This window comes from Bos mutus, chromosome 23, assembly GCF_027580195.1.
Source record: "Bos mutus isolate GX-2022 chromosome 23, NWIPB_WYAK_1.1, whole genome shotgun sequence".
Classification (NCBI taxonomy): domain Eukaryota; kingdom Metazoa; phylum Chordata; class Mammalia; order Artiodactyla; family Bovidae; genus Bos; species Bos mutus.
In genome coordinates this window covers 24,649,468-24,771,363 of record NC_091639.1, presented here as the reverse complement: position 1 = coordinate 24,771,363, position 121,896 = coordinate 24,649,468, and the positions used below count along the sequence as shown (strand labels likewise).

The following is a 121,896-nucleotide window of genomic DNA, read 5'->3' as shown; positions in this document are numbered from 1 at the left end:
GATGCTGTTCCCCAAAGCTACCCATGGTCTGCTGTGTGCATTCTGTGAATTTCCTTCGATGAGCCTGGAAAACCAGGAGTGCTAATCCTCTTCTTGGATGAGTGAGGTATCATTCTGACAAAGGTCCTGAGAAAGACATTCTAAATCAAAAAACTCTAAGTGCAGAGGCTGCCCCGTGTTATAGATGGAGACTCAGCACAGTCAGGCCAGCTGCCAACACTTGTAGGGCCTGGGGTAAGAGAGGACAAAGGTCCTTATAAGACAAACAGAGGAGACAGAGGGAGGAGGTGGGAAGGCCAGAGGCTAGAGTGATGCAGCCACAAGCCAAGGAAAGCTGGCAGTCATCGGGAGCTGGTCAAGCAAGAAAGAATTCTCCCCTGGAGACATCAGAAGCAGCACTGCCCTGCCCATACCTGACTCCAGGCTTCTGGCCCCAGCACTGGGAGAGGATGCTTTCTATTGTTTCAAGTCACCACATTTGTAGTAATTTGTCATGACAGCCCCAGGAAATCAGGGCTCGTTACAATAATTACTAATCATGTTGAGCATTTCTTTGGCCTGTTATGTGCCAGGCGCTCTGCTAAAGAGATATTTTTTTAAACCAGCATTATCTCATTTAAGCCTCATAAGATAAGTGCTTTTATTACCCCCATTTTACAGATGAGGAAAGTGAGGTTCAAACAGGCAAAGGAGCTTGCCAAAGGCTGCATGGCTTATAAGCTAGGTTTGGACCCAGTTCTGACTGACTCCTAAGTCGTCCTTTAAGAATTCAGGGAAGCCTCCTTGCCTGGTTCATCCAGCTGTCCTGGAGAAAAGGCCCTCGTCTGGTGGCTTCTGGTTGAGTGTCATATATTCTCCACCCCCCACACCCCGACTCCTTACTTCAAAAGAGGCCCAATTCTTCTAGCGCCCTCTCCCCAAACCCTAAACCTCTCCCAAAGCTCTTTGTCGCCACCTCAAAGTGGGGTGTAAATTACAGCCAACTATTATGCTAAATCATGGGAACACCGTTTCCTGTTATAAACAAACATTTCAGGCACACACATAGCTCTTTGTACCTCTTTAACTTCTAGGTCATTGGGGTTTATTCGCAGATGTTGCCAAGATGAATCAGAGATCTGGAGGAACTAGCTGTCCTTGGAGAAGGACAGCCGTCAGGATGGTTTCTTGTTAGTTTCTTTTTGCTGATTTTGAATTCATGCGAAGACTATCTCTATGTCCCAGGAGACATAGTTAGAGTTTATTTTCTTAAGACTTAAAATATATTCTTTGAGCTCGCTACGCTATCAGAACGTCAACACTGGACACTGCTGATGGCATGATTTAGAAAGTATTTCTTTCCTTTTCTGCTTTTGCCCTATCTTTTGGGAATTAAATAGGGTTTTCCCCTCTATCAGCTGATGACCCCAATAACCGTGTGTATGAGTGTATATAGGTGAGTGTATGCGTATAATATGTATGTATGTGTAAGTATGTGTGAGTATGTGTCTTGAGTGTGTATGTATGAGTGTGTATATGTGGTGGTGGTGCTTGGGGGAAGGGGATCTGGATGAAGTGGCCGTTTTTATTTTGTTGCCTTTTATTTCTTTTCTTTCACACAAAGCTACCCCATTTTACAGGTGGAAACATTGAATCCTGGTGAACCGAAAGAGTTTTCTCCCAGATGACACCTCCAGACAGACTTCATTACAAACGCTGTGCTTATCCTCACAGGAAGCCTTCCGTTTAGTGGCAATGAGAGCTGTTGTACAATGAGTTTCGAAGTTAATTTTAAAGCAAGTCATGTGCCCCTCCTGGTGCTCTGACCCAAATATGAGGCAGAGACTCTAAGCCGTGCACAGAGGAAAGTGCAATTGATCAGGAGGCCCCACAGGAGCAAGCAGTGCTTGATTACGGGAACGTGAGCCTTGATCGCAACCGCTGCAAGGCTCCATCCTTTGGGATTCCTGTGGTGTCCAGTTAGGGCCCTGCCTGGGGAACAGTTCAGAGGGGACCCCAGTCCAGAGCCAGGCCCAGAGACTGACCCTGGGTCATTTCTGTACCCAGATACCCAGAGCCATAAAGAAATGCTCGCCTAACCTTTTCTGTGCTCACCAACAATGTCTTCTTGATGCATTTGAGGGGCTGAGGGTGAAAGGGCAGGACAGAGCCAGGGCTGCCCACAATCTTTAAGCCGACCAAGAGATGAGATGCGTTAGAGCAGACAGAGGGCTCTGGTTTCGTAAAATGAAAGCTTACCCTTGATCCCACCTTTTTGAACCAATTTTTTTTTCCCCCTATTTGAGGCTCTTGTACACAATCACCAGCCCAGGACCTTCCGTCCTTTTTTCTTTCTCTAAACCGAAGCCCGCTTCCAGGAAAGCATCTGATAAATTCACTTGCATCAAGCAGGATGTTTTTGTTCAGTTGCTAAGTCAAGTCTGACTGTGACCCCATGAACTGCAGCAGGCCAGGCTTCCCTGTCCTTCACTATCTCCTGGAGTTTGCTCAAACTCATGTCCATTGAGTCAGTGATGCCATCCAACCATCTTATCCTCTGTTGCCCCCTTCTCCTCTTGCCCTAAATCCTTCCCAGCATCAGGGTCAATTCCAATCATCTGGTTCTTCACAGCAGGTGGCCAATGTATTGGAGTTTCAGCTTCAGCATCAGTCTTTGCAATGAATATTCAGGGTTGATTTCCTTTAGGATTGACTGGTTTGATTTTCTTGCAGTCCAAGGGACTCTCAAGAGTCTTCTCCACCGCCACAATTCAAAAACATCAATTCTTCAGCCCTCAGCCATCTTTTATGGTCCAAATCTCACATGCATACATGACTACTGGAAAAACCATAGCTTTGACTTTGTTGGCAAAGTGGTGTCTCTGCTTTTATTTTATTTTATTTTATTTTTTCAGGTTTTGGGTTGTTGTGTTTTCATTTTCATTCATTTCTATGCAAATTTTGATTTCTTTTTTGATTTCTTCTGTGATTTGTTGGTTATTCAGCAGCGTGTTGTTCAGCCTCCATATGTTGGAATTTTTAATAGTTTTTCTCCTGTAATTGAGATCTAATCTTACTGCATTGTGGTCAGAAAAGATGCTTGAATGATTTCTATTTTTTTGAATTTACCAAGACTAGCTTTTATGGCCCAGGATGTGATCTATCCTGGAGAAGGTTCCACGGCGCTTGAGAAAAAGGTGAAATTCATTGTTTTGGGATGAAATGTCCTATAGCTATCAATTAGGTCTAACTGGTCTATTGTATCATTTAAAGTTTGTGTTTCCTTGTTAATTTTCTGTTTAGTTGATCTATCCATAGGTGTGAGTGGGGTATTAAAGTCTCCCACTATTATTGTGTTATTGTTAATTTCTCCTTTCATACTTGTTAGCATTTGTCTTACATACTCATGGTGCTCCCATGTTGGGTGCATATATATTTATAATTGTTATATCTTCTTCTTGGATTGATCCTTTGATCATTATGTAGTGACTTCTTTGTCTCTTTTCACAGCCTTTGTTTTAAAGTCTAATTTATCTGATACAGTATTGTGACTCCTGCTTTCTTTTGGTCCCTATTTGCATGGAAAATCTTTTCCAGCCCTTCACTTTCAGTCTGTATGTGTCCCCTGTTTTGAGGTGGGTCTCTTGTAGACAACATATGTAAGGGGTCTTGTTTTTGTATCCATTCAGCCAGTCTTTGTCTTTTGTTGGGACATTCAACCCATTTACGTTTAAGGTAATTACTGATAAGTATGATCCCGTTGCCATTTACTTTATTGTTTTGGGGTTGAGTTTATACACCATTTTTGTGTTTCCTGTCTAGAGAATATCCTTTAGTATTTGTTGAGAGCTGGTTTTGGTGGTGCAGAATTCTCTCAGCTTTTGCTTGTCTGAAAAGCTTTTGATTTCTCTTTCATACTTAAATGAGATCCTTGCTGGGTACAATAATCTGGGCTGTAGGTTATTTTCTTTCATCATTTTAAGTATGTCTTGCCATTCCCTCCTGGCTTGAAAGAGTTTCTATTGAAAGATCAGCTGTTATCCTTATGGGAATTCCCTTGTGTGTTATTTGTTGTTTTTCCCTTGCTGCTTTTAATATTTGTTCTTTGTGTTTGATCTTTGTTAATTTGATTAATATGTGTCTTGGGGTGTTTCTCCTTGGGTTTATCCTGTTTGGGACTCTCTGGGTTTCTTGGACTTGGGTGATTATTTCCTTCCCCATTTTAGGAAGTTTTCAACTATTATCTCCTCAAGTATTTTCTCATGGTCTTTCTTTTTGTCTTCTTCTTCTGGAACCCCTATGATTCGAATGTTGTAGCGTTTAATATTGTCCTGGAGGTCTCTGAGATTGTCCTCATTTCTTTTAATTCTTTTTCTTTTATCCTCTCTGATTCATTTATTTCTACCATTCTATCTTCTAATTCACTAATCCTATCTTCTACCTCTGTTATTCTACTATTTGTTGCCTCCAGAGTGTTTTTAATTTCATTTATTGCATTATTCATTATATATTGACTCTTTTTATTTCTTCTAGGTCCTTGTTAAACCTTTCTTGCATCTTCTCAATCCTTGTCTCCAGGCTATTTATCTGTGATTCCATTTTAATTTCAAGATTTTGGATCAATTTCACTATCATTATTTGGAATTCTTTATCAGGTAGATTCCCTATCTCTTCCTCTTTTGTTTGGTTTGGTGGGCATTTATCCTGTTCCTTTATCTGCTGGGTATTCCTCTGTCTCTTCATCTTGTTTAAATTGCTGAGTTTGGGAGTCCTTTCTGTATTCTGGCAGTTTGTGGAGTTCTCTTTATTGTGGCGTTTCCTCGCTGTGTGTGGGTTTGTACAGGTGGCTTGTCAAGGTTTCCTGGTTAGGGAAGCTTGTGTTGGTGTTCTGGTGGGTGGAGCTGTGTTTCTTCTCTTTGTTCAGTCGCTGTGGGGGGGAGGAGGGATGCTGCAAACAAATGACACTGGCGTGCGCCCGCAGTGCCTCAGCCACACTGGGTCTGCCCCCGCTCACGGCGCGTGTAGCCTCCCTGCCCACACTGCTCGGGCTCTAGGTTGTTCCGCCGGGAACAATCCGAGGCTGGCCCTGGGTTGCATGCACCTCCCAGGTCCAAGCCGCTCAGGTTCAGGCACTCAGGTAGTCCTCAGAGGCGCAGACTCAGTTGGGCCTGCGTTTTGTTTTCTTCCCAGGTCCGAGCAGCTCAGGTGATGAGGTGTTTGGCGAGCGCCAATGCTGCGACTTATCGCCTCCCCGCCACTCGGTTATCTGGGTGTAAAACCGGCGCGCCTTCTCAGGCAGATGTTGACCGTCCAGACCCCCAATAAATTTTAGTTAGCAAAGAAGCCAGTTTTATAGATAATGTCTCTCTGGGGCTGCGATTGCCCCCCTCTGGCTCTGGCTGCCTGTCACCGGAGGGGGAAGGTCCGCAGCCGGCTATCTCTGTTCAGTTCTTTGCTCCGTGCGCAGGCTGGCGGTGTCCTAGGTTAGGGCCAGCTTTTCGCATGGTAGATATCCCACAGTCTGGTTTGCTAGCCCAAATTATTTCGCTCAGATAGTGCTCAGGGTATTCAGGCCAGACTCCACTCTCAGCAATGCAGCCCACGCCGCGCCTCCCTGCCCAGCCCCGCTTGCTAATGGCAGATGCAGGCATCTGCGCTGCTTCTCCACTGGGGAGTTACGTAGGGCCTCGCAATCTCAGTTTTAATTGTTTATTTATTTTTCTCCCTGTTATGTTACCTCTGTGCTTCCAAAGCTCCAGACGGATTCGCAGTGAGAAGGTTTCCTGGTGTTTGGAAACTTCTCTCTTTTTAAGACTCCCTTCCCGGGACGGAACTCCGTCCCTCCCTCTTTTGTCTCTTTTATTGTCTTTAATATTTTTTCCTACCTCCTTTCAAAGAGTTGGGTTGCTTTTCTGGGTGCCTGATGTCCCCTGCCGGCATTCAGAAGTTGTTTTGTGGAATTTACTCGACGTTTAAATGCTCTTTTGATGAATTTGTGGGGGAGAAAGTGTTTTCCCCGTCCTACTCCTCCGCCATCTTGGCGCCTCCCCTCGTGTCTCTGCTTTTAAATACACTGTCTAGGTTTGTAATAGCCTTTCTTCCAAGGAACAAGTGTCTTTAAACTTTATGGCTACAGTCACCATCTCCAGTAATTTTGGAGCCCAAGAAAATAACATCTGCCACTGTTTCCACTTTTTCCCCATCTATTTGCCATGAAATGATGGGACTAGATGCCATAATCTTAGTTTCTGAATGTTGAACTTTAAGCCAGCTTTTTCACTCTCCTCTTTCACCCTCATAAAGAAGCTCTTTAGTTTCTCTTTGTTTTCTGCCATGAGTGGTATTATCAACGTATCTGAGGTTACTGAAATTTCTCCCAGTAATCTTGATTCCAGCTTGTGATTCATCCAGCCATTTTGCATGATTTACCCTGCATATAAATTAAGTAAGCAGGGTGTCGATATACACCTTTGACATACTCCTTTCCCAATTTTGCACTAGTCAATTGTTCCATGTAAGATTCTAACTGTTGCTTCCTGACCTGCATACAGGTTTCTCAAGAGGCAGGTAAGGTGGTCTGGTATTCCCATTTCTAAGAATTTTCCACAGTTTATTGTGATCCACACAGTCAAAGGATTTAGTGTAAACAATGAAGCAGAAGTAGTTTTTTTTTTTTTGAATTTCCTTGCTTTTTCCATGATCCAACTGATGTTGGCCATTTGATCTCTGATTCCTCTGCCTTTTCTAAATCCAACTTGTACATCTGTAGGTTTTTGGTTCATGTATTGTTGAAACCTAGCTTGAAGGATTTTCAGCATTATCTTGTTAGAATGTGAAATGAACACAGTTGTATGGTAGTTTGAACATTCTTTGGCATTGATTTCCTTTGGGATTGGAATGAAAACTGACCTTTTCCAGTCCTGTGGCCACTGCTGAGTTTTCCAAATTTGCTGTCATAGAGTGCAGCACCTTAACAGTATCATCTTTAACGATTTGAAATAACTCACTTGGAATTCCATCACCTCTACTAGCGTTGTTCATTGTAATGCTTCCTAAGGCCCACTTGACTTCACCCTCCAGGATATTTGGCTCTAGGTGAGTGATCATACCATTATGATTATCCAGATCACTAAGACTTTTTTGTATAGTTCTTCTGTGTATTATTGCCACCCTCAAGCAAAATGAACAGCTGTTTTCTTCTGGAGAACATTTGCATTGGGAAGACTTCAAGCAAAAGGGATGGGTCTCTGTGCAACTTCAGAGAGAAGTTAGGTAAGAGGGAAGGGACTTGCCTGGGGGCAGCCAGGGCTGGGGGGGAGGAGGGAAGGTAGGCAGGAATGTGGGCAGGAAAGCAGGGCAGACGGAGAAAGCATACAGGTCAAGGGGAGATGGGGAAAGAATAAAGGCAGGAAATTTGACGGTGCTGGTGTCAAGTGATGGTGGCTTGACCAGTTTGCCTATCTGCGACCCTGAAGCTCAGTGTTGGCAAAGCAGTTCACTCCTTATTTGTTGAGATGGCCAAGAATCTCTCAGAAGAGATGTTCAGAACCAGGCTGGCTGAGAACTGATACTGCCAGATGGTGCAGCAGCCAAAATATTTACTGTGAGGCCCACGCTGTTTGGGAAGAGGCTGAATGTACATTCCTGCCGCAGACCTTGGTGGGTCCTGCCTCCTCTGCCATTGGCCTCCGTGACTCACCGGGTGACTCACCGCTTATCTCTGCAGGGATTTATCTCTCTGAACCAGCCTCCCCTCTGGCATTCCAGTGAGAGATTCCCTATGTCGAAAGAAGTCCTGACTGCATTTCTGGGAGAACGGCCCTGTCTTACTTTCCATGTAATGTGAGGAGTTGAGATTCAAAAACAATCTTGTGAGGTGAACAGAAAAGCAAGCATGCTGTTTATACGTGGGGAAACTGCGAAGGACCGTCCTGTCCCAGGTTTTCAGGGGCCCAGCAGGAACCTGGACCTTGAACTCGGGTCTTTCTAACACAGTAGGGACTGTCAGTTCACCTGGAAATTATCTAATGACTCATGCAAGATCACATAGTTTCTTGCTGCCTCTAAAATCAAAATGTTTTTCTATAAAATCACAATTTAAACATCAAAAGAAGTATCCTCAAGGGGAAAGAGGATTTCTCACCCCTCCCCACCTTTTTTTGTTGTTGTTGTTGCAAAGCACTCATTTTAGTTAGATAATTTGAATCTCTGGGTGATAGACTGATTCTGTCAAAAAAATTTTAATGACTTTCTCATTTTACAAATAATGTTTATTGCAGAAACTCTGGAAATTTTAGAAAAACACCAAGGGGAAGATAAAAATCACCTGCAATTTCCCATTCAGGTATAATTGTTATATAATTGTTATAACAATGATAACAGTATAATTGCTGTTGACATTTTGATATCCCGTCTTTTTTTCAGGCACCTAGAACCTTCTTTTAAGAAACTGAAAAAAATGTGGTATAAACTGATTAATAATTTGCTTTTTCATTTATCATTTCCATGACCATTTTTCTCACATGATTCAGTTTTTTTCAAAGCATGTTTGATCCACTGCATACTATCCTATGAATGACGTACCTAATTCATTTAACCCATTGGAGGGATTTTTAGATTGTTACTTTTTTTTTTTTTAAACTTCCACAATGGACATCCTTGATTTTATAAAAATCTAGTGATGTTTTCACCCAGTGATTTGTCTGAGTGTTGGTTTGCAAAAAATTTAAAATGGGGGCAGATAGACAGGTATTAGGCATTAGCTTGATTTTTGTCAGTTGGCGAGGGAGAGAAGTGAGGCCTCTGGTTTCAAGTGTCTCCTCTGTAAAGGGCCCCTCCTTCCGATGTGCTCTCAGTTCTGCTCCTCTAACGTGGCCTTCACATTATTCATCATGTCAGACTCCTCTGGAGCCGCCGTTGCTTTCAGCTGTCATCCCCTGCTTCCCCTGGTCCCTGCCTTGTGGGGATGACTCTCATCACAGCCCTCCTGGTCTCGCCGGCTGCTGATGAATGTTTTCTGTGTCTCAACTCAGTGCTTGAAAAGTTATTTCTAAGAGCAGCACGTCCTTGAGGGATCCTTGTCACGGTATCTGAAGTCAGGTGCACAAAACTCTTCGGCAAATCACGATATGGTTGGTTTTCCTGTGGGTGCAGCCCACTGCCCTGCCAGAGCCACTCTGGCAAGTGGCGGAAAGCCCAGGGGTAATTAACAACAGGTGACCTTGGGGTTTCCTCTCATTCCCTGGCTGGACCAGGCTAACATCTTCTTCTCATCGGGTACTATTAGTTGGTGAGTTCTAATAACAAGGAGAACAACTGGGTTGATCATTATTTCCAAGTTATAATTCAAGAAACAGATGAAGAAAGGTCATAAAATCAAATAAGGCCTAACTGAGCACCTTTAAAAAAAAAAAAAAGAATCTCTTGGGTTGCAGGCTTCTAAAAATACTTTCTAGCACCGTCCTTCACCTTCACAATTATTTTTGTCTTCGCTTCTAAATCTGAACAGCACAGAGCAGCAGAATTTATACATTAAGTTCATAAGACAACAGACAGCTCATTTATTCTTAACAGTGGTGGGATTTGACTGTTTACCACGTTTGATTCGGAAATACATTTGGGCCCACTTTGCTGAGATGACATAGATAGCTTATTGATAACCACAATGCTTTTTTTTCCCTGAACTTTTTTTTTTTTGCATTTGTTTACTTCCCCATTTATTTACTTTTATTTATTTTAAAAATTTATTTTTTAATTGAAGGATAATTGCTTTACAGAATTTTGTGGTTTTCTGTCAAACATCAACAAGAATCAGCCATAGGTACACCCAATGTCCCCTCCCTCCCAAACCTCCCTCTCGTCTCCCTCCCCATTCCACCCCTCTAGGGTGTCACAGAGCCCAGTTTGAGTTCCCTGAGTCATACAGCAATTCCCACTGGCTATCTGTTTTACATATGGTATTGTAAGTTTCCATGTTGCTTTCTCCAAACATCTCATCCTCTCCCTCCTCCCCTCCCCCTGTGTCCATAGGTTGGTTCTCTATGTCTGTTTCTCCTTGCTGCCCTGCAAATAAATTCATCAGTGCCATCTTTCTAGATTCCATACATACGTGTTAGTGCCTTTTTAAAATTTTTTATTGAAATACAGTTGATTTACTGCCGGGGACCAGCCCCGGCTGATCCAGGGAATTCGAAGCGGGGACGGCATTGGTGAGGATCAGGAAACAACTGCTTAATTAAATGTTAATTAAGGATATAAAGAGTAGTAGAATAAGGATAGCTCGGTGAGGAAATTCAGTGGAGAAAAGAGGCTGAATAATTCAGCCAGAAGGTAAGAGAAAGAACGACATGGTGAGACCAAGTTTCGGTGAACAAGGCCCGCACTTTATTTTCCAAAGTAGTTTTTATACCTTAAGTTATGCATAGAGGATAATGGGGGAAGGGGTGGAGTCTTGCAGCAAGCCAGGCTTTCTTCCTGCAAACTTACCATATATATGCAAAAGCTTAGGTGATTTGCATCATCTTCTGGCCCGGAGGCCTGTTAACATTTTAAGACCTCTTCAGAAAACTTATTTTCTCTAAAGGTGATTGGTCAGGAGCCACCCTCCAAAAGCATTAGATAAAGTTGCATTCCTACAGAGCAAAGGTGTGGTGGGCTATAACAAGAAAAAGAATTAACTCAAGGGTCCCAGGTTACAAACATTAAAGCTACTATTTACACCAATTATATTAATCAATACACTGCCAGGGACACAGCAGGTAAGGGATATAGAGACTTAGCAGCAAACATTGGCCCAACAAGTGAAAATCCCTTCACCAATACAATGTCTAATCAATCTTTTAACTGCTCAAAGGAATCTGTATTTAGACAGTTTAGAACATCTCATGCCTCTCAGTTTGGAGGCTCTGAGCAATCACATGTGGCCGGAAAAACCTATTCAGGCAGGCTAGAGGACTTCCAAGGGAGTTTGTAGGTTGAAACACTGTCACACCCAGGAATTATTAACTGGAGCTGTAAGCTAATTCTTTTTTCAGAGAGAGGTAGTGGGGGACAGCCCCCCGTAAAGTCAGAGGTGTAGGTGAAAGCACAAAGCAGAAAGTAGGCAGACTCTGGTTTTGGGGGTAGATTGCTCGAGAATTTCCAGGGAGACTCCTGAGGCTTGATCCCGCCTTTGCGTATGCCAAGCCTCCTTCCTCATGACCTTTGCCAGGGGCGGAGCTCGCTCCCCGCAATTTACAACGTCATGTTAGTTTCAGGTATATAGCATAGTGATTTAGTTACACATATACATAAACATAGACGTTCTTCTTTTACATTCTCTTCCAGGACGGTGTCCTTCTTGTGAAGGACAAGATGACTGCAGCCCCCCACCCCACTCAGAGACGGTGTGAGCAACCTCCACGCTTATCATCTCCTGTCCATTCATTCACAAAGTCATTTATTCAAACCTCTGAGACTCTCCTATGTGCCAGGCAAGAAAAAAAGCCCTCAGTCTTCTAGGTGGGAGACAAATACATACATAACAATGAAACTCTTACAAGGGAAAATAAAGCCAACTTGAGACAGGCGTGTGTGAGGAGGGTCTGGGGGAGGTATTTTAGATCTGCTACTTAGGGAAGGGGACTTCCCTGGTGGCTTAGTGGTAAAGAATCTGCCTGCCAATGCAGGAGACCTGGGTTTGATCCCTGGGTTGGAAAGATTTTCTGGAGAAGACATGGCTACCTACTCCAGTATTCTTGCTGGGAAATCCCATGGACAGAGAAGCCTGGTGGGCTACAGTCCTTGAGGTAGAAAAAAGTCAGATACGACTGAGCAACTAAACAACGACTACTTAGAGAAGGCCTCCAAGTTTAGGCAAGTGGCATTTAAGGTGGCAAGATCAAGTCACAGAAATAGCTTATCTGGGGATGAAGAAGCAAGGAAGAGGCCTCAAGATGGTAAGGGCTCTGAGAGGGAACCGGTGAAGAGGAGTGTGGCTGAAGCTCTGAGCAAGAGTGTGGCGGGAGGCCTGAGGGAGTTTGGCAGGTCAGGGAGATCCTACAGGCCACGGGAAAGATCTAGATTTTTATTGTTGGCGAGCAATTGTTTGGAGGTGGCCCTGAGGCAGGGGGAGGCTGGTGACCCTGAGGGGACCTTGGTCAGCTCTACCATGCTGTATTCCAAATGCCATTCACTGCACACTCTGGGGTCCCTGGACCCAGTGGTGACCACCTTGAATCCCAACAAGCTGGGGGCATTTAGTGACTTTTTAAAAACTGACCTGTATAGTTGATTTACAATGTTGTTACTTTCTAGTGTACTGCAAAGTGATCCAGTTAAACATATATGTGTATCTATTCTTTTCCAGATTCTTTTCCATTATAGGTTATTACAAGGTATTAAATATAGTATCCTGTGCCATAAAGTCCTTCTTTTCTGTTTTATAGATAGTAATGTGTATCTGCTAATCCCAACCTCCTAATTTACCCTCCCCTACCTCTTTTCCTTCCTGATAAACAAGTATTTCTCACAGTTCTGGAAGCTGGAAGTCTGAGATCAGGTGCCATCATGGTCGGGTTCTGGTGAGACCTTCTTTGGGGCTGCAGACTACCAACTTCTCCTAGCATCCCCATATGATGGAAAGTAGAGAAACAAGCTCTCCTGTGATTCTTAGAAGGGCACTAATCCCATAAATGGGGATTCCACCCTCAGGACCTCATCTTATCTTCATTGCCTCCCAAAGCCCATCTCCTAAAACCATCACATGGGGTAGGAGGAATAGGGTTTCAACATATGCCTTTTTTGGGGTCACATATTCAGTCCATGACACATGATGTAATGTAAACTCAGATCTAATTGGCTTGAGAGCCTGTTTTTCTTACTGTACCTCATGTTGTCTAGTCCTTTCTGAGTCCTCCGTTCATTCATCAAAACACTGAACGTTTGTTGTGTCTGGTGCTATGCTCGGCACACACTAGGGATTAGACACGAGACAATTCCTGCCTTCAAGTGTCTTACAATCAAATGGGCTGTTCAGAAAACATATTGCATCCCCCAGAAAGGAATGAGATTGTAACATAGTCTCTACCACCCATACACGCACCCACACCATTTGAGATTTTCTGAAATGGAGATTTGTTTTATTCTCATTAAAGGATGCTGGCAGCTGCCAGGCAGGACGGGCCACGGCCAGGCATGAAAATCACCCATTGCCAATTCAGTTGGATATCACTTAAATTTGGATCCTTGTCACTTAAAAAAATCTTCCAAGAGCTCACCGTATGGTGCAGGGCTGAAGTATGGTGCAGGGCTGAAACGATAAGGTATCAGTGTGGAAGCTTGCCAGGCACGTGGAGAGCAGCAGGAACCCCGGGTGCTCAAGGAAGTGTCAGAGCCCAGCATGGGGCTCACTCACCCTCCGCTGAGGGCCACAGTTCAGGTGGAGGACAGCTCTATGAAGACCTTCCAGATGGCTTCTCAGAGAATGTGGGAAACTTCCAGTGATATCTTATTCAGCTCAAGAAAATAAGAACCACCGATTTAAACACATAGGCAGACACCCCAATATCCTTCCATATGCCTCAACACCATCTCAAGTATAATAGCACCCGAGATATTCTCAGCGTCAGTACCCCACTTGTGTCATTCAGAACAGTCATGATAATATGTAATTATTCGGTTTGCTTGTTTTCGTCTTTCCTCCAAAATGAGGTTATCTTTTCATTGCTGTTTCCCCAGCAACTGGCAAAATGCCTGGAGCAGAGCTGGATCATCAGTAAGGGTGGGGGGAAGGGCATATTTCTGAGACAGCATTTACTTATTATCAGTGACCAAAGCGATTTGGAATGGTCTTCAGTGTCTGAGAAACTGACTCAAAAGTTCTATGGTAATGCTGATGAAATACGTGCTGTATTGATATCTAAGTAAATATATGCTATTGTCAGTTCTTTAAAAAACAGTAATAATGCAAAATGTGATTTTTTTTCTGACAAAAATTTTTATTAAAATTTATAGGTATGATTTGGTATTATCTTTTAGGACTTGGCAGTTTTCTTTACTCAATGGCATCACAGAAGGAAGAAATATACATAATAAGCGTAAATCAGTTTGATATTTGGGGATCTTTGTACAATTCTCCCAGAATCTCTAATCCATTAACTGAAACCTCTCACTAGACAATGTGTAGGTTCCGAATAATTTAAAGTCACACCCATGTAGCGTGGAGCTAAATGATCACCCTGGTTGGAAGGGAAGCAGCCAACATGGGAGTAACGTGGCTGTAATCCTGTGCTTTAGGAGCTGGTCTGAGGGGCTGCCTTCTGGTCAGCTCCTTGCAGGGTGAGTGCATCAGCTTGGAACAGGTGGGTCCATTAGAGCTCTGATGTCATGCTTACCTGGGCAGGTCACGGATGCTGGGTCTGAGCTTCCTCATTTGTAAAGTGGGGATGACAGACATCACTACCTGACATGAGGAGGAAAGCACGTGTGTCTCATGCTCAGTGGACGCAAAGTACAGGGCGCAAGTCTCAGCCGGTTGGTGCTGCTGTGACACCACCACAGACCAGCAGGGTTAGGACAGCAAACACTTCTTGCTGGCAGTTCTGTAGGTTGGAAAGGCTGAGACCAAGGTGCAGCCTGGCAGAAGGGATGCTCAAGCTCTCTGGGGCCTCTTTCCTTTATAAAAGGCGCTCATCCCAATCACAAGGGGTCCACCCTCATGACCTCATTCCCTCCCAATCCCACCGCCTTAGGTTTCAACACAGGAACTTTACAGGGACACAGACATGCAGACCACAGCGGTGCTCCCCACCTGACTCCCTTCTAGAACTCCTGAACCGAGCTGTGTGCCTTCAGCGATTTGAAGCATCAGGGCTGCTCAGCTCAGATGGGAAGAGAAACTGCTGCATCTACAACCGTCCTCCCTTTCTGGTGCTTTTATTCCATCGGTGTGTCTTTTTCTTTTTAATCTGAACTTTGTACTTGCCTCTTCTGCCTCTGCATCTTCAGAAACCTCATCACTGATCCCACTGCAGGTCTTGGGACACAAGACACATGCACTTTGATCTTGGGTCAGTGTGGACACTTGGCAGGTACTTGAATCCTTGACCTCCTTTCATAAAGTGCCACATTTAAACCACTGCCCATCTATTCTTTTCTGTACTGAGATATATTTAAAACATACTGTAAGTTCTTTCTCAAATATATTCTTCAAACATCAGGCCCACAACCTAAGTTTTCAGACTCTAAAGCCCTGTCTTTGGTTTGGAGGAATTCTTCAGAAGGTCCGAGTCATCTTTGAGTCTGCTCCCTCTTATGATTCCCTTTTTTTTTTTTTTTTTTTAATATTTATTTATTTGGCTGCACTGGATCTTAGTTGTATATATATATGTGTGTGTATATATATATATATACATATATATATATATATTTTTTAAGTTGTGGCATGTGGGATCTAGCTCCCTGACCAGGGATTGAACCTGGGCCCCCTGCATTGAGAGCTCAGAGTCTTAGCCACTGGACACCGGGGAAGTTCCATGCATGACTCCCTTCATTTTATAACATGAGTGCCAATTCTTGTTGTAATCACCCTCTTGTTCCTCCTTAGCTCTGCTCGAAAGGGAGAAGAGGAGGTGGGCATCTGGACAGGAGGCATGGCTACCAATGGTTCTTTTACGGCTAATTACTAGGAAGGAAGGCAGGCGTAATTCCAGAGAAAGAACCCTGGGAACTCTGAGCGACATTCTACACATTTACCAATGGGAACACCCAAATTACACTCTCCTTCCACTTTACCTCTTATTTTAAAAAGAAGCTGTTTCTCCCACACATCCAATAGTTCTGTGAAATGTGTTGTGTCTCTCCGTACTTGTTTCCTGAACTTGGAATGCTGTCTCCCTAGCAACCTTCAGCCACCATCTATCGAAATCCAGGTCATCTCTGAAGACTCAGATTGAACGCGCTCTTCTTAGTCACCTTGCTAGAAGGATTCTCTCTCCTGGGTCTCTTATGGTTCCTGTCAACGTCATGCTCCCACCACAAACCATCCTGTGCGGGAGTCATCTGTGTGTATGTCTGATCCCAGTCTAGAAACGGCTCCTCTGGGGACTGGCATTTCTCACACATCCCTGTTTGCCCAATACCCCTCAGTCCTCTGCACTAGGTGCTCTCCCAGCTAACCAGATGGTCAACACAAAGCACACTCACGGGAGACACAGGGGATGGTGAGCACTAGGCAGAAGAGTTTGGATTATCTGAGAAAGTGGATGCCCACTGACCACCACGATTGGCTCTCTGTCACCACACCAGTCACGGGGTCCCACTCTGCTTGTTCCTACAACTTCCGTCCCGGAGCCCAGGATGTCTTCATAAGCTGGGTGCAACATCTCACACAAACTATGGCAAAAGTCAGCCTGGGAACTTTCTCGCTTTGAGTAAGTACCATAAATATGTTGGGAAAGAGAGAAAATGAAGCTCATAAAAATGTCAAGGATGACACAGGTAAGTTTTAAATCTATGCCTGGAATGAGAATTAGTGAGAGCAGAGAGCAAACTGAGGCAAGCACTATTCTGCTGCCATCTCCACGGAGGGCACTATTCTCCAAACTGATGCTGAAGAGGAGAAGCTATTAGTATTTGAAATCCTGGACTGATAAGGGAAGAGTGTGAGACATCTGTTTAAAATCAGTTCACGTGAAACATACCCATGTCTGTGGATGGATCACAGAACTACCAGCAGGGCACTGCAGGAATGATGCGACAGACCAGAGACCAATAAACCTGCCATTTTCCCAAGAGGGAATAAAGCAGATTCCAGAAATTCCAAAATAGTAGTGTAATGTAAAACTCGGACAAAATTTGAAATAATACAGTCGTACTCCCAACAATTGCTGGTTTCTTTTCAACTTCAATACGGTATACTAACGCATATATATGGAATTTAGAAAGATGGTAACAATAACCCTGTGTATGAGACAGCAAAAGAGACACTGATGTATAGATCAGTCTTATAGACTCTATGGGAGAGGGAGAGGGTGGGAAGATTTGGGAGAATGGCATTGAAACATGTAAAATATCATGTATGAAACGAGATGTCAGTCCAGGTTCGATGCACGATACTGGATGCTTGGGGCTAGTGTACTGGGACGACCCAGAGGGATGGTATGGGGAGGGAGGAGGGAGGAGGGTTCAGGATGGGGAACACATGTATACCTGTGGTGGATTCATTTTGATATTTGGCAAAACTAATACAATTATGTAAAGTTTAAAAATAAAATAAAATTAAAAAAAATTGTTTTTATTTGGCTGCATCAGATCTTCATTGTGGGCATGCAGACCTCTTGGAATCTTCCTACAGCAGGGATTGAATCCATGTTCCCTGTGTTGTAAGGCAGATTCTTTACCACTGAGCCACCAGGGAAGTCCACTTTTCAACTCTTTCAATTCAACAAAGTATCCTACCCAAGAACTTCCTCTCCTTTGTGATAGGATTGTTAGAGCAACTAGTCAAGGAACTAACAGTAAAACAACAGCTGATCTTAAGAGAGACCAGTGGTACGGACTGAAGATAATAGATAACAGAGTTCACGCTTTGCTGGATGTGGCTCCAAGAGCTTTGTATATTTTATTCATCTATTTAACCCTTGTAATGAGCCTGTAAGGTAGGTACTGACTTTATCCCAATTGGGTAGATGGGAACACTGAGGCCAAGATAAAACAATTTGCCTAAAGGTCATACAGATAGGATTCCAGCCAGGCAGTGTGGCCTCCAAGCTGTGCTTTAGCTGTGCTTCCCTGTAAATGGCAAGGCTGCTCAGAAGGGTAACGGAATCTTCCCTTTTCCATACGGGTGTGTGAACTTGCCCTTCCACTTCCATACAGATGAGAGAAAAGGGTGGAAACCATCTGACCTACTCTGCCCTCTGACTCACTCACTTCTCTAAAGGGAAGAGGGCGACTTTCTGGTCGCCCAAGTTGGAGATACTATTGAGCATCGTAGGCATCAGGACACAACCTGACACAGAAAGGGAGCTTGTAGCTAAAGCTGGGTAAATTCCAGGGCTGATATTCAAAACATCTTAATCATCAGTTCATCACCACACCAACAGACTAGGGCAGCCACAACCATCAGCGAGCTGGAGCTGACCGTGGTATGTCAACAGGGTATTCGGAGAGCCCTATTGCTGTCTTTGTGTCACCAGCCAGCCTCCTCAGTGACAGATAAACTATGCTGATTTCCATCAGTCTGGTTTTGATGTCTTTTCAATTTGTTCTGGACTCAGAGGGGAAGGACAAGGATGTAAGTAATCATTATCACCAAAGCCCAACAGTCCTCTGCACTTTTCAAATGATATTCCCAATACTAAATTCAGTTTCTGATGACATTTTGAAGGTGATATTGACAAATCAGAACACACTCAAAGCCAGGGTCAGGCCTGCACTAGTAACTATGTGGTATGAAGTGGAGGAAGGGACGATAGGCTGTTCATTTCCTCACTTCTATGGGTATGGACGGACTCAGTGTGGGTATGGACGGACTCAGTAAGTCAGACTGGGGAAGGCGTGGGGGGTGGGGGTGTGGCATGGGGCAGGACCTGGGACGTGCAATGGTCTTTGGCAAAGAAACTGACAAGGTGGGCCCTTGTTACTCTAAACTGGGGGTCACAGAACTACAGCCACAGGTCTTCTGTTTTGCAAATAAAGTTCTACTGGAACATAGCTAGGGCCCACCATTTACATATTAACTGTGTAATTATCTGTGTATTAGGCTGCTTTTGAACTCTACAAAAAGTGGTTGAGCAGTGTGGTCTGCAAAGCCTAAGACAGGTAGTAGCTGGCTCTTTCCAGAAAAAATGTGCAGACTTCTGGTCTAAATCTAGGAAAGTAATTGTAACAGCTTGGGGAAAGGAAGGGGGAGGGGAGGGGAGGGAAGAAAAAGGAGTGGGCTCAGAGCTGGGGTCTTTAGTATGGAAACCAGGGAAGGCTTAGAGGAAGGAACTGGGATGCAGCCACCACCATGCCTAACAATGTGGGGATCCCTCCTAATGTGAGCTGAGCCACAGTATAACCTTCCAAACTGAATTATTTACATCATTTTTTTGGGTGACTTCCTAGATGGTGAAGAAAAGAAGACTTTTCTCCAGTCTTTCAGAATTAGCAGCATATTAACAATGTAAAACCAAGCACAGGTAATCAAAAACGTTTTAATGATTAATTTTAGACATTATTTAACATTGTGGGTATATCCAGATGAGCTTAAGCACACTTTGACAGCACACTATTGAATGTTATAGTTTCTGTGTTGAAATATGTAAAGACATTCTCAAACTAGTACCTAGGAAGACATACATTTACAAATATACACATTCTAGATTTGATAAGGTAAATGTAAACAGATGCCGTGACTCCTTCCAAACAGAAAACCCACAAGACTAATTAAGAGAACCCAACTGGCTCCCTGTAATATGAATGTGCAAAATTAAAGCATGATAAACTGATATTTACATAAATATCAAACCATTCATTTATACATTGTCAATGACCTTCTCAGATGTGTCACGAGTGGTTCAATGAATGTATTTTTCCTCCTGTGGAGAAGGTATTCAGAGGCTAAATTCCAACACTTTAAAATGACACACACACAAAACAGTCTATCTGTTTGACCCCTGCTTCTAGGGTATGAGACATGATTTTATGATAAGCAGTCTTATTTTTAAACAAGCGTTTCTAAATAAATCTTTAGAGTCGGAGCAAGGAAAAAAAAACCTTACAGGTGCTATTAGATTCACATTAACCAAACCATCTCTACTCAGTTCTCCAGTTTTCTCATGCTGCAGCTATCTGTTTAATTTTACCTTGAATTTTTCTAAAGTCCTTCCCACCCCACCCTTCCCCATTCATTATGGTAAGCTAGGCACATTTTCAAAGGAAGTTTGTGTCAAAACAGATAGATAGCAGTAGAGAAATCAATCCGAATTTGGACCCTGGCAACCGGTCCCCGCACTGCTCATCTATGGGCCTCTGTCAAATGGTTAACTATTCAGTTATGTCTCTTGAAAAGTATATATCTTCTCTAAGTGGAAAGCAAAATGGGCTTTGTTTCCTGTATAAAAACACTTACACTTCTGACATTTAAAACGGCCTACTCATCCTACACACTTCCTGAAATCTTGAAGACAAAGAATATATATTTAAGTTTCATCAAGACTGCTTTAGCTCCTCCCTCCCTTTTTACATTATTAATAGTGGCACTCAAAATAAAAAAATAAGATCTGTTAAAAAGTTAAACTGACTGTTCCACTAGATCTGAACCTGCCTGATTTAAAGCCAACATTACAAAAACTGAAGGTGCCGATTTCACACGGACAAGTCACCTGAAGTTCTGTGTCACACGTTAGGTTTCATAAATCATGGTTGTTGATTTTTCTGAACGGAGCTATAAGAAATGAATAAAAACTTGAAACATACCCTAATTGAACTAATAAGCTTTGGGCCCTGCTTTTTCAATTTTAAGGCATGTGTGTTTCTCTACTGTAACAACATTATACAAATTTACAATCACATGCATGATCTATAGTTAAAAAAAAAAGTTTGGATTACAGTGTTATTAAATTGTGAATCACAATTCAGCACCTATCATGTTATAACTAATAAGGCAACAGCAGTGTTGTGTACTACAATAACACGCCCTCCACAGTCTAGCGCAGGGGTCGGTGAGAGCCCAGAAATGTTAAAAAATCTTATGCCTACTTGGATAATCTGTCTACATTTTCTAGGGGTTTGGAATTGATGGAAGAGGTCCTACGTGAGTCACACTATTGTAGGCTGACTAGTTACAGCAGCTGTTAACGAGCATCGGGCACAACTCAGATGTGCTTACAATCAGACGATGTGGTTCAGAGGCTGCCAACCCTCGGACCTCAGTCCTTCCGCTGCTTCCTCGGCTTCACATTGTTCTCCAGGGAAGAAAAGCTGCTGATGTGGCCGTTCACGGCGGCCACGGAGCCGTTCTGGTGGTCCTTTTGGTGCTCTCTCCTCCGGGAGACCCCCTTCTTGTTGTAGGTCTGCAACACATAAGGGCAGATGGGAGCCACGGCGGGGGTGGGGGTGGGGCCCGGCCACATCCCTAATGCCAGGGCAAGAGCCTCTGGGGACCGGTGCTACCGTATTAAGAAGCAATGTCTGTGCCCAAGCGACCTGGAAAATGTTTTGGGTTTTTTTTTTTTTGCCACTGGTTTCAATCATTCTTTCATTTTCTGAGGCTCAGCCTGGGTATGTTCACTGAGTCACGGGCAGAGGTATGGATGTTGTTTGACGATTAGACTGAAAATACAATTCACACTTCACTCGGCTCTGCCCTGCTGTCTCCCGCTGTCACTCACATCCTCTGCCTTCAAACTGTCTCATGGCTTTAGCAACTGTCTCGGCCCTTTACTTACAAAAGCACTCTGCCATGAATGGCAGTCAAAACAGGTGTGACTTCAGCTTTGTTGGGCCCCATCTTTTCTTTAATAACCTCCCTTGTATCTGTCATTGCCCTGAAGTGCAGCATGAGCTACCAGCCAGGCAGGAGGAAGACGCAACCCAGAGCTGCCACCCCAGATATGTCTGGGAAAAGGTGTCTGTCTGGAAGGGGCGCAGGGAGGGCAAATGTGCTGGGCACCCCCCGCCCTGGCATGGAGGGGGGCTGGTGCTGCTGCATGTGATCTGCCTTTCCTGCCTCTGCTCAGGGACTCTTATTTTGCTCCTGCCCAGCCCCTGTGCCTGCTCGGAGCCAGGCCCAGCTCACGGAGCAGGGACACACGAGACCCAGGGGTAATGGGAAGTAGGAGAGTCAACAGTGACCACACAGGTCAGGCTCCCCCAAAGCATCAGCCCTGAACAAACCCTTCTGTGGGCAGAAACCTACACCACATCATGCACTTGGGAACGATCTGCGCCCCCAAGCCTGAGCAGTGTGGGGAGGAAGTGTAAGAAAACTGGGAAAAAAGGCTGATTTCTTTCTGTAGCTGGGGACTGTAATGGAAAATTCTTCAGATATTTAATTTAGCCCTGGAGTTCAGGGCAGTGGGGCTGAGAGACTGAGATTGAGACTCATCTATGCCATGTCTGCAGCAGCCCCAGGGAAGCAGAACGGGACAGCTCTGCTTTCCCACAGGGACCTGGAACCTCTTGTGCCAAAGCCCCAGAACTCCAAGGTCTGGCCAGACTTCAGCACCTTCCACAGTGGCAGTGACCCCACCTCTACCCTGCTCCTGCCAAGGCAGGGGCTTCTCAATAAAGGAATGAATGAGGGCCTTGGCTGCAAAGACCCCAAATCCCAATCACCACAGAAGAGTGAGATTTACCTGAATGTAGAAGTTTGTGAAGAGGGTGATCAGAGAAATCATGTATCCAATCTGGAAATACAACCAACCGAGAGGGAAGGTACACGGCCAGATGACCCCACAGCTGGTCTGGATGATGGTCAGCACAAACTGAAGCTGGGTGGGGAGGAGACATAGCTGAATATGCGGCCATGGCCCAAGGTCAAGGCGTCTGCCAAATGGGCGCTGTACCCTGCACCCCCGAGTCTGGGAATGAACACTTACTAACCTTTCTGTAGGTACAGAGGTCATTTCAAAATCATGAAGCATATGCTAAACATATCCCAAACCTCTTATGCATCTGTGTTTGTCTTATGTGTACACTCCTCCCTTTCCAACTGCTGCAGTCACCTTCTCTAAAGCTTGGGGAATAGCCAGCAACGCTTTCATTGTATATTTGGAAGTTCTGGGAGTAGATTTACAACATACACACATCAAAATCCTTATGTTGTACACTGTAAACTAATACAGTATTATATGTGAATTAGCTCTCAATGAAGCTGGAAGGAAGGAAAAAAGTGAAAACATTTTAAAAAACCCAACACACACACACACTTCAGAAATACAGTACAGGAGATGCAACTGTACTTTTTGCTAATTCTTCATAAAGGAAGGATGGGCATGGAGTGTATGTTTAGAGGGACCAGGAACCTCACTGCAGGATGTGCAATCCCATGGGACCCTTTCCCCATCCTTATCCGTGGACCTTCTGATTTGGTGAAGGCTGGGGTTGGGAGAGACTTACTTTCTTCCTAGGATATAGTGCTAATTCCATAGATTATTTCTGGCAGGTACATCTTGAGAAGCAGGGAAACGGCGAGAAGGGGTTAAGATAAGGGACAGCTGCTGGACGGGGACCTTTAAGGAGTGAGTGGAGGACGAGGCTCCACCCACGGGATTTCGGGCCACCTCTCAGTGTTTCTATGTAGGGAACTGTTTTTTTTTTGTTGTTGCTGTTGTTGTTTCCTTTTTTTAAGGTAAGTTTTCTAGACTGAGAAGTAACTGTAAGTGGCGCATAGAATAAATACAGGGAAACTAGGTGCAATCGTCCACCTCAAAGGGCAGAGGCCAACAGGAGACCAGCTCTCCAGCCTGCTCTACATGTGGCTTCAGCAGAACCACACTACGTGCAGCAAGTCAAGCCTGGCATCACTTCTCATGTGTAATGAGGAGGCGGATGAACAGTGAGTCTTCCTCACAAGTGGGTGAGGGGACACAACAAGGATCGTCCGGCAGCCGGCAAAGAGGTGCTAATGAAACACCAAACACAGAAGCAGCTCAGAAGGTCTTCTCAAATTTTTTTTCCCCAGATGGTTATTTTGCAACATTGAAGAATCACTACTGACACAGAGGGATCTGAATCAGCTTGGTTTCCTTAGAAAAGAATGTGTTAAGAAGGCAAGACCAGGGCTAAGAATTTAGTATCTAATGTCAACGAGTCAGCTAGCCCTAGGCTATCGCCTCCGCATCCTCCTCTATAAAGTAGGGATAACAACATAAAATCAGGCTACTGGAACAATCCCTGTAAAACTGCTCGCTTGACATGAGCACGTGGTAAGCTCAAGGAATGTCAGCATTCGAACAGTAGTGATAGTATTAGTAATCAGTTTATGAAAGAAATCACAAGGGGGGAAGAAAAGGCTATATAGTATACTGACAACCAAGGAAAGCTTTAACAAGGACGGTGGGAAATAACCATCAAGTGCAAACAGCTGCTGGGACGTGGGCCCAGGAAGGGGCTGTCACCTGGGGCACTGCAGTGCCATCCCCGCCACCACACGGGCTGAGCGGTCGCCTGGCACCTGCATCCTTGCTGCCTAGTAACCTACTGGCAAGCTGGGCTCGTCTGGTGGGCTACAGTCCATAGGGGCACAAAGGGTCGGACATGACTGAAGCGACTTAGCACAGCCTGGACTCGCGCTCCTCCCAGCAAATCCTGGCACTCCTGGAAACATAGGCACACAGACGCACCTTGGATTTGGATTATAATTAGAAAACACGGACACACATGGATGTTCTGTGCACAAACTAAGAAGAAAGGGCTGAACTTAAGAGTCCAAGGATTCTGTTTAGTCTTTGTTCCCCGATTCAACTAGCTGCCTGCCCACTGGCGTGGTGTCTCCATTGACTGAAATGGATGGAATTCTCCGCTCTGCTCACTTCAAGGTGTTTAACTGGATCGAGAGAGAGGAAGGATGGGAAAGGCACCTCTCAGGAGCTAGTCAACAACACCGAAGCCAGGAGGGCAGCAAGGGCGGCCCAGGAAGAGCTCAGTGCCCCCCAGGCGGCAAGTCCTGGCAGAAAGAGGCTGCCTGACTCACCAGCTGGCCCTGCGTGATGTACTTCTTCCACCAGAGGTACGGCCGCATGGACGGGATGGACGACAGGCCGTAGTACGAGTACATGAGGACGTGGATGAAGCTGTTAAGTGTGGCGCCAAAGTAAGCTGTAGGAACAGAGGGAATTGGTGAGGAGGATGCATCAGTGTCCTGTATGTGACAGGTAACAAAACCCAAGATTCTTTTTAAATTCAAAAAAAAAAAAAAAAAAAAGTTTTTGAACAGGCAAACACTGCAGCAGCAAGCTGGCACTGCACGGGCGTGTGACCAGAAATCAATTTCCACACGGGCAGGCAGCCGTCAAGAGGCTTCAAGCCCAGGGTCAGCTATCAGGTGGGCATCCAACCAGGAGTCAGGAACCACCCACCTCGCTCTGGAATCTAAAGGCTTTGCTGCTTGGCCGCCACCCACTCCCAGAGGATGCTGCCCAAGTGCCCCGATACTGCATTGAAGCCTTGGGGAAAGACAGCCGCAAAGAGTGGGAAGCTCAAAGCTGGCCGTCTCTACACATTTGCTGAGGTCTGGGGAGGAGGGCTGTGGTGCAGAGGCCATATATCCTTATCAGTAAGACAGAGTCTAGAGCCCAGTTCCTTAGAGATGAGAGATCCATTATTTACGTCACAATTTGTCATTTCCAGTAGAATCACCCAGTCTTTTCTCAGACTCTCGGTCCTCTGCCCCCATAGCCAGCAACCAAGCAAAGCAACCAGCTTTCCCCTCCCTCTGTGGTCAGGCTGGGCTATGACAGTAACTGGGGGTGTGACCTTGGACGAGTCATATCCATTCTCTGGTTGTTTCTCATTTGTCATTCTGCGGGATCTGACATTTAAAGCCTTCTTCCACTGGGGCTTTCCAGGTAGCTCGGACGGTAAAAGAATCTGTCTGCAATGCAGGAGACCCGGGTTCAATCCCTGGGCCAGGAAGATCGCCCTGGGAAAGGGAATGGCTACCTGCTCCAATATTCTTGCCTGGGAAACTCCATGGACAGAGGAACCTGGCAGGCTACAGTCCTTGGGGTTACAAAGAGTTGGATAAAACTGGGTGACTAACACACTTTAAAATGTGGGCAGGTGCCGTTTCTATTAGAAAGTTAAGTCAGATAACCTACAGCCAGGGAGCGCGAGCTCTACCAATCCTTCTACTGTCTCAGGGTTCTCCCAAAGTGGAAGGAGCTGTACTTGGAAAGCTCTTGCTGGTTCTAGATTCCTCTAACTGTGTGCATCCTGGTGGGCCAAGTTAATCAAGGGCGGTGCTATCCTGGGGGAAAACACGTGAGCAGACTGAGAGGATCAAGTTTGTGATGGATATCAGGAACTCTGACCGGGACATATTAGCCCTCCTGGGCTGAACCCGACGGGGACAACCTCATCGTAGGGAACTACGGGACACTTCCAGACCACAAGCTTTCCATATCCTTCTTAGAGAATTTACTTCAAATGTTGGTGCTTGTCCCAGAAGCTGCCCAGCTAAACATGCTCCAGGAATGTGAGGGTCACTATGTCAGAGGATGTGCAGACGCCTTGAGGTACTGCAGCGAAAGCTTGTTCCCTGAAGCCCACTCCTTGGCACGTTTCCATCTTCCTGGTCTGTCCCTGCCAGTCAAACACCTTCCAAATGTGTATAGAAACAAGGATAAACAACCTGGAACAGAGAATTCTGCCCAGATTTGTTCAAGTGCCCCAGACTGTAATCTGGTCTTTCCCTCATCCTGCCGCATTAGCACAGGGTGTGCCCCAAACCAGAGAAAGGATCTGTCGGCTTGCTGAGTGCACAGGCCACGCAGACCGTCATTAAAGGCAATCTGGACACCACGGTCAAAGGCCTGACCCAGAAACCTGCAGAAACGGCACCTTTCCCCTCAGAGCCTTAGTTTCAACTCAGCCTCTCTGCTCACACCTGTCCCCAAAGACGTTCAGACTCACAGTGGCCGCAGGGGACCCAGTTCATCACGAACCACCAGATGTTGAGCATGCTGGCGTGGTGATACACATGCAGGACCGTGATCTGGTGGTTGTTCTTGCGGAGGATGAAGAAGAAGGTGTCCATGAACTCGATGAGCTTGGAGAAGTAGTACCACCAGAGGACGCGGATGATCTAGGACGAAGGGGCTGTCAGCGTCTCCCGCAGGGTTGTGCGCCCACCCCGGGACCTCACCGCCCCACTAGCCCCGCTGAAGCTAGTCTCTCTGCAGGGCCTTTGACCAGAACACCTGGGGGTGGGTGGGGGGTTGTGAACGCAGGGCAAGCTCTACAAGGGCTTCACGCCCTTCACAACTCTTTAACAAATCCCTGTAGGCTGCCTGTTCCCTCTGGAGCCATCGGAGGAGGAAAACCACGAGAAAGGCACTTCCGATTTCAGGGGCTGGCGTGGAGCAGGTGACAGGACACACGGCAGAGCGAGAAAGAAATCTGGATGTCCAGTGCTGTGCTGTGCCTGGTGAAATGCCGTACAGGGGGCTCTTCATGGGGGCTCTGAGGAAATGACTGCCAGGCTGAGGGTAGACTGCAGCCTTTTATTTAAAACAAAACCCTGAAAAATACTCCAGTATGGAAGCTGGACTCTATAGATCACACCCAGAGGTGATGATTAAAGACATCACCTGATGAACCTGTTTATGTAAACAGAGAGCAAATACTGGTAAGCGCATGCACGCTGTCTTCCCTGGAAGATGTTAACAGGACTCACTTTTGCAGACAGGGAGATTTTAGTTCCCCTCCTATACGTTCCAGGCTGCTTAATTTCCCTTACCATGGGCACACACCGCTTTTAAAATTCTTTTTAAACAATGTCCACAGGGATTACCTGGATGGCCATCTTGTCTCTGGTACAATTTCTTTATTAAGAAAACAAAGAGCCAGTACCTTCATGTCCGCTTCTCCTCCACTGCGTGTGCCCTGACAGAAGAAGTTGTACTGGCCTTCCCATACTCCCGTCACTAACTGGGGAAAAAAGGAAAAGAGAGAAAAAGCCAGTCACCAACAAAATCAGAATCAGGAAATGCCCTATTCAATTAGACTTCATAGTTTGAGAATCCGTGTAGACTGTGGGCTGTGCGGGGTCAAGGGTGCTCTGGGCAAGAAAACCATGATGACAGGGGAGGGTGAATTGGGGGAGTTCAAAAGCCTAGGGACTCAGTTTCCTGAAGGGTGGGCCCAGAGCCACTGCAGCCGCCTCTACAGGCCCTGCTTGGCCACGCTGCCTTTCTTCAGAACCCTCTGTCACAAGCACCTCCCCAATCCTGAGGCCCAAGGGATCCAAACATGTGTGGGCTCCTTCTCTGATCCGATCAGGGTCCTGCCCTGCCACGGCCTCGGGGGAAACCACTGGCTTTCTCAAACCTGAATGCGTAGGCCCAGAATGAAGTTAAGGACACGTTGAAAGGCAGATGGATGGGCATCCAGCAGGTCTGGGGTGGGGCCCAAGAATTCCTATTTCTCGTAGGTTCCCAGGTGAACCTGAGGCTGGTCTAGAGCCCTCACTTAGAGAACCACTGCTGCCAGCTTGGGGCAACTGAGTCCAGCCTCAGCCTCTTCACTGTTTTCTGCATCACCTGCAGATCCATGGCTCAGACCTCTGAGAACTGAGCTGTGCCCACAATGCAGAATTCATCTGTGGCAGGGTGGGCACTGCAGTGCCACAGAGAGGACCCTGACGTGAGGGGCAGAGTGCAGGGTCGCCAGCTCCCCCTGGGGGCCTCAGCTGCCATACCAGGTCAACACCTGCTGGGGGGGACCTAAGGACCTGTTCCAGAGGGAAGGTGTGATCTGAGCCCCTGTGCATGTCCACTGTCTACCCACTGCATCCCAGCCAGCCAGACACCCACGAGATGGGCCTCTTTCTCCATGTAGACTGCAGCTCACCACCTCCTTCTGAAGCTTTGGCGTCCTCAAGTGTTCCTGGTGGCCCTCCCTCTGGTGGTCAACGGGGCAGGGGAGGAGAAATCAGAGGTGGTCTACTTCATGCCTGAGCTCATCGTGGATCCCAAATGAGGAACCGGCCCCCAGGCCTCAGTGTGTGGTTCTTGGCATGTTCCCCAGTCCAGATGCACGAGCATCACAAGGCAACTCAAGTGACATGCAAATGCCAGGGCCCCAGCTGGACTGTCAGAACCAAAACCCCAGAGAATCTAACACTGTGCTTTTTAACGTGTGGTTCCCACCCAACAGCAGCCTCTTCCAGGAGCACCCAGGAATTTGCTAGAAATACAGAATCTGGGGCCCAACCCTAGACCCACCAAATCAGACATTGCTGGGTGTGAAATTCCGTGGTGTAAGAACAGGCTGTTTAGGTGATTTTCGAGGCAACTGATGTTTCAGAACCACTGGCTTTAAACAGTGGTTCCCATCCCAGCTGTATGACAGGCTTACCGGGGGAACTTTTAAAAATGACGAATGGCTGGCCTCCTCCAGGCCACTGTGGGGCCTTTCACAACACACTCAGGCAAGTGGGATGTGCAACTAGGAGTGGGAGCCACTGGTTTCATGCTATCTGATTCCAGCAAGAAACAGTTCACCTACCAGTGTTGTGAGAAAGATGTAACTGACACACAACAGAACCTCAAGGTTCTCCCACAGAGCATGACTAGGGCCGGGGGCTGCATGCAGGGAACGTCAGCTGATCACAAGGGTCTGAAGACAAACAGGTCAACTTCCATCCAGTCTGACCTCAGAGATAGAAGCCAGCAGTGGGTGTAGTCACTGTGCTCACACTCAACACCCTGCTTCAATCTGACTTTCCTTCTACTAACTTCCCTTGTTATTTTTGCTTTGCATTGTCATCTTGTGCACCTGAAAAAAGCACGAGTTATGTGGCCAAAGACAAGCACAATGATTCAGAGCACATCATTTTCTAACGAAAATAATCCAGGAGTAGGGAGCAGAATTTAGCAAGTCACCTAAATTCCCCTAGCCCTTGATCATGTTTTACTCTAAGAGGAGGAGGCTGGATTAAATTATTTCCAAAGGTTCTGTTTTAATTTTTTACAGTACTACATTAATATTTTTTGAAAACAGGTCACATGTAAACTATACTATCTTCAAAAAACCAGACCCACAGAGAATTTATTGGAAGGTGTATTATCTTTCTGGTCTTTCCCTTTCTAAAGTCATGCCAGTTAAGCATACTGCATACAGACCTATTAGAAGTCCCAGCAATCAAGAAATGAAGCCTGAGTCTAAAGTAGAGACAGAGAGAGAGAAAGTGTGTGTGTGCAGCACTTGTGCTAGGGTGGAAACCTGAGGGGAGAGAGGTGTCATCTCAACTCAGTGTTCTTTGCTGCCCTTCCTTCTATCCTATGAGGAAACTGATAAATTATCTACTGCAGCTGGAGGGTACGGAAAAAGAACTTTTTGGAACTCTACTGGATTAAAGGATGGAGACAAAGAAGCCCAGATTACAGGTGTGATCCTCTCCCAGGTGGGATACATTCTCCAAGGGCAAAATCTGTTTCTTCTTCTATAAAGTGCACACCGCTCCCCTCCCCACTCTGCACCTTGAGCCCAGTGGGCTGTTTCCTGAATTGATGTTTCTGATCACAGGTGCAGCGAGTAGAGACAGCGTAGAAAGTTCAAAGCAAACTCAACACCACTTCTGGGCATCTGCTCTAAGTATGCGTACTTTTTCCCCTTGACAGTAAGAAGGGGCAAATGTTTTCAAATACACCAGAAGAGAATGTAAAGTCTTTGTTCACAGAGGCCTTCTCTTAAAAATAGAAACTTGAAGGACTTCCCTGGTGGTCTAGTGGTTAAGACTCCTCCTTCCAAAGCTGGGGACGTGGTTCAATCCCTGCTCCAGGAATTAAGATCCCGCATGCTGTGGGGCAACTAAGCCCCCAAGCCACAATGAAGAGCTCTCCCAGCCAAAGAAATTTTAAAAAACAACAATATTAAAGGTTAGTTAGTGCTTGTGCTCAGTAGTGTCCGACTCTCTGCAACCCCAAGGTCTGTAGCCTGCTAGGCTCCTCTGTCCAGGGAATTTTCCAGGCAAGAATACTGGAGTGGGTTGCCATTTCCTCCTCCAGGGGATCTTCCTGACCCATGGATCAAACTTGAGTCTCCTGAATTGGCAGATTCTTTCACTGCAGCACCTGGGAAGCCCCCAAAATAAAGGTAGACTTAAAAAAAAAAAAAGAAACTTGTAGTTCTTTCATATCACCAATGGCGGGGGTGGGGGGAGGGGGAGGGGGAGGAGTGCACTTAAATACCATAAAACAGGAAACCAATAAAACTTTATTTACAAAAACAGACAGCAGCTCTTTAGGTCTTAGTTTCCTCACTCCTCAAATAGGATAAAGACTGTCTCCTGTTCAGGTTGCCATGGAAAGTTAATAAGATGAAGTATGGAAGGCTTATCTCACCCAGCCTGGTAGAAAAGGTAAGCACAGTAACTGCTGGAAACAACCATTACTCTATCCTTTTCAACTGCAATGCTCTCAAAATTTTCTCTATCCTTCAAAGGTCAGCTAAAATTCTATTTCTTCATGACTGCTCTCTTGAGCACTCCAGGTCAAGCCTGGTCTCCTGCCTCTGGGCCTACCCTACCATGACTTACACCTATCTGCTCACGTGATCTTTAAGCCCTGTGTCACTGGCTCTGTCTTAAGCTCTGCTGTCTTAAGTTCTTGGCGGCACTGGCTGCAGCTCCCTCATCCACAAAATCCAACAGAGGGAGGACTAATACACAAGAGATGCTGAACAAATGTCTGCTCAACTAACCACAGAGTTCAAGGTGCTGCTTCTTGTTCCTTAAATCTAGACCTGCTGTTTTATTTGCAGGAAAAAAGTCTTCTGTTCACAAGATGAAAACCAGTCCTCATCAAATGTCCTACTGGGGACATGTTAAGTTTTAATTCTTGAATATCCTTGGCTTCAAAAGAGATAGGATAAAAAAAGGAGGTGGGGAGCAGGGGGCAGGATAATTTAACACATGAGGATTGAGCACTGGAGTTCAAGTTGATTTATCTAAGCCTCTCTGCACCTTTTGTAAAGGTGGCCGGTATCAGGACCCTGGTCTCTCTGTTCCCATCAGAAGAAAACAGTGTGTCTGAGTAACAGCCCAGAAGCTCTCAGAGCCAAGGCCTGGCCTCCCCTCCAGCCTGTGAGGAGTGCTTCAGAGGAGACAAAGCTCTCGACAGGCCTGGCTTCCTCCCAAGAGCAGCTCTGGTCCATCCCTGAAGGTTCAGCACCCTGCAGCCTGGGGGAGGACCCAGGGGGCGGGGCCAGCGGCGAGGTACCGGAAGTGAGGGCAGCAGGGTTCAACCTTGACTTCTGAGCATCACCTCGAGAGGGCAGGACCCTGCTCCAATGGAAAAGCAGGCCATAGCGAGCAGCTGGCCACCACCCTCCCCAGTCCTTGATCCCGCCAGCCACTCCAAGAGCGACCGAGGCAGCACCAGGTACCCTACATCTGGCTTTTCCCAAGTAACCAAGACATAAACAGCACCACGGCAAAGCACTGCTCCCCTTCTTTGGAGTAAAGCAAACTTAGTTAGGCCAGGAGCATGTGCAGAGCTATAATTAAAGCCCAGCTAGAAGCTTTCTTCTCTCCTTATGAGACAAATTCAATAAGCAAAGGGGGTTTCATGCATCTTTTCAAAGAAGAAAACTGAGGAGAACATCACTGCTGGGTCTGGATGACGCAGTTCATGGAGAGAAGCATTTCAAGTTGATTTTCTGGGTGAGAGATGACTTTTCTCATCTAATACCACAATTTAACCACAAATAGGGCACATACCCTGTAGTACGATAACCACTTCCATGGCACTTACTGAAACGCTACCGCAGCATCTCAAGAAAACAAAGTCACCTGAAACACTAAGAAGACAAACGTCCTCCTGTGTGGCCCTTATCAGTCACTCACCCGACATCCCAAGATCTCAGAGCAACACGATGATCCCTTTTGAAAAGGGGCTAATGGTTTTAGTGATGAGAGTTTGATGAGCTGTGTGGTTATATCCATCTAAGCAGAAATGGAATGAAAGGTAACGAGAACAGACACGAGAACAGACACTAACCATGGTAAAATTCAACCATCTTAGGACCCGAGGGACTTTGCTAAAATGAGCAACACCACCAACAGTGTGTGAGGCTGACGTCTTCACAGATTTGACTCCCTGTGGGTGTGTACAAGTGTGTACTTTTTTAGACCTGGATCAAGTTCATGTTTTTACTAAGGAAACATGAGTAGCGACGTGTGTGGTCCAGAGTCACACAGCTTCTACATGGCACTGGTGGGACCAGCACCTGAGAAAATCTGACTCTGGGTTCAAATGTAATCTCCAACAGAACTTCCAAGCTCCTCTGACCTTGTTTGTTCTGAGTCCTTAATAAGAACACAACGGAGACACTCTAACCATGAAGAATTTTATGGAAAATCAGACCTTTCACTGGATCTTTACCTTCAGCAGATGTTTGGTTTAAAATGAACCATAAGACCTAGAGAAACCTATGCAGGTTAGGAAGCAACAGTTAGAACTGGACAGTTAGAACAGTCTGGAACAACAGACTGGTTCCAAATAGGAAAAGGAGTATGTCAAGGCTGTGTTTTGTCACCCTGCTTATTTAACTTATATGCAGAGTACATCATGAGAAACACTGGGCTGGAAGAAGCACAAGCTGGAATCAAGATTGCCGGGAGAAACATCAGTAACCTCAGATATGCAGATGACACCACCCTTATGGCAGAAAGTGAAGAGGAACTAAAAAGCCTCTTGATAAAAGTGAAAGAGGAGAGTGAAAAAGTTGGCTTAAAGCTCAACATTCAGAAAACGAAGATCATGGCATCTGGTCTCGTCACTTCATGGGAAATAGATGGGGAAACAGTGGAAACAGTGTCAGACTTTATTTTTTTGGGCTCCAAAATCACTGCAGATGGTGACTGCAGCCATGAAATTAAAAGACGTTTACTCCTTGGAAGGAAAGTTATGACCAACCTAGATAGCATATTCAAAAGCAGAGACATTATTTTGCCAACAAAGGTCCATCTAGTCAAGGCTATGGTTTTTCCTATGGTCATGTATGGATGTGAGAGTTGGACTGTGAAGAAGGCTGAGTGCCAAAGAATTGATGCTTTTGAACTGTGGTGTTGGAGAAGACTCTTCAGAGTCCCTTGGACTGCGAGGAGATCCAACCAGTCCATTGTGAAGATCAGCCCTGGGATTTCTTTGGAAGGAATGATGCTAAAGCTGAAACTCCAGGACTTTGGCCACCTCATGTGAAGAGTTGAAAAGACTCATTGGAAAAGACTCTGATGCTGGGAGGGATTGGGGGCAGGAGGAGAAGGGGACGACAGAGGATGAGATGGCTGGATGGCATCACCGACTCAATGAATGTAAGTCTGAGCGAACTCCGGGAGTTGGTGATGGACAGGGAGGCCTGGCATGCTGCGGTTCATGGGGTCGCAAAGAGTCGGACACGACTGAGTGACTGAACTGAACTGAACTGAAGACCTAGAGACTGTCATACTGAGTAAAGTCAGTCAGACAGAAGGAGAAATATCGTATGACATCCCTTACATGTGGAATCTAAAATGAAATGATACAAATCAACTTAGAATGCAGAAAGAGACTCACAGACTTAAAGAATGAACTTATGGTTGCCGGAGGAGGGAAGGATGAGGGGGGAAAGAGACAGTCAGGGAGTTTGGGATGGACATGTACACACCGCTATATTTAAAATGGATGACCACAAAGACCTCCTGTATAGCACATGGAACTCTGCTCAAAGTTATGTGGCAGCCCAGATGGAAGGGGAGTTTGGGGAAGAATGGATGCATGTATATGGATGGCTGAGCCCCTTCACTGTTCACCTGAAACTATCACAACATTGTCAATCAACTATCAGATCAGATCAGTTGCTCAGTCGTGTCCGACTCTTTGCGACCCCATGAATCGCGGCCCTATAGCCCAAAACAAAAAGTCTAAAAAAATTAAAAAAATAAAATGAACCATGAATACTCCCAAATGAAAAGTACCTTTTCTCTAGGGTTTAGCTGATCAATCTTAGCAGTGCTATTATGGAACAGGGTCAAGTCAAAGCATGTGGGTTTGAATTTCACATCTCTCCTGTCCAGAGCAGAAGGATGCCCATTAAGATAATTTCATACCCGTGACCTCCAAATATGCTTTTTTCCACTTAGGACCAGGAACACCCCTGGGTTACAGCTGACTGCAATATTCTTGGTTACATCATAAGGACAGGCTCTGTGCACTAGAGGAGGCTTCAGAACAAAGCAGAAACAAACAGCTTGTCCTCAGAGCAGCCTGACACAGGTATGTCTGGCATTCTCCGCCAGCCTCGGGCCCTATTCTCTTACGCTGCAGTTTGTTTCTCTCACTGTTCAGTGTCCTGAGCGGTGGTTTCCGGTAGGCTGCTTCCACACGTCCCACAAAGAACACTCATTTTGTATTTTATGGGGCTGCAGGTGGCTGGGAGAGAAAACCCAAGCTGAGATAGTGTTCTGAGAAGGTGATGCACAATGGCCTGAATCTCAGACTCGAATCCCAGGTCCAACCAGGACTTTGCCTCTGCAGGATGGAGTCAGTAACCATGTGACGAACACTGAGTGAGCGGGACCAGTACCAGGCACAGGCAGGTACTGTATATGTCTTTGCTGTGATTCCAGACAAGTGCCTGCTCTTCTTGCCCAAATACTTGAAGGCTCGTGACTAGGTCTGTCTTGCTGTATACAGAAGCCCCAGGAGAGCATCCTCTGAGAGATTTCCAGCTTACCTACTGACTCCTGCTTTGCAAACTGAGTCTGCTTTAGCTGAGCATTTGTAACTGGTACCTTGTTATACCGGGCTTCCCTGGTGGGTCAGCAGTAAAGAATCTGCCTGCAATGCAGGAGATGAGGGTTCAATCCCTGGGTCAGGAATTGGAGAAGGAAATGACAACCCACTCCAGGATTCATGGAAATCCCATGGACAGAGGAGCCTGCCAGGCTACAGTTCATGGGGTCGCGGAGAGTTGGACAACCCAAATGACGACTGAACAACCCACCACCAGCTTGTTAACAGCAGCTGCAAGGCCGGGTTAACAAGGTCTGCAGGTCAGTTAAGAAGAGTCTAGCCTGGCTCTGGACCAACGTCAAAGCTTCGTCTCTACTGAAAGGCCTTCCCTCCCCGTCCCCTGTGTATGCAGCTCAGGCAGAGGCTGTCTGGGCTGCATCCTTCTCTCTGAGTGCCCACTGCAGGCATTCTCTAGGGCAGTGCCAGGTGAATGGATGGGCAAGTAACTGAGGCAATGCTTCCCCTCGAGAGAGGTTTCTTTCTGAGCAAGGAATTTCAGCTGTCAGGGAACTGTGAGTAAGAAGTGTCTGAGGCAACAGTCAGGTCTTTCTTGTAAGTATTAACCTCACCAACACTTTAGCCTCTCTACACCTCTGTTCAATAGGCAAAAGCAGAAGAGTACTAAATGTCTTTTTCAAAATATTTTTGTAAACAAAATCATTTTTAAATAAAATGCAATAATTACTTGCCAGGTCTTTCAAGTGTTTTTCCAAATCTGGTTTTTCCCACAATAACCTATCTATTTTAGGAAAGCCTGAAGGGAAAGAAAAACAAGGCTGTTTAGAATATAATGTTACCAGAGCAACTGCTCTAGCTCTATTGAGGACCTTCAAAGCCAGAGGCGGGGAGGCAGTGCTGCAGGTGCCTGGGGAGACGTGTCGACAGCACTGACTCCACAATTACAGAGAGGCTGGAAAATAAAACACCTGTCCCATCAAATGCTCGATGTCTTTCATCTTCCCTATAAAGAAGTCCCGGACGTTTTGATGAGAAGATTCAAATGAAAAAATGACTTCTGTTCTCGCAGTGCAGGCAACCGGACTAAGCACAACCATCACCCCCGCTGTTAGCACAGTGCACAGATGCTACAGGGACCAGCCAAAGGGCTCCAGCACCACTGATGCCTAACTGTGAGGCGAGTGTCGTGTTAACTGCTCAGTCGTGTCTGACTCTGCAACCCCATGGACTACAGCCCACCAGGCTCCTCTGTCCATGGAATTCTCCAGTCAAGAATACTGGAGTGAGTAGCCATTCCCTTCTCCAGGGGATCTTTCCAATTCAAGGATCAAACCTGCGTCTCCCACATTGCAGGCAGATTCTTTACCATCTGAGCCACCAGGGAAGCCCTGATATAAGGTGCTGCCTCCCTGAGAAAGAACTCAGAAAAGAGGAAGTGAGCTTATATTCAAGTCCTTTAAAAAAAAAATCTCTCTTCTTTAGTTCAGTTGCTCAGTCGTGTCCGACTCTTGAATCGCAGCACGCCAGGCCTCCCTGTCCATCACCAACTCCCGGAGTTCACCCAGACTCACGTCCATCGAGTCAGTGATGCCATCCAGCCATCTCATTCACTGTCGTCCCCTTCTCCTCCTGCCCCCAATCCCTCCCAGCATCAGAGTCTTTTCCAATGAGTCAACTCTTTGCATGAGGTGGCCAAAGTATTGGAGTTTCAGCTTTAGCATCATTCCTTCCAAAGAAATCCCAGGGCTGATCTCCTTCAGAATGGACTGGTTGGATCTCCTTGCAGTCCAAGGGACTCTCAAGAGTCTTCCCCAACACCACAGTTCAAAAGCAGCAATTCTTTGGCGCTCAGCCTTCTTCACAGTCCAACTCTCAGATCCATACATGACCACAGGAAAAACCATAGCCTTGACTAAACAAAACTTTGTTGGCAAAGCAATGTCTCTGCTTTTGAATATGCTATCTAGGTTGGTCATAACTTTCCTTCCAAGGAGTAAACGTCTTTTAATTTCATGGCTGCAGTCACCATCTGCAGTGATTTTGGAGCCCCCCAAAATAAAATCTGACACCACTTCCACTGTTTCCCCATCTATTTCCCATGAAGTGATGGGACCGGATGCCATGATCTTCATTTTCTGAATGTTGAGCTTTAAGCCAACTTTTTCACTCTCCTCTTTCACTTTCATCAAGAGGCTTTTTAGTTCCTCTTCACTTTCTCCCGTAAGGGTGGTGTCATCTGCAAATCTGAGGTTATTGATATTTCTCCCGGCAATCTTGATTCCAGCTTGTGCTTCTTCCAGCCCAGCGTTTCTCATGATGTACTCTGCATGTAAGTTAAATAAGCAGGGTGACAATATACAGCCTTAACTTACTCCTTTTCCTATTTGGAACCAGTCTGTTGTTCCATGTCCAGTTCTAACTGTTGATTCCTGACCTGCATACAAATTTCTCAAGAGGCAGATCAGGTGGTCTGGTATTTCCATCTCTTTCAGAATTTTCCACAGTTTATTGTGATCCACACAGTCAAAGGCTTTGGCATAGTCAGTAAAGCAGAAATAGATGTTTTTCTGGAACTCTCTTGATTTTTCCATGATCCAGCAGATGTTGGCAATTTGATCTCTGGTTCCTCTGCCTTTTCTAAAACCAGCTTGAACATCAGGAAGTTCACGGTTCACGTATTGCTGAAGCCTGGCTTGGAGAATTTTGAGCATTACTTTACTAGCATGTAAGATGAGTGCAATTGTGCAGTAGTCTGAGCATTCTTTGGCATTGCCTTTCTTTGGGATTGGAATGAAAACTGACCTTTTCCAGTCCTGTGGCCACTGCTGAGTTTTCCAAATTTACTGGCATATTGAGTGTAGCACTTTCACGGCATCATCTTTCAGGATTTGAAATAGTTCAACTGGAATTCCACCACCGCCACTAGCTTTGTTCGTAGTGATGCTTCCTAAGGCCCACTTGACTTCACATTCCAGGATGTCTGGCTCTAGGTCAGTGATCACATCATCGTGATTATCTGGGTCGTGAACATCTTGTTTGTACAGTTCTTCTGTGTATTCTTGCCACCTCTTCTTAATATCTTCTGCTTCTGTTAGGTCCATACCATTTCTGTCCTTTATCGAGCTCATCTTTGCATGAAATGTTCCCTTAGTATCTCTAATTTTCTTGAAGAGATCTCTAGTCTTTCCCATTCTGTTGTTTTCCTCTATTTCTTTGCACTGATTTTTGAAGAAGGCTTTCTTATCTCTTCTTGCTATTCTTTGGAACTCTGCATTCAGATGCTTGTATCTTTCCTTTTTTCCTTTGCTTTTTGCTTCTCTTCTTTTCACAGCTATTTGTAAGGCCTCCCCAGACAGCCATTTTGCTTTTTTGCATTTCTTTTCCATGGGGATGGTCTTGATCCCTGTCTCCTGTACAATGTCACAAACCTCCATCCATAGTTCATCAGGAACTCTATCTATCAGATCTAGACCCTTAAATCTATTTCTCACTTCCACTGTATAATCATAAGGGATTTGATTTAGGTCATACCTGAATGATCTAGTGGTTTTCCCTACTTTCTTCAATTTAAGTCTGAATTTGGCAATAAGGACTTCATGGTCTGAGGCACAGTCAGCTCCTGGTCTTGTTTTTGCTGACTGTATAGAACTTCTCCATCTTTGGCTGCAAAGAATATAATCAGTCTGATTTTGGTGTTGACCATCTGGTGATGTCCATGTATAGAGTCTTCTTTTGTGATGTTGGAAGAGGGTGTTTGCTATGACCAGTGCATTTTCTTTGCAAAACTCTGTTAGACTTTGCCCTGCTTCATTCCATATTCCAAGGCCAAATTTGCCTGTTACTCTAGGAGTTTCTTGACTTCCTACTTTTGCATTCCAGTCCCCTATAATGAAAAGGACATCTTTTTTGGGTGTTAGTTCTAAAAGGTCTTGTAGGTCTTCATAGAACCGCTCAACTTCAGCTTCTTCAGCGTTTCTGGTTGGGGCATAGACTTGGATTACTGTGATACTGAATGGTTTGCCTTGGAAACGAACAAAGATCTTTCTGTCGTTTTTGAGATTGCATCCAAGTACTGCATTTTGTACTCTTTTGTTGACCATGATGGCTACTCCATTTCTTCTGAGGGATTCCTGCCCGCAGTAGTAGATATAATGGTCATCTGAATTAAATTCACCCATTCCAGTCCATTTTAGTTCGCTGATTCCTAGAATGTCGACATTCACTCTTGCCATCTCTTGTTTGACCACTTCCAATTTGCCTTGATTCATGGACCTGACATTCCAGGTTCCTATGCAATATTGCTCTTTACAGCATCGGACCTTGCTTCTATCACCAGTCACATCCACAGCTGGGTATTGTTTTTGCTTTAGCTCCATCCCTTCATTCTTTCTGGAGTTATTTCTCCACTGATCTCCAGTAGCATACTGGGCACCTACTGACCTGGGGAGTTCCTCTTTCAGTATCCTATCATTTTGTCTTTTCATACTGTTCATGGGGTTCTCAAGGCAAGAATACTGAAGTGGTTTGCCATTCCCTTCTCCAGTGGACCACATTCTGTCAGATGTCTCCACCATGACCTGCCCATCTTGGGTTGCCCCACAGGCATGGCTTAGTTTCATTGAGTTAGACAAGGCTGTGCTCCTAGTGTGATTAGATTGACTAGTTTTCTCTGAGCATGGTTTCAGTGTGTCTGCCCTCTGATGCCCTCTTGCAACACCTACTATCTTACTTGGGTTTCTCTTACCTTGGACGTGGGCTCTCTCTTCACGGTTCTCCAGCAAAGCGCAGCCGCTGCTCCTTACCCCAGACGAGGGCTATCTCCTCACCACCGCCCTTCCTGACCTTAAACGTGGGATAGCTCCTCTAGGCCCTCCTGTGCCCGTGCAGCCATGGCTCCTTTGACGTGGGGTTGGTTCTCCCTGCCGCAGCCCCTAGCCTCGGGTGTGGGGTTGGTCTTCCCCGCTGCAGCCTCTGGCTTCGGGCCTGGAGGCGTGGGGTAGCTCCTCCCGGCTGCCGCCCCTGGCCTCGGGCGTGGAGGCGTGGGGTAGCTCCTCTCGTTGCAGCCCCTGACCTCGGACGCGGGGTAGCTCCTCTCAGCCTTTCCTGCGCCGTCGCAGCCTGGCACTCTCGGCCGCTGCCCCTGACCTCGGACGTGGGGTAGCTCCTCTTGGCCGCCGCCCTTCGGGCATGGGGTACCTTCTCTTGGCCACGCTTCGCCTGCGCTTAGTGCGCCGGTCGCAGCCGCCACATTTACCTGAGATGACCCTACCGACACCAGCTTCAGATGCTTTACACAGGACACCCAACAAATCGTCCAGTTTTTGTTTTTAAAAAGAAGGTCAACATAGATATAACAATTATCCCAGAGGCATGACCTCACAGATACAGATGAAAGAACACTTTTTAAAGACTATTTTAAAAAGCAGTACAGCAAATGGTTAAGTTTGAGACCCAGTCATCTCCAACCACGGATGAAAAAAAAAAATTCCAGGTTATGGAATGGGAAAAAGAACAAGCAGTGAATTTTTGATACATAGTAACTGAAGCTAGAAATGGATGAAATAGCAGATTAGAGCCAACTGAGAGTACAAGTGAATTAGAGGAATGCAGAAGAGAAAAAAGGTGCAAAAAACTCGAGAGAGAGTACGCAGGTGTGAGAATGTCCACCACACATATAACAGGAGTTCCAGACAGAACTGATGGAGGAGGAGGAAGTATGGAGAAGACAGAGCCTAAGGACTTTCCAAAATTAAGAAATATATGAATCCATGACTTGGATGCATACAATCCTGAGACAAGAGTGAACTACTATTTAGGTACATTTTGTTTTTATTCTTAAACACAAGTTTAGAAACATCTTTAAAGAAAAAGGTTACCTACAAAACAAACAAAAATGGGACTGCAGCAGACTTCTCTGGAATAAATCTGCAACGTGCTGGGGGAAAATAACTGCTAGTTTAGAATTCTATGCCCTGCTAAATTATGTTCAAGCATACACACACACAGATGATACTCAGGGACTAAGAGTTTAGCTTTCACTGAAAAGGAACTACTTCAGAAGAAAACTGAAGCTCAAAGCAAAGAATGGGTTTCACAGATGAACAGTGTACAAAAAAAAACAAAAAAACAAAAAAACACAGTAAGCACGGACTGTAATGATGACTGTTTAGGGTCTCAGAAAGAGGCAGAATGAAACACTGACAACAATATCATGGATGATGGGGGCCCAAAGCCCAAATCATCTATGATCCTTGCAATGTTCAGGAGTAGAAACAGCAATTCACTTTAGAGTTTATTAAGTCAAAGGTGCATGTTGAAAACTTACAAGTAGCTACTAAATAATAAGTAACTTTCAAATCAGCAAAATGAAAAAAAAGTTCAACAGAAAGCAGGAAAGAAAGCAAAAAAGTAAAGAAAACTTACACACAAAAGGTGATAGAAATCATTCTAAAATAATAATGAGCATACTAAGTGAAAATGGATTAAAATTTCCCCATTAAAAGTGTCAAGATTCAATCATTAACTCCTAACTGTATGCCTGGCAAAAATCACTCACTCACTCACATCGGCACAGGCGACACATCCAAGAACATTCAATGCAGCATTGTTTTTTGTTTTGGGGGAGGTTTCTGATCAGAGAGAAAAAAAGTACTTTTTAATTCCTTCTTAACTGCAAAAGCCCTTTATCTCAAATGCCAACATATACATTTATTTCTAGCTAGTAAAGCACATGAGAACCGCAGCCTAGGAGAATAAATAGGAAAATAACGAAACTGTGCTTATGTACTATATCAGAAAAATACAAAATGCAAAACAAGAATGACGTTTCTGTGACAGAGAAAGATAGTGTTGGGAGATAATTCTTCAAGGATCTCCACACTGTTAAATTGGAAACAATGTACATGTCCACCCAAAGAAAAATGGACCAAATGACTGAGCCAACAGTTAAGTAATAAAGAGGAGTTAAAACTAATGAATGAAATCCCTAAGATTCAAAGTATCTTCTCAAAACATAATGCTGACTGAAAAAAGCTACTTGAAAAAGAGTATATATAAGCCATACACCACTCATGTAAGTTTAAAAAAAAAACAACTCTCCAAATAGCCTATAAGTTGTCACATATATACATACATATGTGGAAAATGTATAGAAACATAGCCAGGAAAGAAACATGCACTTCAGAAGAACATTACATCTGTGAAGGGGCTACACCTCTGATGCCTTTTTGTCATGTTTTCTTTTTAAACAAAAAACTCAAACCAGTAATGTCAATATTTGTTAGGTACCTAGAGAACTATTTGTGATTTTATTTTCCATATTCTGAAGTAGTTTCAAACTTACAATTCTAAGTAAAAATTGAAAAAGGAAAGAAAAAAGAATAAGTTCTGAATCTATGCCAATTCAGATCACCGATCCAGTTGGCAACCAATCATTTTCTAAAATTATATTTAAATGTTCTGAATCTTTGTTGCATGTTACTGAATTTTCTCACACTACTTTACCAACACACAGTTCTCACTGCAAGGGAATAAACAAACTAACACTCAAAAAACAATCGTGTTTTTAGTCTGTGATTTATCTTTGTTAAAGTATTGATAAAACATGGTTCCAACATTTGCTTTTTTCTGTCTCAATGCTGGAGCCATGCTAACAACAGGACAAAAAAGATGTGCAAGGAACACCGTAACCACAGCCAGTGAGGTGCCTGTGAGGGACAGGCTGGAGGGCACATCCCCAGGACACCGTGATGGGGGAGAAGGCATCAGGCTCCGTGGGACCATGAGGAGGCAGGAGAGGCTGGGATCACTGCTTCAGAGCCAAGCCCTCAAGAGGACACAGAGGAACTGACCTTGAGACAGGTCCTCAGAAATGAGACAGGGACTGTCAAACTGAGGCGGGTTTGGGTCTGAAGAAATCGGGAGTTTCTAGGGGGCAGAGACCCAAAGAAAGGAAGAACCTGGTCTTGGGGGTTTGAGTGGATGGGGTACAGGAAGGCAGCCAGCAGTTCTCTTCATTCAAGTTCAAGGTCTACGTGCTGACTGCTTCCTGCTGCTACTGCTGAGTCCTAGATTTCTGCACAGGATGCTCCCCTCTGGACTGTGACACAACAAGCAGTTAGATCCTCCTTGCTTTGGTGACAAGAGCCCAGAGGCCAGGAGAGCATGGCAGACACACCAGAAAAGTTCTAGGTCAGGACAGAGCAGCCACCTGAGTGTTTGAGATGTTAACTAAGGAGTTATTCTACTGGCTGAGAACAACAGGGGAAACCCAGTCCAGTGCAGCCCTGAATAAGGAGGGCAAAGTCACAACCTGGCATTGGTGGGTGGGGATTCTCTGATCTTGGGGATGAGGGAAGGGAAAGACATATGGATGATCTGAAAACACAGTAGGGCTTCCATTCAGATGAAACATGCCCTGCCCCTCGGGGGCAGGGTTGGCAGAAAGGCTTGCAAGATTTTTATGTCTACTGTAAGCACACAGTTTTACAAAGCTGAGTAAGTAATACAAAATTAGTTGTTTCTCTTTTATAACTTGACACTTTATTTTCAAGCCTTTACCACTGACTGTGATCTCAGACAACACCTAATCCCAATCTAAAACATACTGTTGTTCAAACATACAAAACTTCTAATTCAGAGATCTGTGACCTTTTCCCCGGAAATAAACATCAAGTTCCTGAGGTAATTAGAAGTAAAGCCACAGGTATACCTATGGCTGATTCATGTTGATGCTTGGCAGAAACAAACACAATTATCCTTCAATTAAAAATAAATAAATTTAATTATTAGAAAAAGTTAAGCCATGTCTCTCCTTTTGATTTCCTTTCTACCAAATGCATAAGCTATACCTTAAGCTGAATTTCACAGCTTTAAGATAGTCATTTGGTTATTTTCCTTCTTCAGGTCATTTTAAAGCTTCAGTGACTCCCCTTTCATTTTCATCTCCCTCTTTCAAATAAGATTTCTCTTGTCTACTTGCAACAGTTAATTTTATTTATATTAATCCAGAACTTATGGGGAGGGAGGCGGGAGTGGGGTTCAGGATGAGGAACACATGTACACCAGTGGGGGATTCATGTCATTGTATGGCAAAACCAATACAATATTGTAAAGTAATTAGCCTCCAATTAAAATAAGTAAATTTATATTAAAAAAAAAAAAAACCAGAACTTTGCCAAACAGGTATGAATTCATACCACAGGATTAAACAAACAAAAATATCAATGGTTACATATTTATTTTTAAAATTCTTTACAGACCCAAATACACAGATAAGCAGAATAAATAAAGACTAATGGTCATGACCACACCAATGGTGTGACCACAGGCAATGGATCCAACTCTTGGCATATTTCCCTGAAGTGAGGGGCCCAGCTGGGCTCCAGGATCCCTTTAATTTGTTCCGTTATAAAACCCCATAATTGTCCTATGTTTTAGTATTCACTGGACTATAAATGCTAAGAAAAGAAAAAAGGGAAAAACCAGTAGCTACAATGAAATTTAAAAGTTGACAAAAGATACGTTATCAGGATATTCCTGAAGGGTTTATGTAAGTACAGGAAAAAAAAAAAAGTCAGACAAAATCCAAAGTAAATATCATCTAATGTGGATACTAGGGTTAATTTTCAACTCGAGAATATCTGCTCTGGCTCTATTTTTATAAACTTGATTTAAGGATTATTGTCTCCGTATCCATTACTTCTCTATGTATTCTAAGTTGTGAGTTAAACATATTTAACCTCCTTTGTATATTTCCTCCATCTCTATATTCAGGGCTTAGATCCTGCTCAACGTTTTCTAATGTTCCCACCAAGCTGTCTTGGAGGAAAAATTGGTACTTCCTATTACAACGCTCTTATTAATAGATCCCCCAAATCCAGTCACACGCACTTGGCAGCGATTTACCCAGCACTTTCTTCCCCTCTTTACCAGTGAATTAGCTGTTTGAGAGGTTCAATTATGAAGTTGTGATTATATCTCTACGGCTTGAGAAATACATTCGGCAGATAACTTAAGTTCTATAAGATTTAATAGTCTTAAATATTTTTTCTCTAGAATATTGCTATGTGTAATAATTAACTCTATAAGAGCCTTCATAAGGAAATGGCTCTCTTATCTATCAAGTACGGGAAAGTATGCGGTTCACTCTGAGACCTGACAGCTCACTGCGGCTTTGTCCCTGGAACACAGAGATGAGCACAGGGCTGGGCCCAGGCCTGTCACTGCCCCTGCCTCCAGGCCTGCAATCTCCATCTTGGAGGCTAATTAAACTGCTTTCGCTCTAGAACAGGACAGAAAAGAAGCAAAAAAAGGAGTTGTAAGCATTTCACAGACTGTTGGCATAAAAGCAATGAGAATAGCATCTATAAATTCTTAATCATAAAACCTTTACCTCGCTTTATGAAATTTACGTGGGGGAACCTAACCCAGGCCTCCCTCTGCAGCAGTGTCTCTGACCATCAGACACAGTGGTTCCCACCAGCTCCTGCATCACAGACCCCCACACATACCCACACAGTCAGGCAGACCCCCATCACAGCTCGAGGCTGGTGGGGAAATCACTGTAAGATTCATATTAATTTCTCTCCTTTTCCTCTCCTTGGAGAATTAAAGTCACAATGAAAGGTTAAAAATCTAAGCAGGAGTACTTGAAAGTGTTTGTTTTATGTATGGCGTCATTCTCCGCCCCAGAGATTTAGGAGTCGTTTTGTGCTGTAAACCTGAACAGTGTAGTTCTGCTCCTAAAATGCATATAAATCGTGCTTATCCCAGAGAGAGCTTTCCTCTCCTTCTACTTTAAAGCCTGACTGTACTGTCTAAACAGGAGGCTTAAGTGCTGATCTGATGTTATCGTTCACTCTTACTTAAGCCTTTCAGATCATCAAATTTGGTTTTCAACATCTTTGTTTTATAGAATAAACAATCTGGCCTGAACTTACACAGACCATTCAAACCCTAAACACCAACCTCACTATCTACTCTTCTCAGCTTTTTATAAAAATAACTTGTCCAATCTCCAAGCTGTTGACAGTGATCAGATCAAGGTGGAGAGAGGCTGGCTGACCACAAACACACCAGACGCAGACTCTGCCCACTTCCTCCCCCCACCGCCTCCCAGTAAGAATCAGGCATTTATTAAACGCTTCCTAATAAGATGCTCACAGATCTGTTTTTTTGCGTTTTGTTCAATTTCTACTCTGTAGTCTGCTTGCATGAGCACGTTTCTGAAAATGTATAATTCTGAGCGTAACACAAAACATACATAACAAAAGAATAGCAAAGGCTTCTGTTTTAGATATTCCAGAAGGCACATTTGTACAAATAACTCCAGTGTTTTGAAAAATCGATTTTAGAACATCCTCAAAATGCATTCCTGTACCTGTCCTCCCCTCCCCCACCCCACCGCTGGCCTTTTCCACTTAGGCCTGGGATCCAGGACAGTGACACAAGTACCCTGAAGCAAGGGGAAGCGTGTCAGCCTCTGACTTACCTCACAGAACATATAGAGAGACAGCAGAGTGAGTCCGAGGTTGTACACCACTAAAATCCCCCGGCAGGAGAACGGTTGCCTAGTCTTCATATATTTTGGTCCCAGCCACACGATTAGCAAGTACAGGATGGAACAGACCAAGGTGGGGACGTAATTGTCCAGAAGAAACCATCCTTCTACTCGAGGATCTGGAAAATTGTAAAAGAAAAAACATTCAGTGATAATAAAGTAGATATAAAAATAATAACAATGTGCTTCGAACATGAAAAAATTTTCTCTAACCACAATGTTCCCAAGCCAAAAAAGCAACTCAAAGAGGAACTGTGAGTCTTCAATACATAGGCTCAAGGTGAGGCTCTCATTCATGTTCTAAACAGTCATGTGCATATTACCAGGGGCTTTGCTAAATGACTTTTATAAAATCTGTTCTTAAGAATCTTAAAGAAAACAAGGAGAAAGCTCAATTTTTCACTAACTGGATTGATTAACCAGGCTTGCTGAATTATGCATGGGTCAAGGAAACCCTAGAGGTGGCAATCTTTGAGCTCCGAAGCTCTCCATGTCAGCCCAGTGTCAGCCAGTTTGTCTGGCATGCAGACTCAGAAAACATGCCACTCGGCCAGCTCAGAGATCATCTCTGATTCAACAGGCCTCGTCTGCGGAGTGCCATGGTTAACAGAAGCAGGGGCGATAACTTTTTAAAAAGTGAGAGTGAAGCAGCAAACGACTGGATAAGAGAAGAGCAGAAGCATGAGAGAGAAGACCTACATTATCGATTCAAGGACATTGCTGATGCAGGAAGGACATCCTGCCTCCCCTTCCCTCCCCTTGGCAGGAAGGAGGAGGAAAAGGACAGTGGACCAGCCCCTTCTTTGACCTCCTGGCTCAGCCATCTTGCTACTCTCTCTCCAGGGCTCTCTCCCTTGACCTTGCAGGACAAGCACAGCTTTAGTAGAACACACGTTCACTTGGGGAACCACTGTCAGTCTCCTTTCTTGCAGACACACCCTAAATTCTCCCAGTGTCTCTTTTTCTTGGCTTCAGAAGGAGACTCCATCCACCCTCTGCCCACTGATGCTAGAGTGGTGGTGATGGTGGTTTCACTGATCTGTGCTTCTCAGAAGCCCTTTAGGGAAGTGGCTGCCCCAGCAAACTTATTAGTAACAAGAGGATTCTTAACACCTTTTGTTCTCAGCTGTGGGCCTGAGTCAATTCTGAGAACCCAAGTTCCTACTTAGCAAGTAACATCAGACCTTTATGTATGTTTATGTGTTGGTGATGGACAGGGAGGCCTGGCATGCTGCAATTCACGGGGTCACAAAGAGTAGGACACGACTGAGTGACTGAACTGAACTGATGTGTACATAACAACACAAACACAATGAATGCCCCTATGAAAACCTCCCATTTCCTTTTATTTAAAGCTGTTTTGCATCTTGCAAACTTATTTTAATTAAATTAAATTTTCTAACAGATCTTCACTTTCCTACGTCACCAAGTATCCAAGTATTTCCTGGGTGGCTGGCCCTAACCCCAGGTGGTAAATCCTTAGGGAGCTAGTCAATCATGAAGCCCTAACGCACCCCCAGGAAACTGGTTCAGATAAGAGCATGTGGAGCAACTGCAGCCACTGAGCTCTGAGGAGACGACAGTCTGTAAAGTGCTCTGGGGAAGAGTTTTCTGGTTCTTAAAACCATGCAAAAGATCAGACTTTTTTCTCCTCCTCTGGAGGTGCAGCCTGGAGCTTCAGCAGCCAATCTGCAACCACAAAAGCTGGGGGGGCCTGACCTGAGCACAGAGCTGCTGACACACTCAGGAGCCAAGGTAGGAAATGACAAGCACAGGGTCCTTGGGCAACATCACAGAGCCCCTAGAATAACTCAGATCTCACAATGTTCCCATTGCTGTTGTTCGGTTGCTAAGCTGTGTCTGACTCTCTGCGACCCCATGGACTGCAGTGTGCCAGGCTTCCCTGTCCTTACAACAGCTCAAACTCATGTCCACTGAGTCAGTGATGTCATCCAACCATCTCATCTTGTCATCCCCTTCTCCTCCTGCCCTCAATCATTCTCAGCATCAGGGTCTTTTCCAATGAGTTGACTCTGCATCAGGTGGCCCAAGTATTGGAGCTTCAGTCCTTCCAATGAAAGCTAATAATTTTTATTACTGTTTCAGCCATTTAAAATTAGAATTTTGATCCTACAACACTGAAAGACGGCATCATCCCAACATGAGCACAGACAGATGGATCTGGCTTGTTCTTTTCCAGGGGCCACACAGTAATTTAGCTTGTTCCCCATGGAACAAGTCTTGACAAGCAGTACCGCTAAGCAGCCTCCTTATACACATCTCTGCTGAGTCAAAGGGCACATGCATTTTAATTTCAACAGAAAACACAACTGCCCTCCAGAGAGGTTACCCCGGTAGACTTTCTCCACTTCCTCACTATTATCACAGATGGCATAAGTCTTACTGCATCCCTGCCTTACTAACAGATGAAGTTCCTTTTATTGCTTTCTTTATATTTTAAAAACCATGAGTCAAATGGAGATTCTATCTGTTTAAAAGCCTCTGGGAGCTTTCCTATGAATTGTTCTGTGAACCTCCCAAGTTCCCTCTTTACAGGTGACATGTTAGAGATGAGATTAGAAGAAGGTATACTATCTGGAGCTGACTTACTTGTCCTGAAGGACAATGAAAGATGAGGGTAAGAAGTGAGCTCAGGCACATATACTTATCCAGTGATGTGACACATCACAAAAAAGGGCTTTAGAAAGCCCTTAAAACTGTAAAACCGGAAGGGTTTTAAACCCCTATTGCAGCAGTGTATTTTGAAAATCGGATTCAGCTGGAGACTCACAAGAACTGAGCAACCCATGCCACCAACAGTGGTGAAATCTGTGGCACGCTCAGGCTGTAAGCTTGCAACATAATCCCATCTCCACTGAAGTCAGCAGAGGTTCCCAGCACCTGTGTCTCTGCCCCAGCAGTCAGGGGACCTTGCGCCTGCTCATGACTTCAGGACTCCAAGCCCCTGGTATCTAATTACTGGAAAATGAGCATGGTTTCTAGACTGTCTTCATGCAATATTCACAAGTTGCCTATAACAAGGAGTGGGAGGAAGGATGGGAGAGCAAGACTCAAAACCACCTTACCTCGGGGGCCAAGCCATGCCCGGAAATAGGTGCTAAGCGATGCATCAAAGTGCTCCATTTTAAAACCTATTAAGAAAAAGAGACATTGATTAATCTCTACTCAAAATGCTTTCTGTTTTTTTTTTTTTTTTCATAAAACAAGAACAAATTCTTTTCAGAGAAGACACTCTGGACAAGGTTAAGTTCCTCATGTTCAAACAACTTCTTTTTTAAACTCACAAAAGTAACTTACGTGCTAAGTTCTCATTTGAAAAGCAAAAGGAAAGACACAATCCCGTGAATTCACTTTATAAATAAGTGAAGCGCCAGTTTTCTGTGCTTTTCTCAGCTCCATAAAAATTCTCTCTGTGAAGCTGAAATCTCAGAGGGGAGAAGGACAGAACCGGATAGAAAGTGGGCAGAAGGGGGAAAGTCCATCAGGGCAAACAGGACTGCCATGGGGAGAAAATGGTTCCTCTGCTGGGTGTTTTTATTAATTACTGTCCTAACATACTTCACGTCCAAAGCAAAAAATTCAAACATTTAAAATGAAAAGAGGCAGTAAGAAAAATCTCATCATTCTGATCCAACACAATCCCTCAGACCCACTGTCAGAAGGAGCTTACTGGTACCATTTCTTGGGTACACTTCTGGAGGGTTCTCTCCTCTAAGCACAAAAGATGACACATGCTGAATGAGAGTTTCTGTAACTGTTGATCGCAACCCATTAATACTGATACATGATCAAGTCAACTTCGCATTAAAAAGAACAAACTAATCACCATAATCAGAGTGCTGTGTCCTTAGGTAGAATGAATAAATACTGCCATGAACCTTCAATGTTTGTACCATTATTTATGAGTGCGATGTAAACTACATTCTTACTGAGGTAAGCACAAAAGAATAAAGTTGGGAAAACACGTACACTGAGTACTGTATGTATTATGACATCTTGGAGATTGTCTCATAACAGTGGTTAGAGACCCACCTCCATCTTCAAAGATTTTACAACTCCCTACTTTCCCCCCATTTGAAATTTACAAGTTAGTGAAGCATCTTTTCATCTGTGCATTTATTTACTATATGTTCTATATGAAAGTCAGGAGGCACATTTTTAACTGTCTTGGTCGTTACTATTATAGAAATAACCACAAGTATTTTTCCTTCCAAGGGCAAAGGAAAAATTGGTTTCATCAACTAGCAGTTTAATGCAATGGCTCTCCCTTAGCTGGCCACGCTGAAGCCTACGTCTTATCCTTTGTCTAATTTCATGGATAACTACCTTAAAGTAGTTTGGAATTCCCTAATGGATTCCAGTAGTTAAAACAACTGAGTCAACCCAGCCTGGTTGTGGGAGGCACAGGCGTAGCCATCAATGACATCTTGAAAGCCACAGCTACTAGGGTTCTGTCCCAACATCTGTCCTTCCCTGGGGATGACTCAGGAGGTCACCTGGCAGACTCCTTTCAGCCAAGAAGCCACCAGCTCCCCACACACCCAAATGCCAACAATGAGACACACCACCTTTGCCCCTCAGCAGTTACCCAACCAGAGAAGCACAACAGGCTGGCAGGGGGTTAAGTGGTTCCATGTGGGCTCTTTCTCAGACAATCTGGGTTTGAAACCCATTTTCTCCGCTTACTAGTAATATGACCTTGGACCATAGGAGTTATTTAACCTCCTACCTGCTGTTGTTGCTGTTTAGTCGCTCAGTTGTGTCTAACTTGCTTGCAACCCCACAGACTGTAGCCCTCCAGGCTTCTCTGTCCATGGAATTCTCCAGGCAAGAATACTGGAGTGGGTTGCCATTTCCTTCTCCAGGGGATCTTCGTGACCCAAAGACTGAACTTGCATCTCCTGCACTGGCAGGAGGATTCTTTACTGCTGGGCCACCACAGAAGTCCCTCCCATGTTCCTACCCGCAACATGTGGGAAATAATTGCCCCTTGGGGGCAAAAATTCCAGCTGGGGCAGGAACACACACGCGTAAAATATGTAAAGTAAATGTTGGCATGAAAAATAAAGCACGGTAAAGGGGATGGGATCGTGGAGCAAAAATTTTCTTTGGAAAATGAAGTTGCCACTCGCAGAAGGTAACCACAGAGCAAAGAGAAAGGGCACTCCAGTTCAAGGGCCGGCTGGGGGCAGTGGCCCGGAGACATCTGTGCCCCACCTCCCCGCCCACCAGGGTTCACAGAAATCAACCCCAAGGCGTGGGGAGCATGTGGCCACAGGCTGGCAGGAGAGGCGGCACCTTAGCTGTGCTCACAGCCTGTCCCCACATCCCCTTCACAGCTAGCTCCCCAGCTGCCCAGCCACTGCAGAACAGGACAAAAGGTCCCAGCGAGTGAACTCCTCCCGCCGGGTGGCCCGCCCCGCTGGGTGAACTGGGCACTCGCTGAGCGGCCTGTGGGCTGAGCTGTACTCTTTTGTACTGTTCTAAAAGAACAGGAGAGGCACGGGGCCCTGCCAAGCCCTTGACACTCTGCCTGGTGATCGGGGATCACGGGAACAGCATGACCCACTTTGCACAACGTCCAAGTGCTCGGCCAGGTCTGCGGCCTGACCACCCATGGCAGATTCCCATCTTCTGAGCCACCCGTGGGCCGGGAACGTCACTTCACCACCAGAGTCATCCTACTGGCGGCTCCAGGCGAGCTGGGCCACGCAGGCACACAGCTGCTCTGGACAATTGTACTGGCAGGGACCAAGCCCAGGCACTGGGCCCATGCTAGAGGAGCTCTGGTCCTGAGCTCAGCAAAGAATAAGCCATTCTTTGATGTGACTGGTTCCCCACACTGAGACGGGAAAGGGGATGTCAGTCCTCCCAGGAGGCTGACCATGCTGACACCAAGCCAAGCATCACCTCCCTACCCTCTTTAACCAGGAGTCTCCGGCACCCACCCAACCTACGGGGGCTTCCAGAACCACAGGTCATGACGGGGAGGGGTCGGATCCATTAAAGAAAAAAAAAAATCTAACCACGACAGTATCCAAAAGTTCTTCATCAGGTCAAGGGCCACACACACAAAATGATGATAAGGAAAACATGCTAAGGGTCAAAAACAGAGGCAGGTACATTAGAACAGATTTTGAAGAATCCCTCTTTTATGCACATTTTCCAAAAAGACACTGTCTGTTGAACATTACTTCCCACTATCAAATTCTAGAGTGTTTCTGGTAACCACGTGGCTGTATTACAATTGTGTCTCTGGGGACGACAGAGGATGAGATGGCTGGATGGCATCACCAACCCTATGGACGTGAGTTTGAGTGAACTCCGGGAGATGGTGGTGGACAGGGAGGCCTGGCATGCTGCGATTCATGGGGTCGCAAGGAGTCGGACACGACTGAGCGACTGAACTGAACTGTACTAAGAAAACAAATTACTAACTGGGGCTAGGAATTACTCTGTATTAAAAACAGGATGCAACACAGTTCAGTGTACCTTCACCTAAATCAAAGGAGAAAAGGAAAGATAAAAACATCTGAATGCAGAGTTCCAAAGAATAGCAAGGAGAGATAAGAAAGCCTTCTTCAGCGATCAATGCAAAGAAATAGAGGAAAACAACAGAATGGGAAAGACTAGAGATCTCTTCAAGAAAATTAGAGATACCAAGGGAACATTTCATGCAAAGATGGGCTCGATAAAGGACAGAAATGGTATGGACCTAACAGAAGCAGAAGATATTAAGAAGAGGTGGCAAGAATACACAGAAGAACTGTACAAAAAATATGTTCACGACCCAGATAATCACGATGGTGTGATCACTCACCTAGACCCAGACATCCTGGAATGTGAAGTCAAGTGAGCCTTAGGAAGTGTCACTATGAACAAAGCCAGTGGAGGTCATGGAATTCCAGTTGAGCTATTTCAAATCCTGAAGGATGATGCTGTGAAAGTGCTACACTCAATATGCCAGCAAATTTGGAAAACTCAGCAGTGGCCACAGGACTGGAAAAGGTCAGTTTTCATTCCAATCCCAAAGAAAGGCAATGCCAAAGAATGCTCAAACTACCGCACAACTGCACTCATCTCACACGCTAGTAAAGTAATGCTCAAAATTCTCCAAGCCAGGCTTCAACAATACGTGAACCGTGAACTCCCTGATGTTCAAGCTGGTTTTAGAAAAGGCAGAGGAACCAGAGATCAAATTGCCAACATCTGCTGGATCATGGAAAAAGCAAGAGAGTTCCAGAAAAACATCTATTTCTGCTTTATTGACTATGCCAAAGCCTTTGACTGTGTGGATCACAATAAACTGTGGAAAATTCTGAAAGAGATGTGAATACCAGACCACCTGATCTGCCTCTTGAGAAATCTGTATGCAGGTCAGGAAGCAACAGTTAGAACTGGACATGGAACAACAGACTGGTTCCAAATAGGAAAAGGAGTACGTCAAGGCTGTATATTGTCACCCTGCTTATTTAACTTATATGCAGAGTACATCATGAGAAACACTGGGCTGGAAGAAGCACAAGCTGGAATCAAGATTGCCGGGAGAAATATCAATAACCTCAGATATGCAGATGACACCACCCTTATGGCAGAAAGTGAAGAGGAACTAAAAGCCTCTTGATGAAAGTGAACGAGGAGAGTGAAAAAGTTGGCTTAAAGCTCAACATTCAGAAAACGAAGATCATGGCATCCGGTCCCATCACTTCATGGGAAATAGATGGGGAAACAGTGGAAACAGTGTCAGACTTTATTTTTTTGGGCTCCAAAATCACTGCAGATGGTGACTGCAGCCATGAAATTAAAAGACGTTTACTCCTTGGAAGGAAAGTTATGACCAACCTAGATAGCATATTCAAAAGCAGAGACATTCCTTTGCCAACAAAGGTTTGTCTAGTCAAGGCTGTGGTTTTTCCTGTGGTCATGTATGGATCTGAGAGTTGCACTGGGAAGAAGGCTGAGTGCCGAAGAATTGATGCTTTTGAACTGTGGTGTTGGAGAAGACTCTTGAGAGTCCCTTGGACTGCAAGGAGATCCAACCAGTCCATTCTGAAGGAGATCAGCCCTGGGATTTCTTTGGAAGGAATGATGCTAAAGCTGAAACTCCAGTACTTTGGCCACCTCATGCGAAGAATTGACTCATTGGAAAAGACTCTGATGCTGGGAGGGATTGGGGGCAGGAGGAGAAGGGGACGACAGTGAATGAGATGGCTGGATGGCATCACTGACTCAATGGACGTGAGTCTGGGTGAACTCCGGGAGTTGGTGATGGACAGGGAGGCCTGGCGTGCTGCGATTCATGGGGTTGCAAAGAGTCGGACTGAGGGACTAAACTGAACTGACTCAGCTAAATCAAGGATTAGTCCTGTGACCCCGGCCAAGTTCCTGGCACACCTGCTAAGTATTTCAGGATTGAGGTTAGCCTCAGGCCTAACTTCAAGAGAAGTGTTGAAACTGCCAGAGCTCAGAATATAAAAAACCTGGAAACAGACAGCAGAGTACAAAAGGCCAAAATCCGAACCGCCTAAGAGAGCCGGGCTCCTGTGGACGATCCATCTGTCCAGGAGTCAGCTCTGCCCAGGAGAAGTGCCAGGTGAGTCACCTGCGTGAGGCTGAACAAGCATTCTTTTTTCACTATGATCCAGAATCACACAGATTGGTGGAGGCTTGAAATAAGATACTACAACAAGTTTCCCAGTAAACCAGTCCCCCCTCTCGCTTTCCACTTGGCCCTGGAGAGGGACAACAAGCTGTGAGCAAACAAGGCGGAGGGGGTGGCCACAGGGGAAGGTGGCTGGGACTAAAGAGAGCTGCTTCCGTCACAGTTCTTGAGATGCAGTTATGAGTCTCAGTTAGAGTGCAAATGCTAATCATGTTGGCCATTTACACCTGGAGCAGGAGAAAGCGAGAAAGCTGCTGAGCACATGAAAAGTACCAGGATCTTAAGGCAAATCTGCTTTAAAAGATAACCGAGATTTTTAAAAATTACTATAATAAAGGAGGTTAATTTTCATAAACCCACAACTAGGCTTCTTGGTGACTCTAAAGCTTAGCAGTGAAGACTTGTTTTCAGGGTCAAGCCTTGGTTTCTCTTGCTGCCAAGGCAGTTGTAGCAGGGAGCAGCTAGTCTGCTTTGAAAGCCCCCTTTCCTGTAAAAATCAGTCAAGTCACACTGCTCCTGGTTTAAAAATGTGTTTACAGCAGACACTTAACTACTGTTAACTTCCTCAACATGCCCTGTTCTACTTGTTTACTCATTTAGAATCTCACGGTCCGGCTAAAAATGAGTCCGCTAAGCCAAGCTTCCAGCTCCCAGGGGTCAGGAGGAGGTCTCCCTCAGCTTTCTGTTCTCCGACCCATTTACCCCCTTAAGAGTCCACTCCTGTTAAGCAGGCAGGGGAATCCTGTTCAGGTCGCTGCCAACAACACAAAACATTAAATGGTGCTTTAATTTGGTCGTCACAACACTGTTTCTTGAATTGACAAAGGTTTTCTCAGCTGGAGAAAATCAGCTCAGGAGTGAGAGGAGGAAGCCAACCCCACCTGCTCAGAAATGTTCAAATATAAAACGATCCTAAAGACCCTCAGGGGGAAAAACATCCAAGTACTTCCAGACAGGAAAGCAAATTGATGAGAGAATCCCTTCAGAAAGCCGGCACTTAAATAGATGTTAACTCCAGATTACATCTTGGCTTGGAAGAAATTATCTGCCACATCGACAGTAGCCTCCTCACTCTGACAACTCAGGAATCTATGCCTTTTCTCCTTCCCCCACAGGCTTCTCATACTTTCTTACCCTCGTTCTAAGGGCATGTCCAACTCCTGTTAATGTTCTGATGGAGTCGTTTTCTCTGGCTGTGCACTGAGAAAGGACATGGCTCTGTCTGGGCTTCAGACAAGTCACTGCAAAGCTGGGGCACTGCCAATTCGGGCTGCCGCACCGTGGTTGAAGGCTGAGGCCGTTGTTCTGGTGCAACGGACAATCGAGGGGAAGCTAAGTGCTGCCACACTCAAGTATTCTGCCTTCCAATGCCAGGGCCACGGGTTCGAGTCCTGGTCAGGGAACTAAAATCCCACATGCCATGGGGCAGCTAGAGAAGCCTGCACGCCGCAAAGAAAAATCCCGACTGCGGCAACTAAGACCCATCTAAATCAGATAAGTAACTATAAAACTTTTTTTTTAATTAAAAAAAAAATTAGGTTAAAAGGGAAGCCCCCTCCATTGTCTCCAGCTCCTTGACTGCCCCCCAGTTAACTGAAAAGCACTATTCTAACCATTGCCAGAGAAGGACATTCCATTCTTTTAAAGCGGTGGAGGATCACGAAGGGGCTCTGTTCTTAAATGAATCATCTGTGGTCCTTCCTCTCCATTCTGACTTTATGCTCTTTCCAAGGCCCAGGTAGATGTCAAATGACTCCCCCTTGGCCTCTGGTAGCTTCTAGGGGTATTCTTATTCACAACTAAAGAATACAACATATCATCAAAGTTCTTCTCCTACTAGAGACCCCACACACCAACCCACTTACCCCACAAGCATCTGGAGAAGGGTTCACTGTAGAAAATTACTCTTGGATGACTTAATTTTTATTTGAAATCAGGAGAATAAGACAGGTGACATTTGGCTTGGGTTGAAGCACACTGTCATTTAGAAGAAGACAAAGCAAATCTAGACACAGAAAACCCCTTGCCAGTGGATACAGACTGGACTGCTACGGACGGATGGAGAGCTCTGCTCCCCCAAAGAGCTTAGATAACAGAAATTCATCAATCCGCACAAGGCTTTGGGAAGACAAGCAAAAGGTCAAGTGTCAGGATCAGGTCGTCTGGTGACTGGTTTTATTTCCGTGTTCCCAGTGATGCTGAGAACGACTCCCTTCATGCCACCAGTCCCTGGAAAGGCAGCTGACTCGCTAAGTTAACAAATACTTAACAAGCACCTACTGTGTGCTAAGCAGTGTATGCTTGCTAGGAAAACGGCAGAGATGGACATCCCTCTGCCCTCCTGAAACAAAGTGGTAAGCAGAGTGTTCACCCATGATGCTTGGATAAGAGACCCTAGAAATTTCTGGTGGCTCAGACGATAAAGAATCTGCTGCCAATGCAAGAGACCTGGGTTTGATCCCTAGGCTGGGAAGATACCCCGGAGAAGGGACTAGCAACCCACTCCAGTATTCTTGCCTGGAGAATTCCATGGACAGAGGAGCCTAGAGGGCTAGTCCATGGGGTTGCAAAGAGTGAGACACAACTGAGCGACTAAGATACAAGACCTATTTGGGAAGTCAGTGGGAAAATGGTGGCAATTCACCTTGGCCTCATTTTCAAATGCCCATCGTTACTTTCACTATCTTAATCAGTGATAAAATTACAGGCTTATGTTTAAAGTGCTGTGACTGTCAGTCACGCTGTAATTATGTGCTCATTTGTTCACAATCCCCATTAAACTCCAAGCTCTTCAAGGGCAGAACCTCTGGCCTTCTCATTTGTATCTTCAAATGAGAAGCTATGCCTGACAGACTGCTAATTCCTGGCTGAAAACATGAATGAATAAACTCACATCTCAGAATCACCTAGAAGCTTTAAAAAACAAATTTTTAGAGGACCCACTTCTAGAAAATGATTTAGTAGTCAAGGGACTGAGAAATTTTTTTTTTTTTTAAAGTTCCTTAGGTAATTTTGATGAGTAACCTTCTTTGGGAACCACTTCTGTGTATATAAACTGGGCTTTTGGACACTAATGAAATCTGCGGCAGACAGTATCCACATTATGTATTACAATGACAGTCTAGACTAGGATAGTAGTCAAGGACAAAATGCTTTTGATTACTACAAATTAAGTTACAACTCCCTGTTTGTTCTAGCTCTACCAGCAGAAGCAGGGGATGGGGTGGGGAGGTCATCTCTAAGCCCATTAAGTTAGAGATCAGTTATATTTTTAAAACACAGTATCACACAGTATACATACCATGTAGTCAGCACGTATTAAGTAGTGTAAAATCCTTGTCCACTCTGGAATGCTGTTATAAAGAATACTCCCCAGCAGTAGCTGGTGGTTGTGGTTGTTCAGTGGCTAAGTCACCTCCGACTCTCTGCGACCCCATGGACTGTAGCCCATCAGGCTCCTCTGTCCATGGGATTTCCCAGGCAAGAACACTGGAGTGGGTTGTCATTTCGTCCTTCAGGGGATCGTCCTGATCCAGGGACTGAACCCAACTCTCCTGAACTGGCAGGCGGATTCTTTACCACTGAGCCTCCAGGGAAGCCCTTAACCAGCACTTCCCAGGCTGACAGGTGTCAATGGTGGCTAGGTCTGCAAGGCTCAGCCAGGGAGCATCTGCCTTGCTGCCTGTGACCCCCAGCAGCTGTTCTTGGCACAGGATGGATTCAGTAACCATATGCCTAGTCACACTGATTTCGGTAATACAGAGGTGCCACCGAGTGGCTGCTAATGCCAGAACTCACAGCACATACCTGCCCACAGCCAACTAGACATACTGCCCGGAAGGACGCAAGATGGACAATGGGAAGAATCTGGACCCTGGCCAAGTAGTGGGCTCAGGCTTCGTTATTGTCAGTCCTATACTCAGACACTTCCGATTGGTTTCATTTCCTGGATTAGAGGACTGAGGTGTCTTCACATGAACTTGGCATCTTCGGAAGGCAGCCCCTAAGATGGTCCCCAGCGATCCTCTCCTGCACTGGACCGGGGCCGTGGGTGTGACCAGTCGAAACACAGCAAAAGGGATGGCGTGTTACTTCTGGGATGAGGTTATAAGAGCCACTGTGACTGGCATCGTGGTCAGTGTGCTTCTCAGATGACTAGCTGCTCCGGGGGGCACCAGCTGCTCTGTTGTGAGCCATTCTACTCGGTGGGGGGGCATGCACAAAGTAACCCAGGCCTCTGCCAATGACTGCCCCGTGAGTAAGGAAGTGGACCCTCTGGCCTGGGCCTGCCGGTAACTGCGGCGCCACAGCCAACTCATCACAGAGCCTGAGCCAGAAGCACCCAGTTCAGCCTCTCTGGGCCTCCTGACCCTCAGAGACTGTGTGGGATAATAAATGTCTGCTGTTTTAAGCTGCTGAATTCTGCAGTAACCTGTTACTTAGCAATAGAGTAAACTGACAGGTCAGTGGGGGTTAGAGGGGGTGTGTCAAAGCCAACTCCCCTTTCCCTCGCTGATTTTCCTTCTGGTTACCACACTCAACTGAGGCACCAATTAGAAACATGGCCCTAAAACACACACACACACCCCTTGATTTAACTAGAACTGGGAAGGAAATGAAAAGGCCTGTATACTCTAAAGCATAGAATTTGGTTATGAAAAGAGTATATAAAACTTTCATTGTTAGTCTGAAGCTTGACAGACAACGGATCTAACATTTATTATCTATTACACACCCAGATAACAAAGACTCAGTGGAGATTTATCCCCATTTTCTACATGAGGAAATTAAAGTTCAGAAACTTTGAGTAACCTGGCCAAACAACAAACAGATCCATTTAGTTATCTGCAGGTTTATATGACTTAAAGCAGCCAAGTGTCCCGGTTTATTGGAACTTGGTTTCCTGGGAGTCAATATGAGGGGGAAAAAAAAGGCACATTAGGATAAGAGTCAGTTACTCTACTATGCATGAATCTTGTGCTCTCTGCAAACCACCACACAGATGATTTTTTTTAAAGTACTTCTTAAAAGCTATCATTTTGACAGCTTGTGATCTGCAATGAATTTTGAAATGTCACCAGTGAAAAAGAAAACCACAAGCCTTTCTAGCCTTTAATCTCACAGGATCCAAGAAAGACTTTTTTCCTGCAAAAAAGTAAAACAATTGCTGTTATGATAAAATCCAGCAAGGAAAATTTTCAGCCTGAGTTTCTGCAATTGGGTCCACAGAGGATGAGTAGGCAACTGCTTGCCTCATCCAGACTCCTGGGCCCTTGCAGATATGCACCCAAGTCAGGTGCTCTGGCATGAGGTGTAGGCAGGGCCACAGTCTCCTCTTCCTCTACACAAGCCCAGAGAGCGCCTGCTGACACCACTGGCAAGTCCTGTATTAGCAGTGCCCAAGGGATCTCCCTACGTGGTAGGTCAGGAGGCCACCTATCAGCAAGGTAGTACCATCCCAATAGCTCTGGCCCTTTCACTTTTGAAAAGATCCACGTAACACCCACCAGAATGCTGTAATCATAAACACAATTGTCGGTGAGGACATGGAGAAACTGGAACACTCATACATCATTTGGGACTGTCAAATCATACATGTGCTGTGGAAAATAGCTTATGCTATGCTATGCTAAGTCGCTTCAGTCGTGTCCGACTCTGTGCGACCCCATAGACGGCAGCCCACCAGGCTCCGCCATCCCTGGGATTCTCTAGGCAAGAACAGTGGAGTGGGTTGCCATTTCCTTCTCCAATGCATGAAAGAGAAGAGTGAAAGTGAAGTCGCTCAGTCGTGTCTGACTCTTAGCGACCCCATGGACTGCAGCCTACCAGGCTCCTCTGTCCGTGGATTTTCCAGGCAAGAGTACTGGAGTGGGGTGCCATTAACAGCTTGGTAGGCCCTAAAAAAGTGAAACACATGGCTACCATAGGACCCAGTAATTCTACTCCTAGGTATAAGCGCAGAAGAAATGAAGACAGATGTTCACATAAAAATCTGCACACAAATATTCACAGCAGCGATATTTATCATAGCCTCCCCAAAAAGGTGAAACCCCAATTTCTACCAACTGATGAATAAATAAAAGGCAGTACTGTATGTTTTTCAGCCGTAAAAAGGAATGAAGTACTGATACATGCTGCAACACAGATGAACCTTGAAAACATTATGCTAAATTACACAAGTTGGACACAAAAGGTCACATATTATATGATTCCGTTTTGTAGGCAATGTCCAGAATAGGCAAATCCATACAGACACAAAGTACATTAGTGGTTGCCAGGGCCTGGGGAGGGGAGGATGGGAAATAATTGCCATGTGTATGGGGTTTTTGAGGTAATGACTATGCTCTGAAATTAAATGCACTTAAAATTAAAAATAAACATTAAAAAAACCAGAAATACTTAAAAAAAAAAAAAAGCCTTAAAATTCTGCATTCTCAAGCTCACTTGTAGAAATCCTTATGCTAATAAAATAAAAGCAGAAGTGCATTAGGATTTACTTATACGATTGTCATCAGTGATATTAGCAGCAGAAAAATGGGGGGGGATCTTTAAATATCCTTACTTATACGATTGTCATCAGTGATATTAGCAGCAGAAAAATGGGGGGGGACTTTTAAATATCAATCTAAAAGAAATTTGCTAAATTATGGGACAGGCACACAATTAAACAGTATGTTGTTATTAAAATGAAGCTCCCGGGCATTTATCCCAGAGAAAAGACTGATGCTCCCACAAAAGCCTGTGCATGAATGCTCAGAGCAGCTTTATCTGTAACAGCACCAAATCAGAAACACCCAAGGTGGTCCTCAAAAGGTAATTAAACAAACCCTGGGTACATCCACATCACTGAATACTTCTCAGCAACAAAAAGAACACATTTCTGATACATGTAACAACCCAGATGAATCCCCAGAGAGTTAATGTGAGTGGAAAAAAGCAAACCCCCTTATATAACATTTTGAAATGACAAAATTACAGAGATGGAAAAGAGATAAGTGGTTGCCAGGGGTTAGAGATGGAGTGAAGGCAGGAAAGAAGCGGATGTGGCTATAAAAGGGCAACATGTGCGGATGAAAACATTCTTCTACTTTTCTCTAACAATGTCAGCAACCGGTTGTGGTACCAAACTACAGTTCTGCACCATGCTACCAGGGAGGAGGAATTAAGTAAAGGGTACTTGGGATCTAGAATCTCTGTGTTATTTCTTACAACTGCTTATCAACCTGAAATTACCTAAAAATAACAAATTACATTTTTTTAAAAGATCCACAAAAGTGAGCAAAAACAACCACCACCACCCAATAAACAACAGTAAGCAACCGACCGGTTTAAAAAATTCAAACACCTCCCTCGCACCTCCCACTGACACAGAGCTGTGACCTTCTGGCATCCTAAAAGAGTTTCTGCCAGAAGGGAACAGTGTGAACTATGACCTCATTCATGAAAACTTAACCTTTCACCTAAATGTTGGAGTTCCCACTATTTTAATTTTCATATCTGTCTAATTTAGCTTTCCAATATGATTTACCGAGACTACGCAGGTGATGGGAGTACTATTTGAGCAGTTTAATGTTTTAATTTTTTTTGGCAGTGCCTCTAGGCGTATGGGATCTTAGTTCCCTGACCAGGGACTGAACCTATGCCCCCTGCCGTGGAAGCATGGAGTCTTAACTACCGGACTGCCAGGAAGTCCCCAGTCTAATGTTTTGACTAACTTCAAGGGACCATACCTCTCACACAGGCTTGTTTTCAGAGAGTAAGAAAATCATTAAGCATACCAAATAAAATCTTCCCAAATAAAATCAAAGCTTTGATGATTCGGGGGCATTCTGTGATCCTGAAGGGTTCCAGAGTCAGAATTCTGAACGCCCCATCCCATCTAACAGAACCATGGATGAGCAGGCACAGATAACTGGGATACATCTGTAAATCTATTATGCTTGTCTGGTTTAAATAAGAACTTCATGTCCTCCGTTATTTCTGTGCCATTTTCTATTCTCCTACACAGAACATAGAAAACTTCAGGTATCAATATAGTTTCGAGTTGTCACATTCTAGATGTTTTTTGATTAAAATATCAAGAAAAGCTTATTCCATTATGAAAAATAAAAACTGCTTTCTTCCATCTCTGGGGCCATTTTCTTGTCAATCCAATGAAAAGCACAAAGCGGTGAAGAAGCACTTTTATCAAGCGAAGGAGTCCTACCGTTCTGGGATCCCAGTTTCCTGGGTGTGTGCGGTGTAGGTGGCAAGTCCTGTCCTGCAGGGGGCCCTGGTGCCCCTGGATGGGAAGGAGGCTTCTACACCCACAGCTGCCCAGAGCACAGACACTGGCCAGCAAGGGCTGTGGGGACTTCTGTAACCCTCTCTGGAAATTCTCCAGCAAGATTAGATCTCTTCCGAGCAAAGCTTTTCTCCTTTTCACCAAGTGTTACTTTCAATGACTGTGCCACTGTGTTTAAACCCCCTTGATGACCATTAAAGGTGAAATACAGAGAATGAGGCCCTAAGGTGATTCCATTTTAGTGGAACTCCAAGTATTTCAGCAAGTCACACGAGTGTAACTGAATATTCTGACTGGCCAAGAACGAGATTTTCCCTTTATTTCAATTCTCCCCAAGTAACAGCACTCAACTCCAAGCTGTCATAAAAGCCATTTTGCTGTAACAAAAGATTCAGAAGCCAGTGATTGAATTAGCATCAAGTCAATTAGGTGCCCACCTATAGCCAGAAAATGGAAAGAGAGGCACTAACAGGTCTGAAAGTGAAAATGAAGGACACAGTTAAGGAGGAGAAAAACTATTTATGTATAGAATTTGCAAGACATCCTTCCAGGAGAGCTCAATCAGGGAATTTCAAGAAAAGAATTTAGGCGGTAAAATGGCACACATTACTATTTAGCAACAGGCCTTTCATGGGCATCAAATGTGTTTAAGGAATCATGGTAAAGGCAGAGATAGGCAATGTGGTCCGTTGATCAGAAATCGAGCTACTGTCTAGCTGGAACTCAACATTCTTAGCTCATTTAAAAACACAAATGTTCCAAGACAAGACATTTAACTGGGGGGGGGGGGAAGGGACAGATAGAATACATGATATCCTACTTTGATCTGGGAAAATTATCACATGTTCCTAGAAAGAACCAAATAAATGCACTTGAAGAAAATTAATAGGACTACAGAAGCAGTGACATGTTGAAAATGTATTATGGCTTTCTCCAATGATGATCTTCATATACATGAAGAATTTAATATATACCCTCAGGTTGGAGAAGGGAAGGGAGCGTGTCTTGATCAGCTCAGACTGCTATAACAAAAATACTATCGACAGATGGTTTGAACAACAGACCTTTAATTCTCACAGTTTGAGGGGCTGGCAAGACCAAGGTCAAAGTTCACTGAAACCTTTCCCAAAGGCCTCACCTCCAAATATCATCACACTGAGAGTTAGGGTTTCAACATATGAACCATGGAAGGGAGGGCGGGGGTGGAACGGAGGCACACAAACATTCTGTCTATAATAACAAAGAGGTGGTTTTAAGAGATAAAGGGAATAACTGTTTACAGAGTCTAAAGAAAATTGCTACTTTTAAAAAACCTAGCCTCTAAAGCGAATCATTTTCATTCATTCACTCCCTCAAGTTACCAAAACACATAATCTCTACTTTACAAAAGGGCTGCGTTCCAGAGAGCTTATGTTCTTCCGTGCATCCTCAGTCGTGTCCAACTCTCTGAGACCCCATGGACTGTAGCCTGCCAGGCTCCACTGTTCATGGAACTTTCCAGGCAAGAAAACTGAAGTGGGTTGCCATTTCCTTCTCCAGGGGATCTTCCCAGTCCAGGGCTCAGTCTGTCTTTTTTACGTCCTCTGAATACGCAGGCGGATTCCTTACCACTGTGCCACGATGGGAAGCCCTGTGTTCCAGATGTTAATTTATAAACTAGTCATCTGGAAAATTCTATTTCCTGTATTCTATTTTCCATAGAAATTGTGATATTTGTAGCTCTAGACCTTTTGGGGATTTCACCCCAATTGTAAAAATACGATTAAAGCAAAAGTTAAAAAAAAAAAAGAAAAAGGTGACCTCCTCTCTATCCCCAGATGACAGAGAGTTTGGGTAAAACTGACAGAGTCTCCCACATCCTAGGAACCCTCAATTCCCAAATTAGGAACCCTAGCTGTAAATGGCTAACAGGTCTCCAGATGAGCCCTAAACTAATGCTGAGCTCATAATGAAGTGCCCAACTAGCCCTACAAGAAAATAATCTCGCGTAATATGTGTGCCATGTGAGTTACTACTTTCCGGGTTCTGACACTTTCACACTATAGTACAATCTTTGGTATGCTGTACAGACTTAAGTTTCTTGATCCATAAACATGTGTAATAATGCCTTCATCCCACAGGATTCTTGTGAGATTATATGAGCCATATGGGGGCAATGCATGGGCACCTCAATTCAACTCCAAGTTGTCAAGACACACGTGGCAGCTGTTTTTTATGATCATCAAACATACACTCACGGCATTGTGGGAGGCACTGGGACACGGACCATAGGACAGTACAGCCGCCTCCAGAGAAGTCAGAGTCTCACGGGAGAGAGGAGAGGTAACTAACAAGCTGAAGGAGATGCCCTGACATAGGATGTGCAGATTCTACACAGGGACCAGTGGGTTGCGGGGGCACGAGAGGCTTGCCAGTGGGACATGGGATGGGAGGAGGAGAGAGGAAAGTGAAAACCTATGTTGGAGAAGCAGGTAAGAGCGCTAGTGTTTGCTTTTAAACTGGGGGCGGGTGGAAGGCTGGAAAGAGGGTGATTATCAAGGCTGTCAGAAGACTGCCACATAGTTCATGCAGGAGATGGAGGCACTGTGAGGCCACAGCAGGGGAGGGAATCAGGCAGGGGCCACAGGAGAGATGGCAGGAAGGCGAGGTGAGGGAGAGGAGGAACCCACGGGTTCTGACTCTGCACCCGACAGACAGGATAGTCAATGAGTCAGGGAGCACAGAGTCATAGAGGAGGGGGAAGGGAAATAGGGAAAGTTCTGAGGATCTTAGAAATGTGCTGCCAGCTACTAATTTTATTCATCACAGACCCATCGTGCCTGCTGAGTCAGGAGGCAGGCCTTGCACTGAGAGGTACCGAGGGCAAACTAGTGAACGTTCTCTGTAATGACATGTTCTCTTGTAAGAAAAATCTGCAAGATGAACTGGGCACTGAGTCTGTCATGTTAAGTATAAGAAGTTCAAGGCTAAATAAGCTAGGACCTAAGCCACACATGTGTTTAGGGATTTGTGCTCTTGCTAAGAAAACACTAAGCCAGCTACGCTCTAACCTGAATTACACACTTCAGGGAGGTTTAATTATTTAGCAAATTGCTATTTCGCTCCACTAAATGGTGTGCTAATGACTGCTACGAAAAAGTTTTCCAAAGTTACCCCCCCATCCCATCTCTCCAGAAGAATCTGAAAGCCACTTAGGATAGCCCAGCCCACCTTTTCAAACGATTTTTCTTATTTTCAAGTCCTTTTCTCTGAAGAGCAGCATGATGATACTAATGGCAACTAACAGTCCTTACTATGTGCCAGTCGTTCTGCTATAATTGTACAAGGATGGCCTCACTTGACCCCCACCAGCCCTTTCCACATCCCCTTCTCACAGGGGAGTACACTGAGGCAGAGGGCAGTTAAGTCCTTTATCCAAGGTCACGTCCATAGCAGGCAGACTGACTCCAGAGGCTGCTCTTTTAACCATCACTCTAGTTCCTATGTTACAGTAAAAATAAAAAAGGGATGCTTATTGCAGAAACTTGAAAAAATCGAAGAGTGCTTTTTTGGGGGGGAAGGGGTTCATTTTAAAGTAGAAACAAAAAGCCTCTGAGAGTGTGGCAAAATCTACGTCCCTCTTTCTGCCATTTACAAACAGAGTGACCTTGGGCAAGTCAACCTCTGAAAGCTTCAATCGCCTCACCTGAAGTATTCCCTTCAAATGGAAGTACAAATAATACCTAATTGGAGGAAACGGTTAGTGTATAGCATTTGGCACAGAGCTATGGTGTTGGAGAAGACTCTTGAGAGTCCCTTGGACTACAAGGGGATCAAACCAGTTGATCCTAAAGGAAATCAGTCCTGAATATTCATTGGAAGGACTGATGCTGAAGCTGAAACTCCAATACTTTGGCCTCCTGATGCGAAGAACTGACTCATTTCAAAAGACCCTGATGCTGGGAAAGACTGAAGGAGGGATGAGAAGGGGATGACAGAGGATAAGATGGTTGGATGGCATCACTGACTTGATGGACGTGAGTTTGAGTAAGCTCTGGGAGTTGGTGATGGCCAGGGAAGCCTGACGTGCTGCGATCCATGGGGTCACAAAGAGTCTGACATGACTGAGCAACTGAACTAACACTATATAGTAAATATAGAAATGAAATATAAATATATTTCACTTTTTTCTGGGCCTTAACAAAGCATATATCTGTATAATCTTGCATTTCAACACTGCAGCAATTACTTTCTTCATAAATCTAATCTGAGCTTTGGAGTAATATTTATATAAATGCTTTCATTATTCCATTATTAATCATTTAGTCTGTTTCCAAATCTTTAGCATTCTTAAATAACATTGTGATGAACATCTTTGCACATAAAACTTTAATTGTGTATTATTTTCTTGAATGAGATTCCCAGAAGTTGGCCAATTATGTCAGAGTCTTCATATAATATATCTTACAAAATTTCTTTCCAAAACACTTTCACCTGTTAATGTTCCCACCTGCAGGAAATTTGTGAGTAGTCTATAAAACTGCATCCTGGCCAGGACGGGATAATGTTATGAAGGAAAAAGAGGTGTTTTTTTTAGTCTGATACAACATGTTCTATGTTATTAAAAATATTAATCATACAGAAAGCCCAATAGCTGAATAAACATCAAATATATGTATGTAGTCATTTCTGGCTAATGGTTGTAAAAGAAAAATGAATAATAAATTCTATATATCATCTATTTCCTGAAAGATTGATTTGTGAATGTAAGCTGGTATTTAATTGGTCACTTAAGTTTTTCTGGGCTTCCCTGGTAGCTCAGCTGGTAAAGAATCTGCCTGCAGTGCAAGGGACCCAGGTTCGATCCCTGGGTCAGGAAGATTCCCTGGAGAAGGAAATGGCAACCCACTCCAGTATTCTTGCCTGGAAAATCCCATGGACAGAGGAGCCTCGTCGGCTGCAATCCATGGGGTTGCTAAGAGTTGCACATGACTGAGTGACTCACACAGGTTATTAGTAAATGGAACTGTCTGCATTCCACAAAGATCCCCCCTTAAGGCCAGGAATTTAGTCTAGCTAATAATTTTTAAACCAGGGAAGCATGCATCTTACACACACAATAGTGATCTTGCATTTAACAAAGTACACATCAAGTGTTTAATTATCTATTTTGCCCAGGGACATGGGCTGTTTCTTAAAAAACAATCTACAAACCCAGTCACAAAGGAGCCCCACAGAACACCAGTAAACCCAGTAACAGAGGCTCACAAAACTAGCTTTTAAAAAGCCAAATGTTTTCTGTGTTTAAGAACTTTTAAGTAAGATGATGCTTCCAGGTGGTTTTAACTGTGTACATAACATTCTGGAGAGGACAGGCCATTGTCTGCTCATTAGTAGCCAAGCCAGCCAATTCCGTTTATGTCATTAGTATTATTGTCAGTAAAAAGCATCATAATACAGCTTTTCTTTTTTCAAACCCCATGTGGAGGCACTGAGTCAGCAGTCAGAAAAACAGCTTGACTTGCTCACAGAAAACGTCCCCATGCATTTCACAGGATACAAATGAGAAGCCCCAAGGAGTCCTTCCTCTCACCCACACCCAGAACAAAAAAGTTGAAACCAAAGCTTCAACTGAGAATCAACCAACTGCTACTTGCATCATAAAAATCCTCCTGACGATAAGTGCCACCCGTGGGGAGAAGGAAGCCCCAGGGAAAGAAAACTTCGATCCACAAAATGTCAGGCGGGCATTGGGATAAGCCACCCCAGGTCTAATAGGATGAAACAGCATTAACTCTGGCCTGATTTGTTCCAGGATCAAACAAACCTTGGATCGTCACAGACTGTAATGCCTCACTAATGAGTTAAGAGGATTTTGTTACAAAAATCATAATACTCTTCCTTTAGAGAATCCGCGCCATCAGGGTGGTAAGATCATTAAAAATAAAAAACACAATGATGATCATGAGAATAGTAACTAACACTGAACACTCAGTGTGTTTAAGTGTCACTCCAGGCACCCTGACATGCACCACTTATTTCAAATCTTTGTAACCTTGGAAAGGGTCTTTTGCCCATTTTACAGAGGAGGAAACGGAGGTCACACACTGGAAGGTTCTATACATGATGACAGAGCCTGTCCTTGCTTCAGAGGATACATACTAAGTTCTTAACTACTTCTCAAACTAAAATCAGACTAAGTTTAACTTTGCAAGGAAAATACAAAAGTGCATCCAAAAGCCACCTGCAAATACGTATAACACACTGCTGGGTTCTAAGCAACAAACTAAGGTTTTGTAAGGAATGACTTATGCCCAGGGCATCCTAACCACCAAGACAGAGGTGTGCAAAGCAGAATGTCACTGGGCCCATGGTTACCACACACCTGATTTTGTTTTCCTTCCCTATTCAAATGAACCAGAAAGAAGTCTGGTATCCTGCACACAGCATCAGTGTGGCCCTATCAAATCTCATGTAGCAAGCCTGCTTAGAAATGATAGAAAAGCAAATAAAGGTGATAAAGTAATTTCAGTGAGGCTATGACTGAAAAAAACCTCACATGGAAACTTCTGGTTTGAGTGCCCTGAGGGATAACATAATATGGAATGAGAAATGTGTCTACCATGTGCAGCCCTGGTCAGTTTCTAGAGCCAAGATGAGTAATAAATCCTCAAATTTCTTTAAAATATTTTTCCAGTAGTCATGTACATATGTGAGCTGGACCATAAAGAAGGCTGAGCAACGAAGAATTGATGCTTTTGAATTGTGGTGTTGGAGAAGACTCTTGAGAGTCCCTTGGATTGCAAGGAGATCCAACCAGTCCATCCTAAAGGACATCAGTCCTGAATATTCATTGGAAGGACTGATGCTGAAGCTCCCTTACTTTGCCACCTGATGTGAAGAGCTGACTCAATGGAAAAGACCCTGATGCTGCGAAAGGTTGAGGGCAGGAGGAGAAGGGGACGACACTGGATGAGATGGCTGGATGGCATCACCGACTCAATGGACATGAATTTGAGCAAACTCCGGGAGACAGTGAAGGACAGGGAAGCCTGGCACGCTGCAGTTCATGGGGTTGCAAAGAATTGGACACAAACTTAGTGACTGTGTGTGCTTAGTCGCTCAGTCATGTCTGACTCTTGGGACCCCACAGACTGTAACTGCCAGGCTCCTGTGTCCATGGGATTTTCCAGACAAGAATACTGGAGTGAGTTTCCATTTCCTTCTCCAGGGGATCTTCCTGACCCAGGAATCGAACCCAGGTCTCCTGCATTGCAGGCATATTCTATACTGACTGAGCTACAAGGGAAGCCCGACTTAGTGACTGGAGAACAACAACAACAACGGCACATATAATCAGTTATGGATCTATCTCTAGATATTACATCAACTGATGCAATTAAAAATATACATTTTTTTTAGAATCCACAACTATCCAGTCTATTAAAACAAGGATATACAGGTAGAAGATATAAAAAATAAAGACACCTACAGCAATGAGTTTGGGATAATGATCTAGTCTTACACCAAGAGAAAAAGTTGAGGAATGCTCTATTATCAGATCAGCATGTTTCCACCTACGAAGAGGATCAAGAAACAGTAGAAATAGCTTGAGGTGTAACACAGAACTTTCAGAGATGTGCAAACAGCAGAGATGGCCTGTGGGATATTGCATAAATAAGCACTCTCCCTCAAAGGCTGGGAGTACAGATTAACCTGAGGCCAAGGACTATGTTTTGGACACCAACAACCCCACTCCCTTGAAAAAGGCAGAAAGGCACTATGCTAAAGGTTGCCAGGTCTCCTGACTATTCTGCCCCCAGGCCCAGTTTCCAAGGGAAAGATCCCAGTGGGGGGTTGATTTCTGTCAGGAAGGCTGGTGCCCAGCTGGTCCTTCAGGGTGCCATGTGTGTCACACTACTCCTGACCAACCTCTCACCTCTCAGGGGTTTAGGGTCCTGTCCAAGAACAAAACCATGCATGGAGAAAAACTACAGCACTGAAGAATCATTCGGGTATTACTCTTCAGAACAAATTCTAGATGAAGACAGCCAATACTGAGTCACAAACCAGGCACATGATACTTACATCCAAGTGTCAAACCTTATCTATTCCAGTGCCCACATCTATCACAGGAATTGAGGATAGGAGCCCCCTGTGGATTGCACAAGCGTCCCAACCATTTACATACACTCTTCTTGATGGAGTGGACTGGGAGGAACCCACAACTGTCCAGTCTATCTGGAATCACATACATGTAGAAAATTAAGACCACAAGGAACCTGGTAAAAGAGAAGCAGCACCAAAGGGACGAGCACAGAGGGGAGGAGGGAGAGATCTGGGCTGGGGCATCCAGGGAGACCTCCCCAGGGGAGTGGAGCTGGGATCCATCCTTAAAAGAGCAGTGGGAGTGGTTAGGCCAAGGGATTTAGGAAAAGGGCTTCCCTGGTAGCTCAGATGGTAATCTGCCTGCAATGCAGGAGACCCGGGTTTGATCCCTGAGTCAGGAAGATCCCCGGGAGAAGGGATATGGCAACCCACTCTAGTATTCTTGCCTGGAAAATTCCACGGACAGACCATGGGGTCGCAAAGAGTCAGACACAACTGAGTGACTAATGCTTCACCTCACTTCATGCCAAAGGAAAGACACGATCCAAGAGCAGAAGGGAAAGGAGGGCTGCCATGGACTGAGAAGGATGAAGCGGTCACATGGGCTATGATTCTGCCTTCACCTGAAAGCTGACAGCAATGATTTAAAGCATACTGAAACATGTGAACGCTCTGTAAATGTTAAAGGAATTGATTCTCGGCAGAATCAGGGCAGACTTCATACAAGTGGCAAGGGGCCAGGTTACTAAGGGCTAACAAGTCAAAGACCTAGGAGGCCGAATGTGGATGGCTGTTTCAAGCTGAAGCACAGCATGCAAGGAGGCGTGGAAGGATACAGGGGTGAGCGGCGGTGTACCTGGGCACCACCACCATCTCCGCGTGCGCTGATGCTTCCCCCTGCGCCTCACACACACCCGCCTCTCCCAGCCGCACCACCACCCCAGGCCGTGTTCTTCCACTGGCTCTCCCAGATGGCCAGTCTCAGCCATCCACCCTGTTCCCGCTGCCCCCTGCCCCCCATCTCCGCAGTGCACTAGAGCCACCAAAACCCACAGGCCCGCTACTGCCTGAAGCCTTTTGGCGACTGTGCGCCTTGTTCTCTGCAGACAACCCACAACCCCTCATTTGCTTAGGGCCCCTGCATCACTGGCTCACCCCGGCTTCCAGCCCAAGGCTGCCCTCCCTGCCCTGCCCAGCCCATGGCCCGACCACACCCACCTCCCACCACCTTCTCCTTTCTGCAGGCAAGCCCTGTGCAGGGAAAGTTCCCTCTGCCTCCTGCCCCTCGTCCCCCTACCCTCACCTCTGCATAAAGGTCCTCACTCAGAGAAATCCCCCCTGACTCCTCTCCCCCAAAGCCCCAGGCTTGGTGAAGTTCCTCTGTTTACACTCGAATCACAGCCCAGATACTATCAGCCCTCGAGGGCAAGGTTCACATGGACACAGCTTGGCGCTGAGCCCATCATAGGTGGGATGGATGAGTGATGCATGGTTGCTGGGCTGGAGAGCAGACTGGGGACAAGATGGGAAGATTTGAAAGTCCTCTGACCTTTATGTCATTGGGCAAAGACAGCCTGGTCCTGCGTGGCCTCGCTGGCAACACCGCTGGTCTCCATCACTGCTCCCAGCACCAACCAGGGCAGCTGACTCAGCTTTAAGACCTTCATCAAAGGGCAGCAGCAAAAAAGGCTGGATCTGCTTTCCAATCCCCTGCTTCGGGGTGTGTGAGAAGCCCCCAAGCCAGCAGAACTGCTTCGTCACCCAGCTCGGCAGGGTGACATGGCTTCCACCTCACCGGCTCAGAAACACGGTCTGTCCACTGGTTCACGAAGCAGGTGGGATGGTGCCCCTGGTCTGTATGTGAAAGACCGTCCCCTGCTACAGATGGGCTCTGCCTCAGGGCCCCAAATTTATCCCAGTTAGAAACAGGACACTCCTGCCCCTCTTAAGGGAGGTTCCTCCCCACCCACTCTTCCCCCTGTACCCCCCTGGCAGCCAATTTGCTGGTGGCGATTACCATCACCAGATCCAGAACTTAGATGCCTGCCCCCTCCATCCCAGCGCTGCCTCCTGGGGTGTGTCTTCAGTCAGCCGTCCCACAGATACTCTTGCCGCCACATCTGCCCCTGTGGAGCCTTAATCCTGGACAATCTAACTAGCTGAACTGACATGTTCTGCTGAGATTCAGGCTTGTCAGTATGAATTCCCTGAAACTCTCTCTCTCCTTCAAATGTCAAGGTGCTTGCTACCTGCTACAGGAAGATGAAACTCCAAACATTATGCCAAGTGAAAGAAAACAGACATCAAAGGCTACATATTGTATGATTCGCTTTATATGAAATATGCAGACTTTGTTGTTCAGTTGCACAACTGTGTCCAACTCTTTGCAACCCCATGGACTGTAGCATGCCAGGCTTCCCTGTCCTTACATCAGCTCAAACTCATGTCCATCGAGTCAGTGATGCCATCCAACCAACTCATCCTCTGTTGCCCTCTTCTCCTCCTGCCTTCAATCTGTCCCAGTATCAGGGTCTAAAGAAAGATCAGTGTTGCCCAAAGGCTGGGGGTGGGGAAGGGCAGGCTGAGAATGGCTGATGGGCACAGGGTCTCCTCTGGGGGGTGAAAATGATTTGGGATTAGACAGAGGTGGCTGGGGTACCACAGTCTGGGTGAACTACATGCCACTGAATTGTCCACTTTAAAATGGTTAATTTCAGGGGCTTTCCTGGCTGTCCAGTAGTTAAGACTGTGCGCTTCCACTGCAGGGGGCACAATGCAGGCTTGATCCCTGATCGGGAACTGGAACTAAGATCCCGCATGCCATGCTGTGAGGTCAAAAATTTTTTTCAAAAAAGTTAACGTCCTATTATATGACTTTTGCTTCAAAAAAAAAAAAAATTCAAATACTTAAAAAAAAAAAAAAAAAGCTACTCTTTCCCTCCCAATCCATAAAATGAGGCTCAGCATCTCCTACTTGCCTGCCTCCTTCAAGAACTGACTGCTCAACTCTGCTTCCCCCTTTATCTTCAATTTTTTAGTAGTTGATAAGCCTGTTCAAGTTTCCCCAACCTAAAATCCTTCTCTTAACTCTATTCTACCCTTGAACGTCACCTAGAACCGTCTCAAGATTTCATAAAAAGCAACAAAACACTTCTAAAAGTGACAGGTAAGATATACACAAAACTCCTATAAAAATGAATGGGCCAACTTGCAAGAAACTCTTGAGATCAAGATGGAGGCAGGCATGAGTCAGTGAAAAGGAAGCTCTCAGATTCCCTGGGAGTTGTACCCTCTGGAGAGACGGGAGCCACACAGGGCTATTTAAAGGTAAATTAAAAGTAAGTGGAAAACCTCTGTTGCATTAGCCGTATTTCAAGTGCTGTAGTTACTACCTGTGACTGGTGACTACTATACCGGACAATGCAAAACATACCCCATAGAAACACCTGAGCACATGGAAGCGAGCAGCTCACTGTGCAGTGGCACCTGAATCAAGACATCACAGAAACTGAGGGTATAAACAGCCTCAAAGAAGTCCCCAGGGTAAAGGACAGGGCAGGCGGATGTGTGTCGACAGCTCCCCAAAGCAGAACGCTGCATGGTCAGACATACAAAAAGGCCAGAAGGACCTTCTGGTAACACAAGAAAACGGTAAAGGTTAAAGGGTTAAAAAGAACAAGGTGGAGATGTGAGGATGTGATGCTTGGCCTCCCTGATGGCTCAGAGGATAAGCAAAATCGTTGTCAAAATCAATAGTATTAAATAAAAAAAAAAAAAAAAAGTTAAGAAGTATCTATTAAACAGACATGAACAGAAAAGAAACTAGCTATTTTTAAAACTATTCCAAAAGACAGCCAATCTGAAGGTCCCAAAACAATAATGTACAGATGGGAAAGAGAATGAGATTTAAAAAATAAATAAAGTGAACATCTAAAAAGGTATTTACACCACACTGAGACCTTAAGTTACTCCTTTCTGCTCTGGATTTTTATTTTAAAAACTGACAGTCCTCCAGTATGGCATCTATGCAAACAACCAGCATTGTCAGAGGATATAAATTTACTTTGAAATATTACCCTACCTAAGGGTGGTACTTACAGACCTTCAATTGACCAAAAACAGTATACTCGATGAAGTTCACATATGAAGGTGACCTTCAGAGACCCAAAGTGATTTTAAAATCAATGTCTAATGGGATGAATGTCAACAGGTAAAACCCATATAAACAAAAGCTCTCTGAGTTTCTCAACTTTTAAAAGTACAAGTCCTAAGAACAAGAAGTCTGAGAGCTGCTGTATTAAAAACTGCATACAGAATTTCTCTTCCTCTGTAAAGTTTCATCTCTAAACTGGCATTAAAATTTGGCTTCTCAACTTAAAAGCAAAATTCCTAAATATACCTCAAAAAGCACAAGCTAGCAATAACGAATAAAACGTACAATACATATGATTTAAAGCACTCTGTGAAGTAAGTTCTTACCAATTTCCCAGTAAATTAGACTGTATATAGCAGGCTGGGCTGATTTTCATATTATCATGTGGGTGAAAAACACTGAATGTTTCTTTAGCACAATACTAACTTTCCTTTCAAAAGAAGATACTCTTCATGGAAACTCATTCACCCAAACCTAAAATTTTAAGTAATAAATAAGACCTAAGCATTCTGTGGTGAAAAGTCACATTAGGTAGTACTGCAAATAGAATGTATTAACTCGTCAGCCAGTATACAGATGCTAAAGTGCTTAAGTACTTACATATGTATCATATATATATGAGAGAAAGAGAGAGCTCAGAATCAGCATTTTTCTGCCACAACAAAATACCTTTTAAAAAACCACACTTTCCATTTGCCTATCACCTCAGGTGTCCAGTTGTCACTGGGTCTTCAGTTCTCTGATTCATGATGCTAATGGGCTCAAGGGAGCTTCATGCAGGAGGTTTCCCAGCCTACTCAAGGGAGCCTGTCTTTCCTGTCTGTGGTTCACTTTCTTCTTCCTCTAAACGGTGTGTCAGTGGCAGGTACGCCCCTGACATCACTTGGGGAATGTAATTACCAACAGGAAAGCAAGGTCCCCACTGAATGGAGAAAAGCAAGTCAGCAGAGACAGACAGAATGAATATGAGTAAGAGGGAGAAATTTACAGGACGCGCCCTTCTCTCCAAAATAAGACTCTGAGAGTGACATTTCAGAGCTCCAAGCATGACTGCCATTGTTTATTCCTTTGACAGAGAGCAGTGCTAACAAGAGAACGAAATCCATGTGCCGCTGAACACCCAGTTGCTATAAAGGTGCATCATGCCCTCCCATCTGTCTGTGAAGAAACCCAGGGCTTTCAGACTAAAGCTCAGGGCATTCACCTCAGGTCACGGCCACAGAACAGCTATTTGCAGGTTTCTCTATAAAATGTTTTTTCTGTTTGCTTTCTGAGATTGGAATACATCAGAGAAAATGACTGCACGCCAAGCTGACCGTCTCATTAAGGGAAACAATTTGATTTCAAGAGAAAAGAAACATCATGACTGTTTTGAGGGGACAGTAGCTGAAATGTCAAGAAGGGGCACTGGGGTTGGGACCAACACGTCCTCTCCCACCTCCTGATCAACGTGGCTTAACTCTGCTGTACTTGGTTACACTTCCCGGACACTGTGGGGACTCTGTCTTAGAGGCGTACCAACTGATGTGAAAGACAATGCACGAGATAGCACCCACGAGTCTTATTTAACCAAATCAACGGGCAAAGGGAAGAAAGAAGAGAAAGTTTAGTTGGTTAACTTAGAATGAATGGGATCTTCATTCTAAGAATAAGAAGGAAATGATCTTATTTCCTTTTCTGGAGAATGAAATGGAACTCCTGGAAATTAAACTGACTTTCTTCACATGTGGTATATGGACATTGTGCATGGTAACTCACTTCAGTCGTGTCTGACTCTCTGTGACCCGTGAACTGTAGCCCGCCGGGCTCCTCTGTCCATGGGATTCTCCAGGCAAGAATACTGGAGTAGGTTGCCATGCCCTTCTCCAGGGCATCTTCCCGACCCAGGGATCGGAGCCAGGGATCAAACCTGCGTCTCTTATGTCTCCTGCACTGGCAGGCGGATTCTTTACCACTAGCACCACCGTTATTGGTCAATTCATCTTATAGGCTAAGTTAAATTTAGCACCATCTTGACTGAAAACTTGTAAATGCAAATTACATGGTGCAACTTCCATCAAGTAGAAGGTCAGTGATCAGAGAGGGAAGATGGCAGCAATTGACAGGTAAGAAGGCAATGAGTGTGGTGCTACAGGAAGACACCTCTAACGTCAATACACCTGTAACTTCAATCACTATAACCAAGTTCATTATAAAGAACAAAGGAATTCAGAAATCAAGGACTTTCAGGACGTAACCAAGTCTAAAACAAGTGTATATATAGTTCATTGGCAAATTGATATTAAAAAAGGAAAAGATGTGGAAATGTTCTAGCAAGTACCATCCATTTTCCTTGTGCTAGGACAAGCCAAGTTTTGTTTAGGCTCCATCCTCCCCAGCTCAGTAGGTGAGATCTGACAGGGTCAGGACCCGGGGTATGTGCGTGGGGGCGGGGGAAGTAACCCCGTGACCACTAGTGACAGACCAACAGGAGCCACAGAGGCTTCTGGGAAAGAGACATGCGACTCAAGGTGAACGATGCAAGGGTGGTAAGATTATGTTATTTCTAGTTTTTTAAAACAATAATTTAGTATTAACTTATTTTTATCTACTAAAATTTTTTAAAGGTTCATAGAATTCAGGTGGCAGAAAAAAAAATGTAGGCAAAAAACACTAGGAAAAACTTGTTAACGTTAAGGAATGTGACCTATTAAATCCTTCAAAAGAGCTGCTGAGTTTCTTCCCCATAAAAAACTTTAGAGAAAGGGAACAGATAAGTCATGACCAATGACACCAGTCCTGGATCCCCAACTCCACACTCAAGCGCTGTTTCCACGTGCTCGTGCCACCGACATATACATGGTGCGTCTGCACCTCAGTCCCAACAAGCCAAGCCTCCCTGCCTCCTGACTCCATCCAGGTGATTCTGCTCTTGCCGTCACCTTCCAGGAACCCAGTCCTGAAAGCACGCTCCCCGCTGCATGGATCCCAGGCCAGCCCTGTGACTCCAGTCACCCTACCCCCACCCTGTCCTGTCCTATCACCTCTTTGCCAGAACCATCTCCTATGAACTCCTTGGCCTCCAGAACCTCCCCGCATCCAATCCATCCAATACATACAGCTTTCACACTGATCTCTTAAAGCACAACTCATTCACTCAGCACACACTTACTGACCGCTGTGTCAGGTAACCAACCACCACAAACTTAGTGGCTTATTGTTGTATTAGTCGCTCAGTCATGTCCAATTGTGTGACACCATGGACTGCAGCCCACCAGGCTCCTCTGTCCATGGAATTCTTCCAGGCAAGAATACTGCAGCAGGTTGCCATTCCTTTCTCCAGGGGATCTTCATGACCCAAGGATCGAACCTGGGTCTCCCGCACTGCAGGCAGATTCTTTACCGTCTGAGCCACCAAGGAAGCCCTAGAAGTTCTTTTAATAACACAAGTGTATCTTATAAGTCAGAAGTCCAAAACGGGTCTCGCTAGACTAAAATCCAGGCATGCGCATGGCTACTTTTGGAGGCTTTATGGGAGGACCCTTCTCCTGGCCTTTCCCAGCTTCTACAGGCTGCCTTCTGTCGGTCCATTCACAGTTACCTCCTCCGTCTTGAAGGCCAGCAACACTGGGCCCAGTCTCCTCACACCCCACCCTTCTCATTCTTTCCCACGTGCCTCTTCCACATTAAGGACCCTTGAGAAGTGAAAGTGAAAGTCGCTCAGTCATGTCCTACTCTTTGCGACCCCATGGACTATACAGTCCATGGAATTCTCTAGGCCAGAATACCAGAGTGGGTAACCTTTCTCTTCTCCAGGGGATCTTTCCAACCCAGGGATCGAACCCAGGTCTCCTGCCTTGCAGGTGGATTCTTTACCAGCTGAGCCAGGAGGGAAGCCCCTTAAGGACCCTTGGGGGTTGGTTACACTGAGCCCACCTGGATAACCTAGGACACTCTACTTCAGCTGACTGGCAGCCTTAATTCCATCTGTAGCCTTAATTCTCCACATAGTCACAAGTGATGGGAAACTGGGGCACATCTTTGAGGGACTTTATTCTGCTGACCACAAGCACCTTATACGAGGCCCTGGGCATGGCCAACATTAAACACAGGCTGCCGTCAAGCTCAAGTCAGTCCTTCAATACCAAATGTTAATTGGCTCCCAGTGCTTAAAGAGTTAAGCCTAAACCACTTAATCTTACAGGGAAGCCTTCCTTGATTTCCAAACACTCCTGAGCGACTTACTTTACCTGACCTCCCTGAAGTCCCCTAGCACTGATCTCAACCTGCAGAACTGGGAGCACCCAGCTCACCCACTTCTGCTCCACACCCACTCCAGTGCCACTCTCAGTGCCTGCACCATGTTCGCCCCAGCAGACACTCCCCACGCTCCAGCTCACACTCCACCTGCCCTCTCCGACGCCCAACAAAGCCCTGTGGCCCCAGCTGGCCATTCGGCAGGGACGCAAAGAGTTCAGGCAGACGGGTGGCCCAGCACTACCATCAGCTGACTGTGCGGCCCGGGCCCGCCATCTGACCTCTCCGCCTTGCTTTCATCAGCTGTCAGGTGAAGAGCAGCCCAAACTATTTCTAAATCTGCGCCCTGTTCTAGGAAATCCTCGATCCCGAAACCCACTATCTAATCAAGGTCAGCATCATGTCAGCTGAACTATTGCACTCCCTTCTGATGGAGGGTCCCTGCCTCTGGTCTTGGCGTTGCTTCCCACTTCCCAAAAAGCATCTTTCTAGATTACTCGTCTCAAAACCAGTTAAAGGCTCTTAGGACAATGCTCAGATCCCTCAATGCGGCCTCAATTCCTCCTTTGCTTCTCCTTACAATCAGTTCCTCATGTGCTACCTGCCTCCTCCCTCACAGCCTCTGCCTGAATGCCTGCTTCCTCTCTCCAGCAGGCAGATGTCTGCTCAGTCTCCAGGCACCCTTCCCCGGACCTCTGGGTCTAATTTAGGGGGTCCCTTCCTGTCTGCGCACAGCACCCCACACTGTGCTCTCGGTGCTCATCACTATGGTATCAGTATCTGTTCCCTGGCAGTCTCTTCCACAGACTCCAACTTCCACATGGGCAGCACAGTCACTCTCATCCACCCTAGTACAGGCCGGGGGGCGGTCACCAGGATTCCGCCCAGGTCAGCAGGACTCTGAGCTGCCCACAGCCACTCAGAATCAAGATGAGATTTCTCAGTCTGTCTGCAGATTCGTGTGGCTGTATGTTTAAAGTCCTGGCTAAGGGAGACATAAGCGACACTGTCGGGGGTTGGTTTCTGGGAACGTGCCTTAAGAGAAAACAGAACTGAATCCTCGGCCCCGTCTACTCTGTCTCCTTCTCCATCCTGCTGCCTCCGAGCCCGACACACAGTGAGCTAGGAGCCTGCAGCTGGTCACCCCGTACCCTTTCCCCAGCCCTTTTGTGCAAAATACAAGTAACACCTTGTTTTGAGATGCCATTAGTGGCACCATGATTATTTTGGGATCTCTGTCACCTGCACTCAAACCTAATGCCCTACCCACAGCACCAACAGCGATCTACTGCATCAAGTTCACACCTCACCTCTCGAGCTGGGTTACAATCTGTCAGTAGGTGTACTGTCATATGTCCCTGCAGGATCCACGCACTGGAGCAGAGGGCAGCAGAGAACACAATGGGGAGTAAGTGGGTATGGTCAGTGAATCAATGACCACGTGGCAACTGAAGCAGACAGGCTCCGTCCAACCTACACGGGCTGCCTTAACCTTGGCTCAGTGTTGCTGCTGCTGCTGCTAAGTCCCTTCAGTCGTGCCCCACTCTGTGCGACCCCATAGACGGCATCCCATCAGGCTCTTCCGTCCACGGGATTCTCCAGGCAAGAATACTGGAGTGGATTGCCATTTCCTTCTCCGTGGCTCAGTGTTGAGGCCAACCAAAATTAGGTTAAAAAGAGAGTGTCAGTTTCGACCATTATTTGACCAGGAAATAGATGAGTGCATAGTCACCAGCGTGCGTTCTCTTCCTTCCTTGGGCACAGTGCCACAATAAATCCCTGGCTTATTCCACCTAAAAGCTCTACAAGGTAACATGCAAATAAGCAAGGCCCTTTAACACAGCACACTGAAACAGCATCCTCTGCTCCTGGCAGACGGCGGGGGGACGTTTTGCAATTTGCTCTACTCCCTCAGCCTGGGTGGGGGAACAGCAACCCTAAGCAGGGAATCCAGCCCCCTAAGGCTGCTATCTCCTAGAGCTGGCTTCCCCGCGAGGGCTCATCTGTGCAGTGTTACAAACTCTCAAGCTTCTCAGGCTATTGAGGCATACTCACCTTCACAAAGCCATAAGCACAGATTACAGAACTGATTATACCCAAAAGGTACAGAGAGAGAAACATTCATGCAAATAATTGCCAGATACCTACCACATGCCAGACAGCACACAGGTACCAAGGATACACAGGGAACCTGGAGCAGACAGGGGAGGAAAGCCCTAGTTGTCCTCCTGATGAGAAGGAGGCTGACGCACACAGAGGTCAGCTGGCTATAACCAAGGTTACAAGAGCCGGAAGGGGTAGGAACAGCTAATTGAGTAAATAGCATCAGAGGTTCCAGGGTGTGTGAGTCTGACTTACAAGAAACAGGGCCTTTTCTGTTTAGTTGGGTTTGCTTTCGTGTGTTTTTGTCAGTGGGAAGCAATCGAGGAAGCGTCCGGACACAGATGGTGCAGAGCAGAGATGGAGCTGACGGGGCATGGGTGGGGAGATGTGGGGTGTTCAGAGTGAGAGGTGCAGGCAGGAAGTCAAGCAGGATCAAGGATGGCCCTAAGTGAAAGTAAACGAAGCTTTTCGTATGGAGTGCATGGATCCCACTGACGTGTCAGAAGATCTCCGCAGGAAGGAGCCGCGGGAAACCAGGCACCCTGCAAGGGCTGGCGTGCTATGAAAGGAGGGTGGCAGCAGACACAGCAGAACCCGAATGGACAACACTTGGCGACTGACGGATGGAGGGAAGGAGGAAGGATGTGGTTGACGGGAGAAGGACCCTGGCACTGATGGCCTGGGCAAACTGGTGACGGGGATGCGCCAGGTCATGCTGGCAGACAGGAGACAGGTTTGGAGGGCGACCAAGTGAATCAGCTGATGAGAAGTTGGAGCTTCTGATGAATCTGGAGCTCACAAGACAGAAGTGGATAAGAAACAAATGTCTGAGATGGACAGCAGGTGGGCAGGTGGATACGTGAATCCGTGGGCAAGGCAATCACCCACTGAGATTGGGTTTCCAACAGTACTTTGCAACGATTCATCTATATTTTGAATTTTGGAAGTCCTTTATAACATGCCAGTCCCATTTGCAAAACGATGGTACACTCAAGCATGGAGCTCCGTACCAGGGCCCGATGTAGGGCACCTACCATCACTCTGCATTCAGAGCCACCTTCCTCTGGGGTCCCTGCTGCTGCTGCTAAGTCACTTCAGTCATGTCTGACTCTGTGCGACCCCACAGATGGCAGCCCACCAGCCCCCACCGTCCCTGGGATTCTCCAGGCAAGAACACTGGAGTGGGTTCCTGAGCCTCTTCCAAACCTACTATGTCTTGCGAAGCAAACAGAAAGGAGCTGCCATAACAAGCACAGTACATAAAGCATTCTCCGGGACATGAAGTCCTGAAACACTGTACTTAAGGGGCTATTTGGAGAAGCTCTGACCTGTTTTAAGGCAACCACCTTCTTGGATGAAGCAGACTTGCAGACAATCAACGGCTGCACTGATGAGGACAGGCGATTCTCTGCAAGTCTCTAACTGGTCCCTTGAAGCCCGGCTTCAGGAGAGTGAGCTCTACTGCAACCCCATTTCTAATATACAAATCAGACTGCAATTGCAAGTGGCCGGGAGACAAACATTTAAGAGGTTTTTAAGCAACATCAGCTGCTGTGAGCAGCTGCTTGTAATTCTAAATCTGACTGCAGCCTCTTAACTGATGTGATTACTTGAATATTCAAAATAAATTATCAGGATCTCCAAGATAATTCATACAAAATATACAAACGCAGTGTTACAGCCTCAGCTGAAATGAAGAGAGAATGGAGGAACATAATTAACAAAGATAAGTTATGCACCCCCTCGAGAGAAAAGGTCTTAGATTTTAATTCAAACAGTGTAACATAAATATAGATATGACAGGAAAACACATTTCTTTTTTATATAAAAAAATTCAATCTAAACCCCCACATTTTATAATTGTTTGGGTGTGGGGTGCGAGGGGGATGAAAAGAATAACAGGCAGAGTTAAAATGTATTTAAAAAAGAAAAAAGCCTACAATGTGGCATATTTAAAAGCAAACACAACCCAGTAATTATCTATCATCTCCTCTACAGCCAATGGTTATTTCACCACCTGGTTACATTCCATGCTAATACATAAACCACTCTGAATTTTGTGATCCTCATATTTTAGGGATTATGGTACTTAGAGCCATCATAATATTGTCAGGCCTAGTGACCCACACCCAGAAAGAAAACTAAGAAGTCCTAAAAGAGAAAGAATCCCAAGAGAACTAAAGGGGTGGGGAAGGTGTTAGTCTCAACAACCTGAACAAGCAGCCTTTAATCAGGCCTGTGTCAGAATGACCTAGATGTTTCAAAACACACACGATGTACATCTCTACCCAAGGGGAAGCAGACAATCTGGAGGTTCCCTAGAGGATGAGGGTGCCCTTCCCTCCCAGCCCACAGCCCTCAGGTTTTACATATCTTGTAGATCAAACCCAGGTGGGCCTGGGGCCAAACAAGGAAACTGATGCTGGACGCCTTCGACCAGGCTGGATGCGAACCCTGCCTCTGTCGCCTGCTAGCTGGGAAGCCTTGAACAAGTCACCTAACCTTTCTGTGCCTTAGTTTCCTCATCTGTAAAACTGGGGGTACCGATTTCATGGGGGAGCCTTGGTGGTGAAGCACCTTAGAAAAGTACCTAACATGTAGTATATGTAGCACCCACAGAGAGGCCTCATCCTCTTCATAAGTCCCGAAGTATTACACTGCCCAACTGCAGCATCATTTATTCTTCTGAAGAACATTACTCAGCTGACTCAATCTTCTATTATAAACAATGCTTCAGTGAACATTCTAGTCAATAGAGAGATTTTTTTTAAATGATGCTCATCAAATTCAGTCAGTCCCCTACTTAACTTTTAGGTATAATACTGATAGTCTCAACAGCCCCTCCACCCCAAACTAGGCACAGAAGTCTCAAAGAGGTGGAGTGATTGGCCCACCAATGCCTGTCCAGCTCTCAGGGCAGAGCTGGACCCCTGGTTCCCTGCAGCTGCTAACCTGAAAGGCCTCTTCTCCAGTCCCCTTCCTACTGGTTTGCTAACTTTTAAAAGCATGTAGTAGATACTTTTTGGAGAAGGCAATGGCAACCCACTCCAGTACTCTTGCCTGGAAGATCCCATGGATGGAGGAGCCTGGTAGGCTGCAGACCATGGGGTCGCTAAGAGTCGGACATGACAGAGCGACTTCACTTTCACTTTTCACTTTCATGCATTGGAGAAGGAAATGGCAACCCACTCCAGTGTTCTGCCTGGAGCTGCCGTCTACAGGGTTGCACAGAGTCGAACATGACTGAAGCGACTTAGCAGCAGCAGCAGCAGTAGATACTTTTAATAAATGCACTTTAGATCCATAGTAAACATTTGGAAGTTTTGTAACAGGTAAACTCAAACTTTCACAGAGGTACATATCAGCTCAAAAACAGGGTAGATACAAGTGTCAACAGCCCCTATAAATATTCAGGTAATGTACTTTTTCTGCCAAAGCCTGAAGCAGAGGTACCCTAAATACTATCCCCAAGGGACATCAGCACATGGCGAAACTTCCCAGCGAAGCAAATGAATAATTATTGAATTCGGTGTCATGAGAACTATTCTTTGGGGAAGGAGAAATTGACAACAATTACTTTGTAGGAGCATGTGCTGTGCCAAGACAAAAGGAACAGGTACTTCAGGGTTCAGGATAATTCAGATAAGATAAGAACCGGAGTGGCCAACTCTGCAGTGTGGCTCTAATTAGGTCTGTTTAGTATGCACGCCGGAGAAGGCAATGGCAACCCATTCCAGTACTCTTGCCTGGAAAATCCCATGGACGGAGGGGCCTGGTAGGCTGCAGTCCATGGGGTCGCTAGGAGTCAGATACGACTGAGCGACTTCACTTTCACTTTTCACTTTCATGCATTGGAGAAGGAAATGGCAACCCACTCCAGTGTTCTTGCCTGGAGAATCCCAGGGACGGGGAGCCTGATGGGCTGCCATCTATGGGGTTGCAGAGAGTCAGATACGACTGAAGCGACTTAGCAGCAGCAGCAGTATGCACATATCAGAGGTTAGCTCGGACAGGGTGAAACTGTTGACAACGGGGGAAGAACTGTAACATAGAGATGGAACCTGTAACCAGCATGTGCTCACAAGAGGGCGTGAATTAGTATCAGGATTGTCATTTGAAGCTGCAGTTGTTTCAAGAAAATGGTTATTCTAATCAGAGAAAGCATGAGAGTCCCAGCACTAGAAATCTTAAGTGAAAAACTATTCTCTAAACCCCAGTCATTAAGAAGACATCAAACAAAAGGTACTGAAGTCTAACAAGATACAAGGAACACTGGGGTTATCACACATCACTGCGCTCAACTGGGACCAGAAGGGGAGCGGGCAGGGAGGACAGGATTCAGTCTTCCTAAAAGCTCAGCAAGTACGACTATTTTCAATCCAGGGGCCACACAATTTTAAAAGCAAATGTATTTGAGTCAAATAAAAGTATCCTCATGGAGGAAACATGTCAGAAGGAACCAAGCGGCTTGGTAATGGTAACGTTTATGGGTTGAAATCAGGGTGGGGTGGGAAGGCGCTTCTATGACACAAACCCCAATATGAGGCGGGTCTACCTTTCTGAACAACTAACTCTGCTAGGCCGGAGTAACTCCAGCGGTTACGTTTAACTTCTTAAAGAGAAAACTGTAATTTCCATCCCTGATTTCTGACATCTACCTTTCAAAGACCTAAAGGATTTCAACTTTGATTCTCTATCCCTGATCAAACAGAAGCAAAGGATTTGCTCTCTGCAAAAGCGAACATAAAAAATTTTCGTTCTGAAAGGATCCTGAAATTCACCTTGGTATAACTGTTTAGTTTTAAAGGACCAACGCCCAGAATTGATTTAAGGTTGAAGGCAGGTTTAGGATAACAAACCAGGGCGGCCGGGTGCCATACAAGGACAAGGCATCCTACCCAAACCACTGTACCTTCCAAACCTCTCAGATTACTTCCGTTTCAATAAACAAAGGAATATGCATGTGCTTTACTATAATCCCGTATTACAAGGCAATGTTTATTTTATGTGAGTTTAGGTAATTCAGTGGATGAGAGGACCCAGAGGCCTTGGTTCTTACTCTGCCAGCAACTGACTCCACGAGCTCACCAGTACTGAGACTTTCCTTTTCTCATCCACAAGCACCCTGATTTCAGTAATATTAAAACAGGAAAGAGGGCTCGTGTGATTTTACCATGCCACTGATTACAAGATGCATCACTACCCAGGTATGTTAAAACGTGAAAAACTGCCTGAAAATGGATGAAATGTGGTGGAAACACATCTTTCTAATGTGGCAGACAAACACTGGCTGCAAAGAGGAATGGGGACCAGAGCGGGAGAAAGAGCCTGTCTGGATGGATCATGGGCCCTTGAGATGTTTCCAATGGAGAACAAAGCCTCCTCTCCCTCCCTCCATGACGCTGCAGTTCTTCTAACCCCCACGCCGGAGAGCACCCTTCCTCTTGCTGGCCCTCAATCCGGCTGGTCTTCAAGTTGCGTAGATCTTCTCCTAGAGACATTCTCAAATGATTAGCTCGCTCCAGTATGTGCTCGTGGCCGTGGCTCCAGGTGAGGCCTCACCACTGCCTGGCCTACTCCAACAGCCTCCCAGTCCACCCTCATATCCCCCATGTCCATCCTCACCAATCCACCCCACGCACTCTGACAATACTCATGTCCTTGGAGCACAACATTCAGGATACACTCCTTCCAGTCCAAAAGCCTCAGTGGTCTTGTGACAACATCTCAGGAAAGACAATAGGCTAGGAGGTCAAGACCACCCAGGCTAGAATGCTTTGTGACCTTGGGCAAGCGTCTAAACTTCTGAGCCTCCATTTCCTCACTTGTAAAGTGGGAATGCTTAGAGTACCAACTAATAGTACTTGAGAAAAATCCATGTAAGAGCTCAATGCAGAGTCTGACACGTAGTAATAGTTTAATAAAAGTTAGCCCTTATTATCAACAACTTGTCTTACTAACCTTTCTTCCCACTTCTGCCTGTCAGCTTCATGCATCTGGGCTACTTGCTTTAATGCCCAATGATGCACTTGTCGGCTCTCTAAACTTTCTCTCCAAGAATGCCTGTTCTCTGTGCACCTGTAAGATTCCTCTATGATGGGTAAGGTGAAATTCAAATGTGGATTCCGTTCTGTTTCATTTAATTCAATCCTCTCTTTGATGGGGCCTGACATCCTTGGTGGCCCTTATAGCCAATACTGGCACACCCCTATATCCACAGAGACTTACCCTGAAGGTGTAGTTTAGCAGCCAGGTAGGTGTGGTGAAACTTAAATGCACTTCCTCAGTTTGGGATAGGTCCCAGGATATCAGATTTCCACTCTTCTAGTTATTACTTCAAGTAACCAAGGCCTAAATCAAGGCCAAGGACCCTCTCTGGAAGGTGGCCGCAGTTCCCATATGTGAATATGGTAATAGGGGGTCTAGACTGGAACTGGCAGTCATCTTGCAAGATCAGCCTATGGACCTAACAAACATCTGGGAAGACTTCAGAGAAACAGAACATAAGTTCTGCCTTTGGGACTTTTCAGGTCAGGTGGTCATTTAAGTCCATCTGGCACTGGGTTCTCTGTCTCTTGCACAGAAAGCATACTAACCAGCTGGGCAATGTGAGGCGCTGATGACCTGGCAAGCTCTGCCATAAAGCTTTCCCAGATACAGTGAGAAAAGCCCCCTCTCAGAAATCTGCTTCTGATCCCCTTCTAGTATAAGGTGCAGATTAAGTACAGGTGTAAAAGGATTAAAGTATAAGCTACTTCAGAAACTGTGTTGTTCAGCTTTGTATACAACCCCAAGACACACACACAGCACACACTCAGTAGCTGACAAGCCAATAAACTGATAGAAAGAGTGAATCAAATGTGGGCTAAAAGGAAGGAACAGACTTTACAGATGTGAAAGATGGCGAACTGTTAATCTTGGATGGCTTGAAGATGGACCTTTATTCATGAGGTTAGATTTTTAAGTTACAGAGTAACAGAGTTACATAAAGGGCAGAGCCCACTGAACAAATCCGAGCAGCACAAGGACAGAGGACGGGGCAGGTAAGTTGCAGGAGACAGATCTACATGATTTGGACAAGTCACCTGGCATCTCTAGGCCTCAGTTCTCAATTCTTTATAAAAGAGGTAGGGGATATAACTTCCCACAGGGTGGATGTAAGAATTATCTATGGAAAGCAACTATTAACAGGAAGGTGCCCACATCAGTAATACCTGAAACTGAATGTATGCAAAGACAAACCCACTGGGTAACTAATGGAAACAGTAACTGTTCCCATCAGTAACAGAAGAGTTGGTAGGCACAGAGGAGGGCTTAAAAATAATTAGAAGTTTTCTTAGGGGAGAGGGACAGGATGTGGCCGAGTAAGGGGCTGAGTAAAAAGTAAAACCATCATTCATACTCTATACTATCTACTTAGGCATCAAAGTCACCCTAAAGATGGTAAACAGCTTTGCTGTGATTTCTGTAATTCAAGTTGGAAATAAGACACCCAAGGACTGATACTCACTTCTACAAACAGGAGGACAATCAACAGTTATGCTGAGAGAAAACGAGGAGGTAGTGGCAAAGAGATCCTTGCAAACACCCCCAAATTAAGAATTCTGACACCACTCCCCCCAAAGAAAAAGCTCAGTAGATCCCAGGCAAAGAGATAACTCACCTCATTTTCAAAAACAGCTTTGTTGGAATACTGGAATTAGTGTCTGTGAAAACCTAATTTTAAATATTTTCCCAGTTATTTGAGATTCTCCAGCTTTATTCCTGGCCACATCCCCTAAACCTCACTTCCCTTCCCCAAGAAGAAAAATAAGTGAAGAAGAAACATTTATCAAACCACTATTTGGCAAGCCCCATGCTGGGCACTTTCAGCTGTATCATCTCATGGAATCCCTAGCAATTCTGGAACATGAAACCCTGAACAGAAATGATTTCGAAATTGAGTCAAGAAGCTGAGGACAGAGTCTGAAGTAATGTACTTCTCTTGAAAAAAAATCTGACCGTCAAATTTTAATACACTTTCTACTTTCACTTTCAGCTAAGTTCTATTCTATATTCTGTAAAACTAGCCATCAGTAACCATCAATAACATTTCTCCTTTTGTCTTCAGTTAGAAACAAAAAAGAAATGCGAAAAAGAGAATCTGTCCAGAAAAACTTCCTGTCAATGAGAAGTTATAATCTAGGGTAAGAATGCAAAAGGGACATGAATGACTTTTCTCTTCCAAGTACTGAGCTTTCCCTGGAGAATCCCAGGCAGCATCCAAGCGGACTGAAACAGTGATGCGCTTGTCCCCTCACCGCGGATGCAAAGTTAAACTGTTCATCCACAGCCACCGAACGCCAAACCGGTTGTGTCCGTATCTCTAGATTCTGCCCCAGTGTTGTTGGCTGAGAGGTGCAAGCAAAACAAGCGCACCCAACAGGTTATCTACTGAGTGGTTAGGGAAACAAGTTACAAAACCTAACAAGGAACACGAGCTCTTCCGTGCCAGCCTATAAAGAAAGCACTTCCTGCCACCGGTCCCGCTATTAAAGAATTAAGGCTCCCCACCACTCTCCCGTCGCAACCCTAGGTTCCGCAGCCCAGTTCGTAGGTCATGCACTGGATTCTTCCATTCGGGACTCCCCACCCCCACCCCAAAGTGGGCCAAGTGCATTATCCACATTTGCAATCAAGAAGCCAAGAGCTGAGCTCAACTACAGTCGTGAGCAGGGGAAACCATCACCCTAAAAGTGCAAGGGCACGGAACGGTTGGTGGCAAGACACAGTTCTGAAGAACAAGTCTTGCTCCAGGCACGACTCCCACCACCCCGAGGCGGGCTTGCGAACGCTGGGGTAGGGTGGGGGGCGAGTCTTATCTGCGTTTAAACTGTAAAAGAGGACTTTTCCTTGCTACTCACAGCAGACACGACCCGGCTGCGAGCCGCTCCAGCCCGCGACCCCACCGCCCTTGCGCCCCGATTCCCTCAAGAGTAGCCCAGGTGGTTCCCGAGTCTCCGCCCCCGCGCTTCCCCACCGGCCTCATCCTCTCCGAGGACCCCTGGCCACAGTTATCTGGTTTTAATAAAAACCGAAGTGTTCCCAGGCTAGCGGGCTCGCCTCCGGGGCGGGGGCAGAGGCGGGAGGGCAAGAGAAAAAACGAAAGGCCCGAGGGGACCGACCCGCGCTGCGACCTCCTGGCCCCGCCGTGGTCCTCCCGGCTCACGCGGGTTTTGTTCTCCGAGGAAGCGCGATCGCTCTCGGGCTCTTCCCTGAATCTCCGGCCGCGCGTTCATCTAACCCGGGCGGGTGAACTCGAGCTCAGAGCCCACCCGCCCTGCCTCCCGTAGGCGAGCCGGGTGCGTTCCCGCCGCGCCAGTCAGTGGGCACACCGTCTACCGGCGGCTTCCACCGCTAAACAGGTGAGACAGCATCTCGCAGAAACGGCCGGGGCGCCTGCCGTCGCGCCCTGAGACCCGGGTCCGGCGGGCTCCTTCGCCACGCGGGCGCAGCGCGGGCCGGGCCGGCAGTCGCTCGTGCGCTCCGGGTTCAGAACCCAACAGCGGGGTCGCATCCCTGGGTCCCGGCTGCGCGCCGGCGCGGGTGTCATGGCCGAGCGGCGGCCAGCCAAAGTTTTCCGGAGCCGCCCGCTTACCTCTTAGGCCGAGCGCAGCGGCGGCTCGGAGAAGCGGCTAGGCGGAGGTGGCGGCGGAGCCCCGGGACCAGCCGAGCCAGGAGGAGGCTGGAGGGAGGTACCGGCCAGCAGGAGCAGCCGCGATGAGAAGAGGAAGGCGCCGGGTATCTACAATCAGAACGTGGGCTGACCGTGACGTCACAATGGCGCGGCCAGCCAATCGCCGTCCGGAGGCCGAATCTAGCGCTATGATGTCATGCGGCCCGGGAGCCAATCGTGAAACAATAGAACTTTCGTGATTGTAAATTCCAGAATCCGATGCAGTGGAGAGCAGTGGTCCGGGTTGGTCCCCTCTGGTTCACGTGTCTCTGGACAATTTTATCCGCTTTCTTCCTAATAAGCCTGCGTGGAACGCAGAGCCTGCGCAATAGCACCGGTGAAGTTCCCGATGCCCTGAACTCTGTTTCTCTCAGTGCCAGGCCTGGCAGGGTTGTGTGGCTGCGTTTGGACGGCAGACGCCCACTGTGGTGCTGTCTCCTCGCGGGCTCTGGAAGGGAGCCAGTTCTTGGTTTTAGATGAAAGGGTTAAATGCCTACGGACGTACTAGAGCTAACGAAATAGGGCAGCAACAACAACAAAAAAAGCGCTAGAAACTGGTGCTGCAGCTTAACTCCCTGTTGGTAGATTTACCGTGATTTTTCTTAGGGATTCTGATTTTCCCTTAGTGATCACTGCCAACTCCATTTCTCCTCAAGACTTTTTGTAGGAAATAAGGTGAGGGAGTAAGTGACATCTTTTCAACTAGACAAATACAAGCACATAAGACAAAGTGCTTTGTGTTTGGGGCATGAGTAGATCCTTGCTGTTTTTAATTGATATTTGGATAATTTAAGGCCTTCATCATCCTAGTATCCTATACTTTCTTCATGTCAGGTCTCAGAAATTAAACCTTTCTCCCAGTGCACTCTAATTGTATTTCTGTTACCCAAAGCCCATGGATCCGACATAGCCAACTATTTAATGCAGACAAATTTATCTTACATACTTTTTATCACGTGCCAGGTGTGTTCCAGGCACTGAGCCATTGCCCATTGCCTTAAGAATTAAGATGTTGAAACTATACACAAATTAGATAATGTAAACATACACAAATAACTAAGATTTTTTAATATCTGATTGCCATCCTACTCCACAAACACTGACTGCAGTTTGCAATATTATGCTTGGTGTAAAAAACTGCAAGAATTCCCTCCCCAAGTAAAATGATACAGTCAGGAGACAGCTACTGTACAGAACGGTAAACTGCTTTGACAGAAGCCAAGATACATAAATTGATGAATCACTTTCTGTCAAGGGGCATGTGAAAAAGCATCTGTCAGAGGCATAGAAGAGTTGAGCAAAGATGAATCCCTTACTCTTCATTCTTCTGCTGGAAGTTCAAGGCCAGAGCTGGTTCAACTCTCTGTCACCCTATCCAAATCTATCTTTCCAGGTTTTAAAATTTTCAAATGTAACTTGCTATTCCAAAAATCTCAAGTTTTATACCACACAGAATTGTTTTTATTGTGTTTACCTATCAATAAAATGTTTTAAACCCATACTATCAAAATATCTGTTGTTGATTAGTCGTTCAGTGTCCAACTCTTTGAGACCTCATGAACTGTAGCCTGCGCAGCTCCTCTGTCCATGGAATTCTCCAGGCAAGAATACTGGAGTGGGTTGCCATTTCCTTCTCCAGGGGATCTTCCTGACCTAGGAATCGAACCCAGGACTCCTGTATTGCAGGCAGATACTTTATTATCTGAGCCACCAAATCTGTATTTATTTTTAATTATGGACTTACATGGGCTTCCCAGGTGGTGCTAGTGGTAAAGAATCCACCTGCCAATGCAGGAGACATAAGAGGCCTGAGTTTGATCTGTGAGTTGGAAAGATTCCCTTGGAGGAGGGCATGGCAACCCACTCCAGTATTATTGCCTGGAGAATCCCATGGACAGAGGAGCCTGATGTGCTTACAGTCCATAGGGTCACACCGAGTCAGACACGGCTGGAGAGACTTAGCACGCATGCACATGAACTTATATAACCATTGTCATACATTAAATATTAAATATTTTTTCTCATTTTAAGACAAAAGTAAATATAAAGTTTATTTTATTCCTATCTCCCAAAGGATGTCTTTTCACATGCTCTTGACAGACATGCCTTAGTTACTATCTGTGTATCTTGGTTTCCATTAGGGCATTTTTCACTCTGCATTGTAGCTTCCTGATTGTCACATCTTGTTCAGTCTGTGGGGTGCTTGTTCCTCCACTTTCAAGACCCCTACTTTAGACTGTAAAGTCTATTGGAAGGGAGTTTCCTATGTGTTGAATTTTGATCATTATTTATTCTTAGATATTACTACAGTCCTGATATATAATAAGAGCTTAGTAAATATGTTTTTAATAAGTATGTGAGCTCTTATCCCTGCCTCACCATCATCACACTGGTACTTACTTCCATTTCCTGCTCCTGAACTCCAAAACTCTGTCAGACAGATATGTCCCAAGACTGTTGACTCCTCTCAAACTTAAGCTAGTAAGGTCGTGTTCTCATTCTCTCCCCATCCAAAGACTTAGGGCTCCCAATACATATATAATTCAGGGAGGAACTTCTGCCCTCACCTAACTCATCTTATGCCGTGCAGTGTAAACTGGCTACCATGACTTCAGTATGAGTTACTCCCTCTGGTTGCACCATCACATTCATGGATAAAGTTGTAAGAAATGGCTCTCAACTTAACTGTGGCTATATTTTTTTTCCCCCAAAATCAAAAGAATGGCTAGGACTCCATGCCAGGGTTCAAGAAAAGTATGTTAGTGAGTGTCAGAATCAACTTCCTGGCCAAGTTGGGTCCTACACCCTTTGGTGAAGTCATTCCAAACTTGACAACCAACCCTTCAAAAATGAACCTAAGTAGGTGCCATACAAAGCCCTGTAACTCTTGCTTGGTTCCATAAAGCATCCATGGAGTACCCCCAAAAGGGACTGTTGAATTACCTTCATGTAATAGTTGACTATTTTACTCCTTCTCCTCTTCCTCCTCCTGCTTTTCTCTATTTTTAAAATTCTGGCAACATTTTTCCTTCAGTGATCCCAGACCTCCTCCAACCATACACTTCCATTTGTATCAGAAGGTTGCTTCAGTATTGAGAAATATTGGAAATTTTTTTCTATTATTATAACATCTGAAGTTGAATTAAGAAATATGATTGAAAGTTTCATCAGCATACCATTCTAAGGAGTGTTGTTTGATTTAAAGATGAAATACTATATATGCTGAGAAGGTATTTGCACAACTCAGTGAAACCTGTCCTTTGTAATAAAATATAAGCCCCTGTTTGCCTCTAGACATTTGAATTCTGGTTAAAATATAGGCCACTAAGCTAGTTAACCGGTAGCTCATATGGTAAAGAATCTGCCTGTAATGCAGGAGACCTGGGTTCGATTCCTGGGTTGGGAAGATCCCCTGAAGGAGGACATGGAAACCAACTCCAGTATTCTTGCCTGAAGAATTTCATAAACAGAGGAACTTGGCAGGGACAATCCATGGCATCCCAAACAGTCAGACATGACTGAGTGACTAATATTTTCACTTTCATAAGCTAGTTTATAGCTAAGGTTGACGCTATTCAATCTCTGCCTTTTGTTTTTCTTCCCTGTGATCCTACTTTTTTCTTCTTTTCTAATTTGTGTTTTCTGTTATCTTGTTTGTGGGGTTCCCATTGGCCTGCTTTGTCTTTGCTGGAGAGAGAGATTAAAAGGCAGTTTCCTTTCCTTCTCAGACCTTGGAATTAGTTCCGTGCTCCCACTGTTACTTTGCTGCCACTCCTCTTTATTGCTGGTCAACATGTACCCAGATTTATCTCTATTCCTGTCATCTTGATGGATGTGAGCTACTGGAAGGCACTGCCCATGCCTGGCTACCATGTTGCTACCCAACAACTAGCAGAACCTCTGGCAAATAGCAGATGCTCATAAATATCTGCCGAATGTAAACAATTTGAACTATTTCTGGATTCTCTGGTCTTGTCTTCTCCACTTCATTTTAGAGTATTTAGTACTCTATCTAGGAGCAACTGGATAATGAAAGAAAGGATCTGTGTCCTCATCTCTATCTTTACTTCCCAGGTGATGTTATCACTCACTCCCCCTTTAATGGCTTTGCTGCTACTAACTCTAAAATGTAGTTTCTCCAGCCTGGACCTTTCCCCTGAATTCCAGACTTATATTCTTAACTGCCTATTAGTGACTCCTTCTCTTGGTGTCTGTCTAAAAGTTATCTCAAACGGAGAATAATAAAAAAAAATGAGCTCTTGATTTTTCCCCAGACTTGCTCCCTCTGGGGTGTTTTCAAAACAAACACCTTAGAATTATGTTTAACTCCTCTCTGTTTCACATCTTATCTCCATGCATCAGCAAAATCCTGCCCAGAATAATCTAACCCAGAAATCTCCAAGGCTTGCACCCTGGCTTCACTCTGATCTCTTTAAATGTCCTCTTTTTAGAGAGTTCTCCTTGATCACTCTCTAAATTTGTAACATCTCCCTCTTTGCCTCTCCTGTTCTGGAAGCTTTTACTCTGTTTTTTTTTTTTCTCCCTAGCACTTATTATCAGACATAGCATAGGTTCACTTTTAATATTTATTTATCCTCATCCCCCCATTAACTTACTGAGAGCACAGACTGTTCTCTTCACCACTGCTTGAAACCTCAGCACTTGGAACACTGCTGGGCACCTGCTAGGACCTCAGGCAACACTTACACTTATTCAGTGAATAAATTGAGAAACAAATGAATAGAAAACTGAAACGCAGATCAGTAAGATATGTTTGTACTAGGTTACCACTTGGCCAAAAATGAAGTCTAAGAGAAAAAAAAATACCAAGTACAATAATTTTTAAAATGACTATTGATGGGTATTATTTTTCTGTTCCCCATTATGAAATTTTTTCCTGCCACCTTTATGAAATGTTAAAAGCTGAAAAGTTAGGGATTTCCCTGGTGGTCCAGTGGTTAAGAATCTGCTTGCCAATGCAGGGGACATGGGTTCAATCCCTGGTCCTGGAAGGTCCCACATGCCGTGGAGCAACTAAGCCTGTGCATGCACCCCAACTATTTAGCCTGTGCTCTAGAGCCCGTGAGCCGCAGCTACTGAGGCCCACATGTCAACAGCCAGTGCTCCACAGTAAGAGAAGCCACCGTAATGAGAAGCCTGAGCACCACAACTAGAGAGTAGCCCCTGGGGCTCGCCACGACTAGAGAAAGCGTGCACTCACCAATGAAAACCCAGCGCAGCCATAAATAAGCAAATAAATAAAATTTTTAAAAATCTGAAAAGTTAACACATTCTATGAGAATACCTAACCTTTTAAAAGAGGACAAAGACTATAACTCTGGTTATGATGAAAAAGGCATACCATTGTCTTAGATTGGTATGAATTTGAGATGTCTTAACTGTGGTGTTGGAGATTCTTGAGAGTCCCTTGGACTGCAAGGAGATCAAACCAGTCAATCCTAAAGGTAATCAGTCCTGAATATTCATTGGAAGGACTGATGCTGAAGCTGAAGCTCTAATACTTTGTCCACCTGATGCGAAGAACTGACTCATTGGAAAAGAGCCTGATGCTAGGAAAGATTGAAGCCAGGAGAAGAAGGAGACAGTAGAGGATGAGATGGTTGGATGGCATCACTGACTCAATGGACATGAGTTTGAGCAAGCTCTGGGAGTTGGTGATGGACAGGGAAGTCTGGCATGCTGCAGTCCATGGGGTCACAGAGTCAGACATGACTGAGTGACTAAACTGACTGATTGACTGATTCTTCTATAAATGTATCAGTTATCTTGAATATCAAGTATTTTCTCTTGAAATAGAGACTGTTATGATAATCATTTAGCTGATAAGTCAAATTTGGTACCAGTTCTTTTTCTTTTTACTACTCATAAATTTCTAAAACCTTTTCCATTTATACTCTCCTTTTACCCTTTTTTAAAAAAATTTTATTTTATTTTTAAACTTTACAATATTGTATTAGTTTTGCCAAACATCGAAATGAATCCGCCACAGGTATATCCATGCTCCCCATCCTGAGCCCTCCTCCCTCCTCCCTCCCCATACCATCCCTCTGGGTCGTCCCAGTGCACCAGCCCCAAGCATCCAGTATCGTGCATCGAACCTGGACTGGCGACTCGTTTCATACATGATATTATACATGTTTCAATGCCATTCTCCCAAATCTCCCCACCCTCTCCCTCTCCCACAGAGTCCATAAGACTGATCTATACATCAGTGTCTCTTTTGCTGTCTCGTACACAGGGTTATTGTTACCATCTTTCTAAATTCCATATATATGTGTTAGTATACTGTATTGGTGTTTTTCTTTCTGGCTTACTTCACTCTGTATAATAGGTTCCAGTTTCATCCACCTCATTAGAACTGATTCAAATGTATTCTTTTTAATGGCTGAGTAATACTCCATTGTGTATATGTACTAGGGATGCAAGGATTCTTCAATATCCGCAAATCAATCAATGTAATACACCACATTAACAAATTGAAAAATAAAAGCCATATTATTATCTCAATAGATGCAGAGAAAGCCTTTGACAAAATTTAACATCCATTTATGATAAAAACTCTCCAGAAAGCAGGAAAAGAAGGAACATACCTCAACATAATAAAAGCTATATATGACAAACCCACGGCAAACATTATCCTCAATGGTGAAAAATTGAAAGCATTTCCTCTAAAGTCAGGAACAAGACAAGGGTGCCCACTTTCACCATTACTATTCAACATAGTTTTGTAAGTTTTGGCCACAGCAATCAGAGCAGAAAAAGAAATAAAAGGAATCCAAATTGGAAAAGAAGAAGTAAAACTCTCACTATTTGCAGATGACATGATCCTCTACATAGAAAGCCCTAAAGACTCCTTTTACCCTTTCAGCACCATAATGAGATGAGAAAATTGGGCCACAGAAGAGTTAAGTGACATACCCAAGATTGCAAAGTCAGTTAGTGCAGAATTAAGATTGAATTCAGGTCTCAGTCCTCAACATCTTTACAAGCTGAGCTATGCTAAAGACACGATCTTGTATCAGGAAAGCTTCTCAAAAGCTTCTCTTTTACTTTTCTGGTTATTGAAAGAGAAATTTCTTAATTGATATATTTCATTCTACAACATATGAAAGAGCTAAAGAATTCTAGAAAGTAGACAAAAGCAGATGATAACCACACTTCTAGCTAAAAACCATGTGCAACTGGCAAACAGCAGTGATGTGGTTTTGTTGTTAAGAGCATGTTTGTGTGGACTATGTCCTACTTGAGCAGTGGGTTCTAGAAGTGTTTTAGATGGCTTGGGTGCTGGTGATATAGTATAGTATATGCTTTGGTCTAATTCTGACATTTATAAAACAAGTTTCCCAAACATTAGCTATAATTGGTTTAATTGTTCTAGGTTATGCAATGTATTAGTTTTATGCATAACATGTCATAAAATTTATTCCTTTGTGTACCTGCAGAGCTAGATGTGTTCTTAACATGTCAAAAACTGGCAATGCCATTTCATTTCACAATCTCGAATTTTCTTGAGAGTGAATGTGGCATCTTAAGTATATGTTGCTGTGTAGTTATGTCTGCAAACTATTGCTTGGCATCTGGTGTTGAAGCATATTTTTTTTTAAAATTTCATATATTCCTTAATGTCAGATTTACTCAGTCAATTCTCTTTCAGGTTTAATGGTTTTGTAGTATTGTCTTCTGATCTGAATGTTTAAAAGATCCATTGACTTGCATCAGATGTATTTCAGTAGAATGAATACATTCTATTGTCAGATTGATACCCTATAGACTTAAAGTTATTTAAAGTCTAGAAAATTAGAAGTGCAATAATATTTTGTTATTTATGTATTTTGCTGATCAGTAAGATTAATTTCTACATAGTCTTAATCTGTATCTAATCTTTTCATTTTTCTCTGCACCTTCCTGCACCCTTTTTACTTTCTGATGTGACCTAGAACAAAATGTTTCTTTCCTATTCTCCCTGTAATCAGAACATTCTGTACAGGCCTTTGTTTTATCACTTATAATGTTAATATTGTAATCATTTGCTTATACTTCTCTTCCTTAACTTAAGGCCATAAGATGTGTCATTTATCTTTGTTCCTCTAGCATTATGCTATGCCAGATACATAGTAGATATTCAATGTTTACTGAACAAGATTTCCAAAGACTGTTTACTTTCTTCATGATAAAGACGTCAAATAAAACATAGTAGGCTGTTTCAGGCTATGCATGAGAGACTTTGGGAGGCCCAAGTTTATTTCAGCAGTTTAATATTCTGTCATAATGTAGTAGGCAGCTTCTGAAAGTGCCTCCAGTAATCTCTGGCACCTGCTATTCATGTCTATGGGCTAGATCTAGTAACTTGCTCCTAACAGAAAGACCTAGTAACTTGCTCTTAACAGAAAGAACATGGCAAAAATGATGGAATGACATTTCCAAGATTAGATAGGAAAAAAGTGACCTCTGGGATTTCCACAGCTGTCTGGTGGCTAAGACTCCAAGCTCCCAGTGCAGGGGGTCAGGGTTTGATCCCCGGTCAGGGAACTAAATCCCACATGCCACAACTAAGACCTTGCATGCCAAAACCAAATGATTCCATATGCTGCAAGGAAGATCGAAGCTCCTGTGGGCCGAAACTTTGATCCAGCACGGCCAAATAAATAAATATAGCTTCCTGACTTGCAGGCTTTGTTGAAACAAGTACCATGCTGGAAATGCTCACATAACAAGAAACTAAGGGTCGCCTCTAGCCAACAGACAACTAGGAACTCAAATCCTCGATGTGACAGTCTACAAGGAACAGAATCCTGACACCAACCACTTGGGTGAGCTTGAAAGTGGATCCTTACCCACTGAAGCCTTGAGATGATTACAGGCCCTGAGGGCATCTTTTATCCTGATTGTGGGCATCTTGGGTATAGTCTGTGAAAAGCCCTGGAGCACAGAACCCACCTAAGTAAGCAACACACTGATTTCTCCTATATAGAAGCTTTGAGTTAAAAATGTGAGACCACTGGCAGTCCAGTGGTTGGGACTTGGCACTTTCACTGCCATATTGTTGTTTTTATTCAAATGCTAAGTCATGTCCAACTCTTTGTGACCCCATGAACTGCAGTACGCCAGGCTTCCCTGTCCTTCTCTATTGTCCAGAGTTTGCTCAAACTTATATCCACTGAATGGGTGATGCTATCCAGCAATTGCATCCTCTGTCACCCCCTTTTCCTCTTTTCCTCACTGCTCTGGTCTGGGTTCAATCCCTGGTTGGGGAACTAAGATCCCTCAAGCCAAGTGGCTTGACAGAAAAGAAAAAAAAAAAAAAAAAAAAAACTGTTGTTTCAAACAACTGTTTTGAGATAATTGTTACAAAGCAGTAGGTATGCAGCCTATGGTGGTGCTAGTTGTAAAGAGTCTGCCTGCCAATGCAGCAGACATGAGACGCAGGTAGGGAAGATCCCCTGGAGGAGGGTATGGCAACCCACCCCACTATTCATGCCTGGAGAATCCCCATGGAGAGAGAAGTCTGGTGGGCTACAGTCCATGGGCTTGCAAAAGAGTCAGACACGACTGAAGCAACTGAGCACGTACATGTGAAGATAACATCAGTAGTTTGCTTTTAAAAACAGAAATCAGAGACAGAAGAATTGAAATAAAATCTATTTACTTTACTTGTCAGAACAATCTAGGTATGCCTAGTATTTTAATAACTAGGTCAATATTCCAGCTGCAAAAGCTTGCCTTTCCCATTATGGTTTTCTGTTATTACACAAAACAATTTTACACATATGGGGAGAGGCTGCCACATTTGAAAAGGAGGAGATAGTGATCAAGACAGGTCATCCTGGAACCAAATTAAACTGCTACTGCATTGAACGAGGGCTTACTGGAAAGAGACCCTCATTTTCATTCTGACATCAATAAACATTTTTTCAAATCAGGGGGTTAGTCAAGTGCCTCCAATTTTTATTTATTACTTTGAATTAGTTTTTATTCCAATACCAAAGAAAGGCAATGCCAAGGAATGTTCAAACTACAGTGCAATTGCACTCATTTCACATGCTAGCAAGATAATGTTCAAAATCCATCAAGTTAGGGTTCAACTGTACCTGAACTGAGAACTTCTAGATGTACTAGTTGGATTTACAAAAGGCAGAGGAACAAGAGGTCAAATTGCCAACATCTGTTGGATCATAGAAAAAGCAAGGGAATTCCCAAAAAACCCCAACTACTTCTGCCTCATTGACTCCACTAAAGCCTTTGACTGTGTGGATCACAACAAATCATGGGAAATTCTTATGGGATGGGAATACTAGACCACCATACAAGATCAAGAAGCAACAGTTAGAACCAGACATGGAACAAGGGACTGGTTCAAAATTGGGAAAGGAATATGTCAAGGCTGTATATTGTCACCCTGCTTATTTAACTTATATGCAGAGTACATCATGTGACATGCTGGGCTGGATGACTCACAAGATGGAATCAAGATTGCTGGGAGAAATAGCAACAACCTCAGGTATGCAGACGATACCACTCTAATGACAGAAAGCAAAGAGAAACAAAAGAATCTATTGATGAAAGTGAAACAGGAGAGTGAAAAAGCTGGCTTAAAACTCAGCATTAAAAAAACTAAGATCATGGCATCCAGTCCCATCACTTCGTGGCAAATAGTTGGGGAAAATGTGGAAATATTGACAGGTTTTATTTTCTTGAGCTCCAAAATCACTGCAGATGGGGACTGCAGCCATGAAATTAAAAGACACTTGCTCCTTGGAAGAAAAACTATGAGAAACCTAGACAGCGTATTAAAAAGCAGAGACATCATCTTGCTGACAAAGGTCCTTATAGTCAAAGCTATGGTTTTTCCAGCAGTCATGCACAGATGTGAGAGCTGGACCATAAAGAAAGCTGAGTGCCAAAGAATTGGTGCATTCAAATTGTGGTGCTGGAGAAGACTCTTGAGAGTCCCTTGGACAGCAAGGATATCAAACCAGTCAATCCTAAAGGAATCAATCCTGAATATCCACTGGAAGGACTGATGCTGAAGCTGAAATTCCAATACTTTGGCCACCAGATGCGAAGAGTCAACTCACTGGGAAAGACCTTGATGCTGGGAAAGACTGAGGACAAGAGGAGAAGGGATCGGCAGAGGAGGAGATGCTTGGATGGCATCACTGACTCAGTGGACATGAGTTTGAGCAAATTCCAGGAGACAGTGAAGGATAGGGAAGCCTGGTGTGGTGCAGTTCATGGGGTTGCAGAGTCAGATATGACTTGGCCATTGAGCAACAAAAACTTTGAATTGAGGCATTACAGGTTACTATTAAAACACAAAAACAAACACAAACATTATATGGTAAGAATAATGCATTGAAGTCATGTGTATGGGGTAATGGAGCAGCTGACAACATGGGATTCTGTCAGTGTGTTTCTGAAGAGTCGGCAGTGCACAGCAGACCAGTATCCAACAAAACCAGCTACACAAGGGCTTGACGAGCGGCAGCCTCGGGTGTGATGGTGCATGATCTCAAGTTTTCAATCTGAGACCTCCCCCCCCCAAAAAAAGAATAATGCATTGTACTTTCATTCACTAATGAGTGTACCCATTTAGTTTACTGGATCAGTCAATTAAGAAGTAACTAAGCTCTGAAAGCTGAAAGCCTGGAAAGTTGGGTTGTGGTTAAATAAATCAGGAAAAATTCCCATAGACTAGGGATTAGGGGGTGCTATAATGAATGTATAGCACAAGTAGGAAAGAACAAAATGAATATTCAAGGTACATTCATGAATAGCCTGTTCATTTTTTAAATTAACTGGGGCATTTATCAGGGTATCTGAAAGTCAGTGGATACTAAGTTGATATTTACTGATTGTTTTCAGGGGACATGGTGTGTGCCAAAAATTGAGATAATAAAACTACAATACTTGGTTAAAAATAAAAGGTGATGTACCTTAAGAACTGCATAAAAAGGTGCCACAGAAATTCAGATTTGGAGAGAATGAGAAAAGGGTCTTGAGGCAGCAGAGCCTTTGCAAAGGCTGTAGTTAAGAGACTGCCCATCTCCCCTTTCCCCGTCTCAACTTATAAGTCCCTTTTTCAGATAGATCTCTCCTATTACCCCGGCTAAAATCAGTCCCGCCTCAGGAGTCGCTGTTCCCTCGGCCACTAGTTTACACTCAGTTCACAGCACTTCACACAACCTGCGATTGTTTTGCTTACTAATTTTATCCCTACCTTCCCAATTAGCCTTTAAACTTCGGGATGGCAGAAACAAGTCCGCCTTGTTCACTGGGGTGTGCCGGGCATAAAGTATGTGCTCATTAGACACTTGCTGGATGACCCAGTGTAAAATGTGAAGTCAAAACAGGGTGCTGGTGGAGGGATGGAAAAACGCTGCGTGTCAGGACGTGGACTCCTAACGTAGCTCTTACTCCGAAGAGCTCCGTCCGAGCCATCTTTACACAACGTGCTCCGAGCCTCCAGGAGGGATCCTCGGGGGTGGACAGGCGCTGTGTAGCCAAAGAGGGCGGGCGCGGCTTTTCCTCCGCTACTCCAATATCCCGCCCCCCCAGTCTGGACCGCACCCCCTCCCGATCCTCCATCACTTCCGGGCCCCCACACCCTCTCCGGGCCCGGGGACCAGAGCACGTCCCGGACCCCTCCTCCACTCGCAGGGCGTGGGGACTGTTAACTGCCCGCAACGGCGCAGGGCGGTGCCGCCCCCGCCCGGCGCCCTCCGCCCTCCGCATCCCCCGCCCAGCTCCGCCGCCACGGTCACCCCATTCATCCAGCGGCCGTGCCCGCCAATCACCGCGCACCCATGGCGCCACATCTGGCGATGGGGCGGGGCCGCGCCCAGCGCGCGCTCTCGTCCTCTCCCTGCCGGGGCTCGTGCAGGCCGGGGTCATTCCCCGGCAGTGACCAGCCTCCGCCCCTCGGTGACCCTGCGGGGACTTGGGTGGGGGTGAGGAGGCGGAGAGCTGCGCTGCTTGGAAGGCGGGGTCTTGGGTTCTGAGGGTAGTTAGGGCCTCGGAGGAAGAATGGAAAGCGGTCCTGATCTCGCAGCAGCCAGCCCCTCAAGAGAAACCCTAGATCCCTTCTTAGGAGTTGAACATGGACATCCTGGATGAAAGCCAGGAATCCTAGCCTCTGGACCGCCAGGGCTGGAGGCTAGAAACAGTGGTTCTGGCTCTCTCCTGGCCTCCTCGTCCCCCCACCCCGCACCCCCCACAAAGCAAAAAATGTTTCAAAGAGGCAAACACTGTAGACACAGGTACAAAGTTTATTATTAGGGACACAGTGCAACATATGGGAGAGCACACAGACAAGCAGTTTATTTATTTAAGTCAGAAGCAAGACAGAAATACATACTCCGAGAAAAAGGGAATGGGCATCCTCTCTGGTGAGGAGGAGCATAGTAAAGAGATGATTTTCTTTCTTTTTTTTTTTTTTAAAGGATTTCATTTTCCCAGTTAGACATTGGAAATTTTTTTTTTTTTTTTTTTTACTGAGACACATGGTTTGCAAGATCTTAGTCCCTGTCCAGGGATGGAACACATGCCCCGTGCAGTGGGAGCTCAGAGTCTTAACTAGTGGATCTTTAGGGTAGTCCCATAAAGAGGTCGGAGAAGGCAATGGCACCCCACTCCAGTACTCTTGCCTGGAAGATCCCATGGATGGAGGAGCCTGGTGGGCTGCAGTCCATGGGGTCGCTAAGATTCAGATACGACTGAGCGTCTTCACTTTCACTTTTCACTTTCATGCATTGGAGAAGGAAATGGCAACCCACTCCTCCAGTGTTCTTGCCTGGAGAATCCCAGGGATGGGGGAGCCTGGTGGGCTGCCACCTATGGGGTCACACAGAGTCGGACACGACTGAAGCGACTTAGCAGCAGCAGCAGCAGCAGCAGCTTAAAGAGGTGGTTTAAATTCCTTATATAGTATAATCCTTCTGGGTCTTAGTTTATCTTTGACCAATTATTTCTTTTTCACACATGACCAGTCCTAGGACACTTGCCAACATGAGTGTGAATCTTTTTGCTAAGATGGATCCCACTACAGAAGCCTGGGAAGGTATGTCCACCATTATTATGGGGTGGTGTCCTCTCCCATTTTGATCCCCAAGGAGCTTTCCTGTGGATGTATGCATAAGGAAGTTTTCCTTGACCTCAGGAGTGGTAATCTTATCTCTTTACTTCAGCAGAGCTCGGCTTCTGCCACTCTCTTTGTTCTTGGAGTATCTGGGTGAGAACAAAGTTTGTTTTACTCCACTTGACTGAATACCAGCTGTCCGACCCAGGGTCCCATTTGTTTCCTACTTCAGTCCTGACTGCAGTGGTCCCATGCCCCTTGGACACAGAGAACCCTGAGGAACATCCAGACTAGCACAGAGGATGCTCCCAGTCCTGAGACGGGCCATTGGGTGGAATTGCGTGGAGCGGAAGAAAACGGGAAGATGAATGAACAATAAAACGTGTCTTTGGGCAGCTCATCCCAAGTGTGATGCTAGGGAAGGGGTGGAGGAGAAGCCTGAAGTTCTTAGGCATCTTTCACAGTCATCTTTTATAACCCAGGAATTAGCCTGCATCGTAGACTTTGCTAATGCTTGTCCAGGCTGCTGAAAGTGGGGGTAAAACAAAAGGCTGCTTCTGTTCAGGTAAAGTTACATTTATTTTTGTATCTTCAAAAACTGATGATGTTGACAATATCTCTCCTAGTATGTTTCATAAATGGGCTTTTGTTTTTCTTCTGAACTATCTACCGTAATGTCTTATTCACCATTAGGTGAAGAATTAGGAAGAAACCCAGTGGCTTTTCTGTTGGTGGCAAAGGTCACTCTCTCCTCCCTCCCCCTCTCTCCTCCCTCTCACCCAAAACCTTAAGGCACAGAAAGCAGTTTGACCACAAATGCCACTAGATATTTTCACTTCTCACCTAATGCCCCTAACCAGTCTGTTGTGATAGATATTATCACCTATTTAGACATCAGAACAGGCTCAGATATTAATCTGGCTAAAGTCAGTTTGTACGTCACAAAGTCTGGCCCTTTTCCACTCTTCTTCACCCCCAGATGATGGAATCCATAATAAATGGAGGGTAGAAAGGAATCTAATGCTTTTGGCATTCTTAGCTAAGGTTGGCACATCTAGCCCAGTGCCAGCGCTTCTTAGAGTTGGGTTTTCATTGCTTGCAAACTCTGTGAAGTACAGTTTCTGTGTCAGAACTTTGAAAGGTAGAAGGAGAGTTCCTTGAAGCTCTGAAATACTAGGTCACATGTGAGCTGATGCCTTTTATGATCCTAGTCTGACATGAAACAAAATCCCTTTTCTTAATTAAGTATTGCCAGGCTGGATATGGGAGGACTGCCCAGACCTTGCTCAGGAACTTCAGTCTTTGTGGCAACCAGAGTACAGAAAAGTTGGATCAAAGAGTTAATTAGGTCACAGAATGCTTTTTGGAGAAAGTAGCAAACTATGATTCGATTTTGACTTAACACACACACAAAGTATATTTAGAACAATGTGGGTATGTGAATCTTACTTTTTCAGCTATAAATTTTATGAAATCTAAACAGAGATCAATTTTTTGTTGAAAATTTTGTCTTCTGAATTGGGAAGTACGATAAATACCCTGGATTTTGAAAACCCCCACACACAAAAATACTGTAAAGTATCTCCTTTTTTCCTATTGATTACATTTTGAAATTGTAACATTTTGGATATAGTAGGTTAAGTAAAATATATTTTAAAAATTGGTTTCACTAATTCTAGAATATGCCTAAAGAATTGAAAATGGGACCCAGATACTTGTATATCAATGTTCCTAGCAGCATTATTCATAATAACCAAAAGATGGTCACACCCAAATTTCCATCAACAGATGACTCAATAACCAAAATTTGATGTATGTAATGAAGTATTGTTCAGCCTCAAAGAGGCATAACGTTCTGACACGTGGTACTATAGAGATGAACCTTGAAAACATGCTAAGTGAAACAAGCCAGCCACAAAGGGAAAAATATTATATGATTTCATTCACATAAGTAGTCAAATTTATAGAGACATAAAGTAGAATAGAGATTATAGGGGTCTAGGGAAGAGGGAGATGGGAGTTAGTATTTAATGAGTACAGAATTTCTGTTTGGGATGATGAAAATGTTCTGGAAATGGATAGCGATGATGGTTGCACAACATTGTGTACTTTAATGCCACTGAACTGTACATTTAAAAGTGGTCAAAATGTGAATTTTGTGTATACTTTACCACAATGCAGTTTGAAAAATTGATTTTACTTTTTCCTTTGAAAAAATGTGGCTTCCAAAACAATTATCTGCCAATTACAATTTAATTTGAAAACACACACACGCACAGAATATGACTTCTAGAAAATTTAAAATTATATAAGTGGCTTTCTCCTTATGTTCTATTAGATGGCAGTAGGTGAAACAATTGGGAACCCTGGGGGAGGATGAGTAAATTTCTGCGATGAGGGGTTCACTAATGTCCATGACACCAGGAAGTCTGTTTTACAAGGAGGGCAGGAGGGTAGCAGATAGTGATGAACCCAAAGATTTAGAATTTGGTGGAATATGCTATGTATAAAAAGGCATATGAGGAAAAGCCTGGGTCAAAGGAGAGCATGCACAGTAAGATTTAATGTAGGTGGGGCTTCCTCTGTGGCTGCAGTGAGAACCTTCTACAGATAGTATTTCCTTTACTGTAACAGGATAAGTTGACAGTAAGCCCAGTGTAATGTTCTTTAATTGTTATGGGATCAAATTAGTACCTAGGGTGAAAGAGCTTTCTAATCTGAGGCAAGAGGCTCAAGTGAGGTGAGAGGTATAGGTGAGGCACAATTAATGTTAATCACAAGCATGAGCTTCTTTTTCACTGTGATCATAGCGATGCTTTCTATCTGTTCTGGCTTCTGAAGAGAAGCTTAAGCTTTGGGGCTATTTATACCAGTGCCACATGTTTGATCTTTTATACAAAACTGTGAGAAGGTTCACTTGTTATGACTCCTTGATACTTCAACTGTAGAAACCCACTTTTCCAAACTTCTCTGGTGGTCCAGTGGTTCAGCCTACATGATTCCCCTGCAGGAGTCACAGATTCGATCCCTGGTTGTTGAATTAACATCAAGCTTTCTGAGTGGCATGGTCAAAATAAAAAGAGAAAAGAAACCCACTGTTCAAAACATTGCACTGTTTTAAGTTTAAGAATGTTCTTGGAGAATGACTGTCTTCATGTGTCCAACATTGTCCTATTTGTGAGGTTTTCAACCACCCAGAAGCCGGGCAAGTAAGGACCCAAACACAGAATGTGCACTAGGCCTGAGGACAAATGGTATGGGAGAAGATGGAGAGACACCAGTTAAGACAAATTCCACTGTTGGGCATTGCTGACACTCGGAAGCCAGTGTGAGAGCCAAGACCCAGAACTGATGCGGGGCTGATCTTGTGGGTTCTCAGGGATTTAAGCCTGACCCCAGCACGTGCTTTTGAACTGTGGTGTTGGATAGGGCTCCCGAAAGTCCCTTGGACTGCAAGGAGATCCAACCAGTCCATCCTGAAGGAAATCAGTCCTGATATTCACTGGAAGGACTGATGCTGAAGGTGAAGCTCCAATATTTTGCCACCTGATTCGAAGAGCCAACTCATTGGAAAAGACCCTGATGCTGGGAAAGATTGAAGGCAGGAGGAGAAGGGGATGACAGAGGATGTGATGGTTGGATGGCATCACTGACTCATTGGACATGAGTTTGAGCAAGCTTTGGGAGATGGTGAAGAACAGGGAAGCCTGGTGTTCTGTAGTCCATGGGGTCGCAGACAGTCGGACAGGACTGAGCGACTGAACAACAACAACCAGCACATCCTTACAGCCTTCCACACACTTTAGGAAACAGTCCAAGTCTTTGAGCTTGCCCCAGATTAAGGATGGCCATCACTTGGGCTGGACACCAAGTCCAGCCTGTGCAGAATGATGTAGGCATCTACAGAAGTAAAATATCATCTGAGTTGGGCTGAAACTGACTCTAACCCTGGGAATATAGGGGGGAAAACCCAAGTTCACAGAAGAAAAATCTCTACATCTAGAATATGAATTCAATACTCTACAAAAAAAATGCAGGGATATTCTCTGTGCAAATGAAATCAGATGCATAGTATATGCTAAACTGTACCAAATAAGTTTTTATCCTCTCAATTTATATTTATTGCTGTTTTTATTTTTTAATATAAATTTATTTAATTGGAGGCTAATTACTTTACAATGTTGTATTGGTTTTGCTATACATTAACGTGAATCCGCCACTATTGCTGTTTTTAGATTAGTGTAGCTTAGTTCTTTTTAAAGATCTCTGTACGGTCTAAGATTATATCCTTGTCTGACTATTTAGTAATTATCAAAATTCAGTACCTGGACCAATGTTTATAGCGTTGTTTTGTTGCTGGTATGGAGGGGATGGGTAAGGAGTATATTTTTAATACTACCCAAATTCTCACATCCTAATCTCAATGAAAATTGTGTCTTTGATGGGACTTTACCCTTAACTTCTATTGTAATGGCCAGATCATGGCTAGGACTTTGCATTATGTTTTTAGATATCACAAGTCCTTGAGTTACTAATGTGAATTATTCCTGTTTGTTAGTTTTGAAAAGAAAGCTATTTCTGTCCATTATTTAAGACATTCCATGGCTGGTGACTCAGACGGTAAAGAATCTGCTTGCAACGCAGGAGACGGGGTTTCAATCCCTGGGTGAGGAAGATCCCCTGGAGAAGGGAATGGCTACCCACTCCACTATTCTTGCCTGGACAGAGGATTCCGTGGACAGAGGAGCCTGGTGAGCTGCAGTCCATGGGATCAGAAAGAATCAAACACACTGAGCGACTAACCCTTTTACTTCCATGGCTATGTTTGCTCTTGACCATGTGGGAATTAGAGGTAGTTATCTGAAAATAGAGAAGCGTCAACTTTGGCTGGAGTCTCTTAAGTAACAATTGGTTTAATTTAACTTGATAATGATTCTAGCATCCATCACCTCCCACTTCAATGGAAGATGTGAGCATTACAGGGAAACGATGAGGCATGGGGAACAAGCATTCCTATTAAATGCTTCTATTGTCTGAGATTAACTTTACAGATATGGCGCCAAACAGGAGACTATGAAAAATCACTATTATATAAATCAGCAAGTTTCTTGACTCATTTCTTCTTATCTGTAATGCCAGAGAAGACATTTCAACAAGAGATGCTAAGGGACTATGGAATAATCTAAACCTTTTATTCTAGTAATAAGTACGTCATATAAATGTCAAGGTTCCTTAGCTTTTTAAGTGGCTCTGGGAAAGCTCTAGTGATATTATATGTAATGTGATTACAGTGTCTTCACACTAAACTGTCCTGGTGTGAACATTTCTGGGTTCTAAACTTGTGGTAGTAGTTACTGTAGTGATTGATTTTTATGAGCAAAATTAATGGTTATAGTTTTGTATTGTTTCTTGTGTCTTTGTCTCTTGATAAGAAGCCATCTTCCTAAAATCATGTGAATATTTACATAACAGTGTTAATTAGAACTTTAATAGGAAGGGCAGAAACCATTGTTTGTGGCTGTTTCTGTTTCCTAAAGTGTTCATAAATTCCCAAATCCACATCTGTTTTAATGAATACAGATTTTAAAATCAGCTAAGCAGGGCTTCCCTGGTGGCTTAGTGGTAAAGAATCCACGGGCCAAAGCAGGAGACACGGGTTTGATCCCTGATCTAGGAAGATCCCACAAACCTTGAAGCAACTAAACCTGGGCACCACAATGAAGAGTAGCCCACACAGCAATGAAGACACAGCCAAAAATGGATAAATGAATAAATAAATAAAATTATTAAAAACGTCTAAAAAATCAGCTAAGCAACATTATAGCCCTCAATATAAAAGGAAGACAATGATTCGCTCTCAATATTATAGATTAACAAATCAAACTGTCCTTTTATATTGATCTTGTACCTTTTTTGTCATCCTGCTTATTCAACTTATATGCAGAGTACATCATGTGACATACTGGGCTGGATGAAGCATAAGCTGGAATCAAGACTGCTGGGAGAAATATCAATAACCTCAGGTATGAAGATGACACCACCCTTATGGTAGAAAGCAAAGAAGAACTAAAGAGCCTCTTGATGAAAGTGAAAGAGGACAGTGAAAAAGTTGGCTTAAAATTCAACATTCAGAAAACCAAGATCATAGTCTCCGGTCCAATCACTTTATGGCAAATAGATGGGGAAACAATGGAAACAGTGACAGACTTTATTTTCTTGGGGTCCAAAATCACTGCAGATGGTGACTGTAGCCATGAAAGTAAAAGGCGCTTTCTCCTTGGAAGAAAAGTCATGACCAACCTAGACAGCATATTAAAAAGCAGAGACATTACTTTGCCAACAAAGGTCCATCTAGTCAAGGCTATGGCTTTTCCAGTGGTCATGTATGGATGTGAAAATTGGACTGTGAAGAAAGCTGAGAGCCGAAGAATTGATGCTTTTGAGCTGTAGTGTTGGAGAAGACTCTTGAGAGTCCCTTGGACTGCAAGGAGATCCAACCAGTCTACCCTAAAGGAAATCAGTCCTGTATATTCATTGGAAGGAATGATGCTAAAGCTGAAACTCCAATACTTTGGCCACTTGATGTGAAGAACTGAGTCACTAGAAAAAGACCCTGATGCTGGGAAAGATTGAAGGCAGGAGGAGAAGGGTCTGACAGAGGATGAGATGGTTGGATGGCATCACTACCTCAATGGATATGAGTTTGAGTAAGCTCTGGGAGTTGGTGATGGACAGGGAAGCCTGACATGCTGCAGTCCAGGGGCTTGCACAGAGTCAGACACAACTGAGCGACTGAACTAACTGAATGTTTCTTTTCAATTTGAACATGCATCTTTTACACAGTTGTGCAATTTTAGTTCCACCTTTTTGTTTTTTTGGCCTTACCACGTGGCATGTGGGATCCTAGTTCCCTGACTAAGGAGTGAACTTGTGCCCCCTGCAGTAGAAGCTCTGAGGCCTAACCACTAGACCGCCAGGGATTTCCCTGGCTCTACTTTTTTTTAACCTTCTAGTTAACAGTAATGTTTTTCCATTGCTACATTATCTTTTTATAAAATGTCTGTTAAATGACTGCACCACAGCCATTGCCTAGCCATTGGTGCTCAGTGCAAATGTCCAGGCATTGAACCAAACCTATTGAATTCAAAATACAGCTGACCCTTGAACAGGAAGGGAGTCAGGCATACCGATGCCCCAAAGTCCAAAATCCAAACCTAACTTTACAGTGGGCCCTCTGTAACCCAGCTTCTTCTGCATCCTTGGATTCAATCAACCTCAGATCGGTAGTACTGTGGTATTGACTATTGAAAAAAATCTGCCTTTAAGTGGACCCAGTTTGAACTGCCTTTAGCAGTTCAAACCTGTGTTGTTTGAGGGCCAACTGCCCTGGGAGTTGAGAACCCAGTTTTGCTTTACCAAAGGCACTCACGGAGTTTGGGGATCAGGGAAGGAAATAGACACAAAGGCCTGCCCTTCCAGAGTCAAAATGCATCCGCACCTTTTCTCTTTCAAGGAGTTTGACACCCCTATGGAGTATGCCCCAGGCCTGATGTTAAGTGTCTTTGTAGCTTTAGTCCTGTCCCCTTACTGTGAAAGAAATGTGTGACCTCTAATAGCTAAAGAAGTTTGATATGGCCCTTCTACCTCTTTCTGTTAAACTTGAATCTGCAGAAATCTGAGCTTCAGAAGAAGTTTTGGAATTTTAGGGAACTAATTCGGCAACAAAGAGTGAAAAAAAGTGTGCAAAATTTTGACAGCAGGTCACGGAGTCATGTGGCCAGAATGAGGCTCGTGGAGCTGAAAGCTGCACATTTAGGCCTGGTTTGAGATCAGAGCAGAGGGTTTCGGGAGAGGCCATTTAAGTTTCGGGTAACTGAGAGTTTTTTGAGGTTTTTGAGGAGGAAAAATAAGATTCTACCCGGATTAAGAAGTTACTTTGGCAGTGGTGAGAGGGAATCACCAGACGGGAAGAAGATGAATCAGAGGGTGTTTACACAGAATTTGTAATGAAATTATGGACCCATAGCTAGTGGGTCCATTCACCCAGCATGACGTGGCTGCAGAAGGACAGAACTCATGAAAGTGATGTGCATCTGGGAAATGTCTGGTAGCATTCATTATCTAAAATTCAGGGCGGGGACTTCCCTGGTGGTCTAGTGGTGAAGACTGTGCTCCCGATGCAGGGGACACATGTTTGATTTCTGGTTGGGGGACTAAGATCCTGCATGCTGCTTGGCACAGCCAAAAAAAAAAAATTCAGGGCAATAAGCAGGCTTTTGACAGATGTGAAGAACATAATGAATGCAATTTTGGATATTTTGTACCAGTTATCTAGGACAGCACAACTCATCATTTATGCCAAGTAATTATATTCAATTCAGCTCAACATGTATTTCCAGAGGTCCTACCACTTGTTACATGTTAGAGATCATACAAAGATGAATGAGACAAATCTTGCCTTTAATAGTTTTCACGCTGATGAAGAGAATAAATACAAGCAATGATAAAAGGTGAAATACAATATTTTGTAACAGAGGTACAGGAGCCATCCAGACCTGAAGAAGGAAAAGACTGTAGTCCTTTGGGGGTGAGACCAAATGGTTAGAATAGGATAGGCTAGGAAAATATTTTTTTTAATTAAAAAATGTTTGTTTCTTAAATACCAAAAATATCTATTGAAATCATCAAATTCAGAGACATCTAGTAAGTGTTAACTCAATGTGCACCCAAGTATAATGAATATACTACCAAAATCTTAGTGAATTTATTCCTAGGGAATGACATGAGATGTGTAGGTGAAAATACATGCCTAAAAACAGTGAAGAAAAAGATTGGCAAAGATTATTTGGAATATTTGGACATACTGTAGACTATATATGAAATTCCTAGGTGGTTCAATGGTAAAGAACCTGCCTGACAATGCAGGAGATGTGGGAGACTCAGATTTGATCCCTGGGTCAGAAAGATCCCCTGGGAGGAGGGCATGGCAACCCACTCTAGTATTCTTGTCTGGAGAATCCCAGGGACAGAGGAGCCTGGTGGGCTGCCGTCTATGGGGTCCCACAGAGTCGGACACGTCTGACGCAACTTAGCAGCAGCAGCATTTCTGCTTCTGAATGATCTAAAATAACCAAATCAGTAGGTTTTATCTGGCGCAATCAGTTCCCAGGCAACTTGCCAGTTGAGGTCAGCTTCCCTCTCTCTTTTTTCCCCTTGACTTTACTGCTGGGCATGTGGGGTCTTAGTTCCTGGATCAGGGATCACACCCAAAACATGGAGTCTTAACCACTGAACCTCCAGGAAGTCCCAAGGGCAGCTTCTGTGAATGCTACAGTGAATAATGGGAGCACTTTCACAAATGTCTTTTGCAACTCCTTGATTTTTCAGTACTGTCTTTTTTAGTTTATTGATAAAAACGAATATGCATTTTATTCCAAACTGTCAGCGGTAAGTTCTCTGATAAGTGGAACATGAGAGCCAGGCTGTGCAGCAAACTGGTCAGTGTCCATCTCCTCCCATGCGCAAATCTTCCTTTCTTTCCCCCTGGAAAGAAGTTCATGCCTGGTGGACTCTGGTGCAATTACAACTAGTGCGTGTTTGTAATTGTAAATGAAAAATTTTTCATTTTTCCTTAGAATATCCAATCATTGCCCCAGAGGAGGAAAATACTCCCCCAGCATCAAGTATTACACCAGCTCCTGCTCATTCTGACCACAAACGTATGTTTTCAACCACACGCCTTCTTCTCTCCTCATTCTTTTTTGCAGTTTCCCCTTTTCTTTGCATAGTAACTAGCTGCTTCCTGTCTCCCAGCTGGGCAGTATTTTTTTTTTTTTTTCATAAGAGTTTTCATAAGAGTTTTTTATCATAAGAGTTAGGACTATGGCCCATGATTCTATTGGCTCTTTTTCTTTGTGGTCGATGATAAGCTTTGTCTTGTTTTCATTGTCTTTGCTTTATTTAATAATTGTGAGGTTGGCTTCTAACAGCACATCATTAATTGCAGAGTGAGACAGCTTAGGAAGTGTGACTCAGTGTCCCTTCAAGAGAAGTGATGCGTCATCATTTTCAACATGAGCGTTCTCTGACTCAACAGGAACACCTGTATTCTCCAGCTTTTTGTCTCAGGACTAGGAGGGTAACTGGAACCACAAGCCAAAGCAGACTTCCCAGCATCTCTCAGCCAAAGCCGCTGCCGTGTCCCAGAGAGGATGCTCAAGATGACCTAGGATCAGGATGGGATCTGCTCAACACAGAGTGTTGATATTGTCTGCTCTTATCTTTAAATTTTTTAATTACAGTCACAATGGCTTATAACATTGGTTTATGACTCAAGTTTCATGTCTACAACATTATATTCTACTTCTGTATGCCCTATGACATGTTTTCCACCCCAAATTTATTGACAGTTCCGTCTGTCACCCACTGTTGGTAGCCTTCCCACTTGGCTCTCCCTCCCCTCCTCCCCTCTGTGTCCCTTCCTACATTGTAACCACTGCTCTATTCTATGTATCTACATGTTTGTTTTTGTTTGGTTTGTTCGTTTATTTATTTAAATATTGATTTTGATGTGGCCCATTTTTAAAGTCAGCTTCCCAGGTGGTGCAGTGATAAAGAAACTGCCTGCCAATTCAGGAGATGCAAGAGACTTGGGTTCCATCCCCTGGTTGGGAAGATACCTTGGAGTAGGAAATGGCAATCTACTGCAGTATTCTTGCCTGGAAAATTCCATGGACAGAGGAGCCTGGTGGGCTACAGTCCATGGGTTCATGAAGAGTCAGATACTGAGCAACTGAACACACACACACACATTTTGAAGTCTTTATTGAATTAATAACAATATTGTTTCTGTTTTATGTTTTATTTTTTGGGCGACAAGGTATGTGGGATCTTAGCTTACCCACCGGGACTGAAGCACCAACCCCTGGATTAGAAGGCAAAGTCTTAACCCCTGGACTACTGAGGAACCCCCCTATTATTTTTTTTCATTTTTATGTTTATATTCCACATAAGGATGAAATCATACAGTATCTGTCTTTATCTGTCTGACTTATTTCAGTTAGCATGACATCATGTAGTTTCATCCATGTTGTGTGCAAATGGCAAGATTTCATTTTTTTAATGCCTGAGTAATATTCCATTGTACGTATGTACTACGGTTTCTTCTTCTCTTTCAGAGTTGATTTACAATGTTGTGTTTATTTCTTTTTTGGCTGCACCTGAGGCATATGGGATCTTAGTTTCCCAAACAGGGATCAAACCTGCATCTCCTGCATTGGAAGGTGAAGTTTTAACTACTGGACCCTCAGGGAGGTCCTTATACCACAGCTTATTTTTTGTTGCTATTGTTGTTGTTTTTGGACTTTTATTTATTTTTAACTAAAGGATCATTGCTTTACAATATTGTGTTGGTTTCTGCCATATATCAACATGAGTCAGCTGTGGTATACATATGTCCCCTCCCTCTTGAACCGCCTCTACCTCCCACCCCATCCCACCCCTCTAGGATGTCACAGAGCACAGCTTTACCACTCACTCAGCTTCTTTATCCACTCATCTGTCGGTGAACATTCCATATCTTAGCTATTGCAAACAGTGCTGCTGTGAACATAGGGGTGATATATCTTTTCAAATTAGTGTTTGTGTATTCTTTGGATAAATACCCAGAAGTGGGGTTGCTAGATCATATGCTAGTTCTATTTTTAACTTTTTGAGGACACTCCCTACTGTCTTCCATAGTGGCTGCACCAATTTACACTCCCATCAACAGTGTATAAGAGTTTTCTTTTAAATATATGCTAGTTCCAACTGTTTGGCTTAAGAATATAAGTTAAAAAAAAATTTCTACTTTCTTTTTGTATGTTTCTGTTTATAAAAAAGTAATACAGATTCATTGTAGAAAACTAGAATTGTAGAATGTTAAATTTTGAAGAAAATAACCCAACCTGCCCATCCTATCACAATTCACTATTAATGTTTTATTTTATTGCCTTCCTGTCTTTTTTCTTTTGTTTATAAAAACATAATTTATACACATTTACTTTAGTATGTATATATACATATACACACATATATGTACATATATATATGTGTATATATATATTTATGCATGTTCAGTTGCTTCAGTCATGTCTAAGTTTTTGCAAGTCCATGGACTGTAGCCCTCCAGACTCCTCTGTCCATGGGATTTCCCAGACAAGAACACTGGAATGCGTTTCCATGCCCTTCTCCAGGGGATCTTCCCAACCCAGGGATCAAACTCAGGTCTCCTGCATTGCAGGCAGATTCTTTATTGCTGAGCCACTGGGGAAGCCCATGTATGTATGTTTATAAATATAAAACATACTAAATTTTCACTGTAATTTTGTAATTTTGCTTAGCAAATTTTGTGTATTTTTAATGTTTAAACAATAAATGCCTTGTACTTTGGAGTTGCTTGTGTTTCCCTCTGTTACACATTTACTTGATACAAGAATCCTAGTGTCTGGTCAGCATGGACCTTTGGCCGCATTTCATTAAGTACAGCAGATGCCTAGGAGGGAGAATTATGCCACTTTTCCAATTCATTTCAATAGTCTAGTGTATAGTTTGATTATTCTAATGTAAGACTGGATAGAAATGAGCAATTCTAAGTTGTGCCAGAAGCTGTTTCATAAAAGTCTTGGACCCACCTGCGGCCCTCCCATTAAATATATCCATGCAGTGGTCTATGCAGGCCTTAAAAATTACTTTCACAGAATTTATCCTCATTTGGTCAAATGCTCAGAATCTCCAGTTGCTGCAGGCGTATTCATATAAACCCAGATGTTTCTAGGGTTCAAGATTGGCTGCAGCTAGGATTAAAGACTAGTGCATTCAGGGAGTAGGAAATTAAAAGAGTAAATCACCCACCATCTCTCACCTTCTTTCTTTTTTGAAACATTGCTTATGTCCACGTCAGTGGAACCCAGACCTACAACTTCAACTGTGTTTCTAGAAAACCATATATAAGTGGCCACTCTGATAGATTCTTATCAGAGTCAGCTGGGAAGAGAGAAAAATCATTTCTAAACTTTGCTGACATCTGTGGAATTCAGTAAGTAAGATGGGTCAATAATTAAAGACAAATGTCTGAAAATTCAGAACACTGTTTTTTTTTTGTCCTGTAAAGAACAGCCTGATTAGCTGAAATTAACTCTGATGTCAACTACCACCATCGCCAAATCCATAGCTGGCCCCCAACCCCATGTCAATTCAATTGTCAGTTGTAGACATTAAATACTCTTATAGCTAATTTAGGCAGAAAAGCTTGGGTATGTGTTTTAAACATTTCTTGTTTCAATCACTGTTCTGCTGTGTAGTGTTTTCTCAAAAGTTTTTCAGTTTCTGCCAGAAAAATATTGTAGAGCATAGCAAATATTCTCTAAAATTTGAAACTTCTGAATCTGAATGCCTTAGTGCTGAATCTGTGACCTGCTTCTTGAGATATGTTTAGCCAAGGTGAGTCAGAAGATGAGGGCATAAGCACTTTGGGGGTAGGGGTAACTACAGCTTGTGGATTTCAGAGTTCTTTACCCTTACTTTAGATGATTGTGAAGAAGAGTAGCAATAGCTGTCTATTAATCAATAATAATAGCTAAATTAATCAAATATGTCAACATGCAGGGTACCTTGTTAACCACTGTAATGTTCTTTATCGTGTTTCATCTTCATCACAGTCTTGTAAGGTGGCTAGAGTGATAATCCCCATTTTGTAGAACAAGAAAGGTTAAGGGCTTTTCCAAGGTCATGGAGCCCATAATGGCAAAGCCAAGACTTGAGCCCAGGTCTTCTTGATTACAAACACAGGCTGTCAAGCTTTATGCTGTGTGCATCACTTCTTGGTGATTAGCTCTTGTTTAGTTGCTAAGTTGTGTCCCAACTCTTTGCCATCCCATGGATGGTAGCCCACCAGACTCCTCTGTCCATGGGATTCCCCAGGCAAGAATTCTGGGGTAGGTTGCTGTTTCCTTCTCCAGGGGATCTTCCAAACCCAGGGATTGAACCTGTGTCCCCTGCACTGGCAAGCAGATTCTTAGCCACTGAGTCACCAAGGAAGTCCTCAGCATCTATTTGTGATAGAAGTTCTCATATTCTTGTTGTTGTTCAGTCGCTCTGTTGTGTCTGACTCTGTAACTGCATGGACTGCAGCACGCCAGGCTTCCCTGTCCCTCACCATCTCTTGAAGTTTGCCTAAGTTCATGTCCATTGAATCAGTGATGCCATCCAATCATTTTATCCTCTGCCACATTCTTCTCTTTCTGCATAATTTGGTGCATGTTTTGAAATACTCGGTGAGTGAAGTGAAAGTCAGTCGTGTCTGACTCTTTGTGACCCCATGGACTACACAGTCCATGGAATTCTCCAAGCCAGAATACTGGAGTGGGTAGCCATTCCCTTCTCCAGGGGATCTTCTCAACCCAGGGATTGAACCCAGGTCTTCTGCATTGCAGGTGGATTCTTTATCAGCTGAGTTACCAGGAAATACCCAGAGGATAAATAAATACTGGGCCAAGAGATATATGCATGTTTTTATTGTAACACTTATCTAACATTCATTATCTCTTGACCCAATATTTTCACTATTAATATCCTCTGGATATTTCATGCACCAAATTACGTATATAATTACATATATGTCTGCAGAAGGAAAGGTGTCTGTATGTTTGTACAAGGGTTTTTGTTTTTAAGCCTTGATTCTTTTATTGCTTAAACAATTATAACCAGCATTTATTATTTTTTAATGAAAAAGAGGAATTAAAGTTGGTGTTACACTCATGTGTTGTGAGCATGGATACACATACATGTACACACACACGCACACACACACACACAGGACCTTATCTATTTCTGAGAATTCTTCCTAAAACCACCTTACAGGGCAATTGTTTATTTTTTTTTAAAAAGGCTTGTTTTTTGTTTTAAGATATATTTTAGCCCAGATCCTCTAGAAAGCAGTCAGAGGCAAAAAAAAAAAAAAAAAAAAAAAAGTGCTGGCTCTTTATTTGGAATTGCAGTTTCCAGGACTTGAGGGTGAGGAGTAAAGGGTAGGTAAGGCCAGGAAAATTGTGAAGCAACAGCCATTCTCACTGGCTGATCTTTCGCAATAAAGTGCAAAGGGATGCAGCTGGTGGTTGGGCTGGCATTGAGGCTGGAGGAGGAGGAGCGAAGGGAAGGGAGAGGGAGGGAGGAGCTGGGCCTCTGAGTCGTCTGCAGGAGAGACAAAGCTGGGGGAGTTTTCTTTCCAGTCCCTGGGGGCTTCCCAGATGGCGCTAGTGGTAAACTTGCATGCACATCTCTCGCTTCTTAGTGGTTATGATTCATCCTGTGCCCCTGAAGTGCAATCACAGCGTCCTAACCTCTGGACAGTCAGGGAATTCCCTCCACTGACCTTCTTGGCTGCTCTCCCTTTATTAGACACACAATCTTGTCTGCCCCGTCCTTGGCCATGCTCTGAGCTCTAACTATACATACTGTAGAGTCTTCCTCTTAAGACAGTGGTGAGGATGGTCTTGGGTACCCCCAGCGGTGTTTCCTGCACACATTAACAATCCCTTGG

General features: G+C 44.5%; 1 protein-coding gene across 1 annotated transcript; it reads right to left on the bottom strand.

Annotated features, from left to right (window-relative positions):
- Positions 1–19,137: 19,137 nt before the first annotated feature.
- ELOVL5 (ELOVL fatty acid elongase 5) lies at positions 19,138–92,379 on the bottom strand. The gene is made up of 8 exons (XM_070360640.1): positions 92,147–92,379; positions 50,049–50,114; positions 46,894–47,081; positions 27,520–27,597; positions 26,581–26,752; positions 24,641–24,765; positions 22,302–22,436; positions 19,138–21,017 (listed from the first exon to the last, which is right to left on the bottom strand). The coding sequence occupies exons 2-8, from the start codon at positions 50,104–50,106 to the stop codon at positions 20,874–20,876; spliced, it is 900 nt and encodes a 299-aa protein (XP_070216741.1). The 5' UTR covers positions 50,107–50,114; positions 92,147–92,379; the 3' UTR covers positions 19,138–20,873.
- Positions 92,380–121,896: the final 29,517 nt, after the last annotated feature.

Coding starts and splice junctions, on each gene's coding strand:
- ELOVL5 (XM_070360640.1), bottom strand. CDS start 50,106: ATGGAGCACTTTGATGCATCGCTTAGCACCTATTTCCGGGCATGGCTT. Junction 47,082..50,048: donor GGCATGGCTTGGCCCCCGAG/GTAAGGTGGTTT, acceptor ACAATTTTCCAG/ATCCTCGAGTAGAAGGATGG. Junction 22,437..24,640: donor ACATCACGCAGGGCCAGCTG/GTGAGTCAGGCA, acceptor CTCCCCACCCAG/CTTCAGTTTGTGCTGACCAT.